Below are 120886 nucleotides of genomic sequence, written 5' to 3'. Positions count from 1 at the left end.
GGAGACCAAAGTCTACTTGTTCAGTGGGAACTATGATATGGGTCAGATCCTAAAACCAACAGAGAGGTCATTGGGAAACTGGTAAACTTTGTCCACATGGCAAAGAAGTCAACATCAAGGTTGTCCTAGCAAAGTTCAAGCTAAAGATTTCACAAGCAAGCCAAGCCAACAGGGGTCATATTTTGGTCTGTTTGCTTTGAAAAAGCCCTGACTCTTGGAAATGGGAAAGGATATGAGTTGCTGGAAAACTCCCTTTTCTAGATATGCTCACACAGCCTTTGATTTGGGAATAATCATGATGCTTCCTTTCCCAGCATGACCTGGTGATCATCCCCACATCCGTCCTGACCACGTTTTACAAATTCCATCCTAAATGCACCCACTGTACCTCCTCAGCTTTCTCCTATCGTTCTACAGATATTCTGCTCCAATATTTATGACCAAGAATGATTCTGGGATCAAGAGATTTAAATACAAGGTAAAATAAAAACACAATTGAGGTAAATCCTCATTTACTGTCTCATTTTAAGCTTTTACTTGATATTGAGGAAGTCTCTTCTACTTATTCTTTTCTAGTTGAAAGCATATCTTGCTGGGACAGCAAGGTGGCTCAGTGGATTAAGAGCCAGGTCTAGAGAGGGGAAGTCCTGGATTCAAATTTGGATTCAGACACTTCTTAGCTATGCGATCCTGGGCAAGTCACTTAATTCCCATTGCCTAACCCTTACAGCTCTTCTGCATTAGAACCAAAATATAATATTGATTCTATAATGGAAAGTAAGAGGTTTTAATTTTTTTAAGTATATCTTTCAGTCATTGACCAAGACTTTTTAAAAATGTATTGATAGATGGTAATGACAGTATTCCAAAACAAATAGCCAAACAAACCTTAAAAAATAGCCCTCTAAAAGCAATTAGTTTATCAATTGCTAACAGAATAGAGGGCCTTGCATGGCACGAATATTATATTTCAGCAGAGATTTGCTACCTCTCCATACTAACTTCATATTGTTATAGGTTTGGGGGGAGGGGTTCTGTTGTGTGTATGTGTATTTTAATATAGCAAATATCCATATGCCAGTGCAAGCCAAAGCCAGTTCCTTTAGTCTTTATTTTTCTGGAAAAAATAAGATATCTTCAAATATAGGCTTTAGGTCCATAACCAGATTCATGGGATTTTAAAATAGAAAATAACTTCAGTAGTTTTCTATTCTAACTTTTAAATAAAAAGAAATCACTACTTTGGTTCTTAATTGAAATTCTACACCAGGAATCCCCTTCAGTATCGACTCATAACTAGGGTCTTCTCAGGGTTTAGTTTATAGAGTTCCTTATAAATATGTCACCGTCATTCAGCCACTTTCTTCTTAAGCCATTTAATCTCCATGTCAGATTCAATCCATTTTCCTAATCCCAGATTTTCCCGTATCTCTTTGCTTTTATCATCTATTATTTATGTTCTTAAGGTTTTTCTACTGAAGTATTTTTCTATTCCAACCACTAAAGATCAATTCAAGGCATCTAAGAGTTGGGAGGGATCTCAGGGGTTATGTGGTCCAACTTGAATCTGAAAAGGAATACCCTTTGTGACATCTCAAAGAAGTGGTAATTACTACTTAAACCAACCAGCAGTGGGGATACCACCAACTCGTGAAGCAGTCTAACCCACTTTTGGACAGTTCTGTAGGCAGAATGGTTGTCCCTAATATAATACTTGCCTCTTCCTATGTAGGTCCTCAGAAAATCAACACCAAGTTTGAGTCAACCCGATTATCAGCACCACTCAAAGACATGGCTCAAATGGCCCAAGAAGCATGCTTTCTTTTATCAGACATGCAAAAAACAGAATAACTCAAAACAAAAGGAATTTAATCTAACAGCATAGCAAATAATAAAATGCCCCCATACACACATGGGGTACATTTTCCCACAATTACCAGAAAAGCAGATGGAAAGTACATATATGGAGGGTACATACATGAACAAACATGGAAGACACAGAGTTAAGATATTTGTCAATGAGACACATGAAGAGAAACATAACAGGAATTAATATGGCAATGGCAAATGTGTAACGGATGATTTATTTCCACATTGCAGAATGCTAAAATCCTCTGGGATATCAATAGCCTATTCCCTGCTAGACGCTGAATCTATCCTCCATCACGTATCACACTTCCTTTGCTGGATGGTGAATATCAACTCTCCAATGTATTGCCTCTAAAATGATTTCATGGTCCTTGGACTATACTCTGCTATCTTGTGTGGGGCTTCAGGCATTAAGAGCTATCCATTATTCTCTGCTCCCATCTACTATAAAACTGTTTAAAATGCCTTTCCCTATAAAAGTCAGGGTGATGCTCTTTTAGTGCAGATTGAGGAATTAAGACACTATATCCACCCGGGGAACTACTAAAAGCTGGTTAAATGCTCCCAAGCCAAGTCTTCTCTTTTGAATCCTGTTGTTTGAAGCTAATGTTCATGGCACCAGTTATGATCTGAACTTGGGTTAGAACATTCCTCATAACTCCCATCATACTATAGATTCTGAGCCAATGTTTTCAAAAAGTATTTCCTAGATAATTATTCCTAAAGTTCCATAGGAGGTGTGTGTAGACAAAAGCATTGAGCCCATCTTATGCCTAAGATCCTCTATCAACGCTGTGCAATTGAAATTGAGGGAAGAGAACAAGAGCTAAGAAATACACAGGCACCACAATCCTGGCTTATTACTCAGGACTGCCATTTTGTCAGCTAGACTCAATCTTTCCAGGTTTCCTTAGATTTTATAATGCACTGAAATCTACTTCATTACAACTTCTACCCTCATCCCTTTCTCTAGGTTAAAGAATACATAACCAATTTTCTATATGAATTCATGTTGGCTTCCCCTTTACTTCTCTGAACATCTTTCTCAAAGAAGGCACATTAGTTCCTCAGAACTCTACCTCCCCTCATGTCCAACAGCAGTTACTCCCCCAGCCTATAATGACATCACTCTGTCCTTAAGTCAGTTATTCTGAAAGGGGTTCTCTCCAATATGAATGCATTAATGTGCAATATAATACTCCATTTTTTCTGAAGACTTTTCCTCAGGTTTAAATGGATTTTTCTACAGTACAAATTGTCTGATGTTCCTCTAGTAAAGGGCTAGACCTCAACATTTCCCTATGTTGATTATATTCAAAGGTGAATTTTATTATGTAAAATATAGTTGGACTCTTCTACATTTATTACAATCAGAAAGTTTGTCACTAGTAAGAATTGTTATTCTTTGATGTTTCCATTCCTTTTGAAAGCTTTCTGATAGTCATCACACTCAAAATATTCCTCTTAAGTATGAAATATTTAATGTTGGGTTTGACTTTGATTGTGAAAATCTTATGTTAACTAAATTCAGAGATCATGTTGCTAAGTGAATTCTCTTACATCAATTGAGACTTCCCTTCCAATTGAGGGCTTACCCATATTCATTACAGAGTTGCTCTCCAGTATGAACTTATGTCCATTAAGGTTTCCTCTTGTGACACATTTATTGCACTAAGAGGTTTTCTCTCCATTATGAGTTGTTTCTAATACTGACAGCTTCTTATCAATTTGAAATATTAATAGGAATTTAGGCTTCCCTACTTTTACTTAAAGGGCTTCTCTGCAGTACTATTTTTTTAATGTATTTCATATTTTCCCTTTTGGCTAATGGCTTTGCAACATTAATTAAATTCAATGTGTTTTTTGTGTATGAATTATTTTATATGTATTCATTTTCCCCATCAAGTTAAAGGCTTCCCTTATGAGTTCTTGAATGTCTGTTAAGTTTTCCTTTCTGGATGAAAGCTTTCCCACATTCATTGCATTGAAAGGGTCTCTCCCTTGTATGATATACTTGATGGTAAATTAAACTTTGTTGATTGGTGAAGGCTTTCCCACATTCAGTACATTCATAGGGTTTCTCTCCAGTATGAATTCTCTTATGTCTTTTTAGACTTCCATTCTGTCTGAAGGCTTTTCCGCAGTCACCACATTCAAAAGGTTTCTCTCCAGTATGAATTTTTTTATGTATATTCAGATTTCCCTTGAGGTTGAATGCTTTCCCACATTCATTACAAACATAGGGTTTCTCTCCAGTATGAACTTTCTTATGTATATTAAGGTTTCCTCTTGTGGCAAAGACTTTTTTACATTCATTACACTGAAAGGTTTTCTCTCCAGTATGAGTTGTTTGATGATGAATTAGGCTTTGATGATTGGTGAATGCTTTTCCACAATCATTACATTTGTAAGGTTTCTCTCCTGTATGAATTCTCATATGTCTTTTAAGATTTCCCATCACAATAAAGGCTTTTCCACATTGATTGCATATGTAGGGCTTCTCTCCAGTGTGAATTCTCTTATGTCGATTAAGATTTGCTCTCTGGGTGAAGGCTTTCTCACATTCGTTACACTGAAAGACCTTCTCTCCAGGATGAAATATTTGATGGTAAGTTAGGCTTTGATAATTAGTGAATGCTTTCCCACATTCACTACACACAAAGGGTTTCTCTCCTGTATGAATTCTCTTATGTGACTTAAGGCTTCCATTCCACCTGAAGGCTTTCCCACATTCATTACATATATAGGGTTTCTCACCAGTATGAATTCTCTTGTGTTTATTAAAATCTCTCCTTAGCATGAAGTCTTTCCCACATTCATTACATTCAAATGGCATCTTACCTGAATGAAATCTCTTATGATTTATAAAGTTCCCCTTCAGGATGAAGGCTTTCCCACATTCATTACATATATAGGGTTTCTCTCCAGTATGCATTTTCTTATGTACCCTAAGTGATATAGGGTACCTAAAGCCTTTCCCACATACATTACATTTTAAATGGCTTTCTCTATTATGACTTAATTTATGTGTCTTAAGGATTCCCCTCCGGCTGAAGCCTTTCCCACACTCATTGCATTTATAGGGTTTCTCACCAGTATGAATAATCTGATGTTGCTTAAGAGATGATTGGTATCTGAAACTTCTCCCACAGGTATTACATTCAAACTGTTTCTCTCCAGTATGAATTAGTTTGTGTGCATTAAGGCTTCTTTTCTTGCTGAAGGCTTTGTTACATTCATTACATTTATGGGATTTTCCTTGAGGATGTGTTCTATGGTAAAGAATAAGGTCTGACTGGTAACTAAAGGGTTTCCTGCATTTATTATATTTGAGTTTCTTCCCATTGAAGATTCTCTTAGGTTTAAGTGGGTCAAAAAGTTGCTTTATACTCTTTCCAAGTATACTGTTTTTAGGAAGACTTTCTTCTACATGGGCTCTCTGCTGTGGAATAATAGCGGATCCAAGATTGAGTTTTCTCCCAAATATGTTACATTCACGAACAGATTCGTTATTGAGTATTGCCTCCTGAGATTGTTTTTCTTGGTTTTCTTTCTGCCTTTCTAATCTGACATCACAATTCCGAGTTTCTCCTAGTGTGGAATGCCAAGGCCGTTCCTTTATGAGTCTCTCTTTAAATGGTTCTCCCATGAAAACATTCTGCTTTATGATAGATCTCTTGGTTTCACATCTTGTCTTCTTATTAAGAGAATCTGAAAATAACAAAAATATGTCAATATCCATTTTTCTCCATACTATGAACACTATATTAGGAACTTTAGAACACTGTTCGATGTAAAAGTATTTAAGCTACATTCTAAACTACATCTTTTCTTGCAAAAGCAAAGCATATGACATCACTTATCACATGTATATATGGGTATGTGATTCAGGGTTTAGGTCTTTAAAAAAATCACTCTATAACAAAAATGAATAATATGGAAATAGATATCAAGTGACAGCATTTGTACAATCCAGTGGAATTGCTTGTCGGTTCTGGGAGAGGGAGAGAAGAGGGGAGGGAAAGAAAATGAATCATGTAAACATGGAAAAATATATTTTTAAAAATAAATAAATAAAAAATTTAAAAATAACATAAAATAAATAAACTACATCTTTTCCTTCACAGGCAATAATGATCAATGTGGAAAAAAATAAAACAGTGTTATCAGGAAATTTAAATCCAATATAGGTAAAGAAACACTAACAGCAACTATTTGTCCAGGAGTTAACTGAATTACAAAATATTGAAAACATTTGTAGATAGCATCGGAATTTCAATATTGGTAAAACTTGGGGAAATGCCTACTTGTTTAGAAAGAGGAAAGAAATTAATTTAAGAACTAATGACTAATCAGTTCCAAGATAATTTCTAAGAAAACATAAAGGAAAACTTATTAAATAAGTTATTTGTAATGACTTAGAAAAAAAAGTTGATTCCTAAATTATAGAATAAATTTAATAAGAAAAGAATATGCATGCAAATCATATTTCCTTCATTTATAAAATAAATGGACTGGCGGATGACATATTGCTATAGACAATGAGGGCCCTAGATTTCAACAACCCATTTATAAAACTCTCAAGATATCTCTGATTATAAGATAAAAACAAAAAGTTAGATGAGAGAACTCAGTGAATTTGTAGTTGCTTAAATAATCCCACCCCAAAAGTCTCGAATAAGGAATTCATGTGGGTTTTAGGTATGTTCTTTAAACCTTAAAATTTCTTAGACTTATGAATGTTGGAAATTTCCCCATTGGGAAATTTCATACTTGAAAAATTTCCTACTGATAGTAAGAACTCTATTGGAATGTGAAACTCCTTGGCATGGGAGGATCCTTCTCCTCCCTACTTAAGACTACTTTAGGACAGAAACCTTTTGCTAAACAATGGAAAGGGCTTTGACCTATGCTTAAGCATAGAACAGGAAGTTCTTTGAGTCATGATTGATTTTAGAATTGATACAATAGAGATACTTGGAATGACAGAACCAGGTCTTGGAACTTACAATCTCCACCCTACTCAGTCTAACAGGATTTAGGAAGGGCTGCAGCATAGATCAAGATTTAATTATTGGAGAATATGACCTTCAACAGACATGTGCAAAGGAAACAGACCTCTGGGCGATCCTGGGTTAAGCTAGAGCCACCACTGGCACAGGGGAGAAATTGACAGTGATTGGTAGATGTGAGAACTGAGGGGAGGGGACTTAGATGGTTGCCTTAAAGATAGCGGGGTCTGAGGACAGGAGGAGGAGGTTTTGCTCTGAGAGGTTTTGCTCTGAAGGAGTCTGAGAGGAGAGAGGTCCTGGAGAGAGAGCTCCTGGAGAGATCTGAGAGGAGGGCTTGCTCTGAAGGAGGCTGGAGGTGGAGGCCCCTGAGACTGTTTCTCCATTTTGGTCACGTGAGTGATAGGGACTGATCTCTTTTCTTTGTCTCAGCTATCTAAGGGCTTGGGCCTTTGGCCCAGCCTAAGCAAAGGGGTTATTTAAGCCCTATTCCCTTCTCTCCCCTTTTTCTCCCTCTCTCTCTTACTCTCTCTCTCTCTCTCTCTCTCTCTCTCTCTCTCTCTCTCTCTCTCTCTCTCTAATACCTTTCTTCCTCCTGTTTGTAATTTAAAACTCCATAAAAGGTTGACTGCTGACTTGAGTTTTCATTTAGGAATTACATAGCTGAATTCCTTGGCGACCCTAAATTAATATATATCAGTCTTTTAAAGTGATTTCCATATCACAGTTCTCTTGTTTTTATGATTTAGAAATGTTTATCTGGCCCTGCTCGATCATTTTTTTTAAATTCATAGACACTTTATTTTCCCAATTACATGTAATGATAATTTTCAACATATATTTCCCAAAATTATGAGATGCAAACAATCTCCTTTCCTCCTTTCTCTCCCCCAACTCTGAGAGAGTAAACAATCTGATCTTGGCCATACATGTATTACTAGGCAAAACACACTTCCATATTGGTCATTGTTGTAAAACCTGCTCAATGATTTTTGATGAATCCTAGATGGTATTCTTACAACATTGTCATTGATGCAAAGAAAGGCAGCCTACTAGATAATAAGAAAGTCAGATTAGGAGCGAGGATGTTCTAGGTCCATGTCCTTTCTCTTGACACACACCGTTCTGGGAAAGTTATTTAACCACTCAGTGTTCCAGGAAACTCTCTATGTCAATAAGGAACAGAGAAGGGGCCAACCTGCATTATTAAAGTAATTTTTTCATCTTATACTATTCAATATTTTTATATAAAAATGTGAAGAAATCATAAAGAGCTCTCTTACCAACACTGTTGATGGCATAAGTATATGTGACATTCTTAATACATATCAAATGAATGAGACAAAAAACTCAAGAGGAGAGAAAATGGGACAGCATAAATAATGTTATTTAATAAAGATAAATGCAAATCCCTGCACTCAGAATATCAACTGAAGACATATAGGATTGTAGAGACAAAATTAAGCAGCAGGCCATCTTCAAAAGATCTGGAAATTTTAGTTAATTCAAGTCAAATATAGACCAACAAAAAGCAGTGATTCGGGTTATCTCCACACTATTCTGGGCAAGAAGGATGGACAAAACAGTAGAAATGTAAGATAGCATGACTAGACTAAAGAAAGAGTAATTAATATTTAGATGTCAACTTGGAAAGAGTTTCCTAATGGAGTGTCCAAAGGATTTGTCCTTGGTTCTGAATTTAATCAGTGACTTGGATGAAGACATAAATGGCATCTTAATAAATATGAGAATGATTAAAAACCAGGAAAATGTCTAATACTTTGGAATATAAAGTTAGAGTTTGCAGCAATGATCCTAGAAATTCATGCTAAAAGTTCTCTAACAGAACCTTAAGCAGTAAAGAATTGTCCAATTATGTGACCAATATATGTGACAGCCAGCATGTGTATATAAGCATTATAGGCTTCTTTCTGCCAGTGATTTGAAATCACAATTAGGCACACAACAATTCTGAGTTTTGTGCATGGATTGAATCACACTCTGACTTTTTCCAATGTTCTCACCATTTCTTGACCTGTTAGCCAATTCAGATCATTACTCTACTATCATCTCTTAAGAGCTCTTCTTCCTTGACATTCCATTCACTCTGTCTGTATCACCGTCTCTCATTTCTGTGGCTACCATCTACTAACTCTAATGCTATCCTTCCAACTTTTTACAAACTTTAGTCCCTGGCTTGGTCTTTCTCTCCAACCTACTTTTGGCTATACCCATGTTCTCCTCTATCCATCCAAAATGGCGGCACACCACAATATTCCAGTTGGGGCGGAGCTCCCACAGAACCACCCCATAGAAGGTATCTGGTAAGACCTACGTAAGATTGAGGGTCTCACTGGCATCATCCTCAAGAAGTATCATTAAGGGTTGGTTAGAGTTGAAATGCTGAAGAGAGTAGAACGAGATTAAAATATCATCTGTAGTCTTTTGGTTCTCATTTTCCCTCTCTTGCTTCTTTTCTCCTCTCCCCTTTTTGCTCTAGTCTCTCCCTCCCTCTCTTTGTCTTATCTTTCATCTCTCCCTTTGCTAGGAGCTGGCCAGTCCACAGCATTATATCTGGACCTAGGAGTGGTCCTAGAATTCCATTTCTTTATCTACTTTCCTCTCCCCCCACTCCAATTTGCCATTTGTCTTTACTACTAAGTGGTCTCACACAGAAAGGAAAGATTTAAAAAATCCAAGATATCTAAGAGAAGAAGAAAGACCGATGAAAGGATTTTGTTTTATATTCAAGTTGTATTTATACTTGTATGTATAAACACACATGCATATACATTTTTGTAGATACATATACACATGCACACATGCATTTGTACATATCTGAAAGCAGAAAGAAAGTTTTGAAAAAAGAGACCGAAGATGCAAAGAAAAAATAAACCTAGGAAGGCACAGAAAATTATGGGATTCAGGGTGCAAGCAGAAGAATTAGAACTGGAAAAAGAAAAATCTCTCAGAGATACTGTAATGTAATATAAATGGAAGAGCGTCAGCAAAGTGATGTTTTAATGAGAGAATTTCATGGGGGAGAACGTAAGTGAAACAGAAATAGCCCTTCTTCAAAGACCAAGGAACCAATAAGGAGAGCTCCCTATCCAGCACCCACAATGACCATTTGGATGGTGCTTACAGTGTTTCTCATCTGTTAATTCTTCACTCAATCACTCACCTAGGAAAGTGCTAATCAGGACTCCTTTCTCTGCCATCCATGGGGCTTCTATCCTTTCCATCTGGGAAATCATGTCTGGTATGGAGATAGGAAGGCTTCCTTATGAGGAAATAAATGGGAGAGGGCTGAGGTCAGAGATAGAGCCCAGAATTCAATCTCATGCTCTTTTTCATAAGGGAATAAAGGGCTCGCCAGCAAGATCCACATGGGGGCACAAAGGACTCCTGAAGTAGCCGCCATGATGTTTTGCCAGGAAGCATAAGGGATGGGTCACCAGTTCAAAGGAATGACTTTTAGGAAAAAGCAAACCTTTCAAGGCTTCCACACTGAGTCTCTGGGGCTGTGAGGAGAGGGGTAACTCACTGAATGAACAGGCAGCCTTAGGGGCAGGACATTGAAATGGCTGGTTTCCCATTGTACAATGCAAATACCTTTCATTTAAATAAAGAGAGCAGAAACTCTGGACATTATCCCTCCAAGAGAAGGGAAGTCCTCCAGGCACCAGGCAGCCCAGAAGAAATGAAAAGGCAAAGACAGATGATGCTCTGCCTGGAGGAGAGCCAACCTTACCAAGCGAGACAAAATTCTCGTAGTTCTCCAGCATCACGTCCCAATACATGTCCTTCTGAGAAGGTTCCAAGAGCCCCCATTCCTCCCAGGAGAAGTCCACGGCCACATCCTGGAACGTCAGGGGTGTCTGAAATAGTACACAAAATGCCTGCTCACTCAGGGACCAGCCCTTGTGGAAAACGAGGAAGATGTGAAGTTGGCCGCATGTTAAGGCACGGATTCTCAAAGCGTCTTAAGTATTCCATTTTCGGTATTTCTGGAGAAATTCCTGACCGGCTCCCTCAGTTTATGCTAGACTCCATGTCATAGAAAAGTTTCCTGCTCCAAGTCAGCCTGACAAACAAGCTCCCACCCAGAGCCCAAAGTGAGTCAGGACTGCAAAATCCCTGCAATAGCTGGGCTACCTTTTCCTTCAAACACACTGAGCCCCCCCCCCCAATTGTTTGGCCCCAAGGGATTAAAGGCTCAGGCTCCTGACATCCTTTCCTGGGCACAGGAATACAAAACATCCTGGAGGATGTCCTGGCACCCTCTCTGACGTGTAGCTGCTGGAAACTGATGGGCACCTCGCTCGGATGAATCCTAGGTGCCCATCCTTTCTGAACAGCCTTCTCCTGCTAAGGCTAGGGAAGCCTCCTTTTGTTAACTGGGGAAGGGGTGTCTCCTTCTGTGCCAACATCAAACCTAAACTTCCAGGGCACTGGCCTGGCCTGCAATGCCCCCAAAAAGCATAAGAGGGAAACTGAGAGCCAGGGGATGGTCAGAGAAAAAAAATGCCTCGACAAATCACACCGACAATGGGATTCACGGTGGATTAGGGTACCAAGGATTGTCGCCTCTTGGGAGACCACAGTCTCTTGTCAGTCACTCAGCAGTTGGCTCCTTGATTCTTGCCCACAATTTATTTAATATCTGATTCCAGGAAAAGGCAGGCAGCTCTGTAGATACTTTTTTTAAATTTACTAACAGACATGCACCCACTTTCTCCTGGGTAAAATGGGGATTAAAAATGCCACTCCCCTGGGTGGGGATAATAGGGAGGGGACAGGGCTGGGGACTACAGCCCTGATTTTATTCTTCTATGGAACTCCCTGGTGAGGAAACTCCCTTCACCAATGTAGGCTGCATCTCCTCTGGAATTGGTCTTAGAAAGCTGCCTAGAGCACCAAGAGTCATTTGTCCAGGATTAAATAAGATCATATGTGTAAAGGGGTTGGTAAACCTCGAAACATTATGTAAATGTTAGCTATTATCTATGTTTGATCAGACAGTTTGAACATGGCATAAACCTGAGGAATGTTCTTTGTCTCTTTTTATTTTATACAATTCTAAACTCATTTTTTTTTAAATAGTAAAAGAAACTGGCAAGAGAGGTGACAGCGATTGCCCTGAGGTAGTGATGGGGGAAGTAGTGGATGCCAGGATGATACCTGCGGAGGAGACCGCCATTCCCATGTGGGACAGTGGCGTAAAAGGGGCAGAGAGTCAGCACTGAGCCTGGGGAGAAGGCAGGGCTCCAGGTACAGAGATGCTGACTGTAGGGCTCCCTCAAGACCACTGGCTAAAGGGCTACCCAGGGAGGGAGCCAAGAAGCCCATCCAGGCTCTCCCATCCTAGCTGGGTCGCTCTACAGGTCACAGGATGTGAAAAGGTCAGAAAGAGAGAAGCAGACTGAGAAAGGAGGGCGGACTCTGCTCCTAAATGCTACGAAAATAAGTGGAAGGGTCTACGGGGCGTCTCTGACCAGCGTCAAGGGACGGTCAAAGCCTCCTTCTGGTTGCTCCGTGGCACTCTCGCTGCCAGGACTGGCCGATGAACCAGACCTCCTCGTCAGCCTCTTCAGTGACAAACAACAAGCCTGTCTGGGAGCCCTGAGGTACCTGGGGGTCAGGAGGCTTCACAGCCTGTTGGAGGCTGTTGCTGAAGGTGGAAGCTGTCTGAGGAGAGAGAGAGCTCTCGGATACCAAGCTAGCATAGGAGAAGAATATTCCAAAGAAGGTGTTCCTAGCTTTCAAGTCAAATCAAATTTACTACTGACCCGTAATCTGTGCCAGGGAATATGCTGAAAACTAGAGATGATAATGATCATAATTGTGAACGTTTATATATATAAAAATATGTATAATAAATAAAACAACATATAAAATATGTAAATGTGTTTAAAATATATAATATAAAACATAATAATAACATAAAATATTTAAATATGTTTAAATATATAAAACATAACATAAAATATTTAAATGTGTTTAAATATATAAAACATAACATAAATAGATACATGTATTTAAATATATAATATATAAAATGTAACATAAAATATATAAATGTATCTTAAATATATAATTTATAAACATAATACACAAAATATCTAAATGTATTTAAATATATAATGTATAAAACATAACATAAATAGATACATGTATTTAAATATGTAATATATAAAACGTAACATAAAATATATAAATGTATTTTAAATATATAATTTATAAACATAATACACAAAATATCTAAATGTATTTAAATATATAATGTATAAAACATAACATAAATAGATACATGTATTTAAATATGTAACATATAAAACATAACATAAAATATATAAATGTATTTTAAACATATAATTTATAAACATAATACACAAAATATCTAAATGTATTTAAATATATAATATATAAAACATAACATAAATAGATACATGTATTTAAATATGTAATATATAAAACATAACATAAAATATATAAATGTATTTTAAATATATAATTTATAAGCATAATACACAAAATATCTAAATGTATTTAAATATATAATATATAAAACATAACATAAGTAGATACATGTATTTAAATATGTAATATATAAAACATAACATAAAATATATAAATGTATTTTAAATATATAATATATAAACATAATAACACATAAAATATCTAAATATATCTGTATAATATATAAAACAATAACATAAAATACAGAAATGTATTTAAATATATAATATATAAAACATAATAACACATAAAATATGTGTATTTAAATATATATATTCCAGATTCTCAGCTAAGCACTTTACAACTATTATCTCATCTTCACAACAAACCTGGGAGGCAGGTGTTATTATTATCCCCATTTTATAGAAGAGGAAACTGAGGCAAATCGTTTGAAGTGACTTGCCCAGAGAATCACACAGCTAGTATGGATCTGAGGCTGTATTTGAGCTCAGTTTTCCTGACTCTAGTCCCAGCGCTCTATCTATCCAGGAAAACAGCCCCTAACCCCAAGGCACTCAGAGTTGAGTGAGGAAAAAAAGGCAAGCAAGTATGTCCACACAAGATATATAATGGAAAAATCTGAGACGAGGCCAGGAGGAAGGTATACACATTAAAAAAGAAACAGGCAAAGCTTCTTGAAGAAGGAAGGATTGTAGGTGAGGCTTTAAGGCAGGCACAGACCTACAGATGGAAGCATCTTGAGCAAAGAGCAGTAAAGCGCCCAGGGTCACTCTAACACAGTATGTGGAATAAAACAAAAGAAGATGAGAGAGTAATAAAACAGACAGAAGGGGAGGCAGCTCGGTGGTGTAAAAATGGAGATTTGAACTCTGGACTTCAATCCCCAGAAGCCCTTGCTCTAGTTCCCAGGATGCCCTCTAATCTCACTGAGATTCCCAGCTGGTTGAGATCAAAAATTGCTATTTAAACTGGCTGTAAAGCCTACTGAGGCCCTCTTCCTGCTTGCGCTTCCAGGGACACATGTATCTCATGATGTAAGTGAAATTGAATGGGCCTTTCGGCCCTCCTAGGTATGTGCTTTCTTATTTTGTATATTTTTTAAATTCTTAATCTTTAATAAACCTCATAAAATATAATACTTTCAGCAGAGAAACTAATTTTCCCTGCTACAGTGGCTCAGTGGATTGAGTCAGGACTAGAGACAGGAGGTCCTGGGTTCAAATGTGACCTCAGATACTTCCTAGCTGTGTGACCCTGGGCAAGTCACTTGACCCCCATTGCCTAGCCCTTACCACTCTTCTGTCTTAGAATAAATACACAGTATTGACTCCAAGACGGAAGGTAAGGGTTTAAAAAAAAAAAGCCAGAATATCATATATTTGGTCCAGGAGGTAATAGAGAATTTCTGAAGTTAGCTGAATAGGGAAGGGACCCAATCAGCCCTGAAAAACTGGGGTAATTTGGGCGCTGGAGTGAGGAGGGGGCAGAGGCAGGTGAACCCCCGACCCAGAAGTTATTACAGTCATCCAGGATGGAGGGGATGAGGGTCTGTACCAGCAGGAGAGCAGAGGCCGACCATGAGAAATGTTAGAGGGACGGAATTGACATCGCTTGGCAACTGAATGGAGATGGAGGGGGCCAGAGGTGGGAAGTCAAGAAGACGGTACATTTGGAGCCTAAATATTCATTGCCAAGAGGAATGTGTGTCCTCACCAGGAACAGGCACCAAAGGGAGAAGGCAGGATATGAGGAGAAAGGGGAGTTTCGGCTTGGCCAGGAGGAGTTTGGAGAGCCTGGGAGACGTCCTGGTGGAGGAGGAGGCGGGAGCCAAGCGTTAGGGATGGATGCGAAGAGAATCATCTGCACAGAAGGGCCCAGATGCCCCCAGGGCAAAAGTATAGCGCCAGAGGGCTAAAGCAGGACTCCAAAGCCCCCATTTTAGCCCTGTCTTAGTTTCCTCCATCAAATGACAAGATTAAACGATATTCTTTCCAAATCTAAAGATCTAGAACTAGGAGTTAAGCGGCCAAGTGCAGAGCCTGGGGGGCCTGGGGGGCCTGGGGGGCCTGGGTTTAACTTAAATTCCACCTTAAAGCCCTTCTGGTCCTGTGAGCCTGCCTCAGACAACTTTGCCTGGGCCTGTTTCCTCCGCTGAAAAGGGTGGATCATCCTAGCTGCTACTTCCCAGGGTGGCTGGGAGGATCCACCAGAATGAGGTGGGTCAAGCTCTTAGCACAGAGGCACCCACTCAGAAGGTGGTTAATAAATGCTTAGTTTAAAAATAATAATAATAACTTCCGTCTAACCCCGAATCATCTGTCAGAATCAACAAAATGGACCCAAAAATGAGTTTCAGGATCTGGCGTGCAACTTCCTTTCAGACAGCAGAAAGCAAGGGAGGAAGTGAAGGCTGACCGTTGAGGGAAAGGATGGCTTCGAAGGAGGGACAGAGAAAGTCCTCACTCACCTGGGGCCTGCCTGTTAGGAGCGCAGAAGTCATTCCCTCCTCCGTAATTCTTCTTTCTTGAGGAAGAGCACAGCCCTGAAGGACAAGTAAAAAGTCAAGAGAGAGACCAAGCCTGCCTGGGCACTCCCAAACCACAAGGCTGCCGCCCAAAGGAGCGAAGAGCATGGGCAGAAGGAACCCAAACCCAAGGCTCCACCTTCCACTGCTCAGCCAGCTCCAGCCACAGGCTCTCAGAAGGCTCCTCACCTAACGGTGGGGGCCTCTCAGGGACTCAGAAGGACCAAACAGCCCCAGAGGTGCCACCGGCCTGGGAAGATAAGAAAGAGGAATCTCTCTGCTACACGCGGTGTAGTCGGGCCTTGGATTCCCGACAAAACTCTAGACGCCTTCGTGAAAAAAAAAAAAAACCGCCTGTAAAAACCATTGGTGACGGTCATTCGGCGGATCACCACCAACCAGCATCACTATGAAACCCCGGATGGCTGACTATCATTATACTTATAACGACCACCGATGAACTGAATGACCATGAAAAACTATGAGGGACTAATTATCCGCCTTTTAATTTAGAACTTGAGATTGACTGAATGACTAGTAAAAGCTACTGACCAGTCATAAATCATTCCAATGAGCTACTGACTATTAAAACTATTAGGGACTAATTATCATACAATTAATTTGAATACAATAATGACTTAAAGGCAATTAAGGGCCACTCGTAAATCATTCAAATGAGCCATTTACTTATTAAATCTAGCGATGACTAATTATCCTGCTTTTAATTTAGAACTTTGGATTTAATGACTATTAAAAACTATTGCGTCATGAATCATTAAAATAAGTTATTTAATGACTAGTAAAACTATGAACGACTGATTATCATATGCTTAAAATTAAGAATTATTTATTTAATGACTAATAAAAGCAACTAATGACTAGTCATAAATCGCTAAAATTGCTATAATTTTTGCTAATTTGCTAAATTGCTAATTGCTATAAAAACTACTGATGACTAATTACCATTATAAGACTATTAATCGAAGGGCTATTAAAAACTATTAGCAGCCAGCTAGAAGGGGATCCAGCAGGGCCTCTTCAAGAACAGGGGGCAGCAGAGGAGCCTCATTTCTCGGGACAGAAGGAGGATGACCAGGCCGGCAGAGGAGGCCAGAGGCCCGGCCCCCCTCTGCTCTCTGGCCAGGCTGACCCCCACCTCTCCTGGATCCTCCCTCCTCTCCCTTTCCATGACCCTCTTCGGTCCCCGCCCTCCTCCCACCCCTCTGATCCCCTCCCCCCACACCCTGGGGCTGGTGACCTCCTTCACTGCCCAGGGCTGCACGATCCCGCTCAAGCACAACATCCAGCCCCCGACTCTCTCCTGAGTAGCTCCAGGCACCAGCTGCCAGGCAGGCACACTCAGCCGGCCCCAGACAGCTCTTTCTCTCTCCCTGACACCTTCCTGCTCCCCAGCTCTCCTCTCACTGTCCTGGCCATCCCCAGGCTCCCACTCGGAGCACCTTCTTACTCCTCCCTCCCCACCCCTCATCACCTCTCACGCACGCAGCCCCCCGACGCTCACACGGCCACTGGCCCGGGCCAGGTTCTCTTCACCCCCATCCTGCTTCCCCTCGGCCTCCACAGGGATCTCCCTAAAGCCTGGCCTCACCCCTGCTCCATGAGCCCCAGGGGCGCCCTATCCCGAGTCCGCGGGGCGCTGACACGCGGCCCCCTCGCAGCTTTCTGGAGTTCCTTCTCCTGGCTCCCTGCTCCCCTCCCGGCATTGGCCCCCGGGGCTACACGGGGCTCCCTGCTGGGCCTCTCCCAGCTAGCAGCTTCGGCATGGCATGGGCGATCCCTCCCGCCTGCAGCCTCTCCCCCGCCGGCCCCTCCCGCCTTCCCCAGCTCCCTCCAGGGCTCAGCTCGAATCCCAGCTTCAGCTGGAGGCTTGGCCCGGCCTCCTGCCCATCCGCTTCCTCCCTTCCCCCCGGGCCTCCTCCAGAGACTACCTTTCACTTTCTAGACAGACACCTGCGGGGGAGCCTTCCAGGCCTTTAGCAGCTGGTTACCATGGGAGCCAGCACTTGGAGTGCAGACCATCAACAAAGCAACCCCCTCCCCGACCCCTGCCGGGGGGCAAGGAAATGTATGAATGAAACTAACAGGGAAATGTCACCAACGTGGGTTCCCAGAGCTCAGCTCAGCGCCAGAACAAGGATATTTCCAGGCTGTCCAGCTCCCCCGCCAAGGCGGCTCCTGCTGGACACACTGGGAGCTCCTAATCAATGCTGCTGATTGACTGACTGATCGACCTCGGCCTGCCCCTGCCCCCGCCCCCGCCCCGGCTCCTCCCTCTTGGGGGCTTCCACTTCTCCTCGACAAGAAGACCCCCAGCTCCTCCAGGACCAGCTCCTCAATCCTTTCAGGGGTCGAGTCTTAGGTTCCAATCCCAGCTTCCTGTTTTCCTTCTTCACACTCGCCCCAGCCTTTTCTGTTCCTACACACATTCACTTTCACATACTCTCTCACTGCCCCCCCCACCTCTCTCTCTCTCTCTCTCTCTCTCTCTCTCTCTCTCTCTCTCTCTCTCTCTCTCTCTCTCTCTCTCTCTCTCACTCACACACACACACACACACTCACTCACTCACTCACTTTCACTCGAGCGCCTACAGAAACTCAAGTTTCATACCAGGGTGCTCACGCTTACGCTTTCCGCACGCGAGCAAACACCCAGGTAAATACTTTTGCACGGCGTGCGTGCCAATAAATCCACCCCTACTTTTTCGCCCCCACTTACCCCCCAGCAGCAGAGGCCCCCTAAAGAAGTGCTCCAGGCTCGGAACCCGGCCGCTTCCTCACCCGAGCTACGCCTGCGCCGACTCAGTCCGGAACTACAAATCCCAGCATGCCTTGCGACCAGAGGTTTTGGGCTCGCCTCGAGGAGGATTCTGGGGAAAGAATCAGGGCTCAGTGGGAGAGACACCGGATAAGAGGGAAGGAGATAAGGAGGCTAACCAGGACTCCTGAGCCTAAGGCACTGACAGAATGATCGTGGTCTTGGAAGGGATAGGACACTTTGGGAGGGGACAGGGCTTAAAAGAGAGACAGATAATAGAGAATTAGGAAAAAAGGAGAAACAAGTAAAGAGGAGAGTGGAGAGACAGAAATAGACAGATGAGATAGATAGGAAAAGGGAGAGAGATACAGAGGACGCAGAGAGAGAGAGAAGAAGAGACAGACACAGAGAGTAAAAGAGAATGAAAAAGAAGTGAACCAAGACAAATAGAGCTTAGGGGAATCCTGATGCTTTTTGTCATTATAAGATAGATACAGGCATACATACACGCATAAAAAAAGTGTGTATTTACAACATGTTTATTATATATAACATATGGGTATACTAATTTCAGTCCCTTAGTTTCAAAAGCTATCTCTATTATCTGTTTCTCTCTGACTCTACTTTTCTTAGTATTTAAAAATGCTTGATTAGACACCTTTTTTGCAGTTACTCTTCTCCCAACTTTCCAGCACTATTTTTAAAAATACTCCTTGAACAAGTTGGTACAGTCACATAAAACAAGTTCAGACCATATCTGAAGATGTATTTCGCTTTCTGTATTTCTCATTGTAAGCATCTTTCTTTCACAAGGAAAACAAGGTTCATTATGAGTTTTCTGGAGTTGGCAGTGATCAGTCTTTCAAAGCTGTTTTTCTTTATTGTGTTTTAGCCATTGCATAAATTAGTCTCCTAGCTGTGCCTCACTCCAAATAACGTTTGCAGGTTTTTCCCAGGTTTCTCTGCATCTCTTCAATTCCTAATTTCCTGTGGAGTGTTAATATTCAGCTGACACATACGTTATGATCCCAGCCACTCAGGCTAAGGCTAGCAGATCCCTTAGAACTAGGAAGTTCTGAGCAGCAATGGACTAAGTACTAAATCTGGCATCAATGTGGTAAGCCCCATCTATACCTCCAAAGGAATCCACCACATGCCGAAGGAAGGCTAAACCTAGCTAGGTTGGAAAGCAGAGTAGGTCAAACCTTTCCCGGATTCTGCACTTCCAGCCTGACTGAGATAAAGAAAACTCTGGGAGGTTTTTTAAATTAAAAAATAAAAACTCTCTTACATTTATATACCAAAATTTGTTCAGTTTCCAATTAAGGAGCATCTCCTTAGGTTCTGATTCTTTGCGTCAAAATTCTTTTGCTACAAAATATTCTTGGTGAATATTTTGATGCCCACGGATCCTTTCCCTCTTTTTTCTCTTTGGGGTATATAGGTAGTAGCAGTATCTCTGATTCAAAGAGCATACACAATGACTTTTGGGGTACTATTCCAAATTGCTTTCCAGAACACCTAGACAGCTTGCAGTTCCACCAACTATGTTCAGTGCACCACTTCCTACCGCTAGACTTTTTCTTACCTCAAGCCTAAATTTTCTCCTCTACTTCTAACCAGCTTGTCTAGAAGGGTTGTATACATGAAGAATGATAGGATGTACAGCTGGAAGATAAATATGTGCCAAATTTTGAAGCCCTTTCAACGCCAGCACAATGAGTTTAAACTTTACTTGGGCAGTGAGAGAAGTGAAGCTTTTCTAGTAAAATGGGATATGATTAGAGATATTAGGAAGATTACTTGGGCAACAATAATCCCTGTCTTCATGGTCTTTCAAGAAGCAGACAGTTAAGTAACTTATTAATCACATTCACCGATGTAATTTGAGTAGCCTGGATGTCCTTGTGCCTAGTATGTTAATCCCAGTGAGAACACTTTAGCCTTCATTATCTCTCCGTTTATTTGGGGTCTGAACTCCCCATTAATTTTGGTTCTGTTCCTTCCATTCTAAAACTTATTCTTCTGTACTGAGAAAGATATCAAAGGAGAACCTGGATCTGCAACTGGCTTCTTTTCTCTTGAATTCCATTATCATTGCTCCTCCTCTCCCGCATAGTGGTCCTCTTCCTTCTTTTCATCAAGACAACTTAATGTTGGATGGTCTTCTTTCTCCCTTTCCTTATCTGTCTTCTCTGACCTCAGCTCATTCTCAACACTCCTTTCTCAGGACTGAACAGGGTGATCACCAGGCAGGGTCGCTCCAACCCAAAAGAGACCCCAGAACTGATGGTCTGGGGATCCGAAGGACGCTGTGATGCATCAGACCCCCATCTGACCACTTTCCACTTCCACTGGAGTTAGTTTGGGCACATCTGGAGACTTCATCCGCATCCCCTCAAACCGGCAGTTAGAATGCCGAATAGCCGTGCCCTCCCCCTACTCCAGACACTTCAGGGCGATTGTTTGTTTTTTGCAAGAATGAATTTGACCCACGTAACGAGCGGTAACATTTCTCTACGCGTGAACCGGAAAGAGAGGAGCTGAGGACATGCGCCCATACTACACACGGACAATTTCATGCACGTCCATGCACAATTCAGATGCTTTTACGCACGTCCGTGGACACTGATACTTTTAGCGGCGCTCAAGCACTCCGTGAAGATCTTTTCTAGACCACTGCTCCGCTCCCACTCTACCTGCCCACGCCCAATGTTCACTTGTAAGTGACTCCTAAAAAGCCTCCCAAGGCCGGTATCCGCGAGGCTGGCTCTCAAAAGAGAGAACACCCCGTGTCCTAGGGCGCCGCGCCTGCGCCGAAGAAGCCTCTTCAACCCCTACCCCTAGAAGTTTCCCAAGGAGTCTGAGATGACGATCACCAGGACCCGCATCCATTTCCCAGAATCCACGCTTCCGTCGGGCGGAGGGGTATCCAGGGCTAAGGATCCGCCGACTCCAGTTTGCCAGGCATGCTGGGAATTGTAGTACCAGGAGGAGTCCGCGCAGGCGGAGTACTTGGATGAGAAAGCGGCCGGGTTTTCTGAGCCCTGGATACTAGGCGAGCCTTCGCGTGTGAGTGGGGCGTGGCGTGCGCATTTGCACACGTGCACGCGAAAATAGGTCTGAGTGTGTGCTGACCAGAAAGGGTGCGTGTGTGAAAGTGAGCTTCAGTTTCCCCCTTTGGTGAAAGTGTAAAGAAAATGTGGGTGCGGGTGTGTCCGCGTCTGTGTGCGTGCTTTTGTCGTGCGTGTCGATGTTTGTGCGCGTCCTCCTTCAAGGAAACTGAGCTTCTGAGTGTGAGCGCTTCCGCACACGAAAGTGTGTAAATGTGTGTGTCTGTGTGTGAGTGAGAGTATGAAGGAGCAGAGAGGGAGCGAGTGTGGAGAAGGAAAACAGGAAGCTGGGATTGGAACCTAAGACCCGACCCCTGAAAGGATTGAGGAGCTGGTCCTGGAGGAGCTGGGGGTCTTCTTGTCGAGGAGAAGTGGAAGCCCCCAAGAGGGAGGAGCCGGGGCGGGGGCGGGGGCAGGGGCAGGCCGAGGTCGATCAGTCAGTCAATCAGCAGCATTGATTAGGAGCTCCCAGTGTGTCCAGCAGGAGCCGCCTTGGCGGGGGAGCTGGACAGCCTGGAAATATCCTTGTTCTGGCGCTGAGCTGAGCTCTGGGAACCCACGTTGGTGACATTTCCCTGTTAGTTTCATTCATACATTTCCTTGCCCCCCGGCAGGGGTCGGGGAGGGGGTTGCTTTGTTGATGGTCTGCACTCCAAGTGCTGGCTCCCATGGTAACCAGCTGCTAAAGGCCTGGAAGGCTCCCCCGCAGGTGTCTGTCTAGAAAGTGAAAGGTAGTCTCTGGAGGAGGCCCGGGGGGAAGGGAGGAAGCGGATGGGCAGGAGGCCGGGCCAAGCCTCCAGCTGAAGCTGGGATTCGAGCTGAGCCCTGGAGGGAGCTGGGGAAGGCGGGAGGGGCCGGCGGGGGAGAGGCTGCAGGCGGGAGGGATCGCCCATGCCATGCCGAAGCTGCTAGCTGGGAGAGGCCCAGCAGGGAGCCCCGTGTAGCCCCGGGGGCCAATGCCGGGAGGGGAGCAGGGAGCCAGGAGAAGGAACTCCAGAAAGCTGCGAGGGGGCCGCGTGTCAGCGCCCCGCGGACTCGGGATGGGGCGCCCCTGGGGCTCATGGAGCAGGGGTGAGGCCAGGCTTTAGGGAGATCCCTGTGAAGGCCGAGGGGAAGCAGGATGGGGGTGAAGAGAACCTGGCCCGGGCCAGTGGCCGTGTGAGCGTCGAGGGGCTGCGTGCGTGAGAGGTGATGAGGGGTGGGGAGGGAGGAGTAAGAAGGTGCTCCGAGTGGGAGCCTGGGGATGGCCAGGACAGTGAGAGGAGAGCTGGGGAGCAGGAAGGTGTCAGGGAGAGAGAAAGAGCTGTCTGGGGCCGGCTGAGTGTGCCTGCCTGGCAGCTGGTGCCTGGAGCTACTCCGGAGAGAGTCGGGGGCTGGATGTTGTGCTTGAGCGGGATCGTGCAGCCCTGGGCAGTGAAGTAGGTCACCAGCCCCAGGGTGTGGGGGGAGGGGATCAGAGGGGTGGGAGGAGGGCGGGGACCGAAGAGGGTCATGGAAAGCGGGAGAGGAGGGAGGATCCAGGAGAGGTGGGGGTCAGCCTGGCCAGAGAGCAGAGGGGGGCCGGGCCTCTGGCCTCCTCTGCCGGCCTGGTCATCCTCCTTCTGTCCCGAGAAATGAGGCTCCTATGCTGCCCCCTGTTCTTGAAGAGGCCCTGCTGGATCCCCTTCTAGCTGGCTGCTAATAGTTTTTAATAGCCCTTCGATTAATAGTCTTATAATGGTAATTAGTCATCAGGAGTTTTTATAGCAATTAGCTCATTGTAGTGATTTATGAACAGTCATTAATTGCTTTTAATAGTCATTAAATAAATAATTCTTAATTTTAAGCATATGATAATTAGTCGTTCATAGTTTTACTAGCCATTAAATAACTCATTTTAATGATTCGTGAGGCAATAGTTTTTAATAGTCATTAAATTCAAAGTTCTAAATTAAAAGCAGGATAATTCATCATTGCTAGATTTAATAATAAGTAAATGGCTCATTTGAATGATTTATGAGTGGTCTTTAATTGCCTTTAAGTCATTATGGTATTCAAATTAATTGTATGATAATTAGCCCCTAATAGTTTTAATAGCCAGTCAGTAGCTCATTGGAATGACTTATGACTGGTCAGTAGTTTTTACTAGTCATTCAATCAACCTCAAATTCTAAATTAAAAGGCGGATAATTAGTCCCTCATAGTTTTTCATGGTCATTCAGTTCATCGGTGGTCGTTATAAGTATAATGATAGTCAGTCATCCGGGGTTTCATAGTGATGCTGGTTGGTGGTGATCCGCCGAATGACCGTCACCAATGGTTTTTACAGGCGGTTTTGTTTTTTTTCCACGAAGGCGTCTAGAGTTTTGCCGGGAATCCAGCCCGACAACACCGAGTGTAGGTAGCAGTATTCCTCTTTATTATCTTCCCAGGCCGGTGGCATCTCTGGGGCTGTTTGGTCTTTCTGTGTCCCTGAGAGGCCCCCACCCGAAGGACCTCTCCGGAGCCTTCTGAGAGCCTGTGGCTGAAGCTGGCTGAGCAGTGGAAGGTGGAGCCTTGGGTTCAGGTTTCTTTTTAAAGAGAACCTTCCTCCCTTCTTGACAAACATGATCTCTCCTGATGACTTATTATATGTTGAGCCAGAGCTCACCTTGGGAAGGGAGGAAGAGACAAGCCACCAAAAGGACCTCCTGCACCCCCAGCCATTTTATGGAATGATTGGGGGTGGGGGTGTTAACCCTTTACTTTTGTCTTAGAACCAATACTGTGCCTGTTCCAAAGAAAGGGGAGGTAAGCGCTAGGCCAGGGGAGCCAGGGACTTGCCCAGGATCCCACCTCCAGCAAGAGTCTAAGGACAGATCTGAATAAAGGATGTGTTTGAAAACCAGCTGAGACAGGCACAAAGCGGAGATTCTCCTCACCTAGGAAAGGCTTTTGACCGGCCACCTCCCATGACCTATCCCAGTATTCCCTTTTGTACAGGAAACATTCCATCTTTGACATGTTAGGAACAATCTCTCCCTTTTCAGGGGCTTTTGGAGTTCCTGATAGGGAAGTTACTTCTTCCAGATCTCTACTTTGAGGTTTTTGAGCCTCCTAATGGGTTGAGGGTTCAAGGAGGGGGAAAGGAAGAAAGACAGAGATTCGGACTCCGGACTGACTTCAGAGTTCTTATCGAAAGGGTCCTGTCTTGGGTGGCCTCCAGTTGACATCCCAGACTCTCTCCCCAGTACAGATGGTCCTGAGCTCTTTGGTCCAGAGGACAAAGCCGCTAGTTTGTGCCTGGCCTGATTCTCTCTGAGCTCTCTAACTCTCCAGGGTTCCGAGTATCCAGGAAGCCAGGGAAGTGGTCCTCCCTCTGTAAGAATGAGGGTGTGTGGCCAGAGAGAGGAGGAGTCTGGGAGCCAGAAGGCAGGATTGGGCTCCTTCCTGAATTCTTTCTCCACTTTCAGTTCTGACTTCTCAGGGCTGGGAGCTTCCCAAGAAAGAAGGATTGAGGAGGAAGAGGAGGAGGAGGAGGAGATGACTTCTGGGCTCTTCAGAGTCAGATCCCTGGTGAGTGAGGAAGTTCTCCCTCTCCTGAAATGCCCTTCTTTTTCTCAGATTGTCGAACCTTCTCTCCCTTGCTTTAACCAAAGTGCATTGAGGGGCTTGAAACTCAGTTTTTGTCCCCTGGAGACCTTGTCATTTCTGACCGATGATAGAAAGAGTGTATATAAGGACAGTTAGGTAGCACGGTGGAGGACCTGGGTTCAAATGTAGCCTCAGATACTTCCTAGCTATGTGATCCATGACAAGACACTTAGTCCCAATTGCCACTTCTACCTTAAAATTGATACTCAGTATGGATTCTAAGACAGAAGTTAGGGTTGGGTTGGTTTGTTTCTTAATTAAAAAAAAAAAGACCTGGGAGGAGGGAGGGAAAGAAAATGAATCATGGAAACATGGGAAAATATTTAAAAAATAAAAAATTTTTAAGTCTATAGATCTTCAATGACACACATAAAGCCAGTGGAATTGCACGTTGGCTATGGGAGGGGGTGGAAGGGGACTGGAAAGGGAAAGAACATGAATCATGTAACCATGGAAGAATATTATACATTAATTAATTAAAGATTTTCAAAAAAATAATTTAAAAATTTTTAAATAGTCTATACGTCTTTAGAATTGAACAGAATAGGAACAACCTCCAGGAAGTGATGCAGAGCGAGAGGAGCAGAACTAGGAGAACATTGTACACAGAGACTAATACACTGTGGTATAATCGAACGTAATGGACTTCTCCATTAGTGGCGGTGTAATGTCCCTGAACAACTTGCAGGGATCCAGGAGAAAAAAACACCATTCATAAGCAAAGGATAAACTATGGGAGTGGAAACACCGAGAAAAAGCAACTGCCTGAATACAGAGGTTGAGGGGACATGACAGAGGATAGACTTTAAATGAACACTCTAATGCAAATACTATCAACAAAGCAATGGGTTCAAATCAAGAAAACATCTAATGCCCAGTGGACTTACGCGTCGGCTATGGGGGGTGGGGGGGAGGAAAAGAAAATGATCTATGTCTTTAACGAATAATGCTTGGAAATGATCAAATAAAATATATTTAAAAAAAACAAAAAAAAAAGAATTGAACAGAATAGTCTGGCGACCTCATTTGATCATTGAGGAACCTGAGGCCTGGGTGAATTATCTTACTCAAGCTCACCTGTGACAGAACCTTGGTCTTCTGAGACATTGTTTAATCCTTCTGCTATGCTACTCTATAGTCTAGAAATGGCTTTATTCTTGACCGTCCATTGGAATAATCATTAATTTGTTCAACCCGTTGTGCAGCCAGGATTGATCTAAATCCATTGAGGTGAAAAGACCTGAAACCTAATTCAGGTATCTATAGCTATACTCACCAGAAGTCATTTTTTATAATAATTTGTGATTCCACAAAATACAGATTGAAAGTTTTACATTAATATCCATTTTTATAAACTTTTTGCCAGACTAGTAAGAAAGTGGCATTTTTTTCAGACATGTAAATGCTTTTTATTGTCTATTTCAGTAAAAATGACTAGTTCTTAGAAAATTTTTTATAAGTTTGGAGACATTATGCAGACCACTATACTGGTGTCATGTGAGTCTCCTCTAATGTTCACTTCCAGAAAACAAATAGTTGAAATTAGATAAAAGAGTTGTCCTGGCAGAGAGCACTTTGTAGTTGAAGTATTGTAAACCTTGATAGTTTATGAAATAGTAGCAGAGAAATCAATATAGATGAATAAATTGTCCAGTATTCATTCATATAGAGGTGGAAGGGTCATTATGTGTCATCTAGCTAGTCCAAGTAGCTCATTTTATACCAGAGCGGTTGTGGTTTCCCAAAGGTCATATTTGTGGTCATTGAAAGAGCCAGAATCGGAACCCGGGCTCTCCTGTCACCAATCTATTACTTTCTACCAGCCATGCTATCTGGGATCTGATTTTTGTTGCCATTTAAAGTTGTTTTCATTCACTTAGCTGTTGTGATATGTCTATTATTCCTTCTTTCTGCCCTGCTCACACTCTATCATTTCCTCTACTTGTTTGAAATCTTCCTATTTTTCATTCCTTCTAGCATATTCCTCCATATTTTAGAATGCCATTGGGGCAGGAAGGGCACTGTTTGGGGTCAGTTTTTTTTTAATGTTGCTGCCATATGCATTTTTTTGTATGTAGGTTTTTTTCTTTTGTCAGTAAATAGCTTAGGAAATAAAACTCACTTGTGGAAATAGCCAGCCAAGTCAAAGAAATAAACAGCTTTATAACTTTACTCATGGAATTCCAAAGTATTTCCTAATACAGTTGAATGACCTTGCAGCTCCAGGACCAAGGAATGTTTGCCTGTGTTTTCTTTCTAATCCCACAAACACTGGATTTTTCTCTTGTGTGAAGGGAACCCCCTCCTAGGATCACATACTGGAGTCCTCCCTGGGTCCTGATACTGCTAGTGTTACATCTCGTCAGTGCGTTCCAGTGTGGGTCACCGGCAGTGACCTAGGCACCTGAGCTCGAAAAGATAAGGTTATTGATCCAGGGTCAAAGAGAAGGAAGAGAAGAGGGAGTTCCAGGAATGGACTTGTGGGGGAAAGGAAGGTGGCTGAGAGAACCATGTGGAGAGCAATTCCGTGGCTAATTTAGGATAGATTTTTCTCTGTCTGCCTTCTCTTAGTCAAGTAAATAGGCTTTATGGCTTCCTTCCTTGGTAGCTCTTTAGCCAGTGGTCTCTACAGAGCCCGTGGCCTGCCTCTAGTCAGAATCTTTGTACTTGGACTCTAGCCCTCCCTCCTCCCCAGCCTTGGTGCTGATCTTCTGCCTCCTTCACTGTCCCACATTGAACACTGGACTCCTCCACAGGCATCTTCCTGGCATCCACCACTTCCCTATCACTGCTTTAAGACAACTATACCTTTTACAACTTTTCTATGATATTGAATCTAGTATAAACTGAGGGAGCCTGTAAGGAATTTCTCCAGAAATACCAAAAATGGAATACTTAAAATGCTTTGAGAACCAGGGCCTTTCCATGCTGCCAACTTTACATCTTCCTTGTTTCCTCCAAGGGCTGGTCCCCGAGTGAACAGGTGTCTTGTTTGCTGTTGCAGACACCCCTGATGTTCCAGGATGTGGCCGTGGACTTCACCTGGGAGGAATGGGGGCTCTTGGAACCTTCTCAGAAGGACATGTATTGGGACGTGATGCTGGAGAACTACGAGAATTTTGTCTCCCTTGGTAAGGTTGGCTCTTCCCCAGACAGAGCATCATCTGTCTTTGCCTTTTCATTTCTTCTGGGCTGCCTGGTGCCTGGAGGACTTCCCTTCTCTTGGAGGGATGATGTCCAGAGTTTCTGCTCTCTTTATTTAAGTGAAAGGTATTTGCATTGTACAATGGGAAACCAGCCATTTCAATGTCCTGCCCCTAAGGCTGCATACCTCTTCTACTGCCTGTTCATTCAGGTCAGTGAGTTACCCCTCTCCCCATAGCCCCAGAGACTCAGTGTGGAAGCCTTGAAAGGTTTGCTTTTTCCTAAAAGTCATTTCCTTTGAACTGGTCACCCATCCCCTATCTTCCTAGCAAAACATCATGGCGGCTACTTCAGGAGTCCTTTGTATACCCCCATGTGGATCTTGCTGGCGAGCCCTTTATTCCCTTATGAAAAAGAGCATGAGATTGAATTCTGGGCTCTATCTCTGACCTCAGCCCTCTCCCATTTATTTCCTCATAAGGAAGCCTTCCTATCTCCATACCAGACGTGATTTCCCAGATGGAAAGGGCAGAAGCCCCATGGATGGCAGAGAAAGGAGTCCTGATTAGCACTTTCCTAGGTGAGTGATTGAGTGAAGAATTAACAGATGAGAAACACTGTAAGCACCATCCAAATGGTCATTGTGGGTGCTGGACAGGGAGCTCTCCTTATTGGTTTCTTGGTCTTTGAAGAAGGGCTGTTCACTGTTTCACTTATGTTCTCCCCCATGAAATTCTCTTTCATTAAAACATCACTTTGCTGACCTACCTCCACTCTTTCCCCTATAATTTCTATGAGAAAAGTTTTTCTCATTTTCTGATGCTAACCCCTCTGTTTTCATCAAAAATAGTGAGGAGGTCAAGGCCAGTTCTACAGCATAAAACCAGGGAACATATTGCAAGTCCCATATTCAAGACTTTCTATTTGAGCAGCTACAAATTCACTGAGTTGTATTCTCATCTAATTTATCATCAAAGACATCTTGAGAGAATGGGTTGCTAAAATCTAGGCTCTCGATGCCTACAGCAACATTTCATCCTCTGGCCAACTTATCTTATAAATAAAAGATATGTTATTGGTTTTCATAAGCTCTTCTTGTTGAATTTATATTTTAATTTAGGGATCAATCATTGGTTTAATAGGTTTACCCTTACATTTTCCTGGAGATTATCTTGAAGCTTATCAGTCATAGTTGCCAAAATTAAACTATTTCTTCTTTCTGAACACATAGAGAGACTCATAAAAGAAAGGTTCCTTGAATTCCACATTAGGAAAAACTTGGGATTATAAAATCAGATTAGAAAAACAGAAGAAAAAATAAGAGACACAATCCTGAGATGTATCAATCACTAAGTATTATCACTAATATCATTCATGAAATTCTGATGGCATCTACAAATGCTTTCAGCATTCTGTATCTGTTAATTCCTAAGAAGCTAGTTGCTCTGTTATTGTTATTATTACCTTAAATATATTGGGCTTAAATTTCCTGTTAATAATGATCATTCTGCTTTTTCCACATTGTTCTTTAAATAAAGGACACAATCTATGAATATATAAGTTATTATTTATGATTAATTATATACAGATATATGAATGTTATAATTATATATATTATAAATTATAAAATTAAAAAGAATATAATGCAAATAGTTTTGCATTGATCAGAGTTCTTAAAGTTCTCAGCAGAGGGAGGAAAGGTATATTGATATATTTTTGTTGTTTTCAGATTCTCTTAGTCAGAAGACAAGATGTAAAGCCAAAGAGACAACTGTGAAGCAAGATATTTTTGTGGGAGAACTATTTAAAGAGAAACTTATAAAGGAAGGACTTGGGTATTCCACATTGGCAGAAAGTTGGGATTGTGGCGACAGGTCAGATAGGCAGAAAGGAAACCAAGAGACATGGCCTTGGGAATTAAAAATTACTAATGAAACTATTCATGAATGTAATATATTTGAGAGGAAGTTTGTTGTTATTCCACAACAGAGAGTCCATATAGAAGAAAGTCTTCCTAAATACAATTCACTGAAAAAGAGTTTAAAACAGTTTTTCGACACACTTAACCCTAAGAGAATCTTCAGTGGGAAGAAACTCAAATATAGCAAATGCAGAAAGCCCTTTCGTTACCAGTCAAATCTTACTCGTTACCATAGAACACATCCTCCAGGGAAACCCCATAAATGTAATGAATGTAATAAAGCCTTCAGCAAGAAAGGAAGCCTTAATGCACATAAACTAATTCATACTGGAGAGAAACAGTTTGAATGTAGTACCTGTAGAAGAGGCTTCAGATACCATTCATCCCTTAAGCAACATCAGATAATTCATACTGGTGAGAAGCCCTATAAATGCAATGAATGTGGGAAAGGTTTTAGCCAGAGAGGAATCCTTAAGACACATAAAATAAGTCATACTAAAGAAAACCACTTGGAATGTAATGTATGTGGGAAAGGCTTCAGATACCGTGCATCTCTAAGAGTACATAAAAAAATTCATACTGGAGAAAAACCATATATTTGTAATGAATGTGGGAAAGCCTTCAGCCTAAAGGGAAACCTTAGAACTCATAAGAGATTTCATACAGGTGAGATGCCTTTTGAATGTAATGAATGTGGGAAAGCCTTCATACTCAGAAGAGATCTCAATAAACACAAGAGAATTCATACTGGTGAGAAACCCTATATATGTAATGAATGTGGGAAAGCCTTCAGGTGGAATGGAAGCCTTAAATCCCACAAAAGAATTCATACAGGAGAGAAACCTTATGTTTGTAGTGAATGTGGGAAAGCATTCACCAATTATCAAAGCCTAACTCATCATCAAATATTTCATACTGGAGAGAAAACCTTTCAATGTAGTGAATGTGAGAAAGCCTTCACCCAGAGAGCAAATCTTAACCGACATAAGAGAATTCACACTGGAGAGAAGCCCTACATATGTAATGAATGTGGGAAGGCCTTTATTGTGATGGGAAACCTTAAAAGACATATGAGAATTCATACAGGAGAGAAACCTTACAAATGTAATGATTGTGGAAAAGCATTCACCAATCATCAAAGTCTAATTCATCATCAAATATTTCATACAGGAGAGAAAACCTTTCAGTGTAATGAATGTGAGAAAGCCTTCACCACAAGGGGAAACCTTAATATACATAAGAGAGTTCATACTGGAGAGAAACCCTATGTATGTAATGAATGTGGCAAGTCATTCAATGTGAAGAGAACTCTGACAATGCATAAAATAACACATACTGGAGAGAAACCCTTTGCATGTAATGAATGTGGGAAAGCTTTCAGCCAGAAGGGAAGTCTAAAAAGACATAAGAGGATTCATACCGGAGAGAAACCCTATAAATGTAATGAATGTGGGAAAGCTTTTACCAATCAGCAAAGTTTAACCTACCATCAAGTATATCATACAAGGGAGAGACCCTTTCAGTGTGATGAATGTGGGAAAACCTTCATCCAGAAAGGAAAACTTAACAGACATTCAATAACTCATAAGGGAATGAAACTCTATATTTGTAATGAATGTGGAAAAGCCTTTAACCAGATGGGAAATCTTAATACACATAAAAGAACTCACACTGGAGAGAAATAATTTGAACTCCTTCATACTGGGAAGCCATAAACTACATGAAATAATCTATATTGGAGAGAATCCATATAAATATATTGAATGTGAAAGCCTTCAGGTATCAAAGCCTAAAAATTACCATCCATATTTCAGACTGTTGAGAAACCCTTTCTCTATAATAAATGTTTGAAAACTTTTAACTGGAAGGAAACCTATAATTTATATTAAGAAAATTCACTCAGTGAGGTGCCTTTTCTATGTAATTAATGTGGGAAATATTTGACCAAAACTCAAAGCCCAGTTCAACATTATTTTGTTTTCAAGAGAAACCTTCCTATATGATGAATGTGCTTTAAGAACTTTGGGATTCTTAGTGAAGATAAATGTCATGAAGGGAGAAACTTTGGTCCAAACTTTAGTACATTATGAAATGCACAGTCGAACTCCTCTCCCCTTTGGATATAATCAATGCAGGAAAATGTTTAGGTTCAACCTATATCAGATCATTTATACTGGGAAAAACCTCACTTAAATATAAGGAAATTGGAAAGACTTTAGAAAAAAGTACAATATAACTATGTCTATGGCTATTGAGTGGGAACTCATCCATAGGTGGATTCAAATAGATATTGAAAAAAATCCTTTTCAAAGTAACTGAAGAACAAAGTAGCCTCATCATGAGTCAAATGAGGGGTTGATAGGGGAGGGGGCAGATTTTTGAGAGCCTATATACCTTCCTAGGAAACTTCAGAGAGGTGAAGAGAAAGCCAAAAGGAATTCTATACAGGAGATAATTTATTCTACTTTTACCTAAACAGATGACTAACAATAGAAGTAATAAAAGAGACAGTTTTCAGTTCATTATAAAGTCTAGGGAGGTCTGGGAAGCTTGAGTAGATTGAAAGCAGCATAATAGGCATAATAAAGATAAGATTGTGGGACCTATGTGTTTCAACTGGATCTTGTTCTTGTCCCCCAGTTTCAATTACTACTCATAGAGGATCTTGGGCATAAAATGGAACTAAAGCTCCACTCTACACACAACTCCCATGGAAGTTTAGGAGCCATTTGACTTATGGCTAAAAAACCATACGATAAACTTTTTGAGGACACAGGCTCATGGTCAGTAACATAATGGGAGTTATGAGGACCAGCCTAACCCAAAGCCACATAGTGATGGGCACCATGTATTCAGCATCTTATAATGGGATTAAAAAAAAAAAGAAATGGGGACATTATGTTGATGTTTGTTCCCCAGATGAGTATAGTGTATACAATTCCAAGTTGTGCCCTTTATCAGTGAAAGTCTAAATATCACAATGAGCAATTAAGAACAGAGAACAGAAGGAGCCCCACATAGGGTAGCTCAGTGACCATGAAATCATTGGAGACAACTCAATGGAGTTGAAATGTGACAATCACCAGAGAATAGAATTTCTGCAATTTGGAGATGTATTCCCTCAGTCACATATGTGCATCGGTAACCGATTCATTTCCCTTCCTTTGTGTGTGTCTTCTGCTTGTTTTCCCAGCACTCTGTGAATGTTTTTTCCTACTGTTATTGTGATAACCAATGGGAAAATGTACCCCATGGGTGCATGGGAGCTTTTTGTTGCTTTGTTTGTGATGGTGTTTGATTAAATACCTTGTGCTTTAATTTGTGTGCTTTATGCTTATCTGATAAAAGTAAACACACTTGCTGGGATGTGTGAGCTATGCTGTCAAGTGAATACTCATCCATAGATGGATTCAGCTCTGGAGTAGATTTTCTAGTAGGTGATATTGAGGGTGGTAGGCATTATATTAAGGAAAGTTATGGGAATAGACCTGTTAAAGGCAGAGTATGCAACTTTAGAAGTTAATGGCTTCCCCAAATTGCTAGACTTAAGTTAGATGAAGGATCATAGCTAGCTAATTAAAAAAAATACCATTTATATAACACTTTAAGGTTTTTAAAGCACTTTTAAATCACACCTTCCAAGAGTCTTAGGTGGGAGTTGAATTCGGGTCTTCCTGACTCCAGGTCCATTGTGCCATCCACTGTGTCACTTAACTGCCTCACTTGTTAAAATGTTACAGAAGGTATTTCTACGTAGGTACAATAATTAAACCACGTAATCTCGGAAGTCTCTCTCAATTTAGGTTCTTTTAGTTGATTATGAGTGATTAGAATAAGAAAATACTCTAGTAGGAAAGTCCTAAAACAATGGATGACAAAAGCAAAATGGAATGGGGAAAATTGGGGGAATGGGTTAAACCTAATATGGAGAGAATCACAAACAGGAAAAGTGAATAAGAAGCTAAATATCAATATTTGGAAGGTCAGTAAGATTTCTGTAGATTAAGCCCTAAACAAACCCAAGTCATGAATTGGTACTATAGGGGCCTCCCAGTATAAAAATTTCAAGTAGTAATCAAAATGGTGATTCTTTTCTGTTATAGGTTGGACTAGATGTTTACCAAGGTCATTTTTCTATTTTTAAATCTCATGAATTTTATTATGGGCATGAAGCCTTGCCAGAATAGATTTTATTCATCCAGATACCAGAAGATCCTAAAGGAAATAGTGTTGACTTGAACTAGCATGTGGACATATGCTGTATTAGAAAAAACCAAACTATAATAACAATAAACATTTAATATGAAAAGGCAGCAAATCTGGTGAAATATAATAGTACCACACCATTAGATAAAGGTCCTGTTTTCTATTTTATCTTTTAGTGATTCTAGTGGAGTCCAACTCTTTGCAACCACATTTGGGGTTTCCTTGACAAAAGATACTCTAGTAGTTTGCCATTTCCTTCTCCAGCTCATTTTACAGATGAGGAAACTGAGGCAAACAGGGTTGTGACTTGTTCAGGGTCACACAGCTAGTAGATATGAGGCCAGATTTGAACTTGGGAAGATGAGTCTTTTTCTAATTCCAGGTTCAGCACTCTATCTAGTACACCACCAACTTCTTCTCTGTTAGCAACTGATAAATTAATTACTTTAAGAGGACTATATTTTGGTTTTTTTGTTTTGTGTTTTTGCTTTTAAATTTTAATTGATTAAGATAATTTTTCCATGATTACATGATTCATGTTCTTTTCCTCCCCTCTTCCCATTCCCCTCTTGTAGCCAACACACAATTCCACTGGGTTTTACATGTCATTGATCAAGACCTATTTCCATATTATTGATATTTGCACTAGGATGATCCTTTAGAGGAGGACTATATTTTGTAAGGTTTGGTTGGCTGTTGTGAAGTGCTGTGTGGTAACAAGATATATCAATACATTTTTTAAAAATAATGCCATGGTGGACAGTTAGGTGGCTCAGTGGATGGAGAGCCAGGCCTAGACCTCAGATACTTTCTCACTGTGACCCTGGGCAAGTCACTTAATCCTCACAGCTTAGCCCTTATCATTCTTCTGCTTTGGAATCAATAGTATTGGTTGGAAGGCAGAAGGTAAAGGTTAAAAAAAAATGCCATGGATCAAAGACTGCAAGACATTTAACTGGAAAAGAACAAACTTGTCCTACAACAAGTAAAAGCAAAATGTGAGACTGTAAGTATGATTTGCTTCCATTGTTTTTATTTTGCCTTGTATTTAAATCTTTTGGTCACAGAATCTTGATCATAATGTGGGACAGAATATTTGTTGGAATGATAAGAGAAAGCCGAGGATGCAGGGTGGTGCATTTAGGATGGGTTTGTGGGCATCTTAAAGACTTATTGATGCATGTGTGATCGAGGTCATACTGGGAAGAGAAGCATCACGATGGTCCCCATTGAGTCCAAGGTCTGTGTCAGGATACTTAAAGAATTTCCCACCACCTGTCTGAGTAGAATTTTCCAGCATCTTGTGTCCTTTCTCTGAATAATCAGCATGTTTTCAAAACAAGTGGACCAGAATGACATCCCAATTGACCTTACCCACCTGTGCCTTTTTTCAATTTGAATCTCATTGGGAGCTTCTCAGTGTTAGCTTCTTTGCCAAAGGTACTAACTTTAATACTCTCTTCACTTTGCCTTTAGGGCTTATCCCCCAACATATTTCCTATTGAATAAGGCTTTAGTCTGTGTCAAAGGTAAATCCACTCCCACACTGTTTTAGCTCTAGACGATCCAAATTCTAATTAAAATCCAAAACCAGCTCAGATTTACATTATTGGCCAACATTTTCATTCAGTTAAAAGCTTAATTAAACAAAATGTGCCTACTGAGCAAAGTCTAACTTCTATTTGGCTGTGGGAGCACAGAAAAGAAGGCAGGGGAAAAATGATGGCACAGTCAATCAATATCTTAAAAAACAAAAACAGCAAGAGTAATGTCAACAATGAAAGTCTGGGAAACAATTTTTAAACCAGGAAAAGAGAGCCCATCAGGAATATTAGAGGGAACTTTCATCTTTTATCCCACACAAACTAAGGTATAATGAGTCAATTAGTGGGATTTTCCACAACTATCTACTTTTTACTTCTAATTGGTGCAACAGATAAGAAAATCTGGGCATAAATATATTTTTGGTTATAAGAAGCAGAAAAGGGTAGTACATTTATTTTTTATCCTTTATTCTATTGTTTAAACGTTTTCACTTAAAAACAAATACATTGAAAATTTGTGAATATCCAGCAGACCAGAAGAGTATTGTATGCAGAAATGAGCCTTTTAATTATGTATAACTTGCTTTTCTTAACAATAGAATAAATTAAAATGTAACTTTCAAAGTTTTCCAAGTTGTTTGTGATTCTAACTGCCCTTCCATTCCATTCTGTACATTTAAAAAATGCTTTAATGACCCTTTATGTTTTCCATTTCTTGTCCCCCCCTCCCTTTTTTTCAGGGGGAAATGTTTTTTCCCATCATTTTTTCTAATTTAATAAATTGTTGATTCTAATTATTTCACTGCATGCATTCTTACAAATCTCCCAAATTTTTTCTAAAATCATGCCTTTTATCATTTCTTTTACTTCAGTATTTCATTACCTTTGTATTCAGCCATTTGATGAATATGTCCTTAATTTCTTGTTCTTTTATTTCTTTAGAGAACAGGCCAAATAGTGGATTTACTGAGTAAAAACACTTAACATAATTTAGTGACATCTTGGAAATCATTCCAAATTGTTTTCCAGAATGGGTAGACCAACCAATTTATAGCTCAAAAACAGTGCCTCCATGTACATATCTTCCCAAAGCCCCAATTTAAAGGTTGTGAGGTGGGATCTCAGTGTTTTTCAATGAGTGAATTATGACATTTTTAAATAACTTTCTTTTTCTAAAAATTACCTGGTCATCTTCTTTGAGTACATATCTACTGAGTAACAACTTGGTTTTGCATATATTTGAATTAATTACTCATATATGAAACTTCTATTATATAAATTTTTTCCAAAGATTTCACCCCTTTCATTATCTGCATTATAATTTTAACTATATTGTTTAATGCAAATGCTTTTGAATTTTATTTAATCAAAATTGTGCGTTTTGCCTTCTACAATCTCTATTCTTTCACCATTAACTCTTTCCTTGATGTGACCTTTTATATCTAAGTCATAGTCATATGAAGTTTAGCCATGAATGTGATACAACCTATTTTTCTAAACCTGCCAGTATGCTTTCCAGTTTTCCTCCTTACCCAGATTTTGCATGTTTTTGATAAAATTCTATGCTACCATGTTCATTTGCTTTATTCTTAGTGTACCTAACCTATTCCATTGGTTGACCTCTCTATTATTTCATTGTTTATCAAATAGTTTTGAAATTACTGCTTTGTAGTATAGTTTTAAGATCTTATACTACTAGCCTTTGTTCCATTCCATTTTTAATTGTTTCTTTTGCCAGTCAAGATGGCGGCTTAGAAGCAGCAAAAGTTCAGACCTCTGAAAACCCTTCCTTACTGATCACAAACTGAATGCTCCTAGGGGACTGAAATTCAAACTTAACAACAGGACAGAGCCGGGGAACCCTCCTTCTGGACTCAAATCAATTGTTTCTTTTGAGAATCTTGGCCACAGTACAGTGAAACTTATATTTAATACATGGATTTTGGAGAATGGATTAAAATCAATTGGAGATTAAATAATTTAATCCTAAAGAATTAGTAAATTGAAGTACATGGAATCAGTATTAATGTTTTTTTTTTATTTTTAAGGATGTTTACAATGTCTATTAGCCCTAATACCAATGCATACCCAAAAGCTTTAGACTATGGAAACCTGCCATTGTTAAATATTATGGAATTTTAATTAATAATTGTATCTAATTTCTGAAGGGATCACAAAAAAGCTACTGCACAGTGCAAAGAAGCACAAGGTCAAGGAGACCAACAATCCCTGTGGGATTGATAAGGATCTGCACCAAGACAGACAACTTGTTTTGAGGTTCAAGGAATTAGCTATTTGACAAATCCAGACCCTGGACTTCCCCATGCCAGAATCCTATAAGCACCTTAGTGTGGCTTTCATTTTGGCTTCCTTATCCTTGAGATTGAAGGTAAAATTAGACCAGGGAATCATACTTCCCTTTTACCTCAAAATCTAGTCCCTTCTCTTTTATAGTATGGCAATTTTCTATAGTCCTTGCAGGCAATTCTCCTGCAGGTTTATAGGACATAAATAACTTTAATTGGACCTTGTTGGTGATTCAAGGATCTGTTATGTTTTTCATTTTCACTCATAATTTTATATACATAAGATTTTAATATACATTAATTTTTTTCTCTTCTATTGGATTTCTTTGGGGGGGGGGTAGTTTTCTTTTGAGAATTGATTCATATACCTCTTAACTCAGCCATGTATCCCAGGGTGACTCTAGTGTTGGTCAACACCCTCCTCAGGGGGGATTGTAAAATTATCCAAAAATCCAAGGTTTAAGATCTTTTAAAAGCAATTTAAGTAAAAAAAATCACTAACACCCCAAATCAAGAAAGTAGATCTTTTAGAGAAGGTACCATAAGGATGCCTACAGAAACCACACACTACATCAAAAGGTCCAGAGTGAATTTTGGGATATAATGAACTGAACTGAAGGGGACTGAACATATCATTTATTCTGAATGTAAACTCTCATGCCAAAGGGGAGTGCCCCCAATTGGCCTTTTGTCAACGTGTCTGTCAACCTTTTTTGTTTGTTTTCTTTCCCTCTTATCCCCAAATTGTTGTAATTCCCCCTTTGTAAAGTGCAATGTTTTACACACCTCTAGTAAGAGAAGTTTTAGATGTATAAGCTGGTTATTTGAAATGACTCATTGGGGAGACTAGGTATATTAATCTCTTAAGACCCCAAGTGGGGAGATTTTAACATGCTTGTCTCCCAACAGAATGGGGGGGGGGGTTGTCAGAAGCAAATTTCTCTCTCCATTATGTCACCTTTTTTAATATCATCTTTCAGTGACCTGGAGGTCAAAGACCACTGAGTAAATTCAGGTATTGATAAACCCTCAGAGAAAGGAAGTTAAAGAACCAAGTAACCAATGAGAGGGGATACTGATTCCATAGGCACTGCCGCCCTGGGCAGCCCAGGTAAATAAATAATTATGGTTGGTTCCTGAGATGTGATATGTGAGTGTTAGTGGATGGAAAAAAGAGCTTATAAGGTCAGACTAGGAGCCAGTCTGGGTCTTCTAGCTGGAGCATGGAGAATGGAAAGAACCCTTGTCAGAGTTTAGCTACAGGCTCATCATGGAGACCGATAGATTAGAAAGCTAAGTATCTCTCTACCTCTTTCCTACCTTTCCTTCTCTTTACTACTATTACTTTAGTTTAATGAAGTTATTAATCTATTATCAGCCTCATAATTTTAATTATTATAGTTCCAAGGCATCTCTTTCCCCTTCTTTCCCAATAGCTACTTCTCAGGAGGTAAAGCTAGAACTCCATGTTCATTCCAATTTATTCCATCTCAATTCACTTGATAATTTATAGATAATTCCTGGCACTTTGCCAAATTTTCCTAATCAAAACAAGATAAACTTTATTTTAGCAACCTGAGGGGCATTAACTACTAAAGCAAATTTAACACCAAGCAAGGTACAGATTATAAAATCGTTATTTGATCCAAGTCTTCTAGCACTTTTGGCTCAACTAAAATTTTCCTTTTAAAGAGCATGATTGGGAGGAAAATGCAGACATACATCTTTTCTTCTCTTCTATTTCCTCCCTTCATACATGTTATTTTGTTTACTACCATCCACCATTAGGTGGTACCTGGGTCATTTAAAATTAACTTTGTAAATTGTTGAGAATTGCAGTATATTTTGCCTTGCTATTACTGTTCTCCAGTAGAGACCATTTTTTCACCATAATGACTATAGATGATAACAACAAAATCAGAGCAGAGGGTGTTAAAAGCACTTTACATCAGAGTAAAGGGGTCAGAGGACATCCCCTTCCCAAGCGCCAGAGAAATAATTTAATTAGGAAATGTTTAACAAAATAAATTACTTCAATAATTCAAGCATTTGAGAGATGTGTCTTTCCCATGGAAGTTTCTATTTCCATTTTTAAAAATTGACTTATAAAGAACATTTGATACCCATGTATAACCATCTGGTATGTCAATTTTTTTTATAGGACTAATTTTTTTTCCAGTTTGGGTTTTTATATAAAATTTTCTTGTCATGGGAAAAATTCATCCTCATCCAAATTTGGATATTAAAGCAGCAACTTCACCTACTATATACTAATCAATGATGAAACCAAAACAAGTCAGAACCAATTTTATGCCAGGCATTGTGCTATGTGTTTTTTATACAAATATCATCACACTTAATCTAAGTTACAAATATTTCAACATCCAAGTATTTCATTTGATACAAGTTAGGAAGTGCTTCAAGATCCAACTCATACTTGAATAAGAATATCCTCTGTAACATTTGACAGATAACTGCCCAACTACCACCTAAAACTATCAGTGTTGAGGAACCCACCAGATTCCCGGGGCAATCTAATCCACTCTTGAACAATTCTATTGTCAGGATGATTTTCCTTTATATTACCTACCTGCTCCAATATAGACCCTCCAAAATTTTATCCTAAGTTTGAAGGACTCTCTGGATCAAGTCACTCAAAAATATAGCTCATATCCCCAAAAACTATGTTTTCCAACTACTAAGTTGGAAGACAAAGAAAAAAGATATTTAATCAATTAGCATGGTAAATAATGCAATAAGATACTCCTATGCACACATAGGATACATTTCCCCACAAGTTACAATGGTAGCAATTAGGGTGAGCACACAAGCAGAGAATATATAATGCTAATAATGGCAATAGCAATAACCAATATTTATATAGTGCTTACTATGTGCCAGACACCATGCTAAATACTTTACAATTAGTATCTAATTTGATCCTCACAACCCTGGGAGGTAGTTGCAATTATTATCTCCATTTTACAAATGAGAAAACTGAGGCAAACAGAGGTTAAGTGATGACCAGGGTCACATCACTATTAACTGTCTGATGTCAGATTTGAACTCAGATCTTCCTGAATATAAGTCCACTGTTCTATCCACATATATAACCAGGAAACACCAGGGGGGGAAAGATGCATGTAGTCAATATTTGGCTTGAGAATACATAAAGAAAAAATATAGTCATGGAATGTATTAGGCTGGGGAAACTCACATCTCCAGCATTATAGGATAGCTGACACCCTCTGGTAATTTTGTACAAACTGCTCTCTGCTGGGTGAAGTCTAATCTCCACCAATGACTACATCTCTCCACTGGGTATCATATCCCCATCCTGGACTATGTTGTCTCTGACATCTTATACACTGAGGTGCACATTGAATTTCAACCACTAAGAGCTACCCACTATTCTGTTCCCATCTCCTGGAGTACAGAGTTCAGATGTCTTTTCTGTAAAGGGCAGGTTGAGGTTCTTAGGAGTATAGTTTGGAACTGCAACATATCACAACCATCTGGTGAACTAACAAATGGCAGCTGAATTCCCCCAAACATGTCTTTTCTTTTCAATCCTGAAGTCTGATGCTGATTTAAGTACATGGTTGTAGTTAACTATCTGATTTAAAGTTAGAAAATTCCTTATAACTCCCATTATAACCCTGACCATTAGCCTGTCCTTAATCATAATGGCATACAAGCTCTAAAAGGACTTATGTGGTAGGATGGGTTTTCAAGGCTCATCTTCCTCCTAAGATCCACCAAAATGTTAATTATATTCAGTGTTCCTCTATAGTGATTTTATGTGTATTAAGGCTTCCCTTTTGGTTAAAGACTCTTTCACATTTATAACAGATATTGAGTTTCATTTCTGTATCTGTTATCATGTCTTTGTTAAGCTTGCCCTTCCGGATAAAGGCTTTCCCACATTTACTACACTGAAAGGGTCTTTCCCGATTATGATGATAAGTTAGGCTTTCCTGATTGGTGAAGGCTTTCCCACAATCGTTACATTTATAAGGTTTCTCTCCAGTGTGAATTCTTTTATGTCTTTTAAGGCTTCCCTTCTGACGGAAGGCTTTCCCACATTCATTACATTCAAAAGGTTTCTCTCCAGTATGAGTGATTTTATGCAGAGTTAGAGATCTCTTCACACTGAAAGATTTTCCACATTCATTACAAACATAAGGTTTCTCTCCAGTATGAACTCTCTTATGTATAATAAGGTTTGCTCTTGTGGTGAAGGCTTTATCACATTCGTTGCACTGAAATGTCTTTTTTCCAGTATGAAATACTTGATGATTATTTAGGCTTTGATGGCTGGTGAAAGCTTTCCCACATTCACTACATTTATAGGGTTTCTCTCCAGTATGAATTCTCATGTGCCTTTTCAAGTTTTCCATTGCAATAAAAGCTTTCCCACACTGATTACATATGTAGGGTTTTTCTCCAGTATGAGATCTCTTATGTCGTTTAAGGTTTGCCTTGTGGGTGAAGACTTTCCCACATTCATCGCATTGGAAGGTTTTATCTCCAGCATGAAATAGTTGGTGACGAATTAAACTTTGATGATCAGTGTATGCTTTCCCACATTCATCACATTTATAGGGTTTCTCTCCAGTATGAGTCCTCTTATGTGTTTTAAGGTTTGTACACCACCTGAAGGCTTTCCCACATTCATTACATATATATGGTTTCTCTGCACTGTGAACTCTCTTATGTCTATTGAGAGCTCGCCTCAGGATAAATGCCCTCCCACATTCATTACATTCAAAAGACATCTCACCTGTATGGATTCTCTCATGACTTTTAAGGTTTCCCTTGAGGCTAAAGGCTTTCCCGCATTCATTACATATATAAGGTTTTTCTCCACTATGAAGTTTCTTGTGTACCCTAAGGGATGCACGGTATCTGAAGCCTTTCCCACATAGATTGCATTCCAAATGGTTTTCTCTAGTATGACTTATTTGATGTGTTTTAAGGATTCCCCTCTGCCTAAAGCATTTCCCACATTCATTACATTTATAGGGTTTTTCATTAGCATGCATTCTCTGATGTCGCATAAGGCATGAGTAGTATCTGAAAATTCTCCCACATGTAATACATTTCAATTGTCTTTCTTTAGTATGAATTATCTTATGTTTATTAAGGATTCCTTTCTTGCTGAAGGCTTTCCCACAATCATCACATTTATAGGGTTTCACCCCACTGTGAGTTCTTTGATGAAGAGCAAGGCATGAAATACTGCTGAAGTTTATGTTACATTCATTACACTTATGGAGTTTCACTTGAGCATGTTTTCTATGGTAATGAATAACATTTGACTGGTAATTGAAGGGCTTTTTGCACTTAATGTCTTTATGAAGTTTCTTCCCAATGGAGATTCTCCTGTGTTTAAATGGACCTAAAACGTATTCTAAGTTCTTTCCAAGTGTATCACATTTATAGAGATTTTCTCCTACAGGAACTCTCTGTTGAGGAATGACAACTGACCCCAAAATATGCTTTCTTCCAAATATATTATATTCATTAGAAGATTCATTAGTAATTTTTTCCTCCCTAGACTGGGTCTCTTGGTTTTCCTTCTTCCTATCTAACTCAACATCATAAGCCCAAGTTTCTTCCAAAGTAGAATGCCAGGGGCCATCCTTTGTGCATATCTCTTGGAATGGTTCTTTCATAAATATATTCTGCTTTAGAGTTGGCTCCTTGGTTTCACACCTTGTCTTCTGACTAAGGGAATCTGAAAGCAACACAAACATGTAAATAACCATTTTTCTCTGTGATGAAAGAAAATAAAGGGATCTAGACAAAGTCTAGATTATCTTTTCCTTCAAAGAAAATTATAATTAACCTGGAAAAAGTTGAACAGTCATTGTTACCAGGAATCTGAAGTCCAAAATAATTAAGAAACTATATCAGAGTAACTAGCTGCCTAGAATTTAATAAATTATATTCCATGGCACTATTACTAATTATCTGTTATAATTAAACTAAAGATGGTATGGACCAATCTGTTCTAGTAATTATAGCTGTCAGTTGTAAAACGATTTAGTAGTGGTAGATGGATGTCAGGAAGCAGTTTGATCCAACCCTATTTTATTACTGGTTGAGTTAAAAAAAGGAAGGAGGAGGATAAAAACCAGGAGTTAAAAATAAGGTATGAAATATATTCATCCCTAACACTAAAATTGTCTATACAATACAACCCACCACAAACTGCTCCTTATGGAGCTTCTTCTTTGTCTACAAAGGTAGACACTACAGTTAACTACACTCAACTCTCTCTCTTTTTTTAAAACCCTTACCTTCCGTCTTGGAGTCAATACTGTGTATTGGCTCCAAGGCAGAAGAGTGGTAAGGGCTAGGCAATGGGGGTCAAGTGACTTGCCCAAGGTCACACAACACTCAATGCTCTTAAATTTATTCACTATCTAATTTAATCCTAAGCTAATTTATAATTTTTTAACTTTATATGAATCCTTTACCTTCAAACACCTCCTTAAAATAATATATTAAGACAGACTTTCAAGTATAACTGTCAGTTTCTTCTCAGGTAAAGAAAACTTGCCCAGCATCACCTCTCCGTTCCAAGCCCAAGTAAAAATGGCTTAACTGTCTGTGACAGTTCACACAAAACGGCTCTCTGGCGCCACCTCAGGTTCTGAGGTGAGAGCTTCAGTAAACCCACTCTCTCAGCTCGGCATGAAACTCAAATCTCAAATCGAACAGTCTCATTATAACAAACAAATCTTTTTTTGTGAGACTGACCCAGCCACCAACAATCTCCCAAACAAGGAGAGACTGCTCCAGAACTCCCAATTGACTTTCCTTTATCTTAAGCCTCTTAAAATGACCACTACAAGGGGGAAGCTGGGTGGCTCAGTGGATTGAGAGACAGGCCTAGAGATGGAAGATCCTAGGTTCAAATCTGACCTCAGACACTTCCCAGCTGTGTGACCCTGGGCAAGTCACTTAACCCCCATTGCCTAGGCCATACCACTCTTTTGCCTTGGAGCCAATACACAGTATTGACTCCAACACAGGAAGTAAGGGTTAAAAAATAATAATAATAATAAATAAAGTGATCACTACAAATTCTGTGTGTCTTCTCTCTTAAAGGGGATAGCATAAAAGTGGACAAACCCTTTCTCTGATCTAAACCCCTGTTCCTAATAAAATAAAATAAATCCTAATCATAACAGCACTGAAAGCATTTATAAATGTCATCAGAATTTCCTGACTTATAATAGTTGGGGGAAATGTTTCCATCTTTAGAAAGAAGAAATAGATTAATTTTATAAACTAAAAACTGATAAATTTCAAGGGAATCTCAAGATAAATTCAGGGGAAAGCTTATCAAACCAATGATTTATAATTATTTAGTAATAAAGTATATGCTGTACCAATTAAACTACCAAAAAATACTTTAAAAAGTTAAAAAACTACTTTAAAGAGCTAGAAAAAACAATATGGAGGAATAAAAGCCAAAAGCCTAAAGGGAAATTTTTTTAAGTGTCAAGGAAGGGAACCTAGCAATACAAGTTCTCAAACTATACTACAAAACAAAAATAAAAACTATTTGGTATTGGTTATAAAAAAGAGAAAATTATGAAACAGATTAGATATACAACATACAGAAGTAAATGGATCTAGTAGATAAAAATACCTCAATTACAAGAGCTCACTATTTTTCTTGGCAAGGGTCAGGAAGGGATGAGAACCCATGCTAGGAAAACTAGAAAGCAGTTTGAGCAAAAACTAGGTTCAGAATACTCAACACCAAGGTAAGTTCCAATTAGATATATAAATAGAAATGGTCATGTTCTAAACAAATTTGAGGAGTCAGGAATAAATTACCTTTCTTATCTATGATTAGGAGAAGAGTTCATGACCAAACAAGGGACTAAAAAAGTATCACAGAAAATAAAATGGACAACTTTGACTGCACAAATTTCTGCACACACACACAAAAAAAAATTCAATGTAACTATAATTACAAAGAAAATAAATAATTAGCCAAAAAAATTACTTGCAGAATTTCTTTCTTCTAATCAGCCCTTCACAATATGTCATGTATTCTTCTCACAGAGTTAATTTCATCATACCACTAAAAAACGTCTGATTTACCCCAATGAAACTAAGTTATTGGATAATTCAATTCCCCAGGGAAGTTGCACAAGGCCCCACAAAGCATCTTTGACTTCTATTTTTGCCTAATCTGTCTTTCCCGTGATGTTTCCCCTGCCAAGAATGCCCCCTCTCTTTCCATCTCCACCTAATCAAATTCCAGCCAAGTCCTCTACAGTTACCCAGTTCTTTATAAAGTGTTACCAAATCATTCATCCTTAATTACTTGTTCTTCTTAAAGTGCTACAAATGATAACACTATGTTGCATATACTCAAACTATTCTAAAAACACTTCCTGCTTTTGAAAGCCCTCACTATGTTGTCCCAAAATTCTCACATAGTCAACAATATTTCCAAATCTTATTTTGACAGAAAATTGACTGCTCTGTGAGGACCTGACATGTTTTCCTGCCCCACATACTATAACACAACCCTTCTGAAAAGGCCTAGGAATCTTTAAGGAGAGCTCCCTGTCCAACACCTTTACTGACCAGCAGGGTTGATACTTACTGTGTTCCCCATCTTTATTTTTCATGCACTCACCTAGAAAAGTGCTAATCAGGACACCTTTCTCTGCCATCCATGGTGCTTCTAATCTTTCCAACTGGGAGATCACATCTGGTATGGAAATAGGAAGGCCTCCTTATTGGAAAATAAATTATAAAATGCTGAGATCAGAGAAAGAATTCAGAATTCAGTCTTACCCTTTTTCTCATTCGGGGATTGAGAGCATGTTACCATGACCCAGGTGGTAGTACATGATCCCACAAAGCCTGAAGGATGGGTCACTGGCTTAAAGGAAATTACTTCATCCCAATATATTCTTTCCTAGGAAGACACAAACTTCATGTCTTCAAGTATCTACACTGGACCTTTGGGGAGGCTCTTTGACCTGAATGAAGAACCCAAAGTGGAAATGTAGCTTTTGGGGCAGCACAATAAAACTACCCTTTTCCCATCATACAAGTCAAAAACCTTTCACTTAGAGAGGGAAGAAACACCAGTGATTCTGAGTACAAAACAATGGTGAAACTGCTCCCTATCAGGTACATTCTGGATATTTTCCCTCCAAGAGAAGGGAAGAATGTTAGGCACCAGTCAGTAGAGAAGAAATGAAAATGCAAAGATAACCCAAGAAAAGCTGGTAATCTGTCTAGAGGAGAGCTGACCTTACCAAGAGAGACAAAATTCTCGTAGTTCTCCAGCATCACGTCCCAATACATGTCCTTCTGAAAAGGTTCCAAGAGCCCCCATTCCTCCCAGGAGAAGTCCACAGCCACATCCTGGAATGTCAGGGGTGTCTGAAATAGGACACAAGATGCCCATTCTCTCAGGGATCAGCCCTCAGGGAGATATGAAGAAGAAATGAAGGAGGCAGAATGTAAAGGTCCTGATTCTCAAAGCAATCAAGGTTTTAAGCATTCCATTTTTAATATTTCTGGAGGGACTACTTATTGGTTACCTAACTTTGTATTAGATTCTATAATATTAAAAAAGTTTATCACTTAAAGTTAGCCTTACAAATTAGCTTCCACATTGAACCCAAAGGGAATCATACATTTTACTCGCAAACTCTGAAATCACCCAAATGATAAATCATTCAAGGATAATAACATCACCTATTGTGCTTCCAAGTTTGTGAATGCTACAAGGATGACGTGGTATGTGCAAACTACACTTTAGCTACTTGATTCTAGTATATCATCTAATCATCCTGAGCACCACAATTTTAGGGGGTTGTACTACTATTTTCCAATTAATTAGTAAACTTGCAACCTTTTTTCTTGTTCTGACTTGTAAAATGAATTTTAAAATACCACCTGCTTTATGATCTTGTTATGAGAATCAAGGGATAGGGATTGGTAGAGGTTCTGTCATTTTGCTTCTATGAGGAGTGCCCTGGCAAAGAAATTTCCTTCACCAATACAGGACATTACTTTCCTTTTAACTATAAGAATCTTAGAAAGTTCCTTTGGAGCACTGAGTGGTTAAGTGACTTGCCCAGGAGGAAGTCTGGCTTTGTGGAAACTCTTCGGTTCTAGCCAAAAACACAGGAGCCTTTTCCAGAAATTCACAATACTTCCTGCAATACAGTTCCCTCTGATTATATACACTATGCATTCTGTTCTCCACATTTTGCCTTCAAGTTGTCTTAGTAAATTCAGATCATCTGGCTCAAATCAACTACATTCCTAGAGGCTGAGAGTTGGCAAGACTGACTGCTGAATCATAATCAATGATATTTGAAAGTTTATGGAAAATGGGAAAGGAACCACATGTTGAGATAATAGCAAATACTGTCCTGATTCATACAAAATGGGCAAAGAATCTATAAAATAAAGGGTGCTACATAAAACATATAAGCCTTGTTCTGATCGGTTGGTTGATTTTACTAAACTTTTTTTCCCCTCTTCTTTATTCTTTATTATAATGGATAGCTCTTTGGTAAGGGTGCAGTGAATTACAAGGGAAAATGAAAGCAATATAGAAACAAGACTTGCCAACAAAAATTCAATTTGAAAGATCAAGAGAAAAGGGGAGAGGAACCACAAGATTAGAGAAAGACAAATGTTTTCCTAATTTACCAAAATGTGATCAAAATCTGTTTACTGATAAGTATTCAAAGGATATTAATAATTCTCAAAAAAATTGCAAACTTGCCAACTATATGAAAAAAAATCACAATAATAACAGAAATATAAATTAAAACAACTCTGAGGTTTTTCCCTCATACCCTACCAAAAGGCAAAGAAACAAAAGATGGGAATGGTCAGTGTTGAAGGGGTTGAGGAAAATAGGCACAACTGGTGCATTGTAAGTATAGAACTGTGAATCAAGACAATCATTTTGGAAAGCAATTTGGAATTATACTGAGATGTTCATATCCTTCGACCATGAAAGCATATTACAGAGTTTATGTTTGAAGGAGGCTATGTCTAGACGTTCCCATAGACACCAAAATATTTATAGCAGCACCTTTTGGGATGGCAAAGATTTAGAAACAAAATAGATGCTCATAGATTGGAGAATGGCTAAACAAATTGTGATACATAAATATAATGGAATAGTACTGTTTCTTAAGAAAATAAAAATGTAATAAATATATAGAAACTTGGAAAGATTTATATGAATTGATGCCATGATGTAGAACCAAGAAAACAATATTCATAATATCTACAATAATATAAATAGATTCTAAGATGAAAGGTAAGGATTGAAAAAAAAAGAAGTAGCAAAAAATTGAGATATCAGGAAAACTATTCTAACCATTAGACCTATATGAAAGCAGAATGGGTTGCCTCAAGAGGTAGTGTGTGTTTCTGATTTTGGAGTCTTCAAATAGAGGCTGGACAACCCCTTGTAATTTTACATGTGAGATAATATTATAGTGTTTATTATGTTATAAAGGTTATAATGAACAAGAATTTAAGTACCTACTATGTTCCACCACTAAGCTAAATGCTCAAAATCCAAAGAAAGGCAAAAAGCACTTCCTGTTCTCTAGGAACTCACAGTCGAAGGAACATATGAGTATTGGACTAGATGGCCAACAGGTCCCTTCCAACTCTCAAATCCCATTATTTTTTTTTTATCTCCATTAATTCATACAAGTCTTCCAATGTTTCTCCAAAACCTTCATACACATCATGGCTTATGGGACAATATTCTTTTAAATATATACCGCCGAGGGAGTTAGGAGGTTCAGTGGACACAAATCCAAGCCTGGAAAGTTCCTGGGTTCAAATTTGAACTCAGACACTTCCTAGCTATGTGACCCTGAGCAAGTCACTTAACCCTCAATTGCCTAGCCCTTACAACTCTTCTGCCTTAAAAAATGATACTTTGTATTGATTCTGAGACAGAAGGTAAGGGTTTAAAAATAAATAGATTTCTATGTCACAATTTATTGTCATTTTCCAAATAATGAGAACTCTATATTTTCAGTTCTTCATTTCACAAAGGGAAGAGAAGCAAAATGAATATTTGGGTAAATAGGGGATTTTCTTTCTGCCTTTAAGTGCTTAAGGATAAAGGCATAGCAACAGGAACTCTGGGTCAAAAATTTTAAGACATGAGTTTGTAAGCAGACACAACTAAGATAATGTCACAAAAGGCAAACTAGATTCCAGTACTTCAATTCTATGAGAATAAAATGCTTCTCTAAAAAAAATATATATATATGTAAAAAAATATATATATATATATGCATAATAGGCACAGTAGTACAGGAGAAAAATATTGGCTTTGGAGTCAAAGAACTTGGGTTCAAATCCCACCTCTGACATTTATAATACCTGTATGATCTTGGACAAGTCACTTGTGAACAAAACACTTATCTTCCCTGGGACTCAGCTTCAACTGTAAATTTAGAGGCTTAGACATGGCCTTTTAGATTTCTCTTAAGTCACAGTCTCTGATCCTTTTCTGCTAAGGATATGGGATTTGGATAAGTTCTTTGTAGACTTTACATGTCAAAATTTTTTCAGCAGGAAAAGATATTAGCAAAAAATTCTCAAAAGATGTAATGTTGACATTCAAGAGCCAGCCAAAAAGTACCAGCTCAATAGGACTGATAATCAGACAAATGCAAACTCTGCCCTTTTTGTTCATACCTATCAAACTGAGTGAACAACTCAGAGTTTGTGGGGATGTAAAAATACTAGCAAACATTTCTTGGCCCTAGGGGCTTGCCAGATGGTCCAACAATTTTAGAAAACACTTTGGAATTTCACAAGAAAAGTTGCAAAGTTCTTCATACCCCGACCAAAACTGCTAGTTCCACAATTAGTTTGTTTACCCTCAAGGAGTTTACTGACAAAATGAAAAAAAAAACCTACATACAAGAAAAAATTTAGCAATAATATTTGCAACAGGAAAAAAAGGCAACTTTTTATTTCCAAAGAACTGACTGGTTATTGCGATTTAAGGAATTACAAATATAAAGATTTCTAAGAAATACAGGAAGATTTATAAGAGGCGGGTATAAAATGAACAGAGAGGAATCTTAAGAGTAACATACACAATTACTAAAACAAAATGAATGAAAACCACTTTATATGGCAATATAAAGCATGACTAGTAGTGTTGGATTTGGGATCAGAAGACAGGTGTTTGAATTAGGATTCTTATCAGTTACTAAATGTGTGGCCTTTGATAAATTATCAGTTTCTTTTTGCCTGTTTCCTCATCTGCTGAATGAGGCAGGTGGACTAAATACTTGACTTAATGTTCCTTTTAACTACTAATCAATTGATGAATAATGGACAATATTGCTACTAACTTTCAGAGGAAACTGTAAACCTTAAAATTTCTTAGACTTATGAATGTTGGAAATTTCCCCATTGGGAAATTTCATACTTGAAAAAATTTCCTACTGATAGTAAGAACTCTATTGGAATGTGAAACTCCTTGGCATGGGAGGATCCTTCTCTTCCCTATTTAAGACTACTTTAGGACAGAAACCTTTTGCTAAACAATGGAAAGGGCTTTGACCTATGCTTAAGCATAGAACAGAAAGTTCTTTGAGTCATGATTGATTTTAGAATTGATACAATAGAGATACTTGGAATGACAGAACCAGGTCTTGGAACTTACAATCTCCACCCTACTCAGTCTAAAAGGATTTAGGAAGGGCTGCAGCATAGATCAAGATTTAATTATTTGAGAATATGACCTACAACAGACATGTGCAAAGGAAACAGAACTCTGGGTGGTCCTGGGTTAAGCTAGAGCCACCATCGGCACAGGGGAGACATCGACAGTGATTGGTAGATGTGAGAACTGAGGGGAGGGGACTTAGATGGTTGCCTTAAAGATAGCGGGGTCTGAGGACAGAGGGAGGAGAGTTTTTTGCTCTGGGGAGGTTTTGCTCTGAGCGAGGTGGCTCTGAAGGAGGACTGAGGAGGTTGCTCTGTGGGAGGACCAGGAGAGAAGCCTGGCTCTGAAGGAGGAGAATTCTCTGGAAACATTTCTTGAAAGGAGGCTCTCTTGGAAGGTGGAGCCTGAGGTTGGCATGAGAAGCCTTACCTAGAGAGATCTTGGGTGAGTGATAAAACCAACTGACTGATTTATTCATTCTTATTCCTTTCTTACTTTCTCTCTTTTTCTATTGATTAATCAGTGTATTATAAATTAAATTTCTCTATAAAACCCAGTTGGCTTGGGCATATTCATAAATTGGAAATATATTCCCTGACGACCATCTTATATTTATATAAAACCAAGACACAGTAGAAAACATATTTCAGCGGTCATAATTGATATATATATTTCCCTTGCTCCCAAACATTTTAATTATCAAAACCCACTCCTACTTTTAGCAGAAAACTACCAAAGGAAAATGTTTCATGAATTATGAAAGCAGAAGGTTGGATTACATTCTTTCTAGCTCTAAAAATCTATAAACTCTATATTGTCTGTCAAAATTGCCAAAGTTTTAGGGGATACAAAAATGGATTCAGGTCCTTGGATGCAGAAGATAGAGAACACTGGAAGTGAAGTATTCACACTTTGAGAAAGGGAAAACACTTCAGGGAAAAAAAAAAAAAGCTTTAACTCACCTGGAACCTGGCTGGTACAAGTATAGAAGTCATTTCCCCCCTTCTTGTTTCACCTTTCTTGGGGAAGAGCAAAGTACTGAAAAGCCAGATCTGAAGGATAAAAAGAAAGTTAAGAAGGAGAACAATCCTACCTTTAGTTCCCAAACTACGAGTGAAACTTCCCATCCAGGCACACAGATGACCTATTAACTGCATTGACTATGTTTTAGAGACCAAATAGTTAAGGTGCTGAATAGTTGAATCCACCAGAAATTCAAGCTCTGAATAAACTAACTTTTTTGGTTTTTGTATCAGCTCATGACCACCTGAGCAAGAGAGTTTCTAAGAAATCCAGACAAGACCCCGAAGGACAAGACTCCTGTCCCTGAAATTGGGCCCAAGTCAGCCATGGTATCATTCAGATGCTCTCCCCACTTCCTTTTTCTCTTCTTTGTCCCATCAACCAATTACAATGCTCAAAACCCCCAAAGAATAAATCTGGAAGTAGAAGTGATAAGTGACATGTTGTTCCTCTACCAATAATTACTCTAGAGGTCTTGAAAAGTGAGGGAGTATTCTTAACATAGGAGGAGCTAGTTGGCACAATGGATAGAGTACCAGGGGGTAGTCAGGAAGAACTAAGTTCAAATTTGTCCTCAGGCACTTATTAGCTGTTTGTCCCTGGACTAGTCACTTAACTCTGTCTTTTTCTTCATCAGATGATGCACTGGCAAAGGAAATAGCAAACCATTCCAGTTATCTTTGCCAAGAAAACCCCAAATTGGGTCATGAAGAGTTGGACACAACTATAAACAACTTAGCAACAATTCTTAACACACATCAAAGATGGAACTTTTCCTGTGCAAAAAGAGAAAACTATCTCTGAAGGTGTCTTATCAGCACTTTAATAAACCCCCCAAATAAAAATCAGAGAATCTCAGAAACCTCCTTACTCCAATTAGCTATCAAAAATACCTTGCTTTGGACACCTAAGTCTTATATATTGGTCTTCTCCTATTCTTCTGCAATGCAAAATACATAATCACTCATTTGGAGAAGTCTTTGCAGCCAAATGTGGCTCATAAATTGAGAGACTGATCATCTGTTTTTAAAAGTTCTAGAACTTGCACTAACATGGGGAGTGTCCTTGCTTCACCAACATGTTGAAGTCTTTGTTAAAATTATGGAAATGATCAGGACAAGGGAGAAAAGGGTAAATGCTCCCCCAAGGGGCAGATAAGACTAAAAGAGCAGAGGCTACAAATTCTAGGTTCCCACACTTGCCCTTGATTCCTGGCAAAATTCTAGAAACTCTTATTAAAGGGATGGTTAGTGGACAACTAGATAAGGAAGCAGGAGGCAAGAAGCATCAGCCAAGCTACCCTAAAAATAAAAAGTAACAAAACAGAAGAAACGGTTACATTAAACTAACCTAATTTCTTTTGATACAACGTTTCCTAGAGGGGTGGATCATGCTACAGAGTGAGTCACCTTTGCTTCACTGTCATCCCTGTCCAGTCCCTTGCAGAGCTCTGTCCCGGATGCACCCCCTTCTCTTCCCTCTCTACCCTGGCGCCTAGGGAAATCAATCCATCCATCAATAATTATTTATTAGGCGCCGACTGTGTGCCAAGTGAATTTATCATACTTGGGTTCTCATTTCATCTCTAAAAGGGGACCGCACGTTCCTCTCCCGGGTCAGTCCTCACTTTGTTTGAGTTCAAATTCCTAGTCCCAGCCTTGTAGCATGTGACAGCCCCCCTTCCTTCAATGCCGGCATCATCCCCGCCTCCTGGAGCTGACACTCGGGCGCGGGCAGACGGGCACACACACCGGCACACACACCACCTCCCCTGCATATACCAATCCACAGATACGCACACATATACTCAGCGGACAGACACATATGATCCTTCCCCATACACACAAGTACCCGCCTGAATACACCAAATGCGTGCACATATACACGACCCTGCACACACCCCAACATGAGCACACACGCACACGGCACACACCTACATGCATACACATACACTTACACACATACATTTACCCTTGCACACAACCCTATACACACGCGCGCACTTCAACATACTTACATACACACGCACGCACAGTCCTGCACACACACTTACACCTCAGTATACACCTACCCATAGGTACACCCCTGAGTACCTCTTAGCCTACACATACATACGCGCGCGCGCGCGCGCACACACACACACACACACTCTCTCTCTATCTCTCTCTCTCTCTCTCTCCCTGACTGACTAACCCACCAGCAGAAAGGCCCAAAAACAACCAAAAGCCGGGAAAAACAAACCTTTCCTCCGGGCCCCCTCAAGAACTGCGAATGCGCGGATCTTGCCCTGAACTACATTTCCCACAATGCACTCGACTCTATCCAATCAAAGCTCGAAAAGTCCAGAGGGGGAGAACTTTGATCCCCGAAGTGAGGCTGAAAAATGGCGGCCGTCTGTGGGTACCTTTTGCGCAGGCGCTTCAAAGAGACTTGACAGGCCAGATATCTGTCCAAGTGAGGAGCTTCATAGTTACCTTTTATAAGGGAAAGGTTTTTTGTTGTTGGGGGGGGGGAGGGGAGTAGTTAATGTCATAATGAGTAATTCTAAAAAGATGAAGTCTCCATGTGAGGCAAACATTAGAAGAAACAGGAGGCTACGTAGCCAATGAAAAGAGGCTTCTTCCAACCACGTGATAGGCTAAGCGGCTTGTGCGTTCAGTGGCCAGTGGTCCCGCCTTAGGTTATTTGGAAATGCGCAAACAATCACAACAACCTCTTCCTTGCTCCTAGATGAGACCAAAATGGAGTTTGAGTTTGAAAGAGCCGCTAACGTTAAAAGGGGGAAATATTTTAAGATTTTTAGAAAAGCGTGTGATGGAGATTCACAGTTTTATAAGGAAAAAAGCTTCTTTTTCTACTCTTTCTACAAGTTCATGCTGTTTAAAGATTTTGAAATTTATAAAAATAATTTTTAAAACTTACTAGAAACAATTGAAACATAAGACCCACAAATAAGTAAAATAAGCTGGGGCAAAATTTATTATGCTACTGGGGAACTGGCTCAGATGCAATCTCTCTTTCAGTGCAGAGAGCTGGCTTTGAGTCCAGGAAAATTTGGGCTTAAATCCTGCCTCTGAAACACATTGGCTATTGAAATAGAGTAAAACAAAATCCCTCATCAATTGGTAAAGGTAGTAATCAATAAAGTATACCTTCCCTTATAGAAAGGAGGCTTAAGGAATGTACTTTCCCAGGCTGTAACAACAGATGGTCAGGGGACCAGATAAACCAGGTGCAGGATAAGATATACAAAGGAAGGTCCATCCTCTCAATTTATGGTACATCTGGCTTGTGTCCGATAAGTCTTAATTGCCCTGGTCAGTTTGCCCCAGTCATTAAGACCATATATTACTTATTTTAAACTTAAAGCCATATATCTTTCATTAGCTTTGTATGACCTCATTTTACCATTTCACCTCTCTCACGTATGTAAACCTATAAAAACTCTCCGTAACTTTGCCTTGGCAAAGCTTTCACTAGGAAGGCTGCCCTGGCCAGTTAGGTACGTATCATTAATCAATAGATTAATAAACAAATATTGGTTCCATTAATTGAACTTCTGGGTGTCCTGACTCGCTTTATGAAGTGCACCACTTCACTATGTCACCTTGAGTGTCACTTAATTCTCCAGGTCAATATACAAGTGAACGATTGATCGCTGGTGGAACATGTTGAACTGCTTTGGAAAGGATAGTTTCTTTATTCAGGATTTTCCTATACCTATGAAATTAGAGATCAAATCCTAATGCTTGTCCCTAACAGATGAACTAAAAAACACCAAGTGTAGCAACTAAGATCTCAGAAAAGACAACAGCAAAAGTGACCGTGATTGAAAAGATACCTTGGAAACTACATTATGCTTAAAAGTACCAGAGGCAATGAAATAATATCAATATTTAATAGAGACTCTTGGTGGCATAATATCCAAGTACCTAGTTAGGAGATATTTACTAAGCATCTATATATATATATGGTGGGCACTGTGATAAGTACTGGGGATTCAGAGAAGAAAAAAATTTTTCCTGCCTTCATTAAGTTCATTCTGATTGTATTGTTAAGGGAAATTTTGATTTTTTAAATTGCCGTTCTTTAATTATCATTCAGGGCTCAGGGTTATTCCTCCTGCAGTTGCAGCCTAACTGGTACCCAGTCTTCTGTTAATATTGTAATAATTAAAATAGGTGAGAGCCTTAAACTGTAGTTGAAGGCCATAAACTGTAATAATTAAAATAGTTGATGTTGTAAACTGTAGTGAGTTAAAATGGTGGAAGATACAAATTGTGATAGATATAAGAGAGTGTGAGTAAATTTGACCGCTGAAAATATGTTTCACTACAGTGTCTTGGTTTTTTAAATCAAATATAAGGTGGTCACCAGGGAAATAGTCCCAATTATTCAATATGCCTAAGTCAACTGGGTTTTATAGAGAATTTAATTAATAATACAATGAGTAATCAAAGAAAGAGAGAGAAAAAAAGGAAATAATTATGAAGGGCCTTAAGCCAACATGGCCTAGACCTGAGTCTTAAGAGAGAGATCAGTCAGTTAGTCTTTTATCACTCACCACAAGGTCTGTCTAAGCAAGAATTCTAGGGACACCAGGCCAGCTCCATCTCAGCTGATTTCACCAGAGAGAGTTCCAGCCAGAGTCCTCATCAAAGAAAGATCCAGCCAGAGACTGTTTCAAAGAGCCTCTCTCCAGAGCCTCCAGAGAGACAGAGTCCCCTCAGAGGAGCTCCAGCGAGACCTCCTTAGAGATTGTCCTCCAAGAGCTTCCCTTCTCCAGAGCCTCTCTCAAGAGATTCTTCCCAAGCGATCCTCATAAGAGCTTTCTCCAAAAGGATTTATCTCCAAGGATCCTATCTCCAAGGCTCTCAGGATCTCCAAGCATCCAAGCCTCCAAGGATCCCTTGCTCAAGAGATTCCTTTTCTTATATAGGGGTTTTTTTCCTATGTCACCTCCCCTAAGTTCTTCCATCTACCAATCACCATAGATGTTTTCTAAAAGGACAGCCCATCTGAATTCCTGCTAAGTCGACTAATCTCAGTAAGTCTGAACCATAGAAAATGCTGCTGTGTTGACTAATCCCCTCAGTAAATCTGAGCCAGAGAAAACACAACTGAGTCGACTAATCTCAGTAAGAGAAAACTTGCCCGACCTTTATAGGTACCTAGCATCCCATTGTATCAATTCTAAAACCAGGCATGGCTCAAAGAACTCCTTGCCTCATCATAAGCATGGGTCCAGTACTTTCATTGTTTAGCAAGGAGTTTTCTCCCCTAAAGCAGTCTTAAGTATGGGTGGAGTAGAGGTCCTCCCATTGCAAGGAGTTTTCTCCCCTAAAGCAGTCTTAAGTACAGGTGGAGTAGAGGTCCTCCCATTTCTGATCCTGGCGAGTTCTCACATCAAAATGGGGAATGTTTCCAGTAGGGAATTTATTCCAATGGAGGATTCCTCAATGTGGAAATTTTTAACATTCACAAGTCTGAGAAATTTCAAGATTTACAATATTAACCTCACCCGACCAAAACCTGATTCATGCAATAATAGTGTTAAAGGAGGACTAACATTCTTAAAGCAGAAACCAAAGGGTAATTCAGCCTTACCAAGAAGACTTCCAGCTGTTCTCAACTACTTAGTCAACATTGGAAATTTTTACATTTAAACTTCTTCCCCCTTGTTCAGTCCATTGTGAACCCTCTAAATAATTTAACCTTTAGCTTGATAGTTTACTCATAGAGTCTGATTAACTAGGTTGGTTTGATTAGGGGATTATGAAATCATGATCCTGCTTAACTAAATTTGTTCAGTTTTTATGATATTGAAGGAAATATGGGATTATGAATCTTTTTTAATTTTTGTAGCCTAAAAAAAGTAGGAGACTTAAAATGTTTATTTCTCTATTATTGGCATATATTTGTCTATTTAAAAAGCCTCTTTAGAAATTTTAATCTTGTTCAGGTTGATTTTTTTTTTCTCTCTAAAGGCTGAACCCCTGCTTATAATGATGTTAAAACCTAGGTTTGTACCTCTATAATTTCTTCATTGTAGTAGATTTATTTGGCAGCAGTTACCCACCACATGAATTTATGGAGGATACATTTCTCTCAAAACAAATGTGCTAGGCTAAGTGCTACGAACATAAAGACAAAAATTGTCCCTATTCTCAAGGATTATCAGTCTAATGTTGGAAACAACCGTGTATAAACAAAATATATTCAGAATAACATAGAAGACATGGATATATATTGATTCAGAAAAAAAAAAACAGAAGGGTGAGAGAGATACACTGGGAAAAGAGGAAGAGAGAAATGTAGAATGAGGGAAATTATATCATGAGAAAGATGCACAAGAAAGAGTTTTTACAATAGAGGGGAAAATGGGAAGCTAAAGGGCACCTCTTTACCCTCATTCTCATCAGAAATGGTTCAAAAAGGGAAAATATATATACACCTTCACCTGGATATAGAAATACAGTAGTCTCTCACTATATTGCGATTCACTTACAATGGTTCACTGTATTGTGGATTAAAAAAAAATCTAATTCTGTATCATGGAGTTTTTGCTAAATCATGGGATTTTGTGGGTGAATACCATACTGTAACAATGGAAATGCAGTATACCACTACCTCTTGTTCAAGTTTGCCAACAGGAGATTGTACATGCCACACTTTTGGCTGATGGAATGAAAGACGACCAACCACAGTGCTGTGCTCTGTATTCTGGGTGCTGATTGGCTCAGTGATTATAAGAGTGTAGGAAAGGTTAGTGGTAGTCTCTCGGTGACCAAGAATGACTATTGTCTTTGTGCATTATCATCTATTATAATAAGTGTATAAAAGATTTATTGGACAGTGGGAAGGATGTATAAAGCCTTAAAATATAAATAAGTAATAAAATTAATTAGAAACTAAGTAACTAATCCTAAAGAATGAGTAGGTTCAAGAACAAATGGTAGAATGTGGAAGAGAGATATTGGGAAGCATTCAAAAAGGCAGAACCAGTAAATCATCCACATAGTGTATTAATCTGCTACATTTGAAAGTTATGGTGGCTAGATCTCTCTGCAGAAGTTGATAAAATATTGAAGTAGACTCACAACATCCTTGCACAAATCTGGTGTAGCACAGCTGAGTTTGTCCCCATTGGAAAGCAAAAATATTTTGAGAATCAGGGTGCAACAGTATGGTAAAGTAAGCATTGCTCAAGTCCAACATTGGCGAAGGTGTGACAGTTTGTCTTTTTTCTTATAAAGTTATTTACAGCCCTAAGATCCATGACAAATCTCCAAACTGGAGTGCCATCTTCATTCAACTTGTTCTTTTTAATAGCTAGAATTGGACTATTGTATTCAGATACAGTAGGTCTTAATATGCCTTGTTCTAGTAAACTATTTATGATAGGTGTTATTCCTTCTTTTGCTTCTTTACTCAATTTGTATTGTGGTATCTTAGGCAGTATTTCTTCCCTGACCTCAATCCTGACTGGTGTCACCAACTTGATCCTACTCACATCATTTTGATGTTTTGCAAACACCCCTTATGGTATATCTTTTGGTATTTCATACATAGATGTTACAATTTGAATTTTCTCAGGTTCTTCTTCTAGTTGTTCTAGGTATAACAATGGGTAGTGTTTTAATGAATTCTTGGGTAAATGCAAGTAAATTTTCCCAGATCTTTCACACTGCAAAGTCACTTGAACCTTACACAAAAAATCCCATCCTAAAAGGTTATCTGGACATGAGGGAATCAAAAAGAAAGTATGATCTATGGTGAGAGGACCCAATTTGACCTTAGGGCTTTTAAGCTGAGGGACCTGTAGCTGTCCAGTAGCTCTAGCTACAGAAACCATACCCTCTATGTTGGTATCCCCTGGATATGTCTTTAGGACAGATTTTGAAGCACCAGTATCTAAAAGAGCTTTGTAGTTTTTCTTTTATCTGTTTTACTGGCTGCATTTATTTTTCTGGAGCTGTTTTATTTGCTTTCTTTGCTGTTACTATGATTGGCAGAGACTTTATATAGAGATTATGTAGAGACTTTTCTTTGGAGCTAATTTTTAAATGTCTGTTTTACTTGTCTCTGCCTATCATCTGATCTTTTGCATTTGTCATCACGCACAGATTCAATTTTTGTACTAACTTTTCACTGTTTCTTATCTGTTTCCCCTTAATTTGAACAACTGTCACTCTTTCACTGTTGTCTCCATCTCCCTGTACCAAACTACATACATTATAAGCCTGGCTTCATAATTCCTCCTAACCATATCTGAATATTTGGGTTTAGCTCCTGATTTTATAGCATCTTTCAGCATGTTGTGTGGATTTAAGCATACAATGCTCACAGCATGTAGGATTTTGTTTGTTGTATTTTACTTTAGTACTTTTGTTGTTACTGACTTCATATTTCTTTTTTAGAAAATGGTCTTTGATCAGGTGTCCTGTCTTATGGCAGAAAAAACATAGCCTAGTCTGTTTATGAACTGTTCTTGGCTTATAAACAGGTTTTGTGTGTGTACTAACAGTATTCAACTTTTAATTTCTTCAATCTCCTTTTCTCTTAAAATTTTCTGTGATTCTTCTAATTTTTCCTTTAAATCTGCCAACTGTTTACTTTGTTCTGTGTGATTGTCATGAATGTAAGTTGCCATATCCTGTAATTCTATTCAACTCACTGTATCATATTTTGTAATGTCTGAAAAAGTTTTTTAAGTGTGGTATGCATCCTTTCAAAAATTATCTCCTTACATGTGATATAGACTCTTCTGTGTTTGTATCTAAACCCATTATAGATTCAGACATTTCAGACAGGAGATCAATAAAGGAAGGTGGATGTTCTTTATTTTGCACCAATCTGTCAAATTTTCTCCATGCATTTGGTTTTGAGCAACACATTTTTATGGCTTGAAGCAAGTCCTCCTCGCATTTCTTCAGATAGGTCATGCCGATGGGATTAGAGAAATAAAAGTCTTCCCTTTGCTCCTCTGTAGGCCAATTTATCAGTGCAGTTTCTGACCTAGTCCTATCAATGAATTGACAGTGCTCATGGGGGCTAAAAAGTTCTGCCAAAAGAAATTCCACATCCTGAAAATTGGGTTAAAAATTTCAGAAAGCATGCTTTAGCTCCTTCTAAGTTTTATAGGGTTTGTCGATAAACTTTGGAAACCTTTTCTTCAGGGAATCTAACTCCTGGGTAGTAAATTGCCTATGAACTTTTGAATGCAATACACCAGCTATGTTTGAAATCTTGGAAATGTCTTTGGGAAAATTTTCTCACCTTCACTATTTGCCTTAGTATCCTTGTCACTGTCATTGCCCTGTGTACTAGACTTTGCTTTCTTGGCCTTTCTGTCTTTCTCCTTGGATGCATTATCTGCCTGACCATTTCCCTTATCCTTAATCTGATCTAGCCCTTCTGCCTTCAGGAATTCTTCAAATATGTTCTTAACAAGAGTCTCCAAGTTTGTATCCACTACCATGATCTTTGCTGTATGTTTAGGAATAAGTTTACTGTTACCAATGAGTTTACTGTTAATGGAGATGTAAATACTTTGGAAACATTCACAGATTTGCACAAGATCCCACAAAACACAGTTAATTCTTCAAATAGCTATATGGCACAGATCTCCTTAGGAAAAAAACATCTAATTTGAATCCTGAAGCTGAAACTTTCCATCCTTCAATGACTGATTTAGACAATACAAAATTTAATGAAAACGAAGCTGACATTACATTTGGAAATAATAATCATATTCAAAGTAATGGAGGTGAAATGACAGTTAAATTTGAAAATAGTAATGGAATGAAAGACTTAGTAACTTAAAGAACAGCCAAGGATTCAAATGGCAGACTTGAAACCAACATTCTAAGTGGAGGAGGAAGGGGATCTGACCAAGTAACGTTACATGACCTTAATCATAGATTTGATTTAAATTCATTGTCAAATAAAATAGTGGATATAGTACAATCAACCTCAGATGAAAATCTCATAGGAAATTATTTAAATCAAGAAGATTTAGCTGATTCAATCATACAGCTGGCTGAAAGTAGCAAAGAAAGGCACAGTGATTCAATAGCAATAAACACCTTAGCTATACAGCCAGAAACTTGTATGTAATACTGTGGAGAAGAATGAAGGTACACATCCCAGTGATGCAGGGGAAAATGAAGATGTACTAAACTTATTCCCAGAAGATAACATCATAGATGGAAAGGTTTCTATCTCTACACAGTCAAAAGAGTGTGAAGATGAACAAGAACTTCAGACTGATTATAGAGTCGAATCTATGAATTTTAGCAACAGCATTGCATAACTGCGAGAAGAAACTAATTCCATACCATCAAATATACCACCTCAAAACAAGAATCTAAAGTTTAGCAATGAGAAACAACCAGAAACATATTTGGGAAATATAAAAGCTGGTGGCATGGGGTTAGATCAAAACACAAAGCCAGAGTTAACTACATCTGACACAAGTTTGCATAGCACTGAACAAAATCCAATGAATAACATAAGGATTACAGAAGTCAGTGACCCAGAATAAGAAGCTGAGTCAGAAGGAATACCAGGTGGTGTAATAATAATGGACCAAGATAGTGATTTAGAACAAATACCTTATCAATTTTATAAGCTTTATGAGGAGGTAGATGAAGAAGTGAATGTGTGGGACACAAATGAGAAAATTGAATACCTGAAACCAGAACAATCAAAATCTTATCAATATAATGATGATGAAGTGATCTTTGGGCATAGAACAAGTTGTATACCATTGGAGGAACTTTATGCTAAATTAGGAGTTGATAATGAAGATGACCTTATAGAGAAATTGAATTACATGGCTTATTCAGATACTGATTTTGAATGGGAAGGAGGATATCAAGGAACATATTAAAGAACTGGAGAAGGAGAGATAGGTATATAATTTCATATTTATTCTCTAACTTCAATAACATGACAAATATCATTCATGCAGTAAAAGTGAAACCAAGATTAGTTGGAGTTCCATAGGGTAACATACAATACAAAACCTTATGAGAATGAAGACTAGTCTTAGGTAGAAAAAGAGATATATTCTGACAAAAGAACAACTAAGTAAATTCAATAACAAGAAAATGCCTAAGCGTTTAGTAGCAAAATCCAACTTCATAGCTATGACAAATACAAACACCACAGTAATACAAGATGGAAACACCTAGAATGCTATTGAAGCATCTATTCACATTGGATAAATTTGTTATCAAATCATGTTATAGAAGAGGACTGATACAGGTTATCCATAACTCTCAACCTTCATCCTAAACAATCTCTACCAGGGGCAGGGAGAGAGGGAGGGTATACCATGAAGATATTACCTCATAGTTTCAGATATCTCACAAGAAACAACAATGTCATCAATGAAGATACATGCAAATGACACCTGATAAAAAAAAAAGAAGCCCTAGTCATAAGCAACAGCATGAATAGCCCTAGTGAAAAAATCAGTAATAGTCCTTGTGAATGAAAGCCTATGAATGGAAAACAAAGGAAAGCACACAAGACTACATATCAACAGAAAGTACAGACAAGAGAGCATTGTACATGTTAAAATGATAACAGAAAAGTTCAATCACTATCATCAACAGAGCAAGTCAGAGAGATATCTGGACTTTTGTCCTTTCTTCTGCCTTCAAAGTCACAAGACTTCCTTCAGCTTGAGTCTCCCAAGTCCAAGAGAGGAAAACTCCTTCTTTCCTCTTTCAAGGTAACAAGGGTCTACCAAGCAGTTGGTTTGCCTCCAACTGTTTCTCCTGGTAACATTCCAAATAGAACCCTCTCGTTTGACTGACAGGTCATCACTCAGCTACTGCTTCAGCCTTTTTGCATGCTTCCCAATTTCTCTCTTCCACAAGAACAATCATTTCATTAAATGTAATGACAATGAAACAACGAAATTTGTTAGATACAACAAAGTAGTGCTTAAGGGAAAAATTTGTATCTCTAAACTCTTAAACATTTTATTTATTTATTTATTTGTTTGTAAAACCCTTACCTTCCGTCTTGGAGTCAACACTGTGTATTGGTTCCAAGGCAGAAGAGTGGTAAAGGCTAGGCAATGGGGGTCAAGTGACATGCCCAGGGTCACACAGCTGGGCAGTGTCTAAGGTCAGATTTGAACCTAGGACCTCCCGTCTCTAGGCCTGGCTCTCAATTCACTGAGCTACCCAGCTGCCCCCTCTTAAACATTTTTTAAAGAGAAAGATCAGATCAATGGATTGGGTGTGAAAATTAAAAAAACAAACAAACTAGAAAAAGGACACATTATAAATCCCCAATTAAACATCAAAATAAAAATCCTGGAAATCAAAGGAAAGATAAATAAAATAGAAAGTTTTTTTTAAAATGGAATGAATAAAACTAGAAACCGATTTTATAAAGAATAATAATAAAGCAGACAATTCATTGGTTAATTTTATTTTTTAAAACAAAAGAAGGAAGTCAAATTACCAATATTGAAAAAGAAAAGGGCACTACCAGTAAAAGTGAAAATAAAGCAATTTTAGGAGCTCTTTTGCCCAATTAGTTACCAATAAATCTAACATGATAGATCCATAAGAACTCCCCAAGCCAATCAAGGCAAGAAACAGCCAGAAAAAGACATATTTTGTGAAAGTCTGCCTAGACCAAGCAAGGACAGGTCATAAACTCGCAGATGTAGCAAAACTTGTCTTGAGTACAGCTGCCTTCTATTAATTGGCTCTTCTTAATTGGCTTAAAACATTCTTGATGGACTAAAATATTATTGACCAGGTTAACATAACCTTAGGCTTTATCTCAGACAGAACAACCTCCATACTTTTCCTATATATCTTGCTATAAATTCTACTCCCAGGAAATTCCTTACTAGTTATCACAAACTTTGAGTTAGAGTGACCTTTTTTACTCTGGCACTGTTAGGGGTAAAACTTATGGTTGGACTGAATATTTTTTTGGTTGGTTGCCAGGGATTTTAAATTCTAAATCCCAACGAAATGCTCAAGTCAGATTGGAATTATATGATGGTTTATTTACAATAGAGTGAAGATATTAAGGAAGAAAGAAAGAGAGGAAAAAGAGAAAGATACCAGGCAGTTCAGAGGCCCCAGCCAAGGGGGGGGGGGGGAGGAGGGCAGAGGATTAAATCTAGCACAGGCTTCCAGTCATGAGGCCTCCTCTAAGATGAGGGGCCTCCTCAGAGACTGGTGCCTCCAGAAAGCCAAGGGGAATGGAGTCCCAGGAGATGGGTCTCTCCAGAGTCTTGTGCTTCCAGAAAAGCCAAGGAAAGGGGAATAAGCCTTGCACTCCATGTGATAGTCTAAAGGAAGCAGTCTGAGGTCTCACACTCGAGCCCACCAAGTCCCTCTCACAGGAAGTGACATGAAATATAAAGGAAGTTCTTTATGTCACTTCCTGTGTCTCACATGCACCAATGGTGGCTTAAATTTGGTTTTGGACAACCCAGGGGGTCAGTCAGTTGTTTCTGATTTGTCACTTGTTAGCACACACAGGTCATAGACTTTCCTCCCCCACACTTAATCCGTAAGTGGGGGTGTAAATATTCCTGGTTGCTAAATTTACAAAGACTAAACAGGGTGGAGTAAATCTAAAATTCACAGCACCATCACTATCTTATGTCTTGGATAACACACCAAAGAGAAACTTTGTAGATTAGTGTTGATGAATATATTTATTCCTTTATGCAGCTGTGTACTTTTAATTGGCCTGCATACTTTAATAAGGCTTGTTTACACTTAATTGACATATAGAAAATATGTACTTCTGACATGTTATCCCTTCTTTTATGGATGATGCTTCAATTAGCAATATATACTTTTGTCATGTAATCTTTTTACTGAATATATGTTTCAGGATTTTGATTTTTCCAATCCAGCATGCATTACATATATATATATATATATATATATATATATATATGTATATATATGAGAAAATGTAGAAGCTAGGCATCAGAGCATCCACACTGGAGAAAATCTTTATGTATGTCATCAATTCAGTTAGACTTTCACATAAAGTTCCATAGTTGCTTCATTTCAGAAAATCCTCACTGGAGAGAAACCTCATGCATGATGCTAATCTTATAATTGCCACTTTAACTTATTTAACATGAGAGAATCCACACTAGAGAGAAACCGTAGGAATATGATCAATATAGTAAGGCCTTCAGGCAACAATCATGTTATTCCCAACTGAGAATTGCTTTTGGATTTAAATCTTATTTCTCTCATGACTGAAGAAAGACATTGAAATGGAGAGTCCAAAGCTTGATCAATATGAGATAATGTCTTCTGAACAGAGCAGTTCCAGATGGATTCCCTCTAGGAAGGCTTTCAGCCAGAGACCATATTTTTTATATCAGAGGATTCATAAATACCCCAAATTTCATACTGTGCAAAAAATGTTACAATGATAAAGACTTTTTCTCTGAGGGAAAAAAAAAGAAAAAAGAAAATGTAGGGAGGATCTTCTCTAGGCTATAAAGTCCTTCTGTTCAAAACTGAAATGCATAGGGAAAGTTTGATAAGTTAGTTCAAGACTGTATGGAACATCCTGCTAGCTTTATTGATCGCCTCTCTGAAACAGCAGAGTCTATCATGAATATTGAGAAAGATTCAGAAGAGTCTGTAGCTCATGTGAGGAGACAATTCCTTAGGGGTTGCACCTCACATCTGAAAAACTTCTTCAAAAATTATTTCCTTAAGTGTTATACTATAAATCTGTCTGAACTTCACGAAGCTGCATCTTACTTATGGGATAATCATAATGATCATCAAAAAGAAATGAAAGAACTAAAAAAAACTACAAAGAACAGAGGAAACATTGAAACAAAAAGAGATAGAGGAAATTAAGAACTTGCATACCATAAAGACATACTCTAGACCCTCATACAAACAGCAGTGGACAAAGAGAGACCAGGAAGTGTTTCCTGTGCCACAAGGTTGGACATTGTGAATCTTAAAAACTACTCAGACTGTACTTTAGAAGATTTGATTTAGCTATTTCCTTATTGTAACAATGGAGATACTTGGTCTAACAAGAATCAGGAATGTCTTGGGAACTTTACATTACTCCACCCATACTTAGACATACTTTAGGGGAAGATAAAGTTGTAAACTCCTGATTGAACAATGAAGGTACTTAACTCATACCTTATAGTGAAGCTAGAATCTTAAGCTAAATCTATTTTTAGATCTAATACAAAAAGATGTTAAGTACCAATAAAGGTTAAATTAATAACAAAAAGGTCAAGTAACTCACAAAAGGTGAATTTAACAAAAAAGTGTGATGTACCCCAGAAGATATAATCTAACCAGAGAAGGTGAGAACTAAAGAGTGGTGAGAACTAAGAATGGGCAGTCCTGGAAAAAAGTGTCTGCTGTGATTGGTAGATGTAAAAATTTAGGGGAGGTGACTTAAGAGAAAATTCTCTTTAAAAGGACGCTAAAAATTCAATTCAGCAATTCAGTTCATAGTGTTCAGTTCTGAACTCAGTTCAGGAGATTGAGTTCAGTGGAGGACTGGAGCTTCCTTGGAGATGGTCTCATGGTGAGTGATAAGACTGACTCCCTTTCCTTTAGACTCAGGAAGGCCACTTTGGCCAAGGCCTTTAACTACTACCTGGCTCAGCCTGAGCCAGAACAGTTAAATTAATTCTCTCTCTCTCTTTTCTTTAATTCCTTCTTTCTATATTAATTAAAATCTCCATAATTCCCAGCTGACTTAGGTATTTTATTATTTGGGAATCATCCCTGGTGACCAATTATTTAGATTTAAGTCAAAACACTAAAATTATCCTTACAACACCTGATTAAGGATTGTTATTTTAAGAAGTATGAGACAAATAATAAAGGCACACAGGGAAAGACTTTTCTATAAATTAAAGGCAGACACTTGTTGCCAGCATTGCTGACTACGGACAGACCAAGAAGTTTCAGACACTGAAGCCATGCATTTAGCTATAAATTTGGGAGCTAAACCTAAGTATGCAGAGATAGTATCTCAAGGCAGAAAGAATTTATGAAGCCAGGACTATAAAATACTTAGTATTGTAAAAGTGGAAGTCTGCAAAGTAAGTAAGTGCTCATGGACATGGGTAGATTGCCAGGGACATCGTGTACTCTACATTGAGCTCCTATCTCCAGGGGCATGAAGGAGGTACATCCTCCATTGTTGGTCAGAACCACAGCAGAGGACACTGCTCAAATTCTATCGGGCACCTGAGAAAGGAGAAAGAAAGAGCAGAGGTACTGGCCCAACACATGCGAGGAACCATCAAAACCAGGTGAATCTGACAACATTTAATGCAGACCACTATGTGGCAAGGCCAATTGCCAATAGTTACAGAACAAAGACAAGGATAGAGACAGGGCTGAGGCCAGTGCTTGCATGAGCTTTAGATGTTGTAGAGGTAGAAGCCATGGATTGTGGCAGAGGAGGAGACCTGGCCCTAGTTCCTTACCCAGCTGGATTACACCATTGAGATGGACCTCCATATGTGATAGGAATACAAAGGAGGGTCAGGGACACACCATCAGTATCAGCATATCTTCTTGATTTATGCATGGCAACTGTATCTTTGAAGCCTGTTAATCTTCATTAATTCCTTTTTGTTGTGTTGGACCATTTATCCTGTTCATAACAACTTGACTTTACAACAGGTCCCATCTTTTGGCTACCTAGGAGACAGTTTCCTAGGGGAAAAAATGAATTTATAATCTTGAAAACTACACTGCAGGAAATAAGACAAGAAAACTATACAGAAAGTTTTGAAAATGTATCAAAATGCTAATGAATTTCATCCACAGATCTCTATCATAGAAAAACTCATTTCCTAAAACTCTTAAGTTATGGAGTGCTCAAATGTTATAATTTCCATAACAAAGTACAAATTTTGCAAGCATGTAGAGGAAAGTCCTGGTGCTATGGAGGAAATTCAATATGAAAATCACAAGATTAATTTGTATGTCTGTGTACTAAGAAGGGATTTTGGGAAAGGCTAATCTTAAAGCAAAAGAGAACAAGATTCCCTGTGTGTACGCGGCGTGACTGAAGCATATCTTCCAAAACAAATTACTCATAAATGAGACTTATGGGCCTTTAACAAAAAATAGGAATTTGAGTCAGTCTGAGCTTAATAAAGATTTGTTAATTGACTTTAACAAAATAAACTAGAAGTGACTGATTCTGTCCTTCTGATTAAGAAAAATATAAGAAATACAAAATCAGGACAATACCCTGAAGCAAGTTATTTTCCTGCTTCTAGGATAAAAAAAAGTTATTACTTAAAATTTAAAAAAAAAAAACTTGACCAAAGTTTAAAAGAAATGACAAAAAAGAATCAAGGGACAAAAGATTTAAAGGGCAAAAGATTTATGGGAAACTCTAGGATACTCAGTAAGGGATGGAAGAAGAATTAGTTAGGAGAAATGATATCCCATAGACCAAAATGTATACTCCTCTCTGAGTATAAGAATTTATTTTTCAAATATTCTATTTTTCCTATCTAGATCCTGGATCACAGGTTCTGATCAGTCTACTCCTTTGTTCTCAGGAATCCCAAGGAATGCATATCCCCCTTTAAAACCTGGTTAATAGAAAAGAAGACAATGATTCTTTTCCTGCCTATGTAACTCATACCTATGAATTTGGAGAGGGGTTGAGGATCTGATGGACCACTCCCAATTAGCTATCTACCAATTAAAGCTGTCTTGGGATATTAAAGTGAGGAGCTGAATAATGAGCTCCCAAAATTGTATTTAGGGACCTGAGCCAGGGGAGTTTGGGGGGTTTTTTTGATTGTCTAGAGAATCTTTTGACCAGATTAGGATGTCTTGACCAGCAAATTTATAAATTAGTTTTAAATCCAGGAATATTGTCTTTTGAAAATGTAAAGCCTCACAAAGTATAAGATTCCGTATTTGGGAGTGAGGGATGGAGGGGAGGGATAGGGATATAATTAATAGCTACTCAACAGGGGAAAGAAGAAAGAAGGAAGTTACAGGGGGAAGGAAGGTGGAACTTCATCAGTCTATGCTTCACTTTACACCTAGTTATCCATGTTAGCTATTTTTCCATCCACCCTGGCATCAATATCTTGCTTCTCCCCACCTGAATTAGTAACTCTGGACCCAGACCAGACCATTCTTTAAATTACATCCAAAGACTCAGAGGCTCTAGACTCCTAGCACCCAGGAGGGGAAATATTGCTACATGTTTTTCAATTGATTATATGAAAGAAGGGAATAATTTGATCATTTCTGATTTAAAATGTACAAATTCATCAACTTTTAAAAATAAATTGGTGAATTTGTTTTTTTCAGCTGACAAAATTATGGATCTATTTAAAAATTTTTTAGTTTCTTGGCTATTTTTTTTCCACATCATGTTTCCCAGGATGCTAAACACCATTGGAAAAATCAGGAAAATGCTTCGAAATGCCTTCCCCAAACTAAAAGCCAAACTGGCATTATAAACAAGCCTGGGCAAAAAAAAAAAAAGTCTTTGCTACCTTGTGTGAATCTTAAAAATTCTCAGACCCTACTTGATTTGGTTAAGATCATTCCCCATTTTAAACAATGAAGGAACTTAGATCAGGAATGTGAGACCTCTACTCCACCCCTACTTAAGCATGCTTTAGGGGAAGAAACTCCTTGCTGAACAATGAAAAATACTTAAACCCATACTTATAGTAAGGCAAAAGTTCTTAAGCTGTGCCTATTTTTAGATCTAATACAAAAGGGTGCTAAGTACCTATAAAGGTCAGGCAACTTGTGAATTTACAAGGAGCAAAGAGGTGAGTACTTACTCAGAGGTTTTTTTTCAGGTGTGAACTTAATCAAAAGTTTAAGTCTACTCAGGTGTGAATTAAGAATGGTCTGTCCTTTGGAAAAACGTCTACTATGATTTGGTAGATGTGAGAACTTAGGGGAGATGACATAGGAGAAAATTCCCTTTAAAAAGAGGTCAAAAAGGAGGTTGCGAGAGATTCAGCTGGGAAAAGCTGAATTGGAGGAGGCAGCTGGTGTCTCTCTGAACACTAGAATCTTGCTTGGACAAATCTTGTGGTGAGTGGATAAAAGACTGACTGATCTCTCTCTTTAGGTTTTCAGCCTAGGCTGGCTCATGCTGGCCTAGGCTGGTCTAGCCCCTTTTCTCATTATTTCCTTTCTCTCTCTCTCTCTCTTTCATTAATTCCTCATTTGTATTAATTAAAGTCTCTATAAAACCCAGCTGACTTGGGTATATTTAATATTTGGGAAATTTTCCCTGGTGACCACCTTATATTTGATTTAAAACAAGACACTGTCTTGAAACCATATTTTCTGCGGTCACAATTTAAGCCAACCACTCTTTTATCTGTAACAGTTTATGACTCCCACTATTTTAATCATCACACTCGGCTATGCAAAGAGTCATATGTAACTCGTTGCTTTTTTAAATTAATAATTTCCCTGGAAGTAGGTAGTTTTCAAGAAAATTATGAAGGCTTTTACACTTTTGGCTTGACTTTTAAAAAACTAGACATTAGAGTTATAAAACAGATTAAAATGGGGTCAGGTCCCCATTCTTAGTCCTTATACAAATTGTCATCCTTGATCTACAGGATGGGGAGCAGAAGAAACCCTCCCCCCCCAAAGAGGGAAATACTTGCCCTCTTTTCACTCAATCATTTGACCAATTGAACTAGTCATTTCACTTTTTATTTTAATGAAAATATTTATTGATTTTTTCATAAAAGTGTATTCATTTTATTTCAGCAAACAAGTCTATACAGCTAATGTTCAAAAAAATACACCTTTGCATATTTGCCAATTTTTCCAAAAATTTTTTTCCCCAGTAATTCTCTCATAGAACAGCAATCTAAAATATGACTCCAAATACCCTTGCCAAATTCATATTAAAAACAAGTCTGGACAAGAAAATTTCTTTGTTATATTGGCCATGCTATGTAACACTCTATGTTTTAAATTAATCACCCATGGCAGTAGTGTGAAGATTGGATTTTGCTCTCCCCTGATTGTAACTATGAAGGTACTTAGCTCTTCCTCGATTGTGAAGATTAAATTGTAATTCCCTATCTATTTTTAGATTTCAATCCCCCCAAATGTAAGCACAGTACTTAAAGCTGAGTATGGAGACCTACCCACTTTGGATTTTAAACACAGAAAGGTATGAACACCCATTTCATACACTGAGTGGGAGGTCTGCGACCCACATATCATGAGTGGGCATTCCTGGAGTGGAGCACTGGCTGTGATTGGTAGACGTAAAAATTTAGGGGAAGTGACACAAGAGAAAAAGGTCTTTAAAAGTGGAAACACAGACATACACAGATACTTGGAGTGAAGAGAGAGACTTGGTATGAAGAGAGACACTTGAAATGAAGAGATACACTTGAAGTGGAGAGAGACACTTGGAGTGAAGACATACTTGGAGTGGAATTGCCTGTAAGAAGCAGTTCTACTGAAGTTGAGGCTAATATAGAATCTGCTGATTGAACTGACACATAGTGAGTGTAAAGGCTGACTTTCTTTCCTTGGCTTTTCGGAAAAGGACCATTGTCTTGAGCTCCTTTACGCTGCCTGGCATTTGAATTCCTACCTGACTCAGAGGAAGTCTTTTTTGGAGTGCGCGCTCTCTCTCTCTCTCTCTCTCTCTCTCTCTCTCTCTCTCTCTCTCTCTCTCTCCTTTTTTTCTCTTTCTCTCTTACTTAATATTTTCCCTCTATTGTAAAATAAACTACTATAAATTCCATTCTGGTTTTAGCAATTCATTTTTGGGATTTAGTAATTAAATCCCTGGTGACCAATTAAATATATTCATTCCAACCATAAATTTAACAGTAGGCAATTGGCAAGGATGGTCTTTGGGCCTCTGGTTTGTTTTGTTTGCTTGTGCATGTTTTTCAATTATTTATTTGATTTTCTTTAAACAAATAAATAATTGAAAAACATGCAACAATTGGTTTTATCCTAATTTTAAATCAACATATTCATCAATTTATCTTCAGAATTTGGGTAATGGAGGAGATAAAAGGAAGGAGTGAAAGAGGGGAGAGAAAGTGAAGGGATTGTTTTCTCCTCCTGTACTTATGGGGAGAGGTAAGCCAGGTACTGTCTCCTTGGAAAGGATGTGACTCCAATGAGATGTTGTTTTGAGAAATGGAGTATGGGGGACTGGAGAGGGATTGATTCAATGAGGTGGTCCTATGCCTCCCTCAGAAGAGCTCAGGGCTTTTGAGGTCAAATCTCTGTGAGACAAGATGACCTCTTGTAATTTCCACCTCCCAAGGGGACATCAACTGTCGGCTTCGAGGGTTTTAGGTATGGCCAACTGTCAAGGAATGAAAGGCAGTTTCCTTGGTCAGAAATACTGAGTTACAGGAATTTGGAACCAATCCCCTCCTTGTGAGATCCTAATCTCCTTGTTTGATATTTAAGACAGTCCTAAAGCCAAAGTCCAAATATTTCCACATGGTTTATTTGGGGTTAAGTGAGGCAGGTAATGGCAGAGGTGTAAGGGAAAAAGGGAAGTGGGTGAAGGGGAGCCCTAAGGGTTACCCCTCTGGCAGATTGGCCTTCAGAGTCTGGAGGCCAGAGACTTTGGGGCCCTGGCTTCTCCTTTTGCCAACTGCTTCTTGATCTCACTCTTAAAGCTAACTAAATCCTAAGGTACTGTTCAAGGAACAGGTAAGGGAGAGAGAGATCCCAGGGAAGGATCTGGTTGGCTCTGGCCAGAGTGAGTCCAAACTAAATCCTTCTTGAGAATTCAGGTAGTTGTTGTTAAGGTACCTCTCAGTGGAGGTATTTTGGGGTCCCAGAAGGAAGACAGGTCCCAAATGGATGGGCTCTTGGCTCAGCTTCCAGAAAATCCACCTTCCTTCTTCACTTCCCAGGCTGGAAGTACATCTGTCAGTTGGCTTCAAAGTTCTATTCTCCTTAGACTATCAGCATTCTCTTCGTCCCTCCTCCACTGCTCTTCAGGCTGGATTTGTCAATCAGCCTGACTTCTCAAAAGTAGGATCTCTCCTCCTTACTGTACAATTGGTAAAATCATTTATATATTTTTCAACTAATAAATCTATGTACTTTTTTTTTTACAAAGAAACATATTTACAATTTTACAAAGAAATACATAAACTGTTTTAACCAACAAATATATGTATTTCTTTTCACAAAGAAATACATTTTTCTGAATACAATTCTCTAATTTCTCTAATTCTCTTTTTCCAAATGGCATTTTAGCACTGCCAGAGCCACCAAACAAAAATCTAGAAAATGCCCCCCAAATACCTTTGCTAAATTAAAAGACAGTGATTTTACAAACAAGATTAGAAAAATGCCTTGCTATACTGATCATTCTCCAAACAGTATGTTACTAGCTGCATTTTAATTACATCCCTGGCAATAGGATAGTGGCAACATTAGTCTTCAGGCTTCTATTCTTTTGGCTTGGTTTTAAATAACCTAGACCAGTGAAGGCACTTCCCAACCACCTAGCTCCATTGAATAAAAATCTGAAAAATGATCCCAAATACTTTTGCCAAATAAAAAGCCAATCTTGTGTGACAAACAAGCCCAGGATATAGCAAACTCCCTTATCACATTAGTCATGTTTAGAAGGGTATGTAACTTGCTTCATTTTACATTAATCACCTCACTGACAATTTGCAAGGATGGTCTGCATGCTCCTTCGCTTTGGTCTTGACTTTTGAAAACCTAGACCTTGGTCTACAAAATTTACTGATTTTTTTTTTTGACAAATTTTACATAATTCTGCTTCCCTGTTCCAGCTCCATTGAATAAAAATCTAGAAAAAAACTATGTCATTTGCTTATTACATTAAAAGTCTGAGTTAGAAAATCTAAATACTACAATGACAATGCCATAGAAAAATCACTGGCCACTAAGAGGGTTATAACATCTTCAAGCTTCTTTTCTTTTGGCTTGACTTTGAAAAATCTAGACCTTAGAGTTACCAAATACACTAGGTTACTTCCATTTTATGATGAGGACTTTGTGTGTAGAAAACAGAAATTACATGAACATTGTCTATAGTATAATGGAAGGCTTTGGATGCTAAATAGGGCATTTTTTATTTGTACATAGTGGCAGAGGGAAGCTACTAGAGTTTATTGAGTAGGAATATTTTTTGATAGGGCCTGCATTTTAAGAAAATCATTTTAGTGGCTGAATGGAAGGAAGATGGATTGGATTATGGAGAATGGTTTGCCCTCTACCATAAAAGAGAAGATAGGAGGGACTGGAAGGGTTTAGAGTGAAAGATATTGAGATTTCTTTTGAACATATTGAATTTAAGATGTTTGATTTGTCTGAAAGGCAGTTGTAGATGCAAGGTTGAAAGTCAGCAGAAAGATGAGCAGGATGAGTAAATTTAAGAATTATCAACATAAGAGTCAGTAATTAAATCTATGGGAGCTGATGAAATAAATCACCAAGTGAAGTAGTTTAGAAGGAGAAGGGAATAGCATCCATGACAAAACTCTCGGAGACACCTATTGTTAGAAGGTGTGATCTGAGGGATCAAGCAAAGGAGAGAGAGAGAACAGTTAGATAGGTAGGAGTTAAAACCAGATAAGAGTAGTGTCCTGAAAATCTAGAGAAACTATCAAGAGTTTCAAGTGATAAAGAGCGTCAAAGGCTACAGAAAGGTCGAGGAGAATGAGGATTGAGAAAAAGCTACTGGGTTTGGCAACTAAAAACTAAAAACATTGATAATGTTGGAGAGAGAAGTTTTGATAGAATGATAAGGTTGGAAGCTGGATTCTAAGAGAAAAGAGTGGAGGGAGAGACTGCTTCCAAAGGTAACACTGGTTAAAATATATACTTATTTATATAATCTTAGGAAGGATGATAAGTAATTATGAGTAGTACTATCTAATAAAGTAAAGAGAAGCAGTGAAGAGTAAAAAGAATTCAAAGAAAGCTTGGCAAAATATCCAACTAAACAAACTAATCCAACTCAACTGTAAGGGGGTAGAAAAGCTGAGTTTTTTTTTAAGGTTGGACTGGATTATTTAAGAACAGGGTCACCAGGAATTTTAATTAATTCCAAGAGATTTATTTAACAATTTATTTACAAAATATAGAAAGAGTGAAAGTAAGAAAATCAGAGAGAGGATAGGGTAAGATATTTAGCCTAAGCACTAAGTATTTTGCTCTAACCCCTGGCTCAAAAACAGGCAGGGGAGTTTAGTCCTTAACTGGAGAGGCCTCAGCCCTTGTAGCTGACGACCTGGGGATGTAGGGAGCCTCTCTCAAGAGGATAGGTCTGTCCTGAGGCTAGTCTACTCAGAAAATCCAGAAAAGGAGCCAGTTCTTTCACTCACTACATGTCAGTCCAAAGGGAGAGATTCAAAGACAGTCTCACCAAGTCTAAGGTCTCAGGTCCAGTGAGCAGATTCTTCACCAGCCTCCAACTCGAACTCAGAACTCCAGAAGAAGTCCCCACAAGAAGTTGTAACTCCTTTTTAAAGACACTTCTTTTGCATCACTTTCTGTGCCTTCCTCCAGTTTTATGTCTACCAATTACAGCTAGGGCTTAGGACTGGCCAGGGGGCAGTCAGTCAATTCTGATTCGTCACCCACTATTGCACACATGGGTCATAGATTTCCCCCATTCAATTGTGAGTGGGGTGCTTACACTTTTGGTGATTAAATCTAAAAATTGGCAGGGAAAGTTAATTTAATCTTCACAAAGCCCCAAAGACATTCAAGGATAAAAACCAAAATATTACAACCAGAAGAAAAATGGAAATGAAATGGTTCTCATATCATAATGGTATGAAACACAGATAGATTCAGAGGCATGAATTTTAGCTATTAATTTTTTAAAAAATAAAATGTTTTGAAAAATTCTCATATATTAACTTACCTTCAAACAAAGAAGATGTGACTATTGTTTGACTATACTTGGCATTTAAAAAAATTATGTCATAGAAAATAATCTGATATCCTTCACTCGACCTAGATTACTATGATACTTTTTGCTTCAATTCTTATTCTGACTAATTATCACCAATGATGCAATAATAACTAAGGTGGAGCTGGTCTTCAAAGCCAGTCAACTTGGTTCAAATTTAAAACATCCATAGCTTTGCTAGACAAAGCCTTTTTGTTAGCTATAGGTTTCCAGATTTTAACACACATGTGCTATGATTAAGGCCACAGAAGGCATTTCCATGTTGTAAATTCCAAATCATATTATTTCCATTATTGTAGTCTGAAAACTGTAAAATATAATTCTAACAACTTCAGATTGAAGAGTATATCTCAAATTCTTCCTCTTCAGCAAGATTTTTGCTTTGTCTCTCCTCCCCAAAATGGTAATGCAGGACCAAAAATTCATGAGTCTGGTAGCTTAGTGGAAGAGCTCTTCAGTCAAATCCCAGAGAAGGAATCATCTGGGGATGAGCTATTGGGTAAAAGAACCTTGGCTTCAAGAGGTCCAAATTCCATATTTGAGGTCTAGAGGGTATGACCAAATTTCCTCAGCTCATAGCAATAAACTTCATGGTGAAATTCCATTTCACCAAATGGCTTTCAAGGACTTCTAATTAAGAAAAGATTTTTCAAATTTTGTCTAGAGACCTGATTGATTCAAAAAATGTTTAGATCTTGTTCATACCTAGTTCACAGCTCTTCTTCCCCTGAACAAATGTTTCAAGGTAACCATTTAGTTGCTTATTTTGAGGTATAATTGACTCATTAATTCTCATCCTTACCATAAAATGTGAGAAGAATAAGATGTGAGAATAAGCAAGCAAAACTTGAAGTAGTAATCAATTTGAAAATTCTTTTAAAAAATAGACTATAGAAAGTAGCAAAAAACAATAGTAAAGAGGGACTTCCGGTCAAGATGGCGGCTTAGAAGCAGTGAAAGTTCAGACCTCTGAAAACCCTTCCTTACCAATCACAAACTGAATGCTCCCAGGACACCTAAATTCAAACAGAACAACAGGACAGACCCGGGGAACCCTCCTCCTGGACCTGGATCAAAAGGTACGGCCCCCCCAAAAGCCAGAACCCTAGATCACTCGGATCTAAGGGGTAGGAAGAAGGAAGGTCCCAGGACCCATCCCCCCCAACACAGAGTGCTGAGCCCACAGCAGCAATGGGAACCTCAGGGCCGGCAAAAAGGCCTCAGGGTTGGCTATTCTGAAGGACTCGCCTTGAAAGCAACATGAGCCAGTTTCCAGGGCACCCAACACAGACGGCAGGGAAACAAAGAGAGAAGGGGGAGGCCTGTAGCCCCCTGGCTGGGTCCTTCCATCTGAGTCTCAAGGGAAGTTCCAGCTTTAGGGCACCAGATGAACCCAATCCCATCAGGAGCCCTCAGAGCTTCTGAAAGGACAGAAACTTCAGGGCCTGCAAATGGGTTACTCTGAAGGGCTTACCTTGAAAGCAACCTGGGCCAGTCTCTGGGCATTCAACACAGATTGTGGAAGAGGAAGTTTTTTGGTTCCAGGATCATTCGGCCCACACCAGCTGAACCTTATCCCATCAGGAGCCCAGGGAAGCCACAACCCCTCCTCCCTTAGAGAGCAGGGTCTTCTGAAAGAACAGAAACCTAGAGGCGGAGTCAAGATGGCAGCCTAGAAGGAGCATAGACCTGGCAGCCTGGCCAGAGCTTTGGAGATCCTCCATATTTGCTCCAGCCATCCAGGAAGTTTAGAACTCAGAGCAAACCCAGCCCAACCAAGCTGAACTTAATCCCATCAAGTCTCCAGAACCACAGGGAAGCCCAGGCTCCCCACCCATCCTCATTGACTGCTGTACTTTAAGCCAATCAAAAGCCTCCAGAGGACAGGGAAGCTAAAACCCCCAACAATCCTCCCCCCAGAGACTACACCAAGAGATCTTCTGTTAAAGCTCCAAGAGGGGAGACTGATAGAAGTCCCCCAAAAACAAAAAAATGAGAGGAATAAGAGCACAGACAAATACGGGGAGTAAAGAAGGGGTGAATTTGAGCAAACAACAGAAAAAGAAGAAAAAAACTACAATAGACAGCTACTACTCAGCAAATGGAACAGAGGGGGAGAGATCAGCAAATGATAAACCAGAAATCCCAGTGAATTGGATACAGGCTGTGGAAGAACTCAAAACACAACTAAGAGAGGCTGAAGACAATTGGGAAAAGAACTTAAAAATTAAGATAAGTCATCTGGAAACAGAGGCACTTGAACTAAAACGAGAAAATAGTGTCTTGAAAGCCAAAATCAACCAGCTAGAAAATGAGGCAAAGGAGATGAAAGACGAGGTAAAGAGGATGAAAGACGATCTTCAAAGAAAATCAGACCAGAAGGAAAAGGATGACCAAAAAGCCAGAGATGAAATCCAATCTTTAAGAACCAGAATACAACAATTGGAATTAAGTGATCTCACAAGGCAGCAGGACACTATAAAACAAAACAAAAAGAATGAAAAAATTGAGGAAAATGTGAAGCATCTCATTCACAAAACAGACAATTTAGAAAATTGTTCAAGAAGAGACAATTTAAGAATAATTGGACTACCAGAAGACCACGACAAAAGAAAAAGCCTGGACATAATACTAGAGGAAATTATCCAGGAAAACTCTCCCGAGATCCTAGAACAAGAGGGGAAAGTGGAGATTGAAAGAATCCACAGATCACCCCCTGTATTTAATCCCCAACTGACAACACCAAGAAATGTTATAGCCAAATTCAAAAACAATCAGATGAAAGAAAAGATATTACAAGCTGCCAAGAAGAAGCCATTCAGATACCATGGAAACACGGTGAGGTTAATACAGGATCTGGCTGCATACACATTGAAGGACCGAAAGGCATGGAATACGATATTCCAGAAAGCAAGGGAACTAGGTCTACAACCAAGAATAAAATTCCCATCAAAACTGACTATATTCTTACAGGGGAAAGTATGGTCATTCAACACAACAGAAGAATTCCAAGCATTCATAAATAAAAGACCAGACCTGAACAGAAAACTTGATGTCCAACCACAGAACTCAAGAGAATCATCAAAAGGTAATTTAAAAAAAGGGGAAAAAACAAACAAAACAACAACAAAAAATTTTTAAGAGACTCAATAAGTTAAAATGATATGTATCCCTATAAGAAAAGAGGTCATTGGTAACTCTTAAAAACTGTTGCTATCACCTGAGCAGCTAGAAAAATTACACTCAGAGGGAACAGTGACAAACTGTATAGGATGAAAGGATAAAACATAAATAGGTATATAGATATATGCATACATAAATACATATACATGTGTATGTATATATATATATATATATATATATACATGACTGGAGCTAAAAAAAAGAGGTTATGACTAAAAGAAATGGGAAAAGAAAAATGGGAGTAAATTTATATGTCACAAAGAAGTTCATGGCGGGAGGGGGGAGAACATCGATACAATGGAAGGGTAAAGAGGTTGAAGATAGGAAATACTCAACTCTTACGTACTTTGAAACTGACCCAAAGAGGGAAGAACAATCCAATCCATTGGGGAAGAGAATAGATTTGTGCCCTATAGGGGAGTAGAAGGGTAAAAATCGGACTGGTGGGGAGGGAAGCAGTAAAAGGGAGGGAGAGGGTGGGGGGGGGAAATTAAAAAAAAACTACAGGGGAAAATAAGGGAGGGAATTAGAAGGGAGGGGGGTAGAAAGGGAAGTAAAATAAGGGGGGAAACTAGGGGGACTGACTATAAACAAACATTGGTGTAGAAGGAAATAGTGAAAGAAGAAAAGGCAGGACCAGGAGTAGAAATCAAAATGCTGGGAAATACACAGCTAGTAATCATAACTCTGAATGTGAATGGAATGAACTCACCCATAAAACGCAAGCGAATAGTAGAGTGGATTAGAATCCAAAACCCTACCATATGCTATCTGCAAGAAACACACACGAGGAAGGTAGATACGCATAGGGTGAAAGTAAGAGGATGGAGCCAAATTTATTGGGCATCAAATGATAAAAAGAAGGCAGGAGTAGCAATCATGATATCTGACAAAGCCAAAGTAAAAATAAATCTAGTTAAAAGAGATAGGGAAGGTAATTGCATCCTGATAAAAGGCAGTATAGACAACGAGGAAATATCTGTACTCAACATGTATGCACCAAATGGCAGAGCATCCAAATTTTTAAAGGAGAAACTAGAGGAGCTCAAGGATGAAATAGATAGAAAAACTATACTAGTGGGAGATCTGAACCTTCCCCTATCCGAACTAGATAAATCAAATCAAAAAATAAACAAGAAAGAGGTGAGAGAAGCAAATGAAATCTTAGAAAAATTAGAGTTAGTAGACATATGGAGAAAAATAAATAGGGATGAAAAGGAATACACCTTCTTTTCAGCGCCACATGGCACATTCACAAAAATTGACCATGTACTAGGGCACAAAATCATTGCAAACAAGTGCAAAAGGGCAGAAATAATAAATGCAATCTTCTCAGACCACAATGCAATAAAAATAATAATTAGTAAGGGTACATGGAGAGATCAATCAAAAATTAATTGGAAATTAAACAATATGATTCTCCAAAACCAGTTAGTTAAAGAACAAATCATAGAAGCCATAACTTCATTGAAGAAAATGACAACGGTGAGACATCCTTTCAAAACCTATGCGATGCAGCCAAAGCATTACTCAGGGGGAAATTTATATCCTTGAGTTCATATATAAACAAATTACGAAGGGTAGAGGTCAATGAATTGGGCATGCAAATTAAAAAACTAGAAAGTGAACAAATTAAAAACCCTCAGATGAAGACTAAATTAGAAATCCTAAAAATCAAAGGAGAAATTAATAAAATTGAAAGTCAAAGAACTATTGATTTAATAAATAAGACTAGAAGCTGCTACTATGAAAAAACAAATAAAATTGACAAAGTACTAGTCAGTCTAATTAAAAAAAGGAAAGGAAAAAACCAAATTGACAGTATCCAAGATGAAAAGGGAGACCTCACCTCTAATGAAGAGGAAATCAAGGCAATCATTAAAAACTAATATGCCCAATTACATGGCAAAAAATATGGCAATCTAAGTGATGTGGATGAATACTTACAAAAATATAAATTGCCTAGACTAAAGGAAGAAGAAATAAATTACCTAAACAACCCCATATCAGAAAAAGAAATTGAACAAACCATCAAAGAACTCCCTAAGAAAAAATCCCCAGGTCCAGACAGATTCACAAATGAATTCTATCAAACATTCAAAGAACAGCTAACCCCAATACTATACAAACTATTTGACAGAATAAGCCAAGAAGGGGTTCTACCAAATTCTTTTTGCGACACAAACATGGTACTGATCCCAAAGCCAGGCAGGCTAAAAACAGAGAAAGAAAACTATAGGCCAATCTCCCTAATGAATATAGATGCAAAAATCTTAAATAGGATACTAGCAAAAAGACTCCAGCAAGTCATCACAAGGGTTATTCACTCTGACCAAGTAGGATTCATACAAGGATTGCAAGGATGGTTCAATATTAGGAAAACCATCCACATAATTATTAACAAGCAAACCGACAAAAATCACATGATTATCTCAATAGATGCAGAAAAAGCCTTTGACAAAATACAACACACATTCCTATTGAAAACACTAGAAAGTATAGGAATAGAAGGGCTTTTCCTAAAAGTAATAAACAGTATATACCTAAAACCATCAGCAAACATCATCTGCAATGGGGAAAAACTCAAAGCCTTCCCAATAAGATCAGGAGTCAAACAAGGATGCCCATTATCATCTTTATTATTTAACATTGTACTAGAAACACTAACAGTAGCAATTAGAGAAGAAAAAGAAATTGAAGGTATTAAAATTGGCAGTGAGGAGACCAAGCTGTCACTCTTCGCGGATGATATGATGATTCACTTAAAGAATCATAGGGAATCAACCAAAAAGCTAATAGAAATAATCAACAACTTTAGCAAAGTTGCAAGATACAAAATAAACCCACATAAGTCATAAGCATTTCTAGGTATCTCCATCCCAGTTCAGCAGCAAGAATTAGAAAGAGAAATTCCATTTAAAATCACCCTAGACAATATAAAATACTTAAGAATCTATCTGCCGAGACAAACACAGGAACTATATGAACACAACTACAAAACACTCTCCACACAATTAAAACTAGATCTAAACAATTGGAAAAACATTGATTGCTCATGGGTGGGACGAGCTAACATAATAAAAATGACTACCCTACCCAAACTTATCTATCTATTTAGTGCCATACCCATTGAACTACCAAAAAACTATTTTACTGAATTAGAGAAAACCATAACTAAGTTCATTTGGAAGAATAAAGGATCAAGGATATCCAGGGAAATAATGAAAAAAATACAAAGGAAGGTGGCCTTGCAGTCCCAAATCTCAAACTATATTACAAAGCAGCGGTCATCAAAACAATTTGGTACTGGCTAAGAGACATAAAGGAGGATCAGTGGAATAGACTTGGGGTAAATGACCTCAGCAAGACAGTCTATAACAAACCCAAAGACCCCGGCTTTTGGGACAAAAATCCAGTATTCGATAAAAACTGCTGGGAAAATTGGAAGACAGTGTGGGAGAGATTAGGTTTGGATCAACACCTCACACCCTACACCAAGATAAACTCAGAATGGGTGAATGACTTGAATATAAAGAAGGAAACTATAAGTAAATTAGGTGAACACAGAATAGTATACATGTCAGACCTTTGGGAAGGGAAAGATTTTAAAACCAAGCAAGATTTAGAAAGAGTCACAAAATGCAAAATAAATAATTTTGACTACATCAAACTAAAAAGCTTTTGTACAAACAAAACCAATGTAACTAAAATTAGAAGGAAAGCAACAAATTGGGAAACAATCTTCATAACAAAAACCTCTGACAAAGGTCTACTTACTCAAATCTATAAAGAGCTAAACCAGTTGTACAAAAAAACAAGCCATTTTCCAATTGAAAAATGGGCAAGGGACATGAATAGGCGATTTGCAGTCAAAGAAATCAAGAATATTAATAAGCACATGAAAAAGTGTTCTAAATCCCTTATAATCAGAGAGATGCAAATCAAAACAACTCTGAGGTATCACCTCACACCCAGGAGATTGGCTAACATAACAGCTATGGAAAGTAATGAATGCTGGAGGGAATGTGGCAAAGTAGGGACACTAATTCATTGCTGGTAGAGTTGTGAATTAATCCAACCATTCTGGAGGGCAATTTGGAACTATGCCCAAAGGGCTCTAAAAGACTGTCTTCCCTTTGATCCAGCCATAGCACTACTGGGCTTGTACCCCAAAGAGATAATAAGGAAAAAGACTTGTACAAGAATATTCATAGCTGCACTCTTTGTGGTGGCCAAAAATTGGAAAATGAGGGGATGCCCCTCAATTGGGGAATGGCTGAACAAATTGTGGTATATGTTGGTGATGGAATACTATTGTGCTAAAAGGAATAATAAAGTGGAGGAATTCCATGGAGACTGGAACAACCTCCAGGAAGTGATACAGAGTGAGAGGAGTTGAACCAGGAGAACATTGTACACAGACTGACACATTGTGGTACAAGAGAATGTAATGGACTTCTCCATTAATGGCTTTACTATGTCCCTGAACAATCTGCAGCAATCTACGAGAAAAAAAAAAACAGAAAAAACAAAAAAACTATCCTCAAGCAGAGGACAAACTGAGGGAGTAAAAACACATAGGAAAAGCAACTGCTTGACTACAGAGGTTGAGGGGACATGATCAAGGAGAGACGTTAAATGAGCGCCCTAATGCAAATACCAACAACAAGGAAATGAGTTCAGAGCAAGGACACATGTGATACCCAGACGGGAAGGGTGGGGGGGAGGAAAAGAAAATTATCTGTTTCCAATGAATAATGTATGAAAATGACCAAATAAAATAATGTTTTAAAAACTAAAAAAACAAAAACAAAAACCCAATAGTAAAAAAATAGTAAATGTAGATGAGATGCAGAAAAATGATGGCCTGGAGGGGCACATTGAAACATACATTTTCAGAGATGGCCAATATGTTGATTTATTTTCTTTGAGTACACATATATTACAAGAGAGGAATTGGGAGAGGAGGAGTGAATCAATGTCAATAAATATTTATTAAATGCCTACTATGTGCCAAGTACTGTTCTAATTGCCCAGGAGACAAATATAAAAAAAGAAAGTTGTTGTCCTCATGGAGCTTATAATCTTATAAGGAAAACTACACAGAAAAAGAAGCTGAAAGGGAAGAGAGAAGGTAAAGTATTCAATGTAGGCAGATGATGAGGTCCAAAGGAGTGCCTCTGTGGGAAATGAAGAGGATGACCTAGGTGCCTCCCTCAAATGGAGTTTCTGGGAGGGGCTTACAACTCAGCTCCCTAATTGGAATGATGGTAGGGGCAGAGGGTTAGTGTGGAAGGATAGACATGGAAGAGAGAGAGAGAGAGAGAGAGAGAGAGAGAGAGAGAGAGAGAGAGAGAGAGAGAGAGAGAGAATGCATCAATACATTTTTAAAAATTCAAAGAAGAAAACAAAAACATTCTGAAGAGGTATATAAACAGAACAATTTTGTTACTACCACTTCTGTGTTACCATTGAGCATATCCTGATATCCTTTAAAGCAATTATTGTGTCATTTTCTATCCCTTTCTCTTGCTTACTCCACATGTCCAATCACTTGTAAAATATTGTAATTTCTTTCTCTGGCCACTCAAACAGTTGCTACCATAGTTAAGGTTCTCATAAAAATTTACCTGGACATTGCAAGTTGCTCCAAATCCATCCTGTACAAGAGCTTTGAAATTTATTTTCTTTCTTTTAAAAAAGAATTTCTCGTAATTTCCCCCTCCAAGGATTAACATTTTAAAAATTGTTTAATTATTTTGATGGAAGCAGACAGCAGGCAATGATGGGTAGTAACAGGAACAAGATCCTCATACTCTAAAACCTTGTATTTCTCACCAGTTACACACCAACTACAAAACCTATAGTTTCAGCATTAGTTAAACATGAAATGCAGATTGATCAGTTACCCAGGACAATGGTGGAAGAAGGGATCTGTGTACTGGAGACTCTGGCATTCCAGATGAATCCCCCAAACTTGTGCATGCTCCTTATTCCTTGACATGTCAAACCCCAAAACACACCTCCACTTGAATTTGGCCATAACCATTTTCTAGGATTTTTAGGAAAGGTGAAGATTTCTTTGAAATAGGAGATAACTAGCCCCTAGAACCTAATATTATGCCAACCCTGATTCACAGAGAACAGAAGCTGCTACTCTGCACCTGGAGCTGCTACTCCATACCTGGAGAGCTGCTATTCCATCAGCTCCCAAGAGGTTACTCTACTAGTTCCTGGGCTTATCCTTCAGACCTAAGGCTACCTGGTTAGCCCCCAGACTATTCCACTAATTTCTAGGCTATATTATACCACCATAGACCTCTTCTTCAAATAAAATTATTTTTTTATTTCTGGACTGAATGGAGTTTTGAATCTCTCATTTTGGGGGTGAGACCCTGCTACAAAACTGGGTGCTTTTCTCCCACAATTTTATCCATCTCATTGCCTCCCACAGTTGAGGGGAAAACTCTTAAAACAAATTTCTCAACACATATCTAAATTGTTCAAGAAAATAAATGCCTCCATTAGCCTCCGGTGAAAATGATTTTTTTTCCTGCATTTTAAATTTACTTCTCTATCAGGAAGTAACAGGCATGTTTCATTTTTGTTCTTTTGGACTTCTGGTTTATCATTATCTTGCTGTGATTCTAAAGTCTTTCAAAGTTGTTTTTCTCTAAGATATTGTTAACACTGTATAAACTGCTTTTCCATCTCTGCTCATCTGACTGCATCATTTAAAAGTGATTTTCCTTAATCATGTCACCTCTCTACTGCCACCCCTTCTCATCCAACTTTCAAAGTTCATCTCCCCCATTTAATCCTTTCTATTACCTGGTTCCTTCTAAACACATTACTCTCCTCCAAAAGCTCTATATGGTCCAGCCATACTAGTCTCTTTACTATTCATTGTTTTTCTGATGTAAACCAGACTCATTTCTTTATACTTGGGCTTTAGCCCCTTTCTAGAATGCTCTCCCTCTTCACCTTCATCTCCTAGAATTCCTGGTTTCCTCTAAGACTCAGCTCTTCCCCTACAAGTACCTTTCCCTGTCCCCTCTAGCTGCTAGTACTATTCTTTCTAATCTACTCTGTGTTTACCTTGTATATCCTGGTGGATATGTTGTTTCCCCCATTAGATAGTAAGTTGCTTGGGGTCAGAACTGGCCTGGCCATTTTTTTTTTGTATGGTTTGCCCCTAGGGAGGATTTGATGCTTGACTGATTCAATTTCACAGACTTTTGAAAAACTATGTCACCTAAATTCTTTCCCAAGCAGTTAGGTCCCAATTAGTGGGAATAACATTTCTCATCACATTAAATTCCACACCGCTGTGTGATGACCATATTTTATACAATTTCAACTTCGAAAAGGGAGAATTTATTCTTTTCGTTCTTTGCATCAAGAAACGTTCATGGTTGTGGATGGTGGGAAAAGCCATCTTGAGAAGGAGTTGAAAACAGAACTAGGGGGCACAAAGCCTACCACGGGCGCCCAGGCTCTACAAAGGCTGCAGCAAATATGAGGGGAAGGATGCTGGTGAAGTCAGAGCGGATCAGGCGCACGTTCTCACGAGGCTTACTCTAGCAAGGGCGAGGCTTTCCTGATCCTAGGCCACAATCTCGTCCCTTATCTTGACCTGTTTCACAAAATATAGATCCAAGTGGGCGATTTTCATCTTCTACGTCCATTCTTTCAAATTCAGTAGTCAGAGGGGTTGGATTGACGTGGGAAGGAGCGAATGCAGAGAGAACACAATTAATCCTCAAGGAGCTGGTCCTGGAGGACTCAAGTTCCCGGAAGTCCAAACACATACAATACGTGCACAACCCCACACGTAGATTCCAGCACCGATGGATTCTGGGAATTGTAGTTCAGGGCTCAGTACACGCAGGCGCAGTATCCACTAGGTCTAGCTTTCATCCCTTTGTTTTCAGAGGCACAGAGAGGGAGCTGGACATTGGAGGGCGAGCAGGTGGGTAAGTGTGTGCGCTAGTGTATGTGTGTGTGAGTGTGCCTGTGCGTGTGTGCGTGCGCGCGCGTGTGTTCGGCTCCAGGCAGGGATGGGGGCGGGGTGGCGCGGAATGTGTTTCGAAGGGGCGGGGCGGCGGGGTGTTGACCCAGAATTCCCAGACCGTGGGTTCGAATCCCACCCCTGCAGCTTCTTACTCCTGTGACCTTGACTGAATCACTTGTTATGCTTGTGCCTCAGTTTGCTCGTCTGTAAAAGAAGGTGCACGGATAATTGACAAGGCTCCTCCTCTACTCCATAAACCCTACTGGCTCTCTATTACCCCCAGGATCCCATAGAAACGGTGTTCTCTGCCTTCCTCTGCCATCTGCCTTGTACTTCCCTTTGGGCTGTCTGATAATATTCTGTCACCTTTAGAAAACCGCAATAATTTCGTTTTGCACCCTGCCGCCTTCTCTGGGTCCCCTGGGCCAGAACGATCCAACAGGGTCCACAGAGGGCTTTATATCTTTCCACACTCAGGTGAGGTGGGTGATGTTGTCATCCCCATTTACAGATGAGGAAACTGAGGCAGACAGGGTTTGGTGACTTCTCTGGGGTCATCCAGCTAGGAAGTAGCTGAGGCTGGATTTGAACTCAGGACCTCCTTGACTGGGGGGAGAGGGGCTACTCTATTCCATTGCCCAGGCATGTGAAAAGATCCTGCTATGTGCCCAAGTGGACTTTGGGGGACTTCACCTCCCCCAGCCTCAGTTTCTTCTTTGGCCAGTCAATAAAACTTTCTTTTTTTCCTTTTAAATCTCACCTTCTGTCTTAGAATCAATGCCAAGTATTGGTCCAAAGGCAGAAGAGCCTTAAGGCCAGGCAATGGGGGTAAGTGACTTTCCCAGGGTCACACAGCTAGGAAGTATCTGAGGTTAAATTTGAACCCAAGACTTCCCATCTCTAGATCTGGCTCACTATTCAGTGAGCCACCCAGTTCATCAAATATTTATTTTTAAATGTAAATTCCCTCTGCCTCCTCAGTCAGCAGCCCTTTCCCCCTTTGGGGTCACCTCCTCTGTGGCCAGACCGGCAGGATGGCTGGGGTGATCTATGGTCATTTCTCCCTGCTCTGGCAAGTGCAGCAGGTGGCTCACCCTCTTTAGTCCTCCCCCAGCCTCTGCCTTTTTATCTCCAGCTCCCTCTGCTTCTTTAGCTCCCAGGACTCCCCCTGATCACCCTGGGAAAGTTCCACCTCAGCCAGGATCCAGAGACCTTCCAAGGGACTCCAGCCCTTCCCAACTGTCTCTGCAGCCCATTGCCTGTTCAGGCTCCGCCAGCTCACTCCCTTAGCTTAAGGAGTTAAGCCTGGCCAGCCAGTGCAAGCTTCCAGCTGTCTCCTGTACCCCAGGTCCTTCCTCCTCCTTGCTGGCTTCATTTTAGGAAGGAAGCTTGCTTCTACCCCCTCCTTTCCTGGCTGAAGAGCGAGGATTCTGGGCATTCAGTTCTGGCTGAAATGAATCCTGAGCCTGTTTCTCACTTGAGGGGTGTGAGTTGGGATGAGAGGGGTGGGCGTCCTCCTGGTGACTATTCCTTGTCTGGTCCCAACAGCCCTTGATGGAGTCCACAGATGCCCAGTTGGGAGCCCCTGATCCCCGCCTGTGTAGGCAGCTGAAGGTGTCAGAGGACAAGCTTGGGGATGCAAGAATCCATCCTAGGAGGAAGCCTACCTGCCCCGAGACCCTTCCCCAGACCTTCTGTGCAGAGACGGATGAGAAGGAGCCCCTGATGCCCCAGTAGTTCAGACATTCTGGCTCAGAAGGCTGACTTGGGAAAACTCATCCCGGAGGGAAAATCAATGGAGGACTCAGACCTCAGTCTTCCTGAGAGAGGTGAGCGGGGCAGAAGGGGTGGGTTGGAAAGCTGCCCAGAATGGGGGAGAAAAGGGGAAAATGCCAGACCTCCTCAGCTTAGGGCTGGAGCCTGAACACAGGGAGAAATACACTGTTATACAGTAAAAACAATCCAATAAGGCCAACCAATTAACATAAAACAATTAACCAGGATTCAAAATTAGTTAATCTGATTTCTAATTAGAGGAGAGATTAGATTTCCTGAAGTCAGAAAAAGGGGTGTCCCACTCCCCCAAGTGGCTATGAACAAAGGAATGTGGAAACAATAACTGATTGACCAGTATGAGGCCAGTTTTCAGATAAGACGCATGAGTTGCTTGAGATATGTGATTGTGAGAAATTTCTTTGCATCCATCTTCAGATCCAATTGAGTTTCTGGTCAGCATCACCTAGGAGTCTCTAAGCACCAGAGAGAGGTAGTCCCGCTTCCCAGCCCCATAGGGCTGGATTCAAATAGTACAATAAGGTTTTCTCACAATTCCAGCAAGTGGATAAAATTTTCTCGAAAGACAGAAATTGGACTAGACCTATAATGGACTTGAAAGAGAACGGAACTAATTCCAGAATTGAGTGATGAGATGGAGTCAGAGTGGTTCTCTCAGTTCCCACCATTAACCAACCATCAGGATCCAAGAAGACCGAGAGAGTGGAGCATTCAGTTCAGAAAGGATAAATGCAAAGCCTTCTATGCTTGGGTTAAAGAAATCAATTTCTCTTGAATCAAATTCAAGATGGCGGAGGCTTGACTAGCAATTTGCCTGAGAACAATCTAGGACTTTTTTGGACTGCAAATTCACTTTGAATCGACCTCAGTGTGAGGTGGCAACCAAAAGAGCTAATGTAAACTTGGGGTGCCTTGAAGAAACAGAGCTGCTACGAAGCAGGAGGGGAGAGGATCCTCGTTCTGCCTTAGTCAGATTCCATCTAGAGTACGCTCTTCCATTCTCGGTTTCGTTGTTTAGGGAGAAGAGTGCTAAGTGAGAGGAGATCTTTATGATGGCAGACTGGATGATGAAAGGTGTTGGATTCCCATCATATTAGGATTCATGGAAGGAACTAGAGAAGAGAAGGGGACGTAATGGCTTTCTTGAAGTATCTGAAGGGCCGTCCTATGGAAAAATGATGAGATTTGTCCTTGGAGCACAGGACCAGGTTCAGGTTGCAGAGAGGCACATTTAAGCTTCCTAACAACTAAATCTCTCCAGAAATGGGATTCTCCTTTGTTGAAATCTTAAAGTTTGTTTTCTTTATTATTTTTTAACCTTTACTTTCTGTCTCAGTAGCCATTCTAAGACAGAACAGTGTAAGGTCTAGGCAGATGGAGTGAAGTGACTTGCCCAAGATCACACACCTAGAAAGTGTTTGAGGCCAGATATAAAACTAGAACCCCCTGATTCCAGGTCTGGTGCTACATTCCAGAGACCCCCGCAATAGGTGAAAATCTGCAAAGTAGCAGCGTTATATTTATTTTATTATTTATATATATTTTTAGGCTTTACAAACCCTTCTCACTCTCCTATAAACCTTTTCCACACTTACTAACCTTTCTCACTTTCTTATAAACACTGAGCAAATCAGTGTCCAGGATACAGAATGTAGCACTGTGGTTAGTCTCCTTTCATTCCATCAGCCGTGTGTACCCGATAGCCATTGACATCTTGAATGCTGTCACATAGGGATCTTGAGTTATAATGGAAAATTGCTCTTTTCCTCCTATTTTAGTCTTGAGGAAGTGGCAGTTTTTCTGCAGGAACTTTCCTGAAAAACTAAGGAAAAAAAGAGACAAAAACTCGGATACTTCAAAACATAAAAATGGTTAAGACAGCTCATTTGTCTTTTTATTAGACTTAATTAGAATTAAAATCTTTTGCTAATATTCCACTAAAACCCTTACTTTTTTCTCCATGGACTGTTCTCACTCAATTTATATTGCTGATTTTTCAAAAACAATTAGCCTTTATGAAGCCCTTACTCTATGCCTCTCCAAGCATTGAGCCTTACATTTTTCTCTAATTTCATCTCACTAGCCCTTGTCTTCTAGGTTGGATTATGATCTTCCAGTTGCTAATTCTTTCACATACCATTTTTTCCATCCACACATATTTTTTTTTTTAAACCCTTACCTTCCATCTTGGAATCAATATTGGTTCCAAGGCAGAAGAGTGGTAAGGGCTAAGCAATGGGGGTTAAGTGACTTGCCCAGGGTCACACAGCTAGGAAGTGTCTGAGGCCAAATTGGAACTCAGGACCTCCCATCTCTGGACCTGACTCTCCATCCACTGAGCCACCCAACTGCCCCTTCATTCTCACATTTAATAAGAATGTCACAGATAAAACCTATTCAAGAAGATATCCAGAAGTTAAACTAATGAGAGAAAGAATCATTGTTCATAGAAATAATGTGTTCACTGCCAGTATATTTATTTGTTGATATATGGCCAAAAAAAAAAAGAATGTCATCTAAATCGTTAATAAAAACATTAACTGGAACTGGGATAATCATAGGGGTAGCTGGGAAATCTCAATAAGGACTTCTTCCTTGGTGGACATCGATCACTTGACATTGGGACCAGTCATTCAGCCAATTCTGATCCAGCTATCTTGTCCACACAGATATATCTTCACCAATGAATGAATCATCAAGTTTTTATTAAGCATTAAGTAAATGCCAGGCACTGTGCTAAGCCAGGAGTTACAAAGGCAAACAGAAAGACAGTCCCTCAAGGAGCTTACATTTTAATGGGTGAAAACAGCACATGAAAGAGGGCTAAAAAGCGGGGAGAGGGGAGGGAGGCACGTGTACAGGAGCTTTGGTAGAGATAGTCCAGAGGACACTCCCAGGCATTTTCTTTTAAATGAAGGAACCAGCCAATTCAGGAGAAGGATTCCAGGGACAGGGCAGATTTAATTAAATTTGTTTTTATCCTTGAGAGAATTTTTTAGTTTTTTTTTTCCTGTAATACAAATATCCCTTGTCCTCCATATTGTAAGTCTAGTGGCTCTATCAAAAATAAGGTGACATGACTTTGACATGCCATCACAGAATCTCATCGTGGCTCCAAGACTTCTCTTTTAATCCTCCTATTATTATCCATCCCAGATCTCCATCCTGTCCCCAAGAATAGCATGAATTAAACTGCTCCTAAATTAAAATTAAATTAAGCTCCTAGCTGCCATTTGAGTAATCCTCTGGGACTTTCAGAAGTAGTGAAGCAGGGGTGGTCCCCCTCATAACATCTTTCTCCTCCCTCAGTTCTGTCTTCCCAAGACTCTGCTCTTCTCCAAGAAAGTACAGTTTCAGAGGAAGGAGGAATGGTTTCCAGGCTCCTGATGGCCAGGTCCCAGGTGAGTTAGGATTTCCTGTCTTTGCTGAAATTCCATCTCATTTTTAAAAGTGTGAGTGTCTCTGTGTCCCTTTGCCGTCATCTTCTTCCCTCTATTCATATTAACATGAATTGGTTAGAGTTGGAAATGGCAAACTGCTTTAGTATCTCTGCCAAGAAAACCCCAATTGAGGTCACAAAGAGTTGGACATGACAAAATTTCAGTCTGTTCTCCCATAGAATGTTTTGTCTCCTCTTGTAGATGAAGCAGGGCTTAAAGGACCCCACATCTAGATTTAGACGATCTCTTAGAGGCTACCTGTTCTAATGTGCTCGGCTTTCAGAGAATTCCCAGCCTGGGAATGTTTGTAAACTCGTATTGATTCTCTCATTTATCCACTATAATTGTCCTTTACTTCTGAGTGCTGGGGTAAAATTATTTGTATAATGTAGAATAGAGCTTAAAGTGATGACTGGAGTACTTGGGTCTTCAGGAAATATTTGACATGAAATACTAAAGCTTTGTCCTGCTGTGGGCAGCCCTCCTTCCGTATTCTGCTGCTTCGTGTGTCTCCCTCTCCCTTGGAAGAACAGCATGTTCTGATCTTTCAGGTATCGCTGACATTCCGGGATGTGGCCGTGGACTTCTCCCAGGAGGAATGGGGGCTGCTGGAGCCAGCTCAGAAGGACATGTACAGGGACGTGATGCTGGAGAACTATGAGAACTTCCTCTCCCTGGGTACGGGCGGCTTCTTTCCCCAGAATCTTCCTATGCCCACTGCAGGTGTCTTTGCATTTTTACTTCCTAAAAGCTGTGCCACGTGCCAAAGTCCTCTGCTGAGTTTTGACGTGTGATAAGGAGAAATTCCTAACCCCGTTGATGCCAAAGTATTTCTGTTCCATCTTCCCCCAGGAAGATCTTCGCTTAGCTTTAAGGTGTTGCTCCTGAAGCTATGATTTCCCAACTGCTTTATCATTCAGGTCAGATACTCTCCACTAGTGTCCCAGGGTAGGTCTCTGAAGGCATGAAGGGAGAAGCTCTCCTCTCCTTGGCAAGGAATGTTTTGGAATAAATGAATTTTCTGAGCTCAAGATGAAGCCAATTCTGACCCCTTTACTTCTAAGGAACACTGTGATAACCTTTTGAGGTCCTCAGTACCACACGCTGTGTCAACGGGATGTAGGTTCTTCAGCCAAAAGAACAAAAAGGCTAAAACCGAATCCTCAGCATATTCCCATTTATTTTCCATTGAGCAGGTCTTCCCATTTCCAAACCCAACATGGTCTCCCAGTTGAAGAGAAGAGAAGCGCCATTGTGGATTGCAGAGGGGAAAGTTTCACTGAGTACTTACCTGGGTGAGTCAATTAAAAATCACACAGCTGCCAGAGAGGGTGGGCTCACTGCCTGTGAAATGCTGGGCAGAGCTCTTCTCAGGTTCTTGGGCTGGGGGATGAGGCCTCTACTCCTTTCTAGGACTGCCTCGATCGTCTTTGACTTCAGCACATTATTTTTCTGGCATAAATGCCAGAGAAACAGGAGCCTGATCTATACTCTGGGTCCTCTCCTTTCCTCCTCCATCTCATTTTAATTTTCTCCTCTTTCTCTGTCCTAATATCTACTTCTTTAAAGATCCTTTTCCTTATGTTTTTATGCTGAAATAAGTCTGACATTTATTTCAGAAAAAGCACAAAATGCAAACTTTTGCTTGACCCCAGTAGAGTATAAACTCCTTGAAAGCAAGAATTACTTCTTTTTGGTCTTTGTATTCCCAAGACCCAGCACATACCAGGGCTCACTAGATGTCTGTTAAATGATTGATCCTGTTGCTTATTTTTTCTATATTCCAATTTGTCTCAGTGAAGCGGCTCAGTGGATAGTGCACTGGGTGTGGAGTCAGGGAGATCTGAATTGAAATCTAGTCCTAGACATTTTCCAATTGTATGCCCCGGGCAAGTCACTTTACTGTGTTTGCCTCAGTTTCCTCAATTGTAAAATGGTAATAATAATAGAACCTTTACTTTTCAGGGTTGTTAGAAGGCTCAAATGAGATATATGTATAACATTTAGCATACTGCCTGGCACATAGTAGGTGCTATAGAAATGGTAGATTTTGGGGGAAAAAAAGAAATGGAAGCTATTTTTTCACTACCAAATCCCACAAGCCAACATTTTCTCCATTTCTTCTGGTCCTTTTTCTTTCTTAAAATGCCCTAATCTGTTTGTTTATTTTCCATTTGTTTTGTCATTAGTCTTGTCTGACTCTTCATGACCCCATTTAGAGTTTTCTTGGCAGAGATACTGGAGTGGTTTGCCATCCAACTTATTTTACAGAGGGGGAAACTAAGGCAAACAGGGTGTAGTGACTTGCCCAGAATCACACATCTAGGAAGTACCTGAGGCTAGATTTGAACTCAGGTCCCCTTGACTATGCTAGCTGACATTTTTATAGATTATCCTATCTTCTTTGCTCTAATCTGATCCAAAGCCATTTACCAGATGTAAGGTCTGTCCCATCAACTCTCAATGATAGATATGATATAAATCTCTAGGTCCTCTTGCTTATTATTTGTAACATGAATATTTTTACATAAACATCTGAGTCCATGGATATTTATTGCGGACTTCTGGCATAAATTTTTGCCTACTGTGAATTATTTTGAAACATGGTTGCTTATTCTCTTCCAATATGGTACCATAGCTACCAAAAGCTATCTAGGTTTTAGCTACCCATTGACAGTGTTTGCTCCTCCACCCTGTCCTCCTTAGTTATATTCCAAAGACTCTAGGACCAGTCCTTGTTTTAAGTACATGCCTTACTAGTAAGGAGCCTGTGGTTACTCTCTTTTAGACTGGGATCCAGAAGCCAATCATCAACCATTTATCAAGGGTTTACTTTGTGCCAGGAATGGTGCTAAGCAGGAGTTACAGGGAAAAGACAGAAACAGCCCCTGCCCGTCTTCTTAACCAGTTCTTCATCTCCCCAGTCTGCCTTTATCTCTTGAATCCTCTTCCATTCACTGGCTGCCTTAGTGGAGACTCATCACTCATTTGACTTCTTGCCCAGAACTTCTCATCATTTAGCAACACCTTAAAGATTCTTTGTTCAGTGGCTCTTTCCTTATGCCTTTTCCCTTTATAGTCTGCCGTCTTCTAGTTTCTTGACGGAGGTGAAGATTTTGGTTTGGATCTTCATATCCTTTTCTTTTACCAAAAAAATAAAAAAATCGTGAACCCTTTCTTCCATCTTTCTAATGAACACTTCATTCACTTGAAGGTCCTTTTGGCCTATTTTCTTTATATCCCAGGAGAGTGAGCAGCCTTCCCTATGAGCTCTTGGCTTTGACCACTGTGATCCCTACAGAATGTTTGTTGCTTTCCATACTGGTTAGAATAACATTGTGAGTCCCTATTCTGTCACTTTCAATGTTTTGCAGAAGGTAAGAACTCTAGTGGACTTCGGGGAAAGATTGCCTATTGGTTCCACCTTCCTGGGGGCTTCTGTGTGAGGCTTTCTTTATGTTAGCGTTCACCTTTTTTCTCAAGAGTTGAAGTTTGCCACTTCATCAGTTTTTGAATATCAAGTAGGAGCCTCTTGCAGGAGCTCAGTGCCCATTTTCATGCATTTTGTAAAATTTCCCTTAAATTGCAGTGTCCAAAACTAGGGTAGTTACATGTTTACATTCTGTAATCTAGACACTGTATAATAATGATAAATGTAGTTAGCATTTATATATTACTTTAAGGTTTTCTTAAGTGATTTAATTTGTTCCTTAAAACAATCCTGTAAGGTATTATTTCCATTTTGTAGATGAGGAAACTGAGGCTGAAAGGTCTCAGGACTTGTCCATGGTCACACAGCTAGGAAGTGATTGAAAGAAGAGATTTGAACTCAGTTCATCCAGCTGCTTTATCCATTTTGTAAATTGTATTATTTTAGTAGCTAGAAAACACTGTTGGGTTGTAGATCTCATGGAAAACTGTTAGAAATTGGTTTCAAATTTAAGTCTTTAGTTACCAGAATGAATCTTATTTCTCATTTTTTTAAATTTAGGCAATTAGGTGGCTAGGTTCCCTGACTTTACTTACTAAGGACTTCTGTTCCTTTTTTTAAAAAAATCCTTATTTTCTTTTTTTTAATTTTATTTAGACAATTTACAACATTATTCCTTGGTCACAAGAATCATATTCTATTCCTTCTTCCCCTACCCCACCTTTCCCATAGCCGATGCGCAATTCCACTGGGTATTACATGTGTCCTTGATCAGAACCCATTTCCATGCTGTTGATGTTTGCACTAGGATGTTCCTTTAGGGTCTATATCCTCAATCATATCCCCTCAACTCATGTAGTCAAGAAGTTATTTTTCTTCTGTGTTTCTACTCCCACAGTTTTTCCTCTGAATGTGGATAGTGTTCTTTCTTGTAGATCCCTCCGGGTTGTTCAGGGACACTGCATTGCCACTAATGGAGAAGTCCATTATGTTTGATTGTAGCACATTGTATCAGTCTCTGTGTACAATGTTCTCCTGGTTCTGCTCCTCTCGCTCTGCATCACTTCCTGGAGGTCGTTCCAGTCTCCATGGAATTCCTCCACTTTATTATTCCTTTGAGCACAATAGTATTCCATCACCAACATATACCACAATTTGCTCAGCCATTCCCCAATTGATGGGCATCCCCTCGTTTTCCAATTTTGGGCTACCACAAAGAGTGCAGCTATGAATATTTTTGTACATGTATTTTTTCTTATTATCTCTTTGGGGTACAAACCCAGCAGTGCTATGGCTGGATCAAAGGGCAGACAGTCTTTTATCGCCCTTTGGGCATAGTTCCAAATTGCCCTCCAGAATGGTTGAATCAATTCACAACTCCACCAGCAATGTATTAGTGTCCCTACTTTGCCACATCCCCTCCAGCATTCATTACTTTCCTTTGCAGTCATGTTAGCCAATCTGCTAGGTGTGAGGTGATACCTCAGAGTTGTTTTGATTCGCATTTCTCTGATTATAAGAGATAAAATATTTACTTTCTGACTTAATAACAACTCTAAGATAGAAGGACAAGGGCTAAGCAATCAGGGTTAAATGATTTGCCAGGGAGTTAGGAAGTGTCTAAGATCATATTTGAACCCAGGTCCTTCCAACACCAGACCTGGCACTCTATCCACTGTGTCACCTAGCTGCCCCTTCAATTCCTTCTTAACAATGTTCTAACTATTCCAAATTATTAGTTATTTTTCTCCTTGAATGAGGAGACAAAATCTAGAACTTGGAACAAACTGCTTCCTTTTTTCCTAGCACAGAAGGCAATGGATTTTGACACATCTTTGTTTTTCTCAGGTACCCTTCGTCAGAAGATGAGATGTGAAATCACCCAGTCAGCAGCAAAGCAGTGTGTTTCTATGGGAGAGTCATCCAGCAAGAGACTTACAAAGAATGGTCCCTGGAATTCTAAATTGGCAGAAACTTGGAATTATGATTTCAGTTTAGAAAGGCAGAGAGGCAACCAAAAGAGACAGTCCAGGCAAGTAACAATTACTCGCAGAAAAACTTCCAAGGAATTGAGTGTTCATGAAGGTAATACTTTGTGGAGAAAGCTCAGTCTAGGGTCAGTCCTTGATACACAGCAGAGAGTTTCTGTAGGAAAATGTCCCTATAAATATGATACACTTGGAAAGAACTTTAAACAGTTTTCAGACCTAATTAAACATAATAGAATCTCCTTGGGTAAGAAAATGTCTAAGTATAATAAATGCAGAAAGCCCTTCAGCTACCACTCAAATCTTATTTATTACCATAGAATGCATACTCAAGGGAAAGCATGTAAATGTATTGAATGTGGCAAGGCCTCCAACATTAACTCATGCCTTACTGCAAACCAAAGAACTCATTCTGGAGAGAAACCCTATAAATGTAAAGAATGTGGGAAAACCTTTAGCCGAAAGGGCAACCTTAAAATACATAAGATTATTCATACCAGAGAGAACCCATTTGAATGTAATGAATATGGAAAAGCCTTCAGGAATAATCAATACCTAATTCAACATCAAACAAATCATACTGGAGAGAAATATTTCCAATGTAATGAATGTGGGAAAGGCTTCAGGAAAAGCTCATCCCTCATACAACATCAAAGAATTCATACTGGAGAGAAACCATTTGAATGCAATGAGTGTGGGAAAGCATTCAGTCAGAAGGGAAGCCTTAATGCACACCAGAGAATTCATACTGGAGAAAAACCCTATAAATGTAAAGAATGTGGACAGGCCTTTAACTGGATGGGAAACCTTAATACACATAAGAAAATTCATACTGGGGAGAAACCCTATATATGCAACGAATGTGGGAAAGTCTTCAGCAGGAAAGGGAGCCTTATTGCTCACACCAGAATTCATACTGGAGAAAAACCTTTTCAGTGTAATGAATGTGGAATCTCTTTTAAATGGCGTAGATACCTTAAGGAGCATAAGAAAATTCATACTGGTGAGAAACACCTTGAATGTAATCAATGTGGGAAAGGTTTGAGGAAGACTTCATCCCTTATGCAACATCAAAGAATTCATAATGGAGAAAAACCCTATAAGTGTAATGAATGTGGAAACTCTTTCAACCGGAAGGAACACCTTAAAACACATAAAATAATTCATACTGGAGAGAAACCTTTTGAATGTAATGAGTGTGGGAAAGCCTTCAACCAGAAAGGAAGCCTTAACATACATCAAAGAATTCATACTGGAGAGAAACCATATAAGTGTAAAGACTGTGGGAAAGCCTTCAGATGGAAGGGAAACCTTAATACACATGAGAAAACTCATACTGGAGTGAAACCCTATAAATGTAACGAATGTGGGAAATCCTTTAGCCGGAAGGGAAATCTTAATGCACATAACAGAATTCATACTGGAGAGAAACCTTTTCAGTGTAATGAATGTGGGATAGCTTTCAAATGACCTGTATACCTTATTGAATATAAGAGAATTCATACTGGAGAGAAATCCTTTGAATATAATGTGTGTGGGAAAACCTTCATAGGAATACCTTGCTGATTTTCAGATAACTATTTCTGGTAAGAATGTCCATAAAATTAAAAATATGACATAAATAACTGAAATAAAACTGTATATGACATACATGAGATGCATAGTAAGAAGTTTGTGAGTTCTAAGGAGGGAAAGATAATATCTGTTAAGGAATGAGGGCAGTGAAGTTCAGGGAAGTCTTCATGGAGGAGAGACTTTATATAGTGCTATATAGAAAAAGTAGGATTTTATTAGACACAAATGGCAATGGAAGGACATTATAGGCTTAGGGGAACACCATAGGCAAAAGCCTGGAGGCAGGGCAGAGTGGAGAGTTAAAGGGGACTTAGTCAATAATCTAATTTGGCTGGAAGATAGTGCATATATGAAAAACAATTAGCGTGCAGAAGATAGGACTAAATCTGGAGTCAGGAACTTTACTACTAAGTGACTTTGGGCAAATAATTTAACCTTTCTAGGTAAAGGATTCCTCATCTGTAAAATGAAAATTAGATAATGTCTAGTAGCCCTTCCAGGAGACAACATAGTATAATTGATAAGAGAGCAAGCCTTGAAATTAGGATCACCCGAGTTCAAGTCTTATCCCTGACATATACTGACTGTTTGACCACAAGCAAGTCCCTCAGACAACACTCTGAGGCTTAAAATTACAGATGTTTCACCAATATTCATCAGTGAAAGGAGTTTCCACACTCAAAAGTTTTCCCCAAATCAATGAAATCTCACATTTGGCACAAAGTTCCTTCCCATTCTTTCCATGAAGGTGCCATTTTACTTTCATCTTTTAATGCCTGGCACCTAGCACAGTGCTTTTCACTTAATAAGTACTTCATGATTCTTTTTATCAAATCAATGATGATCCTATTGGCAGGATGAGATGAAGAGGTGTGGTGGTGCCAATTTAGGAAGGGCTCTGATTGCCTAGACTAAACAGTGTGAACTTTATTTGATAAGTAATTGGAAGCCACTAAAGAATTTTGACTACAGGAAGTGATCAGAATCACAAGCCAGATGAAAGTGGCAATAGCTAATATTTATATAGCACTTTAAGGCCTTTAAACTTATGTAAATGTGTCTATATTTGTACATACAACAAACACACCGGTAAGTATGTATGTTTAGCCTCATTTGGTATAACAATCCTGAAGGTGCTATTATTATCTTCACTTTTCAAATGAGGAAATTGAGACTAACAAGTTCAATGACTTCCTGAAAGTTTCATAGTGTCTAGGGTCAAAGTGTCTAGGGTCCAATCAACCTCACTTTGTAACAGCAGTATGATATCTGGATTAGAGAAAGAACTAGGAGGAAAAAGAGCTACTTAATTAACTATTGCCACAATCCAAATTGTTATTGGGGGCTTGCATTAGAGCATGGGGAGTAGAAATAGCTCCACACCAGAGTATATGTACTACTTTCCCCCACCCTATCCCTTTTACCTTACTCCACTGCCACTATACCCCTTGGGAACTACAAACTATTAGCAACAAATGGCTCTTTATTTTGAACTTTTTCTCACATATTCCTTCTACCTTGAAAAAGCCCTTTAAGCCACCTGGAGCCCTCTTGTCATCCTCTGCTATAGAGGTCTCATTTTGCTTCTTAATATCATTTAGGGCCATTGAACTAGAAGGGTCCTAAGAATCTGTCAACCCCTTTATTTTATACTGGAGGAGAGTCTAAGGATGTTATAATGAAGTCCAAGGAGATCATTGGAATTTGCCCCAATTCTTACTGGTAATAAGTGTCAGAGGGAGGATTTCATTCCAAACTGGCCCTCCAACTTCAGGGTTTCTTTCTATCATGAATGCTTTCGAACCAAGGCTTTACCAACCCTTTCACTAATTCTCTTCATTCTAAGAACATCCCATCCCAATTTTCAGCATTCCTTACAAATCTTTGCCATCATCTGTTGTAGGGCCTGTGGAAGTATGAAAGCTATAATTCATTTCAAATTAGCTGATTTGTAGTATCTGTGACTGCAAGGGCTGTGATTCTTCATTCTGGGAAATGTAAATGAATGAATGTTGATTGCTATGAAATATATGCATGCATGAACACATTTATACATAGCTTTATTAAAATGTAAGACTTTTCTCCCCTTGGTCAGGTCTTGGTATATTGGAAGTACTTTTCTCCTCTGTAAGAATCTGAGTTAACTTTCCTATGGTGAATCCCAAAGGGAAAAGCCATAAGCTTCACCCAAAGACCTTTGTTTTGTCCTCCAAAGCCATTGTGGAACTGCCCCCACATTTTAAAAGGCAGACCTCTTTGGAAGATATGCCCATATTAACTGGCTACCTATCCCATTTTAATTGTTTATTGCTTCCTTTTGCTTTCATTTCTGAAAATTGCTGAGAAAGTTTCCCATACTTCTCCAATGACAACTTTTCAAGTTTCTATCTATTCCCAAACAATCCCACAATCCTGGGAACCATAGATAAGATGCTACACACACACACACACACACACACACACACACACACACACACACATTTCTAAACCAACCTTGAGTCAATCATAAGTTAGGATACAAGAGGAGCATATAACTTCTTGCTGGAATCAATCACAATTCTTGAACCCTGGAAAAGGAGTGAACATCTCTTACATATATTAGAAATGAGATTTCTTTACAACAGAGAAAGCCATGAAATCAGCTTTCAAAGAAATGCCACACATCACCATCATTCCAATCTGGATGCACATTTGGGAGATGATAGTACCATGGTCTGGTGTCCAGGTGGCTATTCAGAAGATGCTTCAATGCCTGTTTTGGATGTGTACAGCCTACATATGGGCTTTGTCCCTTTTCCTCTCTGGTGCAAACACTGCTTATCCCAGTAATTCATTTGAGGACATATTTGCTACCAAATAGGAATTGAAATGGGTAAGAGAAATTGATCTAGCCTCATTTTAAAATTCCTTGAACTCAGAGAGAACCATTGATTATGTGGTTGTTATATGTGATCCTAATATATGTGCCACTTCCCGGGAGCCACTAATGCTTTCTTGGATGGCCAGTGCCACCATGTTTTGTTTCTCCATCTTGTACCTGCTCTCATCTTTGATTTCAAATCCATACTGATATATCTGATTCTATAATTTTATAGCCTGGACTTTAGGACTACATGGATCTGTTTCCACCCCGAGATCTAATACTTACTAGCTCCAATTTCCAATAAGCACTTCTTAGCCCATGGATAATGGTTGCAAAACTAATGAGCATCTTGGGATTCGTACTTCATAGAGATGAACAATCTTTGAATTGGAAGGCAGAATTGAGTTACACTCCAAAGTTCTTAAAGAGACTCACAATCTGCAGAAGAGAAATTGAGGGTAGATAGTTTAGGAATCTAAAGAGCTGAGCAGCAGCAGTGAGAATGGAGTCCTATCCTGGACTTAATGAAGTAAGCCATAATGAATCTGCTGCAAGGGGCAACAGGAAAAAAAGGAGAAATTGAGAGTAGGATTGAACCATAGTGAATAAGGAAGAACGAGGAAGGTCATCAGCTCTACTGGTACTGCTGAGCAAAAGACTCCAGCAGAAGTTGCCAATTTGACCTACTTCTCAAAGGACAGAAGGAGGATCCAATAAAAGTTTTTCCTCATTCCTCAACGGCCCCTCCAAGTTGCTGTTCATGAACTGATTCTATAACAATTTGCTTGATTCTTTATCCAAAGTTTTCCAATAACCCAAATTTTGTTTCAAATATAAAGAATTTGAGGACAGCTACAGATAAACATGACTATAAATAAAGGCAGAGAGTCAAAACCCCACTTAAATATTAGATAGTTCCCTCACTGGGGTCTCTGTGCAAATGACTGTATTCCTAACTTGTCAGTTAATATAAACTCCATGAAACAGCAGATGAGGGAGCCATATGAATCTAAGAGATCATTGTATTGCCTGTAGGCTAAAAAACAACTTGATTGTTACAACAAGGTATAGCTGAGATTCTAGAGCCAACATGGGAAGGGAGAAATGGGTTATGATGACTTTTACCTCATCCTTTACAATTCCACTGGTCTCATAGTTGTTAACTCTCACACTTCAAAATGTTTATTGAAACTATTCCATATGCTTTTAGGTACCAACAGAAAGTCTAAATCTCAAGAGAAAAAAATTAAGAGGAAATTAGGAATGAAGTGGGAATAGCAATGTTTCCAACCCTCAAATTATTCTTTAAAACAGTAATCATCAGGGGCAGCGGGGTAGCTCAGTGGATTGAGAGCCAGGTCTAGAGACAGGAGGTCCTAGGTTCAAATCTGGCCTCAGATACTTCCCAGCTGTGTGACCCTGGGCAAGTCACTTGACCCCCATTGCCTAGCCCTTATCACTCTTCTGCCTTGGAGCCAATACACAGTATTGACTCCAAGATGGAAGGTGAGGGTTTTTATTTCAAAAAAAACAAAAACAAAAAAACAAAAAAACCCCAGTAATCATCAAAACAAAAGGAAAATGATCCAAGCAAAATAAGAAAGAATTGGAAACAAATGAACTTGAGAACCCCCAAATTATCTAGAAGAGTACTTGTTTTTTTTTTTTAAAGAACTACTGGGAAAAGCTGGAAAACACTTTGGTGGAAATATGGATTAGACCAATATTTTATGCTATATACTCCAATAAGTTCAAAATGGATATTGATTTGAATATTATAGATCATTACAAAAAACTTAGAAGAAAACTGAGATAAGGTGCTTAGCTATGACTAGGGAGAAAGTTCTGAACCAAAAAGGGATGGTGGCAATTACAGAAGAGAATGTCACATAAAATAACCTTTCGCATGATCAGAAATAAATGTAATTAGGGAAAAGTTTGTATCAAATATTTTTAATAAAGGTTTGTATCCAAGGCACATGAAGATCTCATGCAAATATAGGTATCCATATACATATATGACAAAGATCTACATTAGATCAAGTGCTATTCCCTAATGGATTTGATTGAACCAAACATTTAGTTTTCAGAAGAATTGTTAACTATTAATTATCACAGATAAACATGCATTAGCTGTGAAAGCTTCAGGAATTTATGTTCCAGGCCCTGTAAAGTGGATCCTGTTGCGACCTTGTAAGATTGGAGCACCACAATGCACTCGGTGTATCTTCATTGAAAACCAAACTGGAGTCATCCTGGATTCACTTACTTTTCAAAGGATGTAACTTGGCAAACATCTCCAAAATAGAACTGTTCCATCAGCTTTGTACATTATTTCTGAGGATCTTATTTAGCAATTAAATGTTTAAAAACCTGAAAGTCTTTCTTCTGCTTCTCTTTTTTTTTATTTTAATTTTTGTTTGTACTTTAAATTTTAAAATTTGTTTCCTGTGACCCATCTAATTGGCTGTTGCCAGGGTGAACTTGAATCCATTCATCCACCCATCAGAATTCACACAGGGCTTTGTCAGCTGAATGTGCTAATTCATTTCTCTCCTCTTTGCAATAAACACTGTCAGAAAAGAGATCTCTCCAACTGCTTAAATAAAAACTGTTCAGATCCAGCACTGTCTACCTGCTCTGACTTTAGTGTAGACCAAGTCCAATGTCATTCAGTCCCTTTATTTGACTGAGAATTAGCAAAGGATCTGAACGTATGAGCCAACATTATACTCTTCCATCAGATCATCCGTTCTTAAGAGCACATGCAATTAGCTCCAACTCCTTTAATATTGACATAACTTATGCCCCTCTCCTTAGCTTATCATTGTGGTACTCTGGCATTAATGCTTGCTAATAAACAGGGCAACAAACTGCATTATCAAGTCACTGATTATAGTGATGGCTGAAGGAACCACATTTTCTCTTTTGCATCTGTTCTCAGAAATACCCAGGACCACAATAATAACCTTGGGATAGGTTCTGTGTATTACTAGAGTAAGATTTTTTTAAAAATCACATCAAACAACATTACTTCTAACATGAATTATTTATTTAAAAATCTCATTGTACATCAATGTGGAAAGTCAGATCAGTCAATCAGTAAACATTTATTAAGCACCTACTATGTGCCAGGCACTTTGCTAAGCCCTGGAGATACAAAGAAAAGGCAAAAAAAAAACTGCCCTTGCCCTCAAGGAGTGTATAATTTAATGAGAGAAAACTATATAAAAAGGAAAACAATATGGAAAAGGAGGTGAAGAAGATAACCAATGTGGGGGTGTTGGAAAAGTCAAAAGGAGTGAAGCCAGGTGGGGAATAAATACATGGCCAACCCAGGCTCCCCCCTAAGGGAGATTTAGGAGGAGAGATCAGGACTGATGGGATCTTGCAGGATGAAGTTCTTGGGGCACAATGGAAAAAGTCCAGGAATGTATCCAGGTGGGACATGAAGATGAAGAACAAGAGTTTGTTAAGTGCCTCTGATGTATCGGGCTTTGTGCTAAGTGCTGGGGATCCAAGGAAAGCAACTCCCCAATCCCCTACCTTTCACCTCCCCCAAAGCCCCTACAACAACCCAGTCCAGTGAGGAGCTCACAATCTAATGGGAGAGAGAACATGCAAACAACCATGTACAAACTAGATATATACAGAATAAATTGGAGGTAATCAATAAAGGAAAAACACTACCATTAATGGGGAAGAAGAAAGGCTTCTTGTAGAAGGTGGAATATTAGTTGGAACTTGAAGAAAGCCAGGAAATAACTAAGATAAGATTCCGGAAGGATGGAATGCATTCTTGCCTACTGCTTTCTCCACCATCTGAACCCAAGGATGAAAATTCATCCCTGTCTATAAGATGTACATAGCTATTCACTTCTAGGAAACAGCTTATGGGGGTAAATATTCCCATTTACTAGTTATCTGGATAGTATAATATCCACTAAGTAGCAAGAACCTCAATTTGAAACAAAAACCCATAAGGATTTTACTTTTACAATATCATGTCCACATTCCTAACTCAGAATATTCTCTGCGGTACTGAGGGAGGCCTAAGAATTGTTCTTTCATTTGCCCCCCTAGTATCACAGAGGAAAAGAATCTTAATCAAAAAGGCATGAATCTAAAAAAAAAAGGCATAGATCCTATAAGGTTTACATGTACAGGTAAAAGTCTCAATTGCCCCCAAATCCTGAGTTACAGAGATTCAATAAAGAACATTTTTACAGTTTATTGGGGATTACTGCTTATTGTATGCTCAGTTTAGTGTTTTGGGGGAATGGGGGTGAAGAGAAAATTCTTCTTGAATATTGACTATAGCTTCTCTCATCTCCCTCCTCTCTCTCTCCATTCTTCCTTTCTCTTCTCTCTCTTTCCTTCCTTCCTTCCTCCCTTCCTCTCCTTCTTCCTCTTACCTCCTTCCTTCCTTCCTTCCTTCCTTCCTTCCTTCCTTCCTTCCTTCCTTCCTTCCTTCCCTTCCTCCCTCCCTCCCCCCCTTCCTTCCTTCCTCCCTCCCTCCTCCCCCCCCTCCCTCCCTTCCTCCCTCCCTCCCTCCCTCCCTCCCTCCTCCCTCCCTCCCTTCCTTCCTTCTATCCTCCCTCCCTCCCTCCCTCCCTCCCTCTCTCCCCTCCCTCCCTCCCTCCTCCCTCCCTTCCTTCCTTCCTTCCTTCCTTCCTTCCTTCCTTCCTTCCTTCCTTCCTTCCTTCCTTCCTCCCTCCCTCCTCCCTCTCTCTTCTTTCTTTCTTTCTTTCTTTCTTTCTTTCTTTCTTTCTTTCTTTCTTTCTTTCTCTTCTTTCTTTCTTTCTTTCTTTCTTTCTTTCTTTCTTTCTTTCTTTCTTTCTTTCTTTCTTTCTTTCTTTCTTTCTTTCTTCTTTCTTTCTTTCTTTCTTTCTTTCTTTTCTTTCTTTCTTTCTTTTCTTTCTTTCTTTCTTTCTTTCTTTCTTTCTTTCTTTCTTTCTTTCTTTCTTTCTTTCTTTCTTTCTCTCTTTCTCTCTCTCTCTCTCTCTCTCTCTCTCTCTCTCTCTCTCTCTCTCTCTCTCTCTCTCTCTTCCTTCCTTCCTTCCTTCCTTCCTTCCTTCCTTCCTTCCTTCCTTCCTTCCTTCTTCCTTCCTTCCTTCCTTCCTTCCTTCCTTCCTTCCAATTTAATCCAATATAATCCAATTTAATACAAGACACCAGACCTGAGCTTAGAAAAATTGAGTGTTTGTGGGTGGGAAGCATAAAATGTAACAATAGTGTAAAAGCAGAGGTATCAAACACATGTTCCCTTAAGTGTAGACAGAACCAGATTTTAAAAATTGGGAAATATTTAACAAAATATGAATATTATCAAACATAGATAATGGTAATATGTGGTTTTCTAAGTCAGTATATAGCTTGGCAAGTATCCCTATGTATGGTTTAGTGGCCCTATTTCTAATTGAGTTTGGCATTGCTGGTGTAGAGGACTGATAATTGGTCATTTGTTAATGATCTTGATAATTTCTTGGATGTAGCCAAGTGATAAATGGCTCCATCTTCTCAGAATCAGTGTTTCTGTGTGGCACATGTATTTAACAAAGGTTTTTGTAGAATTGGCTCCTATTGATAGATGAGAAACAAGTAGGACCTTGTTTTATGCAACCAGTATGTTCCAAGACTTAATTACTGTTGAAAATTGAGCATGGAGGAAGCTGGGTGGCTCAATGGATTGAGAGCCAGACCTAGGGATGGGAGGTCCTGGGTTCAAATCTGGCCTCAGACACTTCCTAGCTGTGTGCCCCTGGGCAAGTCACTTAACTTGCTACTGCCTACTCCCTACTGCCTAGCCCTTATTGCTCTTCTACCTTAGAACCAATGCAAAGTATTGATTCTAAGACGCAAGGTGAGGGTTTAAAGAAAGTTGAGCATAATGGCAAACCCCACTATTTAGTAAGTATTTCTTTTATGAACATATCTAGGAATTTTACCATTTTTCTTAAGCTTATCAGAGTTCCGAACATCACTACTCTTGTACTTTGGGACTATTAATGAAAACTAAGAAGCCCTACTCTGACTCCAACATGACTTCTTAGCATTGAGAACTATAGACAGAGATTGGTGCAGAGCTAATATCTGATGCAAAACAATGTAATGGCTCACCCTGATGCATCTCAGAGCAAAAACAAGAGTGATTGATACAAGACTACTCCATTTGGGAAAATGACACACATGTTTATTTTATAGATTTTTTCCCATTTTAATTTTTTTAATTGCTAATTGCACATACCTGAATTTGTGTAGGTTGAGTTCACATAAAACGAGGTCCTACTATATTCCAAGGTAGTCAATCAATTAACAAGCAATCATTACCCATCTACTATGTGTCAGCCATATCTGCAGTCTTTCCCCTCATGCACTTCCAGCATTTTTACAAATGCAGTGAGATTGTGCAGATAAATCAACACATTTACCAACCACGTTTTCCAGGAGAATAGGGCTCCAGAAATCCCTTGGAATATGCCGTGGTTACCTAGCAGACGATCCAGGGAATCTTGAACTCCTGGCACAGTCAGAGATTTAGAAGTAGAAGAGACTTTTGGCATCATTGAGTCCAAACAGATCCTTTTTAACTCTCATCTTCCAAGACTGATAACCCAAACATAACTTTAAATTTTGTCAGGAATACATTTAATTCAACAAATAAGTTCTATATGCAAACTGCTATCAGACTCAGGAATATAAAGAAGACACAAAGGAAACAGTTTCTTACCTTCAAGGAATTTACTGGGAGATGGATGCAACAGAAACAGAGAGAAGTGGCTACAAAATAACATCAGGCATGACAGGATGCTAACTTGGGGAGTGGGGCATTGGGGAAGATCTCTGGTAGGAAGTGGGATTTGCCTTAAAGGAAATTTCAGGATTCTAAGAGGGTGTCTGAGGTGAGGAGGAGAGCATCCCAGGCATGGGTGGGCAGCTTGTGCAAAGGAAGGAGAGATCATACATCAGGCTTAGGAAGTCCCTAGTAGTTGGGTTTTATGGGAAGTGTTGATGAAGCAGGTTCAACGGCTGAGATGGCAACGCAGCAAAGCACTGTGGAGTGCTCAGGGCGTGTTGGAGCACAAAAGACAACACGGCCATCCAATGCAGCTGAGGAAGTCTCCAGGTGTAACGACTTTTCATGCCACTGGACCCAGGCTTCCAACGCCAAAAGAGTGGGACTGTCTCTGTGCATCGACTTTTCCACTTAAATCTCCTTCACGCACAAGTGTTTTTGTGCACACTCATCTACATCACAGATGAAAACGGACAAAGACAATCGTCATCCTTGGTTACCAAGAGACTACTACTACAATGAAGCAGGATGAAAAACTTTGAGACAAGAAAGCAGGATCCAGATCACAGAACACTCTAAAAGCCTGGCTGAGGAGTGTGTATTTTATTCAAAGTCCAGAGGCAACCCCAGATTTCCTTTTGACATGTCCCAACAGCATCTCACCTCCATGCTGCTTTAAAGTTTAAAGCATGAAATGCAGTGATTGTGGGTGATAGCATATGCAATTTTCTAACTTTTTAGTAGCTTACTGCTTAACAGAAAGAATATGTGTTTTTATTTTAATAACTTGGAACATCCAGGTGAATTAAGTTTTGTTGTCTGATCATGTTGTCTTCACTGACACATTTATGAACCACAACAGTTCTTTTGTAGTGTAAGCTAGAGCACTAAATTTGCACTCAGGAATGTCTAAACTCAAACCTAGCCTCAGATACTTTCTACTTCCTTTGTGACCCTGGACAAGTTACTTAACCCTGTTTGCCTCAGTTTCCCTATATGCAAATTGGAAGAAAATGAGAGACTTAGAACATTTAGCAGTTCATAAAAATGGAGGTTTATTTAGCTGTAGCAATGAAAGTCCATTAAGTGAGGATACAAAACCTAGCTTCAACAGAGGAGCAGAGGAGGCTCAGTCATCTCCATGAAGAAATATTTGGGTAAGCAGAGAAAGGAATGGTACCTCAAGGGACAGTGACATATACACCAAGGCAAAAGGACACTGGGCGGCTGCTAAGTGCTGAAGTGGATAGAGCACCAGGCCTAGAGTCAGAAAGGCTTGAGTTCAAATCCAGCTGTGACACTTACTGACTGTGTGACCCTGGGCAAGTCACTTAACTTTTTACCTCAGTTTCCTCACCTGTAAAATAAGCTAGAGAAGGAAATGGCAAACCCCTGTATTAGTTTTGCCAAGAAATACCTAAATGGGGTTGTAAAGCATTGGCTATGACTGAACAACAAAAGGCATTGATTCCACATGAGCTGACCTCTTTTATGACCTTAGGCCACCAAGAAGCTAGGTCAATGGCAATGTGAACCATAAGCTTACAGAGTCTCAGGAACAATGTCTTCACTTTATTTAGGAAAGCCTGTTAATATTTTTTTACCCTAGTTGTGTCAAGATGATGAATGTCTTCTAGAGAACCTTCCAACATTTAGATGACTTTGGGGTATTAGTGGACAAGCCTCCTTTTAGGGATTGAGGAACCCTAGCATAAGCAGCACTAGGAGTGGAGAGTTGGGGCAAGGCTAAACTACACCTTGTGTGTGTGTGTGTGTGTGTGTGTGTGTGTGTGTGTGTGTATTTCCCAAGCTATACAGAGACATTAAAGCATCTCCCAATGATACCAAATCTTGGGTCCCTCACATCCTTTCTGAGTTGTTGTCAGAAGGAGACCTGTGCTGTTTTTTTCAAGGTATAAGGGGGCATCTGCAGGGGCAGGGACCTCAAGGCTGGGACAACTCTGCACCAAGGATCTTTTAGTTTTAGTACCTTTTCTTGGTTACTTCCCTTTCATCCTGTATATAGCTCATTTATACATATTTTTTGCTTGTTATCTCCTGTGAGCTCCTTGCGATCAAGGATTGCCTTTTGCCTTTCTTGTATCCTCTGCACTTAGCACAGTGCCTGGCACATAAAGGGTGCTTAATAAATACCTACTGATTGAGAAATGGTCACCTATAACTACCAAAAGCAGCATATCCTTACTAAATCTTTCCAGAGGTTGGATCCAAGAAACCTATAGACTTGAGTCATCCTCCTTTGCAGGATGACATTGATTCATTTCAGACTTGGTTATCTGGGAGGCAAGATACCTACCCTGACAGGGCCATGATGGCAAAGAAAATGAGGAAAAGGTCATTTTGTCTCTTGGAGGCAGGTTAAAGACTATCTGGTTTTCTGAGTGGTGGGTCCTCAGAATGGCATGAGGAGCCCTGCTGGCCAGAAGTTGTTGCTTTATCCATTGCTAGGGGATTTCATGATCTACAATCCTCCACAACATGGTATCATGACCTCGTCTGGCAAATGGACCCATTTCTTATCATCTGCCATTTTCAAAACAGCGTCAGCCTGGCTGTAGGTTTCTATAGTGGACACATAATATTTCCCGTGGGTAGATATGGGTTCTGATGTATCCCATGGCATCTATGCAATAGAAAGTATATTTCTTCATTGGAATTGATCCCAAAGGCGGAGAACCTTTGATTGTTCATTCCTGTTCTGTCCAGGTATTAAGCCCATCACCACCAATAATCAGAGGTGAAGATCTTATCTGACCCATCATTCAAGGCTCTTTTACTACTGCCTAGATAGCTTGCACTTTAGCCCACTAGAAGAACATATTTGAATTCTTCCTCCCTCCACTCCAAACATTCAGAGTGACTAATAACTAGATTAAGGTGGTGAAAGCTCGGTGGCATATGGCTTTCTTGTAGTGGATCAAGCCATTGGTGAACCATGAAAAATATTCCTCTTCATTAGGAGGAGCCCTGTCCTCACAGGCTACCATAGAAGGTAGAGTGGAGGCTTCAACGTTTGGCAAAGCTGCAACTTGTTCATGAAGAGGGCTAAAACCCCAGGAAGTGTGGTTTTGAATTGACCATATCCACCTAATAATAGAAGTCTTCTTTTCCCTACCCAGCTTGGTACAGGTACCATCTTACATTAGTAGTAGTAGTAGTCTCTCGGTAACCGAGGATGAAGATTGTCTTTGTGCATTTTCATCTATGATAGATGAGTGTGCACAAAGACACTTGTGCATGAAGGAGATTTAAGTGGAAAAGTCGATGCACAGAGACAGTCTCACTCTCTCGGTGTTGGAAGCCTGGGTCCAATGGCACGAAAAATGACACCTGGAGACTTCCTCAGCTGCATTGAATGGCCGGGTTGTCTTTTGTGCTCCAACATGCCCTAAGCACTCCATAGTGCTTTGCTGCGTCGCCATCTCAGCCGTTGAACCTTCTTATTGGTTTCTTCCACCTGTTCAGCCGAAGCAGTCTTCACATGCTGGGTGAGCAAAGCCTTAGTTCACCAGGGGTCAATGACCTGATGGTTACCCTCATAAGGTTTAGCTGGCCATACTCAGTTCATAACAGGCAACTCTAGGCTTATGCCTAGGAAGTCATTGGTCGGTCTCCAAATACACCCAAAGATTTACAGCAGCACTTTTGTGAGAGTAAAGAATTAGAAACAAAGTAGATGTCCATCAACTGGGGGATAGCTGAACAAATTGTGGCAATGAATATAATGGAATATTACTGTGGCAGAAGAAATGATGGGGATGAATACAGAAATACCTGGAAAGGTCTAGGTGAACTGATCTATAGTGAAATAAACAGAGTCAAGAAAAAAATATAGACACTGATAATTTCAATATAGATGAGAACAATAGTATATGCAAAAAAGTGAATGTAACAGAGTATAAAAATCAAGCAGGATTTGATTGAAAAGATAGATATGAGAGACCCTAATCCATCCCCTTGGTCCACAAATTATAGGCAGGCACTGCACGTGTTTTCAGACTTTTTTTGATGTATCAATCAGTTGTATTGATTCTTTTTCCTCCATAAAATATACTATTTGTTATAATGGGTTGACTCTCTAGGGCAGTGAGCAGGAAGGGAAACTTGGTGTAACTATGATGATATAAAAAATAAGAGACATCAATAAAAAAAAAAACCAACCTAAAAAAAGAAGGCAACCCTGGGAAAAGGGTGATAGCATGATTTTGCATCATCCATTCAATAAAAAGGGGAAAGTATTCTGGTGGTCAATAGTATTAGATGCAAGAGAAAGGCCAAGGATGATGAAAACCTACAAAAGACCATTCGTATTTGCAAGTAAAAGATTGGTGGCAATTTTGGAAAGAACAGTTTCAATGAAATGAAGAGCCTGGAAGCTAGATTGCAAGTTGTTTTGCTTTGAGAAGCATTCATTATCTCGCCTCCTTTGGATCACTTGTGCTTGGCCTTGACAAGGAGGACTGGACTGCCTAATTAACAGAGACTTGAGGAAGGAAGAGTGACAGATGACGTCAAGGATTTTTGAGAAGAAAAGAAGGGGGAAAGGGAGGTCTCTGGTCATTGATGATTAAATATTTTGATGCACATACCCTGGTATGTCAAGTTGATTTGGTAAAAAAACTGATCTTGGGAAGTTAAGAAATCCTATTGGAATACAGCTTGAAAATGAAGTTCACAATGTCTGAGAATATTCAGAATATAATAAAAATGCCATGTAGGCTGTCTGTGCAAGAAAAGGCAACAAACATTTGTTTTCTATAATGTGCCAGACACTATGCTAAACAAACACTGGGGAAATGAAATAGAAGCAAAAAAGAAGATAGTTCCCGACCTCAGGTAGCTTCCATTCCAATGGAAGAAGGCAATAATCCATGAAGGAGAGCTGAGAAGTTTGGGGATGAACATAAAATCTTAATGCAGGAAGGGAATGAAGTTAGTAAATGACCTGGGAGGAACTCACCAGTGGGGTCAGATGGCTACCATATGGAAGGATATTCCGTGGTGAGAAGACCACAAAGATGGATGGATATGCTACAGGAAGGAGGTCCCAGGCACTAAGAGAAGTTCCAAGGTGAGGCATGAAAGGCAGAGGCAGAGCAGGGAGGAGAAGGAAGGCTTTAAAAGACAATGAAGTGTTTAAATGAGAAATTTAGTGAAAATATAAACCTTACTGCTGCACTCTACTCAAGTGACTTGTTTTCTTTGTAAAATCTCTTAATGTTAGCTTATTTTTATGAGACTTCATTTATACCATTGATCTTTGGTTTGGAACTGGGATATCATCTGGCTCCAGGCAATTGGTCTGCTAACCTAACCTATCTATGGATGCAGGACATTCCAGTAAGTGGGATACTCCAAGTGAATTTTACATTACAATAATGTTCACTCCATGAATAACAAACTTTAGATGCAGACGTGTAGGGAAGAGAATATAGAGTAAAACAGAAATTCAGGCCATGAACAACGTGGGTATCTTCGATCTTTGTAGAAACTCATGATGACATGTGCAAGAGAGGTTCTCACAGTCTAACCCAAAGCCCTCCTCTAGAAGATGGCCAGGCAAGGGAAGTAAGCAAAACCAGGAGAACGCTGAACAAAATTACAGCAATAATGTCTAATGTTCCACTGTGAGTTATTCTGAGCAATACAGTGATTCAAGATGATTACAAAGGGCTCAGGATGAAAGATGTTATTCACCTCCAGAACAAGATCTGATGGAATCTGAATGCAGATCTGAGCAATACTTTTTAGACTGTATTTTTCTTGTTTTTTGGGGGGGGATTCTATCTTCTTTTGCAGCACAGTTAATATGGAAATATGTTTTGCATGGCTCCACATGTATAATCTATATCATATTACTTGCTTTCTCAGGGAGGGGAGAAAGGAGGGAAGGAAAGAGTTTTCAATGTGGTCTAATACCAAAATTTGTTGTGACTGACTGTACATGACTTAAATGGGTCTTGTTTTTCTTGCTCTATCAATGAGGGGAAGAAGAGAGGATGGGAGAGGGAGAATTCAAAACTGAAACTTTTATTTTTAAAAATGACTACCCTCCTCAAATGAAGACTGATTCCATCTGCTAGATGCTTTACAGTTATTTGCTAAAATAGTTAAGTGTGCTGCTCACCCGATAAAATTACCTGGGAAAACCATTTGGTTGACTCTACATAGACAAGACTGTGACCTTTTCAACTCTCAGAAGGGATAATAATGATCCTCTTCTTCCCTGCATCTTAGCCAGAAGACCAGGTCACTGACAGAACTTGGTGAGCCCTTGTTATCCTGCCTGTGTAATTTGGAGCATGGTGAACCTTAGCAAATTAAGGAGGGTTCTTGCTGTACAATTTATTGGGTGCATTCCCAGTTTTTCTTTGATAGCCCAATAATCTTGCCATATCTCACCCATTGGCTAGGCCTTTATTTTGAGAAAGTATTCAAAGTAAAAAAAACCCAACACAATCTCCTTCACACAGCCCATTTGTTAACATGTGAGTACATTTTATTATTTGACTAAATATTGTAATTATGAATATATTCTTGCTGTAATATATTTTGAAAATGGGCTGAAGTCTACTTAACTGCTAAAGAAGCCTTCAAAACCATTACAAGAAAATGCTGAAAGAATTTGTAACCAAGTACTGTTGATTTCCCATATTGCTGCTAAAAGCCAAGTTCTGGGTTCAAATCTAGCCCAATTGCCTAGTCCTTACCACTCTTCGGTCTTGGAATCAATACTTAGTCTGGATAGTACTGATAAGAATACCAATACTTAGTACTGATTCTAACTAAGACAGAAGATGAGGGTTTTTTAAAAGAAAAGAAGGCTTTACTATAGTTCTGGAACTGGGAAAGACTTTACATTAAGCTCTTATGCTTAAGTCCTGTTCAGTGCCTTTTATATAGGGAATGACAAAGGGTTTATCTGGGAACATGGGATTTATCATTATTTAGATGTTGGAGCGGCTGGCTCCTCCAGCAGTTACTCTTCTTCCGAGGGGAGGGGGTCATCTTCAGATCAAAGGAGTCGTCAAGACCATCCCACTTAACTCATTTTATTCCATATAGTACCACAAATATATTTTTTTAAAGAAGAGAGATGATAGGAAAACATGTTGGTGCAAAAACAGGTCTGTAATGATGTGCACACGGCAATGTTTGATGATCGCATTGATTTTTAGAATGATGTTGCTGCATTGGTAAAGGAATTGATATGGTCATAGTTCCTATTACTCATGAAGTGAGCAAAATGGGACCATATTGATATCTGATTATGGAATTGAAGAATGGGTAAGAAACAAGTGGATGGCTATACATGTTTTGCTAGAAGTTACAAAATGTATCTTTTCATTAAAAACTGACATTGCTTCCCAAAATGCTGAGGAGCAGCTATCCACTTGGCAAAATTCAGAACTCTTCTAGGGCCTGGATGACTCTACTTGCCTGTGAAAGTTGTAAACATTGCCTGCGGGGAATACACATAAGTCTCAGTCAAGAATATAAAGTCTTAGAAAGAGTTCATTGGTTGAGACAATTACAATGAGCTTCTGTCATTAAGAAAGGAGTCCAAATAAATCAGCTTCAGGTGGATTCAGGAGTACTTTTCATTATGCTTTTGCATCTGGCAACCACACAAGGATCTTCTTCTCCTCATTAATAAAAGAAATGATCAAAATAGACCAAGAAACTCTAAAGGGACAGAGCATGCTCCAAAGGCTAGGATTTCTTAAATGACCAGTTTTTTAGGTTTATATGTTGATCTTATTCATGGCCTGACAGTTAAAGTAACTCAGGAATTCTTTCTGACTCATGGCCATGGAAGTATGTTCGAAGGTCCTCAGGTTAGCAGTACAGACACTCATAATATACCTTTCAAATCTATGACCCCATGTCTGGGACCATGACTTAGAGGACCCTGAGTAAAGAGAGAATATGCATGGGCCTGGGCAGTCCACCATAATATGTATCCAAAGGTGGCTAGGATTTGGAATTATTTTGTTCAACAGGAAAACTAACAACTCTCCCTCAGATGGTCTTTACCCTCTTGTTGGACGACGTACTGTCTCATCTCTTCTTTGCAGTCATCCCCATTGGCATGGCTCTTCCTTAGTCAACACCATTATCTTACCCATCAGGGGCAGTTAAGACCCTTTGAATCTGCCATGGTAGACAACCACCAGGAGGAGAATAACTCATGACCAATTCACTCTGAGGAGCTTAAGAAAAAAGAGTTTCTTTTTTTGCCCTAACATCACAATTTGGCTCAGTTGTGCTCAGAGGAATCCAACGATAGTAGCTCCTATTTATAAGTTAATCTGTTATAATAATGGCTGCACTTTAAGGTTTGCAAAGCACTTTGAAAATATTATTTCAATTTATACTTACAACAATCCTGGGAGGTAGATGTTATTATCTCTACTTTGCAGAAGAGGAAACTGAGGGCAGACTTGCAAAGATCACATAGCTAGGAAGTGTCTGAGGCAGGTTTGGGACTTAATTCTTTCAAGTCCTGCAGTCTATCCACTGCAAGGCCTATCTCTTATGATGGGTTGGATTAATTTGGCTTACTTTTTCCCTGCTTATGGGGAATTATAATAATGCTTTTCAATGCAACCTCTGACTCATTTCCAGGCTGAATCTGGAGATAGCCCGGGGACTTAGAAAAAGAGTCTCCTTCAAGCTTTTTGTGGCAGACTATAACTTCCCTTAAAATGGCTGTTGGGCAAATGTGATACATGCAGCCCAATTATACATTGGGTTGACCAATTTTTTCTTAATATGAACTTAGAGAAGTTGGGTGAATGGTAATGTACAATAGCAATTTAAGGAAAGGGAGATAAGCTTTGAAATAGATACTCACCCCAATAAAGGAGAGGAGAGAGGAGAGAGAGGAAAAGCATCAATCAAGGCAGTCTGCTGCAGTCTTTTAGGGATCAGTGTTATGTGGAGTTAGCACAGATCATGGCAGCAGCAGCAGTTGTTGGGTGTTGTGCAACAATGGCAATGGCAACCTGAGTGCTGAGAGGTTCTCTTGTTTCTTTCAACGTGGACACGTCCAATCCTTCCTTAAACATACTACTATATCCCAACTCTATAGAGATTTCAGATCTCTTCTCACTTTCAGATGAGAAAAGAAAGAAACTCTCTTTTCAAACATGGTCACAATCTCACATCTCCAAGGGATGATATAGGGAAGGTGCCCAGATCTTCTCTGCCATTGACAGACATAAAGGGCATCAAGACACTGAGAGTATGGCATGCGTGCTACTAGAACGATGCTAGATATGTTCTATGGACATGGAAATCAGTGATCTCTCTAACTACCCATGATGGAATGTGTATAAAAATTGGAGATAAGGGATCTAGTCAGAGTCCAAGATAAGGTGATTGGGTTGGAAATAGCCTTTAATCATGAGATGTATTTTTTGCTAACAATATAGGCATTGCAGTAATTCATACAAAGACTCAGAAAATGCATCTTGTAGTAACTATGGCTAAGGGGAATTAGACTATCTACTTTCCCTGCCTGTTCCCAAGCTTACATTCCTCAT

The 120886-nt window shown here is 39.4% G+C and overlaps 4 protein-coding genes across 9 annotated transcripts; 2 read left to right on the top strand and 2 right to left on the bottom strand.

The window, feature by feature from the left end:
- Window positions 1-1805: 1805 nt before the first annotated feature.
- On the bottom strand, window positions 1806-22836 carry LOC100616943 (zinc finger protein 665-like). Its single transcript, XM_056818794.1, has 8 exons — window positions 22569-22836; window positions 21541-21794; window positions 21275-21489; window positions 18623-18773; window positions 15829-15903; window positions 10633-10759; window positions 10063-10161; window positions 1806-5580 (listed from the first exon to the last, which is right to left on the bottom strand). The coding sequence occupies exons 1-8, from the start codon at window positions 22834-22836 to the stop codon at window positions 3776-3778; spliced, it is 2994 nt and encodes a 997-aa protein (XP_056674772.1). The 3' UTR covers window positions 1806-3775.
- On the top strand, window positions 19191-33769 carry LOC100028524 (zinc finger protein ZFP2-like). 3 transcript variants are annotated; one of them, XM_056812876.1, is made up of 5 exons: window positions 19191-21733; window positions 25206-25308; window positions 28391-28517; window positions 29012-29110; window positions 30260-33769. In XM_056812876.1, the coding sequence occupies exons 2-5, from the start codon at window positions 25276-25278 to the stop codon at window positions 32134-32136; spliced, it is 2136 nt and encodes a 711-aa protein (XP_056668854.1). In that variant the 5' UTR covers window positions 19191-21733; window positions 25206-25275; the 3' UTR covers window positions 32137-33769. The 3 variants fall into 3 exon arrangements, with proteins under 3 accessions (XP_056668854.1, XP_056668858.1, XP_007477733.2); XM_056812880.1 differs by having other exon boundaries at window positions 19191-22351; XM_007477671.2 differs by lacking the exon at window positions 19191-21733 and having other exon boundaries at window positions 22358-25308.
- A 7030-nt stretch (window positions 33770-40799) lies between these two features.
- LOC100616873 (zinc finger protein 883-like) lies at window positions 40800-55768 on the bottom strand. 3 transcript variants are annotated; one of them, XM_056812886.1, is made up of 5 exons: window positions 55498-55768; window positions 53196-53285; window positions 47810-47936; window positions 47179-47253; window positions 40800-44247 (listed from the first exon to the last, which is right to left on the bottom strand). In XM_056812886.1, exons 2-5 carry the CDS (start codon window positions 53226-53228, stop codon window positions 42284-42286), a joined length of 2199 nt encoding a protein of 732 aa, XP_056668864.1. In that variant the 5' UTR covers window positions 53229-53285; window positions 55498-55768; the 3' UTR covers window positions 40800-42283. The 3 variants fall into 3 exon arrangements, with proteins under 3 accessions (XP_056668864.1, XP_007477746.1, XP_007477742.1); XM_007477684.3 differs by having other exon boundaries at window positions 47179-47277; window positions 47810-47978; window positions 55498-55767; XM_007477680.2 differs by having other exon boundaries at window positions 47179-47277; window positions 55498-55767.
- Window positions 55769-89280: 33512 nt separating this feature from the next.
- Window positions 89281-106906, top strand: LOC100616843 (zinc finger protein 260-like). Of its 2 annotated transcripts, none has more exons than XM_016428775.2 (6): window positions 89281-89389; window positions 90980-91260; window positions 94535-94626; window positions 95217-95343; window positions 95862-95960; window positions 99944-106906. In XM_016428775.2, the coding sequence occupies exons 2-6, from the start codon at window positions 91227-91229 to the stop codon at window positions 101551-101553; spliced, it is 1962 nt and encodes a 653-aa protein (XP_016284261.2). In that variant the 5' UTR covers window positions 89281-89389; window positions 90980-91226; the 3' UTR covers window positions 101554-106906. The 2 variants fall into 2 exon arrangements, with proteins under 2 accessions (XP_016284261.2, XP_007477732.2); XM_007477670.3 differs by having other exon boundaries at window positions 89299-89393.
- Window positions 106907-120886: the final 13980 nt, after the last annotated feature.

Source organism: Monodelphis domestica, chromosome 1, assembly GCF_027887165.1.
Source record: "Monodelphis domestica isolate mMonDom1 chromosome 1, mMonDom1.pri, whole genome shotgun sequence".
NCBI lineage: Eukaryota > Metazoa > Chordata > Mammalia > Didelphimorphia > Didelphidae > Monodelphis > Monodelphis domestica.
Note: the sequence above shows the minus strand (reverse complement) of the source record. Positions and strands in the feature narration are given on the sequence as shown.

Coding starts and splice junctions, on each gene's coding strand:
- LOC100616943 (XM_056818794.1), bottom strand. CDS start 22,836: ATGAGCCCCAGGGGCGCCCCATCCCGAGTCCGCGGGGCGCTGACACGC. Junction 18,774..21,274: donor ATCAGTGTCCACGGACGTGC/GTAAAAGCATCT, acceptor TTCTTTCCCCAG/AATCCTCCTCGAGGCGAGCC. Junction 15,904..18,622: donor GGGGCCTCTGCTGCTGGGGG/GTAAGTGGGGGC, acceptor CTTGTCCTTCAG/GGCTGTGCTCTTCCTCAAGA.
- LOC100616873 (XM_007477680.2), bottom strand. CDS start 53,228: ATGACTTCTATACTTGTACCAGCCAGGTTCCAG. Junction 47,937..53,195: donor TTGTACCAGCCAGGTTCCAG/GTGAGTTAAAGC, acceptor GTCCTATTTCAG/ACACCCCTGACATTCCAGGA. Junction 44,248..47,178: donor CCTGATTAGCACTTTTCTAG/GTGAGTGCATGA, acceptor TGTTGCTTTCAG/ATTCCCTTAGTCAGAAGACA.
- LOC100616843 (XM_016428775.2), top strand. CDS start 91,227: ATGGAGGACTCAGACCTCAGTCTTCCTGAGAGAG. Junction 94,627..95,216: donor TCCTGATGGCCAGGTCCCAG/GTGAGTTAGGAT, acceptor CTGATCTTTCAG/GTATCGCTGACATTCCGGGA. Junction 95,961..99,943: donor TTCACTGAGTACTTACCTGG/GTGAGTCAATTA, acceptor TGTTTTTCTCAG/GTACCCTTCGTCAGAAGATG.
- LOC100028524 (XM_007477671.2), top strand. CDS start 25,120: ATGAGGGTGTGTGGCCAGAGAGAGGAGGAGTCTGGGAGCCAGAAGGCA. Junction 25,309..28,390: donor TCTTCAGAGTCAGATCCCTG/GTGAGTGAGGAA, acceptor TTGCTGTTGCAG/ACACCCCTGATGTTCCAGGA. Junction 29,111..30,259: donor CCTGATTAGCACTTTCCTAG/GTGAGTGATTGA, acceptor TGTTGTTTTCAG/ATTCTCTTAGTCAGAAGACA.